The sequence below is a fragment of the Schistocerca piceifrons genome, chromosome 1, assembly GCF_021461385.2.
Source record: "Schistocerca piceifrons isolate TAMUIC-IGC-003096 chromosome 1, iqSchPice1.1, whole genome shotgun sequence".
Lineage (NCBI taxonomy): Eukaryota > Metazoa > Arthropoda > Insecta > Orthoptera > Acrididae > Schistocerca > Schistocerca piceifrons.
The window spans coordinates 875047667-875191845 of NC_060138.1; the positions used below are offsets into that span (position 1 = coordinate 875047667).

The 144179-nt window shown below is 43.0% G+C and overlaps 1 protein-coding gene across 1 annotated transcript; it reads left to right on the top strand.

Moving 5' to 3' along the window:
* The first annotated feature begins 32063 nt into the window (after positions 1-32063).
* On the top strand, positions 32064-119507 carry LOC124776152 (transient receptor potential cation channel subfamily A member 1-like). The gene is made up of 6 exons (XM_047250993.1): positions 32064-32371; positions 49724-50026; positions 69005-69295; positions 77660-77941; positions 97218-97478; positions 113395-119507. The coding sequence occupies exons 1-6, from the start codon at positions 32064-32066 to the stop codon at positions 115760-115762; spliced, it is 3813 nt and encodes a 1270-aa protein (XP_047106949.1). The 3' UTR covers positions 115763-119507.
* The last annotated feature ends 24672 nt before the right edge of the window (positions 119508-144179 follow it).

Consider the following 144179-nt stretch of genomic DNA (forward strand, 5'->3'; position numbering starts at 1 on the left):
CCTCACACACAAAGAAAGAAAATATGTTATGTGGACATGTGTCCGGAAACGCTTACTTTCCATGTTAGAGCTCATTTTATTACTTCTCTTCAAATCACATTAATCATGGAATGGAAACACACAGCAACAGAACGTACCAGCGTGACTTCAAACACTTTGTTACAGGAAATGTTCAAAATGTCCTCCGTTAGCGAGGATACATGCATCCACCCTCCGTCGCATGGAATCACTGATGCGCTGATGCAGCCCTGGAGAATGGCGTATTGTATCACAGCCGTCCACAATACGAGCTTTTGGTACCGGGGTTGCGTAGACAAGAGCTTTCAAATGCCCCCATAAATGAAAGTCAAGAGGGTGAGGTCAGGAGAGCGTGGAGGCCATGGAATTGGTCCGCCTCTACCAATCCATCGGTCACCGAATCTGTTGTTGAGAAGCGTACGAACACTTCGACTGAAATGTGCAGGAGCTCCATCGTGCATGAACCGCATGTTGTGTCGTACTTGTAAAGGCACATGTTCTAGCAGGACAGGTAGAGTATCCCGTATAAAATCATGATATCGTGCTCCATTGAGCGTAGGTGGAAGAACATGGGGCCCAATCAAGATGTACTTGATGGTAGTACTGTAGAGCATTGAGTCGCATATCAACACAAGCACCGAAGTCAACATTACCTTCCTTCAATTGGGCCAACTGGCCGTGAATCGAGGAAGTACAGTAAATACTGACGAAACTAAAATGAGCTCTAACATGGAAATTAAGCGTTTCCGGACACATGTCCGCATAACATCTTGTCTTTATTTGTGTGTGAGGAATGTTTCCTGAAAGTTTGGCCGTACCTTTTTGTAACACCCTGTATACTGAGAAAGGTAATGGTCCTCCGACACTCCCTTGGTGCACACCGAAGTTACTTTTACGTCCTAAGATCTCTCACCGTTTAGAATAATATGCTGTATACTGTTTGTTAGAAACTCTTCAATCCAGTCACACAGTCACTCAGTTTGTCTGATCCTCCGTAAGCTCGTACTTTGTTCATTAGGTGGCAGTGAGGTATTGTATCGGATACCTTCTCAGGGAACACTGCAACTTCCTAGGCGCCTATACTTACTGCTTTCTGGGTCTCGTGGGCGAACAGAGCGACCTGGGTTTCTTTCACACGATCGTTGCCTTCGAAATACGTGTTGAAGCCTGCAGTGGAGGTCTCAAGAAATGACATACACGCATGCATGAAACATCTTCGAAAATGTAAAACACACCGTCGTCAGCGATATAGCACTATAGTTCTGTGTGTCTGTTCGACGACCCTTCTCGAAGACGCGGAGTCACCTGTGTTTGCATGCAATTTCTAGAACGCAGCGACCTGCGGTACACTGCAGCGAGATGAGGAGCAATTACTTTCAGATACTTTATGTGGAATAGCATTGTTATCCCGTCAGGTCCAATGCTATTTCCTGTGCCGAGCGATTTCAGTTGCTTTTCTATCTCGCGGTCAACTTATTTCGATATTCGTCATATTGACGTTCGTGTGATGATTTAATGGAGGAACCACAGTATGATCTCCCTCAATGAAACAGTTTGGGAATAAGACGTTTAGAATATTCACTTTCCCTCTGTCATCCTTGGTTTCGATGTCATTATGGTCACACAGTGTCTGTACAGAAGGCTTCGATCCGTTTACTGATTAACATAAGACCACACCTTCTTAGGATTTTCTGTCATGTCGATATATAGAATTTTACTTTCGAATTCGTTGAATGCTTCACGCATGGCTCCCCTAACGCTAATTATGGTCTCGTTCAGTTTTTGTTTGGCTGTGAGATTTTAGCTACTTCGTGGCGGTTCTATAACAGGGCTCTCGCACCACAGCGGTTTTTTCCCATCCCTCACAACTTCGCTCGCACATACCTGTCTAAGTCGTATTGCTGAATACTCTTAGAACTTTCTCCAGGAATGCTCTACATTTTCGGACCTGGAAAATAATTTTTCATGTTGGCCATTCAAATAATCCGAAATCTGTTTCGTGTCATTCTACTTTTTATTACATTCCTATTTACAGCCGCATTTAGTGGTGCTGCAATGGTATTATGATCACCTCTTTCCTGTTGTACACTCGATGGGTCGAAAACTGTGAAGTGGATGTCTGGGGTAATGCTGGCCGTCCATATCCCTCCGCTGATCCTGGTAAAAATAGTCGTCGGATGCGTGATGATCAAAGCAAACTTTCCCACATCTGGTGCGCTATCTGCGAGCAGATGACAATAATGCCGATAGGGCACAGAACATGTTCAGTACCGTGGCTCAGAATCAAGAGTGGGCAACAGCGGAGCAACCGTCCATTCTGTAACACCGTTGGGACTAGTGGACCTCACTGCGAACGGAAGTAAGCTGCTGTCGCTTTAGCAGCCACGTTCTGATGAATACGATGGTCTCGGTGAAGATGTTGCATCAAATTGAAGCTTACGATGATATCATCCATGGTGTTCGTCGGGAAAGCACGTGACTGACAAAGAGTAAACCCGTAGATGCAAATTATACAACAGTGCTACAAACTGCATGGAGCCAGAGTTGATAAGACGACCTTGGGGCCATTGTTCCGATTACCACCTACCAAGTATGAGGGCGACGTCTCTGTCGTCTGTCGGTAGCAAGCACTAGATTCCACTCCTTGCTAAGTGCTCATCCCACACCTTTATCAAAGTGCTAAACGCACTTTCTAATTGAGACGTCACCAGAATGGTGAAGCGTAAGAATTATTGTCTATTCAAACGATTTCAGACAGAACACCTTTTGCTGCCAAAACAGTCGTGAAAGGCTTCTTAGCCAATTTTTGTTGACAATTTCTGTGGGTGCTTCATGATAAATAATCATAGGGAAATAACTACACATTTTGCCAGTTGTTTCAGAAGGTATTCGTCGTTTTGTGACCTTCATTATTAGTTATGTCTTGGATATTACAATAAAGAATAGGCATATGGCATTGTTGCCTGCAACATCACGAGGAGTAGGTTCAGCCATGGAATTGGAAATATCTGCTTTCTTGACACCTTCTCTCCGTGAAATGTGTGTTGTACAGTACATATACTATAAGCGCGCCAAAAGAAGCTCTCTACCAGTAAATTCTTATGACGATTTAATTAATTTTCGGGAGTCGAACTGTTTAATCCATTTGAGATACATTTAATAATGACCACGTCTGGTAAGGGTATCTACTATTAATGACTGGGAATGTACTGAATAATAACAGGCAACTTTCAAGACGCTTTTGGTATTTACTATAAAATATCAGTTGCTGTGACTTTTAGCTTTTCCATGCACACTATTGAAATCGCAAATCTTTCATAAACGTAAGTCCTTGGTCAGTGATAATTATTTCCTTATCTATAATTAGCCTTTTCTCCACAGCTTCGACTACGTATGCCTTTGACACACATACAGAGCACACACTCCCCTTCACCTGCTGTGACCACCTCTTCCTCCCTCTGTCTATCCATCTGATCCTTCCACCTCAGTGTATCTATCTCCTCCTCCCCACTCTTTCTCTCTTATATTCCCCTCCCCCTCTCCTTTTCCATTTCCTACATCCCTTCTCTCTGACCATATTACCCCCCTCTTCCCCTTTGACCACATCTTCTCCCCCCCTCTCTCTTTGCATCTCTGCCCCCACATCTCTACAGCTTTCATCTGGGTCATGCATCTCTCCCTCCTCCCCTCTCAGTCTATTTCCTCTTCCCCCTCACTCCGTCCAACCCTTGTCTATCCATCTAAACCTGTCCCTATCCATGCTCATTGGTATGTGTAACCCCTGCAAAACAGTTCAATAAAGTGGGCCGATACTACTCCACAGGCTACACATAAGGGCTTGAAAATAGTTTATTTGACCCTGACGTCCTGGCTGCAAGGTCGATAATACAGGCTGAGACCAGTCCAACACAACATGCCTGTTGTGGAGTGCAGCCACCATTACTTGCTCCTGACATGTAGGCTGCCCTGCAAAGCAGGTTGCTTTGGCAGGCCAGTACTGTTCCCAGACAACACACCTGTCATGTGAGGCAACCTGTACAACAGGGGCTGTGAAAAACGCATTTTGCCTGTGTCTCTGCTCCTACTGGATCTAGGAGCTTACAAAACCCACAGTACTGATAGTAGAGAGGCCTGCTGTAATTAGTCCAGCGGTTTGGAAGGAGATCCTGGACATACACACATACACTCTGCTTTACATACACAAGATGGGGCTATAAAATTATAGGACTACCGCTGTAGAACATGTCATTTCCAAAACACATGTTTAGTCATTCTCTCTCCCCCCCTCCCCCCCCCCCCGCCCCCAATATACTCCCTTCCTCTATTCCTACAATGCTCCATAAGAATATTCCATTGATGAAAACAGAGCTAGAAGTCTATCTCTGTGAGCTCCTTGATGACACATGCTGCATTTTCTTTCACTTCTTTGACAGACTCAGATCTTGTTCCTTTTAATTCATGTTTTACTGTGGAGAATATATAAAAGTCATCTGCTGCTAGGTCAGGCGAATAACGTGAGTGGTCTAACACTTGATGCTGTACTTCACTAGAACCTCTTAACAGACAATACAGCATGAGCTGGTGTGTTGTCTTGATGCAGAACCTAAGACTTGTTCTTGCACAATTTCGGTCCTTTCGTTTTTATTTTCTTATGGAGTTGAACAAGAAATCAAGGTAGTAATTTTGATTAATAGTTTACCTTCAGAAACACAGTGAAGATACACAGTTCGACGAATATCGAAATAAAATCATCAATTTGAATCTTGATTTGTTCATTCGAACTTATTTCGCTCTCAGTGAAGTTTGGCGCTTCCATTGAATGGATTGGCGCTTAGTTTCTGGATCATAACTGAAAAACGAAGATTCGTTACATGTTATCACTCTTTTCAAGAAATTGGGATCATTTTCAATATTATTCAGGTGTCAGTAATCACACTTCCAAGAACTTCTTTTTGTTCGAACGTGAGAATTTTTGGCACCGGTTTCGCACACACTCTTTTAATGTTAAATTTGTTATGAAAAATTTGCCTTACGTATTCTTTGTCAATTCTTACAGTTTCAGTAATCGATCGAACACTCGACCGAACGTCAGCTCAATTCAGATTACTTACTTTTTCGACATTTCCATCCGTTTTTGTTTCTGAAAGGCCTATCGTGAGTCATCTTCAAAGTGTTCTAGGTGACCTTGGAAACACTTCAAACACTAAAAAATTCGCTTGCGTAATAAGCAGTCTTCGCCATACACTTCTTTTTGTTAAAGATAGGCTTTAGTAACAGTTCTTCCAAGTTTCATGTGAAACTTCACAACAATTCGTTGCTATGTTATTACACTTATCATCTTTCTGGCAAAACAAAATAACAGCTCTTATGCAAATGGAGGCCACGGCCACAGTGATTTGTCTACAGGTACCAGAGATGCAGCATTCGACTCCGAAGGCTTAATGGTTCACAGTAATTGGTCTTTTATCTTGTTGCATGCTTGCTTACTCCTTGATAACATCAGTCCCGTTGTTTCATAGCCTTACGTCGTATGCAGGGTGATTCACTTGCCCTTGCCGCTGTCGTTTTATTCAACCCGCAATTTTATATTGGTACTTCTTTGATTTTCAATTGTCTTACTCAGCCAGTTATAGGCGTAGTTTCTGAACCACGGTGCAGCTCTGCAAATTTCGCATTAACCAGCGTTGCCAGAGGTGAAAGAAGTGAAAAGAGGAAGATAAAACTCATAGGAATAATCGGGGATCGAGCCCAGCACCTTTGGATCCACACGAGTACTAAAAGGAACTCGTTAAACTTCGGTTACACGATAAAACACTCTATTCTAAAAGCCGTAAATTCAACTAAATACCCAGGTATTACAATTACGAACAACTTAAATTGGAAGGAACACTTAGAAAATGTTGTGGGGAAGGCTAACGAAAGACTGCGTTTTATTGGCAGGACACTTAGAAAATGTGACGGACCTACCAAGGAGACTGCTTACACTACGCTTGTCTGTCCTCTTTTAGAATATTGCTGCGCGGTGTGGGATCCTTACCAGATACGACTGACGGAGTACATCGAAAAAGTTCAAAGAAGGACAGCACGTTTTGTATTATCGCGAAATTTGGGAGAGAGTGTCATAGAAATGATACAGGATTTGGACTGGACATCATTAAAAGAAAGGCGTTTTTCGTTGCGGCGTAATCTTCTCACGAAATTCCAATCACCTACTTTCTCCTCCGAATGCGAAAATATTTTGTTGACACCGATCTACATAGGGAGAAACGATCACCGCGATAAAATAAGGGAAATCAGAGCTGGTACGGAAAGATATAGGAGTTCATTCTTTCCGCGCGTTATATGAGATTGGATTAATAGATTATTGTGAAGGCGGTTCGATGAACCCTCTGCCAGGCACTTAAATGTGATTTGCAGAGTATCCATGTAGATGTAGATGTATTCTGGCACTTTACCACTTTTTTTCTATCTGATCCGTCGTCGTCGTTGTCGTCGTCTTTCTTCTGCGTGGAAATCTGTTCATTGCAGACGTCGCATGACGTCTTCTCAAGGTCTTCCGAGCGCGCTGAGGTACTTCACTGGCTCGAGAATGTATTCATCCAATATCTGAGATACCACTGAGCCACTGCACCACCGTACTTACCATGTGCATGTGTTGTGTGCCAGTTAATAATGTATAATGATTCCCCAAACCAACTATTTTACGTAAATGCACACCAACATGAATAAGTGTGAACTCCAAGCTAATTTATTCGGAGACCTGTTATATTGAATCAATGGACTGATAAGTAGTTTAGACGCAAAAGTTGCACAACGAGTTCATCCGTGTCTCAGCTTTGCAACGGATGCCTCTTCATGCTCTAACATACTTATCTGTTGGCTCAAATGCGTGCAGAATGGAAAGACAAGTACGGTATTAAGCCCCATTAAGCGAGCAACTTCCTGGTCTCATTCGATTACTCGTTGCAAGTCAATCTTCTTCAGCGCCCCAGAAGTTTTATTCCTGCGTTGTCTCGCCAGTTGTGAGTGGTCGTTTTCGTTTACACGTCAGAGCCAAAATTTCATGTATTGTGAGACCTGCCTACTGTGCAGTGGAGCACCTAAACCATGAAACTGATGTTCATCCTTTTTACGAAAAAAATCGAAATATACAGGCTGGTCAGAAACAGTCTGAAAAGTTGGTCATGGTGTTGCAGTGTAGGCTGCGCTGACAAATGATTGCTAAGAAAAAAATTCAATACCTCGCGCCACTTCTGAGTTAATTAGTATTGAGATTTGCAGATCAGGCCGTTACATGCGCAAATTCAAGTGGCCCGTCAGAGATGGTGTCGCCAAACGTGTCCTTCGTTTGGTTTCATAAAACCGAGAAAGAGAACGACATAAAAATTGGACATGGACAAGTAGTAAGGATCAAACCAAGCCGAAGGCTAGTAGTCTCTTGCGCTATCATGTACGTTATGAGGATAACTGACAGTAATTGTATGTCGCGGGTGGTTTGAATTTGCGCGCACAATGGCCTGATTGGCTAACTTCAATGCTGATTAACTGGGAAATGTCGCAACGTGCCGATTGTTTTTTCTTAACAGTTATTTCTCATCACAACGTACCATGCAACACCCTCACAAACTTTTCAGACTGTCTCTGACAAACTTGTAGAAACAGAATGTAGGAACAAGCAATGACAGTGGAGTTTATAACGAACAAAGCAAAATTACTAGCGGATAATCTTGACAAAGTTCTTCTGTTAAATTCTGCAAGCCCCTGAGAGCTGATAGGATAGGAAACGTCTCTTCCAAACACTTCATAAATCTTCATTTATCTGTTCGAAATACCATCGTGCAACCTTTGAAATGTGTGACGAAAACAAAGAAAATCACTGAGTAATGATAAAGAAGACACAAAAGCACAAAATACATTTCTGTAATGGAGGGACCTCGGCGACAACAGGTTAGCTTCCTATGTTAGCAGGCGATATCCCAGTCCCCTTGACTGCACGTGCGCAGTTTGCAGCATACTTAAGATTTTAGAACGCCACACTCGGTAGTCAGCCGATCATTGATGTCACTGTCCTACTTGTGACATACTTGGCGGTTGGTTTACATGCAAACTCGTGACACATACCCACAACGACCAGTCAATTTTGAACTGAAAGTCTATCGTATAAAGAAAGGAAGACTACAGGATAATGGACATAGGAGCGTTGGAAATTAGAAAAGATAATGTAGAGCGGCCAAGATAACAAAGAACTAGCCTTTACTTCCTTGTAACGTACTGATGAACATGGACATGATAGAAATTACAAAACCGTATGATCAGCAACTGATGACGTACATTAATCGGACAACAAGGTGTTCAGCTGAACTGGTAACCATGTTAACTGAAGGCTCACATAACTAACTCTTAAATTATATAAAAAGGGTATTATACACGCACGTAAGAACCTAACTGAACTGGTTATGAGATTACGCAAAATTCTTCGGCTCATTCCAGTTTGTAGGACAGATCGTTACAGACCAGATAACGCGAAAATCTCAATATGATTACGAAACTTGTAACAGCATACTCGCAACTGATACTGTGAACTGGAACGTTCTCAAAACTCGCATATGAGTAAAGTCGATAGCTATAGATCAGATTTTGCGGCTTTGGCGACACGTATCGCCGGAATTTGAAATCAAGATCAAATGACGGTAAATGTGAAAATCATGATTCAAGTGCAAACGGAGTTGAATTCTTTAATCAAGACCACATAGTTCAGATTGATTAATGTCGATTGCCAATACGGAGTATCACATAAAAAGTAACTGCATGCTGCATGATCGTGTGTGGCCCATTCCAAAGTTGCCGTCAAGTGTCTGCTAATGTTACCATCTTTGCTCTGGGAAGAAAGTTCTGTGACGCCACGTCATGTGATCCACCGGGCAAAGCATTTTCTGTTACCAGACTCCCTTCTAAGGATGCCATGAGCTTGGAAAGAATGTAAACAGAGTAGAGGCGATTGAAGCATCGTTCTAGCAACAATACGACACACAAATGGGGAAATCCACCGACATAGGCTACTCTGACGAAGAGCAGATTGTTATGGTCACGCGCCTGGGAATGAACGTCTTGGAAACGGAGAAGCTGGGTGACAGTTCCCCTGTTACTGTCGTGTTCATCCGTGGGAAGTGATTGGAGGACAATGAAACCTGTAGCAGGCGATAATTTGTTGCACGTCCGCCCATGCATCATCATTGCACTAGGAGGTAAATAGGTGTGATCATCTTTAAAGCAGTATAGTCGGCGATCTGTGGCAGATCTAATGGCGCAGTACTGTGCTGGTCCAGCGATACCTGTTTTGGAGCAGTGCACATTGTTGAACATGCCGCTCCGCAGAAGATAATCACTAGGTGTCCCTTGTTGACACAACAACATCATCAATTATGATTGTAGTGTACCCCAAATTATCGAGGTTGCAAACGTGTCTCCTGCTCATATAGATCACATTTCTTCTTACATCAGGTCAAAGTTCGTATCCAGACAGATTGTCTTCCAGGCGAGTGGCGGCTCGAAATGGACACAGGCTCAGGGCGCAGGAGGGGGAGGGACTGTTGTACGAGGTGCGACAATAAAGTAATTAGACTGATTTTCTTTGCAAGATGTGGCAACCCTGCAGGGTTGCGTAGGCACAATATCTTTGACCTTGGTCTATAAGCTGCTTCTACTCCAAGTGGCACATCGATGCAACTGCTCAGTCGTGAGATGTACTGTAACAAGTTAACACCCGTTTGTGTCTCTCGTCACGAAAATGTGGCAGCCGATCTGTTAGAGCAAATGGAAATCAATCCAGAATTGTTGAGCCATGTTTTTTTTTTTCAGTGCGATCCAGAGACAAAACGCCAAAGTTCGTAATTGTGCTCAAAGACCAAAAAAAGCTCGCATGTCAAAGTCAAAAGAAAATGCATGTTTCTTTGATTCCAAGGGAATTGTTCATGAAGAGTGGGTGCCTCCTGGACAAACAGTTAACCAATATTACTACAAAGAAATTTTAGAAAGACATTGTAAAAGAGTTCTTTGTGTCTGTGCCAACACTGCTGATAAATGGATTCTGCATCATGATAATGCGCCATCCCGTACTGCTCTGTCAGTACAGCAATGTTTAACTTCAAAACAAATTTCAGTACTATCACAGACACCTTATTCACCAGATATCGTTCCATGCGACTTTTTCCTATTTCCAAGAGTCAAAACAGCAGTCACGGGACCCCATTTTCAAACAACACAAGGTGTCCAAAAAGCTGTGACGAGGATCTTGGAGGATATTACAGAAGATGAGTTCCAGAAATGTTATCATCAATGGCGGAAGCGCTGGAAAAAGTGCGTGCAATCACAAGGGAACAAATATGAAGGAGACAACACTAAACTTGACTAAAAGGGTAAATAAGATTTTTTTTTCACATCAGTCTCATTACTTTATTGTCGCACCTCGTATTATATTGTGGGAGACGTTTACCTGTTCTTCCTTGAGAACTGCGGTAGTAATCGAAGGCATCGAGATGGTTAGGGCCTACATGAACGTTGTTGTACACGACCTGCATCCCTTCATGCTTGATGTCTTCTCCGATGGTGATGGCATCTCCCAGCAGGATAAATGTCGAAGTCACAAGGCCAGAATCATGCTACAGTGGTAGCAACATGATAGCGAGTTCACGTTGATGTATTGACAATCACACTCATGTGACCAGTACCTGATGGAACATACCTGGAGTGTTGTCCACTTTCAGCTCCACGCTCACAAACCACCCACCAGTAATATTTACAGGAATAGCGTGACCCTTATGTAGATGCCATATACCTCTAGAAACTTAAAATGGACTTGTCCAGTCTATGCCAACGACATTCACTGTTATGTTCCTTTCAAAGGTGAACCAACACGCTTTTAAACCATTGATCGTATAGTTTTCCTCGTCAGTGCATGTGTGAAAAGAACGGTCGGATGGTTCTATACATTCCGCCCTAAACTTTACACATCACCCACTTCCAAGCGTACGCTTAACTCTGAAACAAATGTAGCAGTTTCAAAAACTTGTTAAAAAAATGGCTTAGTATCTGTAAAAAATACTGGATGGGAGAGAGAGAATAAAGTCAAAAGCCATTCAAGAGCCTAGATCCCACAAAATACTTTTTATTCAAGACAACCGCTTTCAACAGTCTTAGCTGTCATCTTCAGGTCTTAAACATCTTTCTGTAGTAAAACATGTTCATTTTACGCTGAACCTCATGCACAAGATGGCAAGTGCATAAAACTCAGCACATTATAAATAAAATTTAAAAACACACAGCATTTTGCCCAAAAGGTCATGTCCATATACATGTAAATATGGACATGGCCTTTTGGAGAAGGTGCTGCGTGTTTTTAAACATTTTAGCAATGCCAAACGTTAATAATGTGCTGAGTTTTATCCAATTGACATCATATGCATGACATTCAGCGTAAACTGAACATGTTCCACTATAAAAGAATGTTTCAGAAGTGAAGATGACAGCTAAGACTGTTGAAAGCCGTTGTCTTGAACAAAAAATATTTAATGTGATCTTGGCCCTTGAATGTTTTTTAAGAATAAAACTAAATCGTCCTTCAGTACTCCCTTAATGAAAAAATTTAAAGAGAATATTCCTAGCACCGCTACGAGGGGTAGTGGGTGCGAGTCCGGTAAGAAAGTCGTTTATTAAAATAATCGTAATTGACCAATATTAGTGTCAAATTTACAGTTTTCAGTGATGTTACGCTGACAGGTGACAGTTCTGATAACATTTCATCACGAGAGGTTTTGTGGGGAGCAGGTTACATTAAAGTGACCGACACTTGTTATTGGGGTGTTAAATTCAACCTGGCAGCACGGAATGCATGCATGTCGATATTTTCATCGTTTCCGACCATCTTTGTGGCTCCCCACCAAACTTGTAGTGGTGCAATGTCATCATGGTCGTTTTTCTACTCCGCCAGTAGGAGTGAAATGCTGTCAGGATTTCCACCATTCAACCTATGAATACAAAATACTATAAGTTTGACAGTAGTATATGTCGTTTCTGATTATTTCAACATGTCGTCTCCTTTCCACTCCGACCTCCACCCACACTCCTAGTAATGTTTCTCTCCCATAGTAGTTTCTCCCAGATAATAATAATTTCTATAAAGTATGGTTGAAAATGCTTTAGGCATTCGAGAGATTTTAAGGAAATGCCTGCATGCTCGCTCAGACACACCACTCACACACACTTTCATACATACAGACTAGGTGGTTATAATTAAACTGACTGTTCCGAATGCTGCAGTGTGGACTACACAAGGTGCGACCATAAAGTAAAGAGACTGATTTTCTTTGCAAGATGTGGCAACCCTGCAGCTTGCATAGGCACAATATCTTTGACCTTGGTCTCTAAGCTGCTTCTAGTCCAAGCGGCACATCGATGCAACTGCTCAGTCGTGAGTTGTGCTGTAATAAGTTAACACATGTTTGTGTCTCTCGTCACAGAAATGGAACAGCATAATATTGTGCAATGGTATGCCATTTCTTTTTGCGTTAAATTGGGTGAAAACGCGACGACAACTTACGGTAACGTTGGCATAAAATGTTTAGTGAAGGCAGAACGAATGTTGAAGATGATGTCAAAGTCAAAAGTAAAATGCATGCTTGTGTGCTTCTTTGATTCCAAGGCAATTGTTCATAAAGAGTGGGTGCCTCCTGGACAAACAGTTAACCAACACTACTACAAAGAAATTTTAGAAAGACTTTGTAAAAGAGATCTTTGTGTCCGTGGCAACATTGCTTATAATTGGATTCTGCATCATGATAATGTGCCGTCCCATACTGCTCTGTCAGAACAGCAGTTTTTAACCTCAAAACAAATTTCAGTACTACCACAGACACCTTATTCACCAGGTATCGCTCACTGCGACCTTTTTCTATTTCTAAGAGTCAAAACGGCGGTCAAGGGACACCATTTTCAAACAACACAAGATATCCAAAAAGCTGTGACGAGGGTCTTGGAGGAAATTACAGGAGATGAGTTCCAGAAATTTTACCATAAATGGCAGAAGTGCTGGAAAAAGTGTGTGCAATCAGAAGGGAACTACTCTGAAGGAGTCAACACTAAACTTGACTAAAACGGTAAGCAACATTTTTTTTCACATCAGTCTCATTACTTTATTGTCGCACCTCGTATACATCGCAGGAAGCCGAAACATCGTAATTTTTTATTAATGCACTGGCGGGATATGCTGAAAAAAATATTCGTTCCACTCTCTGCCACCATGTGAAAATATGGCGTTGTAAGCAGTCAGAATGTGATGCGGGTGCAGGAAAAGGGGAGGAACAATCAAACTCATGATAACAGTGCTTCTGGCAAGTTTATTAGGATATAGTCACAAGTTAAAAATGTGTTAAATATGATCTCTCGACTCATTAACAAACTGCATGCGTAAAACAGCAGGGACGACTGTTGCTCGCAGTATATCCGCTGTAACCAGAGCCATATGTCGTCGTGTGCTGTCCTTCAGACCAGGAAGAAACACACCACGCAGTCATATAAGCTGAGTGTAGTGGATGTTCCTATGCAACATTTAGCGTAGGAGTAGAATCAAATATGTGACAGTTGTATGCATTCACGGCATTGTGAAGAGTGAAACGTGCCTCATCTGTCTAAAGAATATTCCTCGGCCACTTCTCATCCATTTCTATGCGGGCCCAAAAAACGAAGTGCAAAGCAACGGCGTTGTAGCCTATCTTGGGGCTTCATTTGGTGCACATTCTGAATCTTGCAGGTATACTAGTGTAAAAATGCAACGCAAAATCTTTTGAACTTTCCTAAGAGGAGAGATAATTCCAGTGACATAGCTTGATTACCGGCTGCAGAATTTGAGGCATGTGTTACACCGTCGGTTACAGCTACAGCAACTTCATCAATAACTGCCAGGGCAACAGACCGCCTCCCTCTCCCTGCTGCACCATCTAATTCACCTGTTGTCAAACTTCTTGATCACGTGACCTAGCCCATTTATTGACATGGTGCCTATTCACAGCTGTTTTTGTCGGCGATATTCCCAGCATGCAGCGCTACTACTGCTGCCGTTCTGATGAAACAACTTTACCACGGTCTTTCTTCTCAATAGCCATTGCGTTTCACCAGGAAAACCTTCTTAATCTTTTACATCAAGAGTCACTTCACAAAAGAAATCAACATGCATCACCAAGCGACAAATAGCTTACTGACGTCAAAACAGGAAACATCACATTCTGACTGTTCACAGCGGCACGCACATTGATGCATACGTACGTTGGACAAGTAATTAATCACTCTCCAGAAGATATTACACTAATATCGCAAATGACGCCTCTGGCCTAACAATGACTTCACTTCGCCGGGAATAGAGTCTGCAAATGAAGAAAAGAGTCAAACAGCCTCTTTGGGTACGCCAAATCCAACTGAAGCCACTTGTCATGGAATACATCCATTAGAGTTACAAAAAAATGTTCAAATTTGTGTGAATTCCTAAGGCACCAAACTGCTTAGGTCATCGGTTCTTAGACTTACTTACACACCACTTAAACTGACTTAAACTATCTTATGCTAATAACAACACACACACACCTATGCCCGAGGGAGGACTCGAACCTCCGGCGGGAGGGGCCGCGCAGTCCGTGACATGACGCCTCAAACCGCGCGGCCACTACGCGCAGTATTAGAATTACCAAATGGTGAAGATGGCAGGTACGTTTTGCCCACTGCTCCAAATATATCCAGACAGTCTCTACGGGATTAAGACTGGGTGATTCAGAGGGCCGGTTTGAGGTGCGATATAGTGCGCGAGTGTTCTTCAAACCAGGAACTCATGTATCAAGCCTTTTGGACAAAGCTGTTGTCTTGGAAGCCGGAATTCTCCACAATATACTCATCAGAAAGATGTAGGATAAAGCGCGGATATTGGTCTCCGATAACGCTGAAATAAAAGTCGTGATCTATGTTCATGGGAACTCGAATGAGTAGTCCCAGTACACGGTACGAAACGATTTCTCAATAGAGCACAAAACTACCTCCTTCCTGAACTACACATTCCACACATAGCAGGTTAAACGTTTTATTAGGCCATCGGAGCACTCGACGCATTTGATGCAAAATCGCGACTCGTCGGCCCACGTTACACGTCTACAGTCAGTTACCGTCCAGTTTGTGTGCTGTTTCGGCCTCTAAAAACGTACAACTTTACATATCGCTGAGGTTCTTTGCGAGGCACTCGACCTCAGATATCCACTTCATGGAGTTTCCCTCGCAGTTTTCGCTCGTAAACTGGTTGAGATGGATGTTTTTTCACCGACAGCAGCGGTTCTTGTCGGATTTAAAAGCGATTGTCTTTGACAAGGCGTGTCATTCGTCTCCGGTACCTGTCTGTTAGAATCCGATAAGACCAATGGTCTTGTTGCAAGGCTGCGAATGGTACACTATTTTTTGTCGACCCGTTGGAGAGTCCACGTATAAACACCAACAAATCGGGCAACCTCATTCACAGTGTGGTCATGGGCCTGTCTAAGTGTGACAGCTGGGGACAGGAAAAAAACGTTTCATTTTGTGGCCAAATTCGGTGTTAGTTTTTGGCAAAGCCGATGTTATTTTTGCCAAAGTCTATGTTATTTTTTGCCAAAGTCAGTGTTATCTTTTGCCAAATTTATTGTTATTTTTCTCTAAATTATTTGCTCTTTTTGGCCAAATTCTGTACTTTTTGCCAGATTCTGTCTCTTTTCTTTGTCACGTATTGTGTCATTTTTTTGCCACAGCTGGTGTTTTGTTGCCAAATTCATTGTAATTTTTTGCCAGATACGGTGTATTTCCAAATTCGGAGTTTGTCCAAATTCGTTTTTTTAATTTTATTTTTGCCATATTCGCTGTTGTTTGCGAAATCCAGGATTGTCTCGCCAAATTCGGTATTATATTTTGGCAAAGTTGATGTTATTTTAGCCAATTTCAGTGCTTTTTTGCGAATTTGATGTATTTTTTCACCAAATTCGGTGTTATTCTTTTCCTCAAATTCGGTATTTCTTTCGTCGAATTCGGTGTTATTTTTGGTCAAATTGAATGTAATTGTTGCGAGATTCAGAGTTTTTCTGCTAATTAATTTTTTTGCGAAATTTGATCCTATTTTTTGCCAAATTCCGTCCTACTTTTGCCAAACTCGCTGTTGTAGTTGGCCAAATTCTTTCATCCTCACAAATAAACTATTATTTTGAGATTGTTCCTTGAGGAAATTAGAACTCAAAATGCAATTTAACATCCAATAACTATGAATCACGGAATCAGAATATTAACATGGCAATATTAAAAATTCCGCGATATCTTGTAAAAGTCGGCGATTTCGCGTTATTTCGCCAAAAAAACCGTAATTTCGTGTGTTTTTGCGTTATCCTTTTCACGAAATTATTCTGTCGGTAACAATAACTTCTCTCTGGCGTTCCTTCACGTCACCTCGTCGATCCATCTTATTTCGCTGGTGCCACACAACCAACTAGTACGTACACAGCATTTCAGTGGCATGACCGACGTCAGTGGTGGAGGACCACACGACCGCCTGGTACCATTTCTAAACATCTGCAGCTTTACAAAGCGACCATTTTAATCTTTTAAGGAGCAAACTAACATTTTGTGCGATTAGCTTAATACACACATATAGCCGCGAGGGATTAGCCGAGTGGTCTAGGGCGCTGCACTCATGGACTGTGTGACTGGTCCCGGCGAAGGTTTGACTCCTCCCTCGAGCATGGGTGTGTGTGTGTGTGTTTGTCCTTCGGATAATTTAGGTTAAGTAGTGTGTAAGCTTAGGGACTGATGACCTTAGCAGTTAAGTCCCATAAGATTTCACACACATTTGAACAGACATATATTTACATATACATCCATTTATGTGAACCTATTTATAGATCGTGTGCACTCGATATGTGCGGCGGTTGGATGAGTAGCCAATGAAATGTCAGCTAGCATACTCCCCAGAAAACGATGTCTGAGGCTTGTTCTTTACGTCTTTCAGCATCGCTTCAGCTAGCTTGCCGACGAGGTGTGCACTTCGGCCGCAACCATGAGCGCTCCCTCGCAGCAGCGTCAGACCGCTGGCGCCAGCGACCCGCAGTCAGAGCTGCTGGCTGCGATGCTGGCAGGGGACTTCGGCAGGTTCGAGCAGCTGCTGGCGAGCGGCGCGGCGCACGCGGCGCACTTGTACGGCAGCCCGCACTTCGGCAACGCCCTCGTGGTCGCCTGCAGGCACCGGGAGCTGCCGCCCACCTTCGCCCAGCGGCTGCTCTGCGACGTCTCTCCCAATGTGCACGAGCCCAGGCCGGAGCCGGTGCACTACGCCGCAAGGTAGGGCCTACTGAAACTTAGGCTTATGTGTCTGGCGTGGCCCGTGTGTATTAATTTCAGTTTGTTCCATCCCCTCCTTCCGCTTTCTCTGTCCGTCTCCTCCTACATCCTCTCTCTTTCCATCTCCTTCACACACTGCTCTCTGTCCATCTCCCCCTGCCGCTTCCCCTATCCGTCACCTCCAACCCCTCTCTCTGTCCATCTGCTCCTCCCACCTCTGTCCTTCTGTTTCTTCCCCTTCTCTCTTGTCTCCTCCCCCTCCATCTCCTCCTCCCCCTCTAATTACATCTACTCCTCCCCCCTCTCTGTGTTCATCTCCTTCTCCCCCCTTTCTCTGTACATTTCCTCTGCCCCTCTCTCTGTTCATCTCCTAATGCCCTCTCTCTCTGTACCTCTTCTAATCCCTGCCCCCCTCTCTCTCTCTGGTTCATCTCCTCTGCCCCTCTCCCTCTGCTTTTCTTTTCTCCCCTGTCTCTGTCCATCTCCTACTCTTTCCTTTCTCCATCCATCTCCTCCTCCTCCCTCTCTGTGTCTGTGGATTTCATCGTCCCCTCTTGCCCCTCCACGTTATCACCTTCACCCCAACAGGAGGTTGGTGGTTCTTACCCCAACAGTATTTCTTTCCAGGTCATAGCTAATATGTACACCACATTTACCTGAAACGATTCCAGGGATTTAAGATAAGCTTTTTATACATATCTTTACCCAGGTATGCACACGACAAAAACATTTCACATATATGTAGCACATACCGCATGTATTTGAACACATATTCCACTTGCACCTCTAGCAAATTTCGCGCTGCACCTCAGTGATTTCGTCGTCGTATCTCCTGAACTACGAGGAGAGACCCAAAAGTAACCGGAATCGTAATGCTGCACATCGTGTACTTGTAGTAGCAGGTTGCGCCGCCAGAGGGTTGTAGTAGGAGCTCTGTTGAGTCATTCTGCCACGCGGCGTCACCCAACAGTGAGAAGTGTGGTTTCTTTGGCACTTCTTTGAGTGTGCGTACAGTATAAACGTGACACGAGGAAATGGCTAGTGCTTACGAACAACGTGCGGCAGTGAAGTTTTGTTTCTTGCTCGGCAAGGACGTAGCAGAAACTGTTGCGATGATTCAGACAGCCTACAAAGACCACGCTCTTAGTAAAACGCAAGTGTAAAAAGGGAGAAATGGTGGTTAAAGATCAGCCCCGTTCCGGTCGACCTTCAACTACTCGGAGTGAAGACAACATCGACAAAATCTGTGATCTCATCAGTGAAGATCGACACAGGACAATCGACCAACTCGAGAACTTGTCCAGGTTGTCCTGGAGCTCAATTCACCGCATCTTGACCATCGATTTGGGGATGCGAAGAGTGGCAGCAAAATTCGTGCCGAAGCTTCTTACCGGAGATCAAAGGGATTGTCGCGTTCAAGCCTGTCTCGAAATGAAGGACGCGTTCAAAGATGATCCACATTTTTTCAACAACATTATTACAGGTGATGAGTCATGGTGCTATGGGTACGATCCAGAAAGTAAACAACAGTCATCACAATGGAAGTCACCTGGCTCACCTCGACCAAAAAAAGCTCGACAAGTGAAATCAAATGTGAAAACGATGTTGATCTGTTTTTTTGGCATCAAAGGGATCATACACTCTGAATTTGTCCCTGAAAACCAGACAGTAAACCAACAATTTTATTTGGAGCTTATGAAATGGCTTCGCGGAAGTTTGTCGCGAGAACGTCTGGCTTTGTGGGATTCTGGCGTGTGGTTCCTGCATCACGACAACGCTCCCGCGCACACGGCTCTCAGCGTTCGCCAGTTTTTGGCCCCAACGAAGACGACTACCTTGACCCACGCACCCTGTTCGTAGGATTTAGCACCCTCAGACTTCTTCCTATTCCCGAGGATGAAAAGATACTTGAGAGGGAAGCGTTTTGCGGATGTGGAAGACGTAAAACGCAATGTCATGAAAGTGCTAGCAGGTATCAAAGAGGACGAATTTAAAAGGTGTTTCGAACACTGGAATGAACGTTTGGGCAAGTGTATTAACGCTAATGGAGAGTACTTCGAAGCAGATTAAGAGTCTATTTGAAAACAATGAAGTATATGCTTTCTACAAAGAAATTCCGGTTATTTTTGGGTCTCCCCTCGTATGTCTTTTACAATGATGTACTTTTATAGGTTATTCAGCGACATACATTCATGTGGCAAAAAGTCATGGGATATCTCCCTAATATAGTGTTGGACCTCATTTGTCCGGTGTACTACGGCAACTCGGCGTGGCGTGGGCTCAACAACTCGTTGGAAGTCCCCTGCAGAAATGTTGAGCCATACTGCCTCTGCAACCGTCCATAATTGCAAAAGTGTTGGCGATGCGGGACTCTGTGCATGAACTGACCCAGTAAATGTTCGATGGGATTTATGTTGGGCGATCCGCGTGGCCAAATCATTCGTTCGAATTGTCCAGAATTTTCTTAAAACCAGTCGCGACTAGTTTGGGCCTGGTGACATAGTGCACTGCCATCCATAAAAATTCCATCGTTGTTTGGGGTCAATGATCGGTTCAGCTGCATCAGGGGACCCAATCCATTCCATATAAACACACCATTATGGAGCGACCACTGGCTTGCACAGTACCTTGTTGACAACTTGGGCCCATGCCTTCGTGGGGTCTGCACCCAACTGGATCCCCCACCACCATCTCTTACCAACTGAAATCTGGACGTATCTGACCCGGTTACGTGTTTACGGTCGTCTAGATTGGTTCAAATGGCTCTGAGCACTATGGGACTTAACTTCTGTGGTCATCAGTCCCCTAGAACTTAAAACTACTTAAACCTAACTAACCTAAGGACATCACATACATCCATGCCTGAGGCAGGATTCGAACCTGCGACCGTAGCAGTCACGCGGTTCCGGACTGAAGTGCCTAGAACCGCACGTCCACCGCGGCCGGCACGGTCGTCTTAGAGTCCAAACGATACTGTCACGAGTCCAGTATGCAGGCGATGTCGTGCTGTTAGCAAAGGTACGTACTTCCGTCTGCCATAGTCCATTCATGCAAAATTTCGCCGCACTATCCTAGCAGATACTTTCGTCGTACGTCCCACTTTGATTTCTTCAGTTAATTCACGCCATGTTGCTTGACTCTTAGCGCTCGAAACTCTACACAAACGCCGCTAATCACGTCGGAAACCCTTTCGCATAAGTCACCAGAGTATAAATAAGAGCTCCGCCAATTCACTGCCCTTTTTTACCTTGTGCACGGGACGCTACCACAATCTGTATATGTGCATATCGCTACCCTGTCACTTTCGTCTCCTCAGTGTGTGTGGATAGTGTATGCGAAATTTTTTGCGAATTGACTTCGTAGCAAAGACGTAAGAAACTAAAAGTTTGCGAGCCATCTCAGTATCTGACGTAATATCTTCTGAAATGTGTGTCGCATAATCATATATTTTTGTAGATCCATCCACCGTCATAGGTGGATATAGTCTGCGAAGTGTGTTGCTAATAGAGTTAGTAGCAAACAAGTAACAAATTTAAACTTCATGCATGATGCGGCATTTTTTGACGCATCCCTGTGTTTATGAAGTCATATCTCCTGAACTATGTTTCGTACACTTATATAATTTTGCTGGTACTTACTGTGATGTATGACAATACTGTCTGAAAAAGGTATTGAGAATACAGTAAGTAATAAAGAAGCAACAAATTAAAGCATCATGCTTCATGCGGCAGCTTTACTGCATGAATAACGAATGTGTAGTAAGCGACAAACTTTTTTCCTTTCATCATTTTGTGGCGGTTGGCAGCGAAAAACAGTTTCGAAAAAGTTTGATATTGTAAAATTTGAAATTTTCCCGGTGAATCAACTGGTCAAAAAGATTCCGGGTTTGCAGCCGGTCGTCGTAAACTTCATTGCACGATATTTCGGCTGGACAACTACCAGCCATCTTCAGGTGAGCCGAACGTAAACTGACGAAGACGTTCTCCGCCCCAGCTTATATAGTGCGCTGATAGTACTGCCGCGCATGCGTTGCAATTGCGAAGACAGAAGGGCCACACCGACGAGCGGCAGCGCCCTCGCTGGTGGAACTGCAGTAATCAGCTGCCGTCGGTATTGTCGCTGGCCGCAGCTATCGAAGTCTACTGGCGTCTTCGTCTCGAGCAAATTTCGTAGATGACGGGATTCCATGCGTTATTCAATTGGTAACCACTGTCACGGTTCATTAGATTTCCCGCAATGCGTATTTCAACTGATTCTTTGATAATGGAGTCCCAAAAAGTTTTTGCAGTGGCCAAAATCGAAGTTTTGTCGTACTCCATTAAATGTCCGTTAGACGGTGTTCATAGACAATGGGTAATCGACACGGCAAATTAACAGGCTTACCAATTGAATAACGCATGGAATCCCGTCATCTCCGAAATTTGCTCGAGACGAAGACGCCAGTAGACTTCGATAGCTGCGGCCAGCGACAATACCGACGGCAGCTGATTACTGCAGTTCCACCAGCGAGGGCGCTGCCGCTCGTCGGTGTGGCCCTTCTGTCTCCGCAATTGCAACGCATGCGCGGCAGTACTATCAGCGCACTATATAAGCTGGAGCGGAGAACGTCTTCGTCAGTCTACGTTCGGCTCACCTGAAGATGGCTGGCAGTTGTCCAGCCGAAATATCATGCAATGAAGTTTACGACGACCGGCTGCAAACCCGAAATCTTTTTGACCAGTTTGATGTTATGGGTAAAGTTTGCTGCATGTCAACAAGTGTTCTCATTTTCAAATAATGGATGAATAAAGTCTGAGTATTCGTGCATCACGAGCTCCACGTGGTTCTCACGCCCAGCCTTTTCATAGGTAGGTGGTTCATCCATACAGTAAGTGATGTGCGTACCATGTTTGGTTGACGTCGGTCCAGTGGTTTCGGAGGAGATGCTGAACATACATACATACACACATACATATATACGTCCTTATAATATTTGTCGATTTCGCTGGTACTTGGAGGTACACAAACATATCAAAAACTGAAGTACATAATATTGATGTTCCACAATAATATTTGTTTCATAGTTCGTTGTTAACCGGATTTGGCTTTCCAAGCCTTTCTCAGGCAGCTTAGGACTAAACACGGAGTCCTCACATCATCAGCGAGATGTCGTAAGACTTGTCTGAGTATCGTACCGCGTCACAATGTAAAAAAGCTATACAGTATAGTTTTTTTTTTTTTTTACATTATGAAGCGGTACAATAGTCAGACTTTTACGTAAACTGTCTCTCGCCTACGCAATTATATCACCAACGAGAGTTTATAGTTATATAAAGCATCTTTTTCCAAAGGTACGTGACCTTTCACGACTATATATCTACACTCCTGGAAATTGAAATAAGAACACCGTGAATTCATTGTCCCAGGAAGGGGAAACTTTATTGACACATTCCTGGGGTCAGATACATCACATGATCACACTGACAGAACCACAGGCACATAGACACAGGCAACAGAGCATGCACAATGTCGGCATTAGTACAGTGTATATCCACCTTTCGCAGCAATGCAGGCTGCTATTCTCCCATGGAGACGATCGTAGAGATGCTGGATGTAGTCCTGTGGAATGGCTTGCCATGCCATTTCCACCTGGCGCCTCAGTTGGACCAGCGTTCGTGCTGGACGTGCAGACCGCGTGAGACGACGCTTCATCCAGTCCAAAACATGCTCAATGGGGGACAGATCTGGAGATCTTGCTGGCCAGGGTAGTTGACGTACACCTTCTAGAGCACGTTGGGTGGCACGGGATACATGCGGACGTGCATTGTCCTGTTGGAACAGCAATTTCCCTTGCCGGTCTAGGAATGGTAGAACGATGGGTTCGATGACGGTTTGGATGTACCGTGCACTATTCAGTGTCCCCTCGACGATCACCAGTGGTGTACGGCCAGTGTAGGAGATCGCTCCCCACACCATGATGCCGGGTGTTGGCCCTGTGTGCCTCGGTCGTATGCAGTCCTGATTGTGGCGCTCACCTGCACGGCGCCAAACACGCATACGACCATCATTGGCACCAAGGCAGAAGCGACTCTCATCGCTGAAGACGACACGTCTCCATTCGTCCCTCCATTCACGCCTGTCGCGACACCACTGGAGGCGGGCTGCACGATGTTGGGGCGTGAGCGGAAGACGGCCTAACGGTGTGCGGGACCGTAGCCCAGCTTCATGGAGACGGTTGCGAATGGTCCTCGCCGATACCCCAGGAGCAACAGTGTCCCTAATTTGCTGGGAAGTGGCGGTGCGGTCCCCTACGGCACTGCGTAGGATCCTACGGTCTTGGCGTGCATCCGTGCGTCGCTGCGGTCCGGTCCCAGGTCGACGGGCACGTGCACCTTCCGCCGACCGCTGGCGACAACATCGATGTACTGTGGAGACCTCACGCCCCACATGTTGAGCAATTCGGCGGTACGTCCACCCGGCCTCCCGCATGCCCACTATACGCCCTCGCTCAAAGTCCGTCAACTGCACATACGGTTCACGTCCACGCTGTCGCGGCATGCTACCAGTGTTAAAGACTGCGATGGAGCTCCGTGTGCCAGGGCAAACTGGCTGACACTGACGGCGGCGGTGCACAAATGCTGCGCAGCTAGCGCCATTCGACGGCCAACACCGCGGTTCCTGGTGTGTCCGCTGTGCCGTGCGTGTGATCATTGCTTGTACAGCCCTCTCGCAGTGTCCGGAGCAAGTATGGTGGGTCTGACACACCGGTGTCAATGTGTTCTTTTTTCCATTTCCAGGAGTGTATACGAAAACACAACCGTAACGAAATTCGCAAAGAAACTATCAATAAATAAATGTTATATTTCTTTATAATCAAAAACAGTATACAAATGAGTTCTCGCATAGACTACTATGTTGTACGGTCAAAATAAGTGGAAAATATGATGATGAACGGGCAAAAGAAGAGGTGGGGACAGACTGAAGGAAACTGTTAGAGGACTGTGGGTGGGAAACAGTTATAATATTTACAACAAGCATATTACCTTATGGAGAGAAAACAAATATGAACTGGCTTGTGCTATTTTAGTAAGGGTAAATAATGGAACTGTACTTGATCACTAAGGATTAAGTCAGGATGCTGTGGAAGGTGTTTATTGGTAGCCAGAATTTCAGGGAATGTTAGTTTCGGATCTTTAGTGCACATCACGTTTAATATCATAAGAATGACATTCATTCAGAGCATGTTCAGCAAAGGTGGAATCGTTCTTATTCAGTCTCCAACTTCCTTCATTTTCAGTCAGTTTGGTAGTCATAGCCCTACGTCATTGACCTTCATATAATTTGCCACACAAATTGCACAACATTCTACTCTGTTCTAAGGGTGCTTTCATGTCTGGAGTGTTGAGAAGAATGTGGACAACAGTATTCCTAGTACCAATAGCTGCTGTATATTTCTTGGATTTTAGTTTGCTGACAACTACCTGTGAAATCCTACCAAGACATAGCAAGGGTGTCCATACGTCGTAAATAGTATAGTTGTTCCCTACCCAAGTCCTATTGACTTATTCCTCCCCTTTAGCAACGTCCCTTTGCCTGTTCATCACATTCCTCTATTGTTCAAATGTGTGTGAAATCTTATGGGACTTAACTGCTAAGGTCATCAGTCCCTAAGCTTACAGACTACTAACCTAATAACCTAAAAAGTGATCACCCGTGGGGTAGCGTCTTTGATTCATAATCAAAAACGTCTTCGGTCCCGGGTTCGATCCCCACCACTGCCTAAATTTTGATAAATGATCAGCATTGGCGGCCGAAGACCTCCGGCATAAGAAGTCAGCCTCATTCTGCCAACGGCCTTGTCAAAGAGGGCGGAGGAGCGGATAGAGGTTCAGGGCACTCTCTTGTCCTAGGGATGGGAAATTGCCCCTAAAGGCGGAAGAATCAGCAATGATCAACGACATGAGTATGCAGAAGGCAATGAAAACCACTGCATTAAAGACAGGTAACGTGTATCCACAGGACATGTGGCCTGTAACTGAAGAAGTGTCATGATGATCTCTCCATTGGCAAAAGATTCCGGAATAGTCCCCCATTCGGATCTCCAGGAGGGGACTCCCAACGGGGAGGTTACCAAGAGAAAAAGATTGAATAATCTACGAAAGGATAACGTTCTACGAGTGGTGGCGTGGAATGTCAGAAGCTTGAACGTGGTAGGGAAACTAGAAAATCTGAAAAGGGAAATGCAAAGGCTCAATCTAGATATAGTAGGGGTCAGTGAAGTGAAGTGGAAGGAAGACAAGGATTTCTGGTCAGATGAGTATCGGGTTATGTCAACAGCAGCAGAAAATGGTATAACAGGTTTAGGATTCGTTATGAATAGGAAGGTAGGGCAGAGGGTGTGTTACTGTGAACAGTTCAGTGACCGGGTTGTTCTTATCAGAATCGACAGCAGACCAACACCGACAACGATAGTTCAGGTATACATGCCGACGTCGCAAGCTGAAGATGAACAGATAGAGAAAGTGTATGAGGATATTGAAAGGGTAATGCAGTATGTAAAGGGGGACGAAAATCTAATAGTCATGGGCGACTGGAATGCAGTTGTAGGGGAAGGAGTAGAAGAAAAGGTTACAGGAGAATATGGGCTTGGGACAAGGAATGAAAGAGGAGAAGACTAATTGAGTTCTGTAACAAGTTTCAGCTAGTAATAGCGAATACCCTGTTCAAGAATCACAAGAGGAGGAGGTATACTTGGAAAAGGCCGGGAGATACGGGAAGATTTCAATTAGATTACATCATGGTCAGACAGAGATTCCGAAATCAGATACTAGATTGTAAGGCGTACCCAGGAGCAGATGTAGACTCAGATCACAATATAGTAGTGATGAAGAGTAGGCTGAAGTTCAAGACATTAGTCAGGAAGAATCAATACGCAAACAAGTGGGATACGGAAGTACTAAGGAATGACGAGATACGTTTGAAGTTCTCTAACGCTATAGATACAGCAATAAGGAATAGCGCAGTAGGCAGTACAGTTGCAGAGGAATGGACATCTCTAAAAAGGGCCATCACAGAAGTTGGGAAGGAAAACATATGTACAAAGAAGGTAGCTGCGAAGAAACCATGGGTAACAGAAGAAATACTTCAGTTGATTGATGAAAGGAGGAAGTACAAACACGTTCCGGGAAAATCAGGAATACAGAAATACAAGTCGCTGAGGAGTGAAATAAATAGGAAGTGCAGGGAAGCTGAGACGAAACGGCTGCAGGAAAAATGTGAAGACATCGAAAAAGATATGATTGTCGGAAGGACAGACTCAGCATATAGGAAAGTCAAAACAACCTTTGGTGACATTAAAAGCAATGGTGGTAACATTACGAGTGCAACGGGAATTCCACTGTTAAATGCAGAGGAGAGAGCAGATAGGTGGAAAGAATACATTGAAAGCCTCTATGAGGGTGATAGAAGAAGAAACAGGAGTCGATTTAGAAGAGATAGGGGATCCAGTATTAGAATCGGAATTTAAAAGAGCTTTGGAGGACTTACGGTCAAATAAGGCAGAAGGGATGGATAACATTCCATCAGAATTTCTAAAATCATTGGGGGAAGTGGCAACAAAACGACTATTCACGTTGGTGTGTAGAATATATGAGTCTGGCGACATACCATCTGACTTTCGGAAAAGCATCATCCACACAATTCCGAAGACGGCAAGAGCTGACAAGTGCGAGAATTATCGCACAATCAGCTTAGCAGCTCATGCATCGAAGCTGCTTACAAGAATAAAATACAGAAGAATGGAAAAGAAAATTGGGAATGCGCTAGGTGACGATCAATTTGGCTTTAGGAAAAGTAAAGGGACGAGAGAGGCAATTCTGACATTACGGCTAATAATGGAAGCAAGGCTAAAGAAAAATCAAGACACTTTCATAGGATTTGTCGACCTGGAAAAAGTGTTCGATAGTATAAAATGGTGCAAGCTGTTCGAGATTCTGAAAAAAGTAGGGGTAAGCTATAGGGAGAGACGGGTCATATACAATATGTACAACAACCAAGAGGGAATAATAAGAGTGGACGATCAAGAACGAAGTGCTCGTATTAAGAAGGGTGTAAGACAAGGCTGTAACCTTTCGCCCCTACTCTTCAATCTGTACGTCGAGGAAGCAATGATGGAAATAAAAGAAAGGTTCAGGAGTGGAATTAAAATACAAGGTGAAAGGATATCAATGATACGATTCGCTGATGACATTGCTATCCTGAGTGAAAGTGAAGAAGAATTAAATGATCTGCTGAACGGAATAAACAGTCTAATGAGTACACAGTTTGAGAGTAAATCGGAGAAAGACGAAGGTAATGAGAAGTAGTAGAAATGAGAACAGCGAGAAATTTAACATCAGGATTGATGGTCACGAAGTCATTGAAGTTAAGGAATTCTGCTACCTAGGCAGTAAAATAACCAATGACGGACGGAGCAAGGAGGACATCAAAAGCAGACTCGCTATGGCAAAAAAGGCATTTCTGGCCAAGAGAAGTCTAATAATATCAAATACCGGCCTTAATTTGAGGAAGAAATTTCTGAGGATGTACGTCTGGAGTACAGCATTGTATGGTAGTAAAACATAGACTGTGGGAAAACCGGAACAGAAGAGAATCGAAGCATTTGAGATGTGGTGCTATAGACGAATGTTGAAAATTAGGTGAACTGATAAGGTAAGGAATGAGGAGGTTCTACGCAGAATCGGAGAGGAAAGGAATATGTGGAAAACACTGATAAGGAGAAGGGACAGGATGATAGGACATCTGCTAAGACATGAGGGAATGACTTCCATGGTACTAGAGGGAGCTGTAGAGGGCAAAAACTGTAGAGGAAGACAGCAAATAATTGAGGACGTAGGTTGCAAGTGCTACTCTGAGATGAAGAGGTTAGCACAGGAAAGGAATTCGTGGCGGGCCTATGGACTAACACACACACCCATGCCCGAGGGAGGACTCGAACCTCCGCCAGGACAGCCACACAGTCCATGACTGCAGCGCCTGAGACCGCTCGGCTAATAGCACGCGGCACATTCCTCTATTATTCTTCACATTCTTAAGTTATGTTGTCAACATAACTTAGCAGTCTGTGCCAGAACTCACTTGTGTACTGTTTTTTGCCTGCAAATTCTTACACTTTTACTCTTCGAGTACAAGGTAATATAAGATCTTTTAACTTCTTGGTAAATTTCACTATGTTTTTGTTTTTGTATAAATATACAGTCGTAAAAAGCCACACATCCTGAAGGACAGCTCAAGACTCTCAGTGACATTGCGTGGACTATCTACTTACAATTGTGTTGAGTTTCCTGAAGATGGCATAAAAACCGAAATCCGGTTCACAACAAACACTACAAACTATAAAAGAAATACAATATTGTAGCGCCTGCGTTGTCCAGAAGAACAGCGCAATGTTCCTTTGAGCGTGCATGCGTGTTTGAAGGAACAGTCAGTGCGGCGACTACAGCCATTATGAAAGACATGAAATGTATTCGCAGTCGCGAATATGGTCAACCATCAGCTGTATAATGGAATGACGGCATGGAGCTTGAACCCGGATTTCCCGCTTAGTGCGAGCGGTCGCCTTATCATTAGACTGAGCTCGTTTAACGGCCACACCGAAACTTCCATATATCGCCAGCCATCTGTATACAGCTTGCACTCGCACATCCAGCATGTATATTCCCGTGCAGGGGAGATATTTTAATTGAAAGTCGCTTGCCCGGTGTCGGCAAAGACTGTGGCAGCAGCAGTAGCTACATACAGTCCGTAAGGCGCGTCTACCACAGTCAGCCACGTCACATGATTTTGTATATGTAAAAATGGAAACGCCTCAGTGACATTACAGCTCTATAGACGACCGTTACTTTCAGCTACGTAACTACGGTATCTCCAGCAGGCTTTTGCGTTCCGCTGTTGAAAGACGGCAACAGCACTGCCAGCTGTCAGGATTCGGCTTTCACCATATGAAATACGGGATGGAGAAAAATAGGCTAGTAATACATAGCTGTGCAAAAGTGAAGGGCGAGAGATTAAGTAACATAACATATTAACTAAGCGGTGGAAATGAATGAAACTGCGGGAGCACGTAGTCAGAGGTCTCCCACTCGAGCACAGAAAGCTTGACGTCGGATGGCATGAGGTCAGAGTGACCATTAGCGCCAAATGGGGTTGGCTCTGCAACACAAGGCAGTTAAAGGAACGGGAGAAGAAGGTGGGTGTCAATCAGTGGTTTCGATTACAGCACGGCCCGCAGACAACATCTGGATGACTTCACACGCTGAAGAACCATCGAGAAACTGATACAACGACGGAGTGCGACTATTGTAGCCCAGGAGTGTGGTACAGCATCATTTCACGTTCTTCGGGAGTGTTCCGACCCACTGGCGCTGCTGTCCGAAAGAGAGGGGGTAGTCGACCACGGTCAACTACTGCAGCACACGACCGCTACATTGTGCAACGGGCAAGACGGGAGCCCCGTCAAACAGTAGGTGCAATTGCAACGATATTTAACACAACTGCAAGCTACGTGATGTCATCCTCCATAGTGGCACGTCGACTGCATGGTGGTGGTCTCTTTGTCCGACGTCCAGGACGTTGCGTTCCACTGGCGCCTGTGCATCGGTGGCACCATCTGTGATGGCGCCAAGAGCATAGTGACTGTACCAACGAGGTGAGGGGTCGTGTGTTCTTCTCGGATGAGAGCAGATTCAGCATGACTGGTGATTCTGGGTGTAACCTCCTAAGGCGAGAGATGAGAACGCAGAATACGCCAAGGAGCATCGCTGAATGTGATAGTTTTGGTTTTGCCAAGTGCTATGGTGTGGAGAGGCATAATGTTGCATGGGTTTGCTAACCACCAAATCTTTGTACATGGAACCGGTTAGCGTTGTTGTGACACGATACCTCTTCCCTCCTCTGCGTCTTTTCAGGGTTGCATTCCGCCATGACTTGATTTTTATGGATGATAATGATCGATCGCATCAAATGGCGCATGTGGAGGATTTCTTGTGACGAGAGAATATTCGGCGAAGAGACTGGCCTGCCCGTTCTTCCGACTCAAAACCCATCTAGCACGTGTGGGATGCGTTAAGGAAATGTTTTGCAGCACGCTCACATGCACCAGCGACCATCCAACAGTTGTCCCGCTGGTGGAGAAATGGAACACCCTATACTAACAGCGCCTCACCAACCTGGTGGCCAGCATGGGTGCACGTTGCAGAGCATGTTTTGCCGACCGTCATGATCAAAGACCCTGTTAAGAACCGTGTTCTGCCTTTTCCAATGACCAGGAACCATCATACTTTGCAGTGACTTCAGTGTAACTATTGTGTTTCAATAAAAGTGCCATTTCTGTTCGTCGCATTGCGTATTTTTTTCAGTTACCTTCTGTACTATGCTGTACCAGTTCTTTCTATGTATCGTCCAGGTATGGCCGAAAGTAACACATCTTTCGAAATTTACTTTCGTCCTTAACTTTTGCAAACAAGTGTGTGGTAAATGTTTCGAAAATTGCACAGAAAAATAATTATGGACATAGTTATGGACATATTTTGGGGGAGCGTCGTTGCAGGGAGCGAGACGGGGGTTACATCCGTCTGACATGGTAAGGAGGACAGGGAGATGGTCACTACCAATGGGGTCTAGTACTTCCACCACTATGCGTCCAAGGAGGTTGAGGGAGGCCAGGACCACATCAGGAGTGGTACTGGATTCAGAGTGGGTGTGTTACGGAAGGGGGAGGAGATCACCTTGCAGGGAGGGGAGGAACCGATGCCACCGCCGGAGCTGGATGGTGGAATGACTATCGATGTGGAGGTCGGCGGCAATCACATAGGAGAAGAAGGTATGGTGAATGTGGGAAAGGAAGTCAAGCAGGATGGGGGCTGCAGGACGGACTTAGGTGGTGGCGCAGGTAACAGTAACGCCGGGGAAGAAGAGGCTAAGGATTAGGTGTTCAGTGGGGTCAGAGAGGAGAGGTTGGAGTCCAACAGGGATTTGGCGAAGGTAGTCAATGGCGACGTCGCCACACGCCATTGGGTGGGGATTGTCAGAATAGTGGAGGAGGTAGGGAGATGTGCTGACGATGTGAGTTGGAGAAAGGTTTCATTAAGGAGGAAGGCATCCACGCAGTGGGTGAGGAGAGTGTGCATGAGGAGGTTCTTGTTGGTAGGGAGGGAGCGGATGTTGTTAAATAAGATACAGTGCTGTCATGCCATGGTGAGGTTTAAACGAGGGTGTCAAGACGGGAGAAGGTAATGTGGGCCTGGTTATGGGAGTAGGTGGCGAAGGTATTGAGATGGAAGATGGAACGGGCTGCCAGGGAGATCTGTTGGACGGTATGGGAACGTTAAAAGGCATGGACATTCTGGAGGACAATGGTCATGGATAATGTCCTCCGCTGAAGAGGGGGGGGGGGGGTCATCAAGAGGGCAGACGGGGACAGTGAGTTCGGGAGTGGAGGGGGGAGGGAGGTCAGGCTCGCAGTTTGCAGCATATTCAAGATTATAGAGCCCCAAACTCAGCACAACCCAACCGAGCATCGATGGCACTGACTCAAATTTCATGTCAGTGAACCTCGCGACTATACATGTTAGACTGTGGTATTATAGTCGAATACATTTCTGATGTAAGTGACAGCAGCGGCCATGACAACTGGTGTCATCTGCAGGAGCGGCAACGTGGCGGCGCTGCAGGAGCTGCTGTCGCACAAGAAGACGCGGGTGAGCGCGCAGACGGCGTGCGGCCGCACGGCGCTGCACTGGGCTGTGCTGGGCTTCCGCGACGCGCCCGCAGACAAGAAGCTGGCGGTGCGGCTGGAGGCGTGCGTCGCCGCCCTCGTCGACTGCCCACTGTTCGACGTTAACCGCGCCGACGACGAAGGCTTCACCGCTCTGCACCTAGCAGCGCTCTACGCACTGCCTCGCGCAGCTGCCGCCATAATCGACAGCTGCAGGTACCAGTCCATCGCTTAAAATGAAAATGAAATATATCTACCACTCACTCTCTCAGTGTTGTAATGTAGGGTTAACTCTTAAGGTTCACTCTAAGACATGAAAAATGACGCACCACGAAGGAATTATCCGAATTGGAAAGAAATCGGTAGATTTGAAGTACATGCACAGAATGATTACAGTCTCTGAAAAACTGGATAAATTATTCAAGAGAAAGTGTTTCATAAATTGAGCCAGTCAATAACGCGTTTGTCCACCTCTAGCCCTCATGCAGGCAGTAATTCGTGTTGGCATTGATTGACAATATTGTTGGATATACTCCTGAGCGATGTCGTGCCAAATTCTGTCCAATTGTGCGTTAGATGGTCAAAATCCCGAGATAGATGGAGGACCCTGCTGATAATGCTCATGACGTTTGTAACCTCCCCACAAAATTTTGAAATGACAATAATTAAATGTAAATGGGCATCGTGCTACACGTAACCTCCCAGCAGAAATAAAAGAAAAGTCTATGATAATGAAATAGAGCCGAATGTTAGCTTCCCACAGTAATAAAACTCAATGATAATAAAAATGTGCAAAAAATGTTAAGTCCCCACAAAATTACTGAACAATAATGACCCAATGTAAACTCGACACAAAAATTGAGAAATGAATATTAATCCTTAAACCCACAATAATAGGGCAGCATCGCTGACCTTAGGCCCTGTGCAATAATTAACCTGAAAAATTGATTCTGGGAGGAAAAGCATAGGAAATATTGTTTCAATTGGAATGATTCTTTTCTTTAAAATGATTGCTTTGAAAACAAAATTATTATTGGGGCATTTCTTGAACAAATTAATTACAATTAACATACATTACATTATCAGATGCGCGCAATGCTGCTTCATTACCTTACTTAACAATATACCTCGTCCCGAACCTTGACCAGAGACCCATGTCGACGCCCGCCGACTCCTCACACACAACTGCGACTCGCAACTGCTAACTCGCAACTGCAATTACATGCTCTCGCGACTCGCTACGTACAACAACTGCACTCACGCGCGGTCAAGCGCAGACTAGCAACGATAAATAACTCTCTGGTCAGAGATTCTGTCATGCCTCGCCATCGCTGCTACTGAATACATACGTGTTTCACGTTGTCAATTGAGGAGAGATCCGGTAATCTAGCTGGCCAAACACGAAGACATGCAGTAGAAACTGTTGCCCTGTGTGGGCGAGCATTATCTTGCTGAAATGTAAGCGCAGGATGGCTTGCCATGAAGGGCAACAAAAGAGGGCGTGGAATATCGTTGATGTAACACTGTCCTGTCAGGTTGGTAACCCACTGCTGCCTGGGGCGTATCCAGACACGTCCTCGGCCTGGAATCTCATTGACTGGAGTAGAATTGTCTTCAGTGATGGGTCCCGCTTCGAAGTGAGTCCTGATGACGAGCGAAGATGTGTTTGGAGACGTCCCAGACAGCGGTGGGATACCAAACTATCGCCCACCATTTTGCCCGACAACTAGGAGTGATGCTCCGAGATGCCTTTTCTTTTCATATCAGGAACTCTTTGGTGCCATCCGCGGCACAGTTACAGCGTAGTGTTACGTCGACGATATTCTACGCCTCGTTTTGTTGACCTCCATGGCAAGTCATCCCGGCCTTACATTTCAGCAAGATAATGCCCGCCTGCATACAGCGAGAGCTTCTGCTGCTTGTCTTCGTGCTTGGGAGCAAGGTCACCAGATCTCTCCCCAACTGATAACGTTATGAGCGTTATAGGCTCGGTCCTCCAACTATCTCGGGATTTTGACCATCTAACGTGCCAATTGGTCAGAACTTGGCACGATTTCCCTCAGGAGGATATCCAGCTATCACAACATTATCCGACGCTACAGCCGTGAACCACTGTAACAGTTATTACGTCTGGAAAGTCTCAAAGAGCACAACTTAGTTATTCGTTTCGAATCGTTCTGCCAAACTAAAACCGTGTCCTGGTAGCCAATGTGAAGCCGAATAACTGCTATCATAAGGGCCAGAGGTGGAGCAACACGTTGTTTACTTGCTGAATTTCTGAAGCTGTTTCTCTTGAAGAAGTCACCAATTTTTTCTGAAACTGTAATCATTTATCTGTCAGTATATGTCCATCACATCTACTGATTTTCGTCCGCTTCGAATCATTCCTCATGGCGAGTCTTTTTTTTCTTAAAATAGTGTGTTTTTAAACACAAAAATCAACTTTCAGCGAATTTGACACGTGCTTGTCTGCAAAACGTGTACTATAAAGAGATGTATAGAATGGCTTGCTGTATAATTATAAGTCAGTCAAAATGCAAGATATGTTTAATTAATGGTTGTTATAGACTAAGTTAATATTGAAATTATAAACATTTTTATTGGCTGAGATCCAGCAACCGTACGTTTTTTAGTTACAGGATGTATGTGTGGCTAACTCGGTTGAACAAAATTATTGTCAGATTGACCATGGTTCAAAATGGTTCAAATGGCTCCGAGCGCTATGGGACTTAACTGCTGTGGTCATCAGTCCCCCAGAACTTACAACTACTTAAACCTAACTAACCTAAGGACATCGTACACATCCATGCCCGATGCAGGACTCGAACCTGCGACCGTAGCGGTCGCGCGGTTCCGGACTGTAGCGCCTAGAACCGCTCGGCCACTCCGGCCAGCAATTGACCATGGTTTCGACTGCACTAAGGCAGTCTTGATCATAATAAAAAAAATACATAGAATTACACGTAATCACACCAGATGTAATCCTATGTAATTTTGTATTCTGATGAAGACTGCCTTAATGCAGTCGAAGCCATGGTCAATTTGACAATAATTTTGTGCAACCGAGGTGGTTATACAAACATCCTGTAACTAAGTCAATATTGAGTGTTTATGATCCACCTAAGCTCACCGCGTAAAAAAAAACACTAGTCACCTTCGAGCACTGTAGTTGGTGTAGAATGTACCAGACGGTCATATGACTCTCCTCCAACAGCGTATAGCACTATGTATTTGTCAGTCGTTTTTATGGGCCGGCATGGAGACGTGACACAGACTGCCGTGGTGCCCCACATCTCGTAGATTTTTGAAAGATGACATGAATATCGCCTTAAGCCGCTGACAAAATCTTTATTTAAACAGCTAGTTTTAGTGGACTGACCATCATCAGATTCTTAAAAGCATTTACAGCTCCATATGGTGTGCGTCCCACAGCGTTAATGCCGGCTGCTGATGTAACATGAAAGAATGCACTGCCTAGAATAGTTTACATATAGATGATGTAATTTAAATTACGATGTCGCAACACTGACTAATTCGTGTTTTTATTATCTGCCGTCAGTGATTATATATTCGCCTAATATGATGCTGTAAATGCTTTCAAGAACCTGATGATGGTATACTGACCAAAACTGGTTGTTTAAATAAAAATTTTGTCAGCAGTTTTCCCGGCGGGGTCAGGGATTTTCTCTGCCTCGTGATGGCTGGGTGTTGTGTGCTGTCCTTAGGTTAGTTAGGTTTAAGTAGTTCTAAGTTCTAGGGGACTGATGACCATAGATGTTAAGTCCCATAGTGCTCAGAGCAATTTTGTCAGCAGTTCAAAGCAGTAATCATGACTTTTTGAAGTAAATGAAAATACGAGAAAATTTCGGTTCTCTCATATGAATGTTCTGCACCCATTTCATCATCTTTTCCAGTTTAAATGGATTGGTGAGCTTGTCGGTAGAGTGTTTGGGTTCCTCACGTGGTTGGATTAATGGAAGACATCGAAGCAACTCAGAGACAGGCTCCTAGATTTGTTACCAGTAGGTTCGATCAGCGCACAAGTATTACGGAGGTGCACCGTGAACTCGAATGGGATCCCTGGAGGAAAGACGATGCTCTTTCCGCAGGGCACTATTGCGCAAATTTAGATAACCGGTATTTGAGGCCGACTGCAGAAAGACTCTTCAGCCGTCAACGTACATTTCGCGTAAGGTCCACGAAGATAACATGCGAGAAATTGGGTATCGTAATGAGGCTTCTAGATAGTCGTTTACGGTGGTTTGCGGAGCATGTATGTAGATGTGCAGAGTAACTAGGTACCTAGTAGAACAGTTCATAATGGTAAGAACCCTGTATGGTATATATTCACTGAAAGAAACAATGGCTACTGCATAACAGGCGCCAGACTATACCTAGAGGGACACAGATTCTAACAAGGGGGCTATACATGAAGCAAAAGCAGAAAAACTGAGCTCAGTTTTCAAGTCTCCCTTTACTAAGGAAGATACAGAATTACAAACAACTATGCAAGCTATAGGGAAAGATGAGTTTGAATTTTGAGGCTAAATCATTTAATTTTATCTCGAAATCAGCGAATTTTGTGCCGAAATCTGTAAATTTTTTTGTCAAAAGCATTGTCTTTTGAATCAAAACTGGTTGGTATGAAAGATTCTTTTCGGATTTCTGATTGAGTAGAGAATAAATGTTTGAAATTCTAAGAAACGTTAGTATAGGGTGAGAAACGTTAGCGTAGGGTGTAGGGAAAGATGGGTAATACACAACATGTAGAAGAATCAACCGGTTGAGATATTTATGCAAAGATTTAAAGTGGCTTGCATGGAAGAGTCTAGCACGGAGAACTCTATCAAATCAGTCTTCGGATTGCTAGACTATTCCTTGCAAGTCACCTTACATCTCTGCAACAACAACAACAAAGCAGTCTGAAATTGAGTATAGTATTGTAAGATTTTACCAGTTTATCAATGCCTCTGCTAGGAGCAAAAATGTGGCTGCTCAAAAATTGTTATTTGTACGGTTAAAGCACACAGTACGTTGGTGGGAGGGAGACTGCACTCTGTGAGTACCACCCGTATGTAAGGGATAGTACGGCGCAGTACCAGGTTTACACTGAGGCGACAAAAGTCATGGGATAGAGATATACAGTATACAGGTTGCGGTAGTATCGCAAAAAGGGTATAAAAGGCGGAGGTGTCATTTGTGCTCAGGTGAGTCGTGATAGAAGGTTTCCAATGCGATTATGGTCACCAGACGGGAATTAACAAACCTTGAAAGCGGAATGGTAGTTGGAGCTAGGCGCATGGGAAATTACATTTCGGAAATCGTTAGGGAATTCAATATCCCGAAATTCACAGAGTCAGGAGTGTGCAGAGAATACCACATTTCGGTCGGTACCTCTCACCACAGGCAACGCAGTGGCCGACGGCCTTCGCTTAACAGCTGAGAGCAGTGACTTTTGCGTAGTGATGTCAGTGCTGACAGACAAGCAACACTACGTGAAGCAGTCGCAGAAGACGATGGGAGACGTACGACGAACGTATCCGTTAGGACAGTGCGGTGACATTTGGTGTTAATGGACCATGGAAGTAGATGACCGACGCGAGTGCCTTTGCAAACAGCACGACATCGCCTGCAGCTCCTCTCCTGGGCTCGTGATCGTATCGTTTGGACCCTAGATGACTATAAAACTGTGGCCTGGTCAGATGAGGCCCGAATTCAGTTGGTAAGAGCTGACGGTAGGGAGGTGCAGACCCGAATCCATGGACTCAAGTTGTCAACAACACGCTGCACAAGCTGGTAGTTACTCCTTAATGGTGTGGGCTGCGTTTACATGCAATGGACTGGACCCTCTGGTCCAACTGAAACGCTCATTGACTGGTTCGGCTAAAGGAGGCCATTTGCAGCCGTTCGCGAACTTCAAGTTCCCAAACAATGACTGAATTTTTATGGATGATAGTGTGCCATGCTACCAGACCACAATCGTTAGCTATTGGTTTGAAGAACACTCTGGACAGTTCGAGCGAATGATTTGGCCACCCATAGATTATTTATGGGACGTAATCCAGACGTCAGTTCGCGCACAAAAGCCTGCACCGGCTACACTTTCACAATTATGGACGCCTATAGAGGTAGCCTGGCTCATTATTTCTGCAGGGGACTTTCAGCGACTTGTCCATGGCACGTCCGAGCTGCTGTACTATGCGGGAAAAAGGAGGTCCAACGCGATATTACGACGTATCTCACGACTTTTGTCACCACAGCGTACACAGTGCGCGGTGCACTACCTGGAGCAGTAACTGCTTTATGTTGCGCGCGAAACGGTAGCGGATTATGCGACGTGGTTCAGAACCGTTTAAAATAGTGTAATTCTGTTTAAATCGAGATGAATTTTTAGAAAATCCTCAGTGAATAATATATAGCCTCTTTCCATACCTATATTAATTACGGAGATTTCGGTATCAATTTAACTTTTTAAAATGGAACTATTACTAAATTCTACAGCTAGTACTATAGTCCTAAAAGAGAAAAATTTCATCGTAGTTTCAGAGCAATTACGTGTACCTCTGCTGTAACAAGCTTAAATTTTGGTGACAGAAAATTAACATGGAAAGGCATAGGGGCTGTTTATAGCACTGTAATGCCTGATGTGTTGTATAGAGATGGCGCTAAACCCGCCCAAAGATGTAAACAACCATGCCTATTAGACGCAGGGGGCCCGATAGCCGATCAGTTCCAGTCATTCCATCAGGAAGGAGGTACACGGCTCGTGTTATCTGTAGTTCAACCACGCCTAGACGGACAGTACCGCGGTTCAATCGCGTCCACATTGTTACTTTGTGCCAGGAAGGGCTCTCAACAAGGGAAGTGTCCAGGCATCTCGGAGTGAACCAAAGCGATGTTGTTCGGACATGGATGAGGCACAGAGAGACAGGAACTGTCGCCGGCCGGGGTGGCCAAGCGGTTAAAGGCGCTACAGTCTTGAACCGCGCGACCGCTACGGTCGCAGGTTCGAATCCTGCCTCGGGCATGGATGTGTGTGATGTCCTTAGGTTAGTTAGGTTTAAGTAGTTCTAAGTTCTAGGGGACTGATGACCTTAGAAGTTAAGTCCCATAGTGCTCAGAGCCATTTGAACCATTTTTGAACAGGAACTGTCGATGACATGCCCCGCTCAGGCCGCCCAAGGGCTACTACTGCAGTCGATGACTGCTACCTACAGATTCTGTCTCGCAGGAACCCTGACAGCAACGCCACCTTGTTGACAAATGCTTTTCGTGCAGCCACAGGACGTCGTGTTACGCCTCAAACTGTGCGCAATAGGCTGCATGATGCGCAACTTCACTCCCGACGTCCATGGCGAGGTCCATCTTTGCAACCACGACACCATGCAGGGCGGTACAGGCGGGCTCAGCAACATGTCGAATGGACCGCTCAGGACTGGCATCACGTTCTCTTCACCGACGAGTGTCGTACATTCCTGCAACCAGACAAATGTCGGGGACGTGTTTGGAGGCAACCTGGTCAGGCTGAACGCCTTAGACACAGTGGCCAGCGAGTGCAGAAAGGCTGGGGTTCCCTGCTGTTTTGTGGTGGCATTATGTGGGGCCGACGTACGCCGCTGGTGATCATGGAAGGCGCAGTAACAGCTGTACGATACGTGAACGCCATCCTCCGACCGATAGTGCAACCATATCAGCGGCACATAGGCGAGTCATTCGTCGTCATGGCCGACAATTCACGCCCCCATCATGCACATCTTGTGAAGGACTTCTTCAGGATAACGACATCGTTCGACTAGAGTGGCCAGCATGTTCTCCAGATATGAGCCCTATCGAACATTCCTGGGACAGATTGAAAAGGGCAGTTTATGGACGATGTGACCCACCAACCACTCTGAGGGATCTACGCCGAATAGCCGTTGAAGAGTGGGACAATCGGGACCAACAGTGCCTTGATGAATTTGTGGATAGTATGCCACGACGACTGCAGGCATGCATCAGTGCAAGAGAACGTGGTACTGGGTATTAGAGGTACCCGTGTATACATCAATCTGGACCACCACCTCTGAAGGTCTTGCTGTATGATGTTACAACATGCAATGCGTGGTTTTCATGAGCAATAAAAAGGGCGGAAATGATTTTTATGTTGATCTCTATTCCAATTTTCTGTACAGGTTCCGGAACTCTCGGAACCGAGGTGATGCAAAACTTTTTTTGATGTGTGTAGACGTTGAGCCAGCAATGGACTGATGTGGTAGTGTGGGTTCTGTGTGGTGTGGTGCTGCGACGTCTTTGCACACACAGGCATTGTCTAGCAACACACTCACATTCAAATCTTCCAAAGCAGTAGTTGAATTCACTGGCGTTGTCACTGACATTCACGCTGCTATGATTATGCTGTGCACAATGTGGAAAATTTGGCAAGTGTTCTAGCCTGGCATAATGGCCTTTGTGTTGTTGGGAAACAGTGTTAGCTACACTGTCTTCTGTCATCCACTGTTCTTGAAGTCTTAAAACTTCATCGCTAATTTTGTTACAGGCATCACAGTGAAAGTGATGTAGTCGGACGTCACTATATAACCTACTGCTACTTCTGGCTTGTGAGCAGACGGTCTTCGCCAAATGGACACAATACCATAAAGAGGCAACACCACGACAACCGTGAACCAAATTCAAAACCTTCTGTATGTATAATGTTATCAAAACAATGGGGTGCCGTATGGGATAGAATGAACCAAGTAACTGCGAAATAACTTCCAGCTATTAACGTTCAGAAAAAAATAAAATGATCGTATGGCCTAAATGGCCATTGGCTTTGGAGTAGTTCAGCCACCTAGTGTTAGTCTTTCTATTTGACATCACTTCGGCGAGTTGTGCGTCATTAATGATGTGATGAAATGATGACAGCAACAGCAAACACCCAGTCCCCTAGTGGAGAGAATCTCCGATCTGGCTGGGAATCGAACCGCAGAATCCAGAGGCGGCAGCGCTAACCAGGTTTTTTTTCATTTTGTTCTTCATTCTTCTCATCATTTGGTCTGGGCGGACGCTACATAATACCCCCTCAAGTTCATCGGTGTATACTTCACTCAGCTTTTTAATTGCAGGGCCGAATACGCTGGGCTACCGCTCAGCAGCACTAGACCACGAAGTGCAGACAATGTTCAGCACTTAGAACCATAAACGAAATTACCTCTGGTTCTAACGGACGAACGCTTGATATACATCGTCTCTTAGCAGAAACAGTAACATACATACATACACACACACACACACACACACACACACACACACACACACACACACAAGACACAGTCTGGAAAATGCAGATTAGGGTCAATTTATGTATGGTTAAATACATCCTTTTCTAATATAAATTTCCCATACAGAGAAATAACGAAATGTGTGGGATATATGCGTAATCCACAACTTTTGAAGAAGGACAGAGAACTCAGAAACTTTCTACAAAATGTTCACTTTTATATAAATTGTATGTAGCATGTAGTTATTGAACCGTGGTTTTAATTTCAAAGAATATTCCTAAAAATTTATTTTATTTACTAGCGATTCATCAAGAACATTAACACATTTAATCACACTATGTGAGCGTGGAAGTAGTTGCCAGGGAGTAACTGATGAAATCATAAGCAAAAAGAAATGGTAATTTAATTCACTTTAATAGTGCCTAAAAGCATTTTTTTAAAGAAACAGATTTAAAATTATAAGCAGAAAGCACCCTCTAAATACCAAGTTACGATTTATTCATAGGCAGAAAGAAACAAATTTTTGAGTGTATGAGCTTTCGAGCTGAGAACCTTGCCGCTCCCTTTTGACACGGCCGTGGTCACCACCGCTCACAACAACCTCTGAAAGACTACACAGGTGCAAATCTGCAACACACCACATTACCTTAAAGTAAAGTTTTAACAATTCACACAAGCACACAACTATGCACTCCATAGGAGGGATGGAAATGGTACAAAACACTATAATTAAAAGATTAACTTGCCACCGAAGGTGCAACTTGATTTTGACTTCTGAGAAAGGTCTTAAGGTGGAAGGGTGGCAACTTTATATACTAAAATGACCATTTAAATAAAATCCCATAAAATGCAATCTTAAATAAAATTATACAAGGTTGGCCAAACATGCTCTACAGTACACATATACCGCCTCTCAAGATGATAGGCAAGATAAAAACATATTACAGGAATTCGGCCGTTACACTTCAAGCAATAAATTCGTTAACACATCGAATCCGACAAACATGACAGAGGCAGCTCCGAACGACAGACAGACACTAACTGCCTAACAAATGCGAACGAGAGACAGACGAACAAGCTGGGGACGAGAGACTGACCAAGAAGACAAGTGGAATTTAACAAGAGTAAATCACAACACATATCACCAATCACTTAACTTTTAATAAACTGTCATTTCTGGAGAAGACCTGGTGCAGCACTCCCAAAACGCTCTCCCGAACCGTCCGCTGCCAGCCGCTTCAACGGACGCAGGAAGGCGCGCTGATCTCCCGTCTTTCCTGGTCCGCACCAACCGACCGACTGGCCGCTGCTCCGTCGGCGACTGCTGCTCCGTCGCGACTGCACTGCTGGTGCGTCTCCCACTCACTTCCAGACACACGACGGCGGAAATACTGGCTCGGACCCAACCATGCAGAGGAAACACGTCCACTGGCAAAACGACATCCCTGCACCAGGAAAGGAGCGAGCCAAGCTGCACAAGATGGTAACTGAAGGGGCCCAGAAGCGCTCGGAGAACCAGTTACACCACAGCGTCGCAGCTCGCACCGGCCAGACTGATGTTGTCGGTTGACTCCTGTTGCTCTCGTGTCGACCGCGAAGCCACTACCCCTCGCTATACTGCGCGGCCCACTGGACTCACGTGACGACCTCACATGCGCCGACGCTCAAGACGGACAAGTCATCTTGTGTCTCAGTGCGCGACCAACCAACCGACCGATCCAACCGCCAACGACCGTTGCCTGAGCAACTCGAGCAGACTGGCGGCCTAACGTGCAGACTCAGATACAGGAACTAAGCCCCCGACCGGGCGATCACTCGTTGAGTTCTCTCACTGCGCCACAAATTCGGACAAGAGACAGACTAGCAAGCTGGCGAGGAGAGACTGACCCCAGACTGACTCCAGACTCACCCAAACTGACCGCGACTGACCGACTGGCGAGGTTTTTTTTCCCCTTTTTTGAGTTTCGATTCCCCCTGAAGGGGGCGGGCTGGCAGCAGATTATTACGCCGCTCTTCAGCCTACAGAATTTGTTTTAAAAAGATGAAGATAATAAAAAATAACAGTTGGCGATAAAATCGGTGACTTAAAGGTAAAATGGCAGAAAATTCTGGAACTTAAAACATAAAACACAGGGTTGATGATGCTAATAAAATACACAGGAAGCAGAAAAATAATAGACAGACAATTAAAAAACACGGCGACAGTCTGGTTTCTTTTCGCAAGAGATATAAAATGCACACCCAGCGACAGCATGATTTCTGTTCGCAACACTGTGGAAAGACGCACAACACTGAACACTCACTTAAACACTGCACTAAAAAGTTGGCACAAATATGACATACCACAGCCGAGAGCAGGTGGGGGGAAACTGGACAGATGACGGGAAAAAAAGGGGAAGGAGAGGAAAAATGAAGGGGGGAGGGGAGAAAGGAGCCAATGGAAGATGAGGATCCATAAGAGGGGTGGGGGGTGCTGAGCAGACGTGCCAGCGAGGGGAAGGCAGAGAAGGGGAATACAAAAGGACTCGTGGGGGGGGGGGGAAGGAGATAGGGAGAGGTTAGGTGGGGAGAAAACACAGGATGGAAGGGGAGAGGAAGAGGGAGCCCAGGGAGAGGACGGAGGAAAGGAGGGGAGTGAGGATCAGAGTTGATAGGAGGGATAAATGGAGGGAGAGAGGGCATCATCCGGGAGGGGGAGTTGATGGAAGCCACCTTGGGAAAAGAGATCTAAGGTGTAGAGATGGAGGGTAGGGGGGACACAACAGTGAAGACGTGGCAGGGGGCGGGGATGGGAGAGGAGAGGAGCAACCAGGGGGTGAGAGGATTCAAGGCAGCAGGAGGTGTAGAGGATGCGGATATGTTCGAGGAATAGGAGCAGATGGGGGAAAGGAATGAGATCATAGAGGATCCACGTGGGGGACGGGAGGCGTATATGGAAGGTGTATATGGAAGGCGAGGCGGAGTGCATGACGCTCAAGGATCTGGAGGAACTTATAGAAGTTGGGGGGGGGGGCAGATATCCAGGCAGGACTGGCATAACAGAGGATGGGACGGATTAAGGATTTGTAGGTGTGGAGGATGGTAGAGGGGTGCAACCACCATGTCCGACCAGAGAGGAGTTTGAGGAGTCGGAGGCGGTTGTGGGCTTTGGATTTGATGGAGCGGAGATGAGGGATCCATGTGAGGTGACGGTCAATGGTGAGGCCAAGGTAGGTGAGGGTGGGGGTGAGGCGGACAGGACGGGCGCAGACAGTAGGGGAGAAGTCCAGGAGCCGGAAGGAGCGAGTGGTATGACCTATGATGATTGCCTGGGTCTTGCAAGGATTGATTTTCAGGAGCCACTGGTTACACCATGCAGCAAAAAGGTCAAGGTGATTCTGGAGAAGGCGTTGGGACCGTTGGAGGGTAGCAGCGAGGACGAGGAATGCGGTGTCATCAGCATATTGCAAGAGGTGTACTGGAGGGGGGGTGGGGGGTTGGGGCATATCTTCCGTGTACAGGAGGTAGAGGAGAGGGGAGAGGACAGAACCCTGGGGCACAAATGCAGAGGGGTAGAAGGTGTGGGAATTGGCATTATGGATGGCAACATAGGAGGGGCGGTGGGAGAGGAAGGAGGCCATCAGACGGATGTAGTTGATAGGAAGGGCGTAGGTTTGGAGTTTAAACAGGAGACCGGGATGCCAGACACGGTCGTAGGCCTTTTCGAGGTCAAGGGAGACAAAAATGGCGGAGCGACGGGAGTTAAGCTGGAGGGAGAGGACATGAGTGAGGCGGAGGAGTTGGTCATCAGCAGAGAAGGAAGGTCGAAAGCCACAACTGGCGAGCTTATAGCGCTCCTTGAATGCACGTGAACAGGCAACCTTTCCCCTTTCCCACCAGAGGGAGCCACCAAAGCTGCGATTGCCACAGCGGCGCCAGCGCCAGAAACAGAGGGCGACTACTTCACACTACGCGCTGCGGCGCGCTCTTCAAAACAGCTATATTTATCACGGCTCAGTTATCTTTTTTTTTTAATTTGAAATGAGAAAAATAACCTTTGTGTCATGTAGGTCAAATACGAAAAGTCAGTATTATCAGTTGCATTATGATCTAACCCACCTAACCAGTCAAATATGCAACGAAGTTGATGGCTGGTCGTAAGTTAGTAAAATTAAGAAACACTTCTCTGCTAGCGGTGAAACAATAGATAAAGGAACAAAATGTAGTATTGATGTGGGATTGAACTCTAGACCGTTAGATTAGTAGTTCAGTGTTCACGAAAGAGCTGCTACAGTCATTAGACATTACCAGTTAAGTGTACACAAACAGTATTTTACTGGTGGGCAACTTATTTCTTTCTACAAAACTCGTGTAAATCGCTAGAACGACTTGGCAGTACACAAGAAGAAAGGGCAGGAATAGCTTCCAAAATTTCAGTGAAAGTGCCACTAGCACATACGAGTATAATGGCTGCTGCATTAGTTCGTCTGGTAGAATAGCTACTGCCGTGTAGCATCATGATACGCTGACCTGCTGAGAAATTTATCATTTTGTGCTTCAGGACCATGCTGCCTTTCTTATAACATCGTGAACGTTAACCAATCAGCAAATCTCATGCCGGTCTGCTCCGAAAGGAGTAACCTTCATTCACAAGACTTTGTGCAAAGATAACGTTATTTTGACGCCAGACGCACTTATTGAAGACTGCAACAACCGCTATCGACTTTCGTTAACATTCGATTCTGGGTGCTTGGGAAACACCTACTGGATTCCGTAATTTCATATTGTAACCTGCGTGTTATGAAAGTATGCCGTTTCAAGGCAATGGTACATTGAAGATGTATAAAAACACATTCTTGGTACGATTCGTTATACTTAAACGTCACATAGTGAGGTATCGGCCGTTAAAGCCTTCATTATGTATACGTTATAGTACAAAGGGTTGAATTCTGCTAGTTTATCGTGGTGTTGTGGTTATGAGCGAATTGTAGGGTAATTAAGAAAGCGGGTTGCGTCCTGCTATATCTGAATTCTTTTTTTCTCCTTTTCGATTCGGAAAGGTTCTGGGACTTCGTTATTAGGATAAAAGAAGTATGTGTCTTTTGCAATATTCGATCTTGCGTACGGTGTGCTCTCTCTCTCTCTCTCTCTCTCTCTCTCTTTCAAGCGTGACTTGTCATTGTCAGTATCGTACAAATGAAGCATGGAACACGTAATTGCGGATAAATTCCCAAAACACGTTGATAATCTGGTAAAACAATCTACCACTCAGAATAAATAGCGTATAATAGAGTGACACACATTTGAAAAGGAATTAAAAGGTAACTTAGTTTCAGCCATCTGTAAAGTATAAAAGGAACTTTGCGAGCTAGTTCTTTTAGGACATTTCTTTGCCAAACAAAAATGTCTTCAACTGAAATACATCAATAACCACACATACAGCGTTTTTCGTAATTTTGTTACAAAAATGTAACCAATACTAGCACGTTTTCTAGAGGTCCTTAACGTTCTGAAACAGCTTTTATTCATTGAGCATAAGATAAATGAGTTGCCAAGTTAATTTGTCTGCTGGAATGGCTATCCACGTTTCTAATTTCAGATCAACTACTGAAACTGGTATTCAGAGTCTTTAAAAATAAGTTTATTTTGCTGGGATACGTTAACGAACACTGTTGAATATATACGTTATTGCATTCAATGCTGGATGGCTTCGGCATTGTTTTGCGTGGAACTCAGTAAGTAGTCTCACTTTTGGGATGAAGTAAAGCATATTAGGAAAAATGATACAACTTCTCCAATATATCTCGGATCTAATTCTTGCTAACATTTTCATTTCTTGAATGAGATTTTCACTCTGCAGCGGAGAGTGCGCTGGTCTGAAACTTTCTGGCAGATTGAAACTGTGTGCCAGACCGAGACTCGAACTCGGGACTTAAGTGCTTAATGTCTTCCTTATCCACAGCCTAGGCCACATGAATGCAGAACGTATCCACAAACGACATAACTTCAAGTTTAACGAGTCCTGCAGTAAATAAAAAGTATAAACTACAGTTCTCTCTACTTGAATTGAATGTTACAGTTTTGAATGTCATGTTCACCTCGCGTGTTGTAGACTGAACGATCACGAAAGCTGGTAGACCTTTTCGTCTTAGATAGAGCGTGTGATGTCAAAATGATGTCATGTTTGCACAAAGTCTTGTAAACTGAAGGCTACCGGTCCGAAAAGCAGCTGTTCAGGGCCCCGCCTAAGCAGACGTCCTTGTGACTTTATGAAGTTCAACCAGCCAGCACGAACTTGGTCTAAGACCTCAACATAATGCCTGTCTCTCATGGAGTTAAAAAAAGAGGGGAGGTAGCATTACTTGAAGCCGATGTTCGCCATCTTAAGTAGTCCAAAACGTTATGTTCACCGCATTCATACCCCCATAGTTCACCGCAGTGACAGTTCCCCATGACATCACTCTGATTGTTGTTCAAATGGTTCAAATGGCTCTGAGCACGACGGGACTTAACATCTGAGGTCATCAGTACCCTAGAACTTAGAACTACTTAAATTTAACTAAGGACATCCCACACATCCATGCCCGAGGCAGGATTCGAACCTGCGACCGAAGCTTGCGCGCGGGGTTCCCAGACTGAAGTGCTTAGAACCGCTCGGCCACACCGGCCGGCGACTCTGTTGTACAGGGTGTCCTAAAAGTCTTTTCCTGATTACATAAATGGATAACTCAGGCTAGAAGTAAGATACAAATATGAAACTGGTGTCTAATTGTTTACAAACTATCAAAGTTTTTCACACATCAGTAAACTTCCGCATGAGCACCCTTGGTGGCTCGTAGCACATCTAGGCGAGATTCAGTTTCCGTCCACACATTAGCCAGCATCACTGGAGGGATCGATTTAACGACTGTGGTTATCTGTTGCCGCAGACTTTCAAGATGTGGTACACGTGTTTGGTAGACCTCGTCCTTGATATAACCCCATAAGAAGAAGTCTAATGGGGTTATGTCAGGAGAGCGTGGAGGCCAAGCCGTTGGCCCATCACGACCAATCCATCGCGTAGGAAAGGTCATATCGAGATAGGCACGGACGTCCAAACCCCAATGAGGTGGTGCGCCGTCTTGCTGAAACAAGACATCCGGGTGATACTGAAGCAGCTGAGGAACAGCATACAGTTGCAACACGTCCAGATACACTGCAGATGTGATGGTAGCCTCAGCGAAGAAGAATGGCCCGATAATTCGATCGTGCAATAGCGCGCACCAAACATTCACCTTTGGACTGCCTCTGGTACACTCCATGACCTCGCCAGGGGTTTGTGAACCCCAAATGCGCACATTATGGCGATTCACTACTCCACTGACAAAAAAGATCGCTTTGTCGGAAAGGCAATTCGTCTGAGATAACCATCATCGTCCTCAATACGTGATAGTATTTCGACCGTAAAGTCATATTGACGTGTACTGTCATTGGGCAAGAAGGCCTGAACGATTTGCACTTTGTATGCTCGAAACAATAAACGTTTGTGTAAAATGTCATGGAGAGCGCTTTTTGGCATCTGTAATTCACGTGAGGCCCTGCGCACCGATTTCTTCGGACTTCGCAGAAAAGACTGCCTTACAGCTTCCACCCTGTCTGCTGAGGTTCTTGGTCGACCAGACCTCGGAAGGTCAGCAACCGATCCTGTGTTCATGAACTTCTCATACCAGGCTTTAATGCTCTTGACATCATGTGGATTCCTTCTAAATGTTGTATGGAAGTGTATCTGCACTGTGGTTGGTGATCGTGTCTCATGGTACCACAGGACACACTGTGCCTTCTCCTGATTGGTTAACATGGCTTCTTGGGCACTGTACCTCATCCACTACTTACGTACTGCGAACCTAAAACAGAAAAAAAATCTTTGATAGTTGTAAACAATTCGACACAAGTTTCATATTTGTATCTTACTTCTAGCCTGTGTTATCAATTTATGTAATCAGGGAAAGTCTTTTCGGACACCCTGTATTACTAGGGCAAATATGCAATCAAGAACAGAAAAACGTTCGAAATTGCCTTCCTGACGCTATGTCCTTCATTAAAGCTCTATAATCATTTATATTTAAGACAGTTATTGCGCTCACACGGCAGAAATAATGCACAATAAGCACTCATAAGCAGTCGTATGGTAATGTTTTGGACTACTTAAAATGGCGCCCTCTCTACTTCAAAAGAACATACAACGTAAGTCTGTACTGCCACCTCCCTGTTTTATTTACCTGCATGCTGTCTCTGGCTAGCTCGCGCCCTTCCACGTGTTCTCTTTTCTACCTCTGCGGTGTGTGCTCAGGCGATCGCGGCGGAGCCTGCAGGTGGACAACTACTTTGGCGGTAAGCAGACTGCCCGCCAGGCTGTGCTGGCGTCGCTGCCGCAGCTGAGTGGCCGGTTGCCGCGACCCGCGGATGGCGGCGCTCAGACGGTGCACGTGCGGCTGCTGCGCGCCATGGACGACCGCGACCCGCTGCGCTACGAGCACATCATGGACGCCGCCGCCGACAAGGAGGGCTTCGACCCAGACGTCTGGATCGAGCAGCCATTCAACACGCGCCTTCTGCACCACGCCTGCCAACTTGCGGAACGCACTCAGTCTAGGTCTCTCAACAGTCTATCTGCACATGCGTAGGCATTTACAGCTAGAGGCAACAAAATCCTTTTGGGTTTCAGGTCGTCTCTCTCTCTCTCTCTCTCTCTCTCTCTCTTTTCACCAGTCTTCTGATTGGTTTGATGTGGTCCCCTGCCACGATTTTTTCTCTTGTGCCAACCTCTTCATCTCAGAGTAGTACTTGCAACTGGCAGTCTTTGCCCTCTACAGCTCCCTCTAGAACCATGGAAGTCATTCCCTGATGTCTTAACAGATGTCCTATCATCCTGCCCCTTCTCCTTGTCGGCCTTTCCCAATATACCTTTCCTCTCCGATTCTGCGCAGAACCTCCACGTTTCTTATCTCATAAGTCCACCTACACTACTGGCCATTAAAACTGCTATCCAAGAAGAAATGCAGATAATAAACGGGGATTCATTGGACAAATATATTATATGTGATTACATTTTCACGCAATTTGGGAGCATAGATCTTGAGAAATCAGTACCCAGAACCACCACCTCTGGCCGTAATAACGGCCTTCATACGCCTGGGCATTGAGTCAGAGCTTGCATGGCGTGTACAGGTACAGCTGCCCGTGCAGCTTCAACACGATACCACAGTTCATCAAGAGTAGTGACTGGCGAATTCTGACGAGCCAGTTGCTCGGCCACCATTGACCAGACGTTTTCAATTGGTGAGAGATCTGGAGAATGTGCTGACCAGGGCAGCAGTCGAACATTTTCTGTATCCAGAAAGGCCCGAACAGGACCTGCAGCATGCGGTCGTACATTATCCTGCTGAAACGTAGGGTTTCGCAGCGATCGAATAAAGGGTAGAGCCACGGGTCGTAACACTTGACCGAGATGTGTAACCAGTGACACCTCATACCATTACACCGGCTGATGCGCCATTATGGCGATGATGAATACACCCTTCCAATGTGCGTTCACCGCGATGTTGCCAAACACGGATGCGACCATCATGATGCTGTAAACAGAACCTGGATTCATCCGAAAAAATGACGTTTTGCCATTCGTGCGCCCAGGTTCGTCGTTGAGAACACCATCGGCAGCTCCTGTCTGTGATGCAGCGTCAAGGGTAACCGCAGCCTTGGTCTCCGAGCTGATAGTCCATGCTGCTGCAAACGTCGTCGAACTGTTCGTGCAGATGGTTTTTGTCTTGCAAACGTCCCCATCTGTTGACTCAGGGATCGAGACGTGTCTGCGCGATCTGCTACAGCCATGCGGACAAGATGCCTGTCATCTCGACTGCTAGTGATTCGAGGCCGTTGGGATCTAGCACGGCGTTCCGTATTACCTTCCTGAACCCACCGATTCCATATTCTGCTAACAGTCATTGGATCTCGACCAAAGCGAGCAGCAATGTCGTAATACATTAAACCGCAATCGCGATAGGCTAAAATACGATATTTATCCAAGTCGGAAACGTGATGGTACGCATTTCTCCTCCTTACATGAGGCATCACAACAACGTTTCACCAGGCAACGCCGGTCAACTGCTGTTTGTTTATGAGAAATCGATTGAAAACTTTCCTCATGTCAGCACGTTGTTGGTGTCGCCACCGGCACCAACCTTGTGTGAATTCTCTGAAAAGCTAATCATTTGCATGTCACAGCATCTTCTTCCTGTCGATTAAATTTCGCGTCTGTAGCACGTCATGTTCGTGCTGTAGCAATTTTAACCGTTAGTAGTGTAATTTTCAACATCCGTCTGGAGCACAAAATCTCAAATACTTCGATTCTCTTCTGTTCCGGTTTTCCCACAATCCATGTTTTAGTACCATACAATGCTGTGCTCCAAACGCATATTCTCAGAAATTTCCTCCTCAAATTAAGGCCTACCCGTGGTACTTGGCCAGGAATGCCCATTTTGCTAGAGCTAGTGTGCTTTTGATGTCCTCCTTGCTCTGACTGTCATTGGCTATTTTGTTGCCTAGGTAGCAAAATTCCTAACTTAATGTAATTCGTGACCATCAATCTTGTCGTTAAGTTTCTCGCTGTTCCCATTTCTGCTGATTCTCATTACTTTGTCTTTCTTCGATTTACTCTCAGTCCATATACCGAACTCATTAGATTGTCCATTCCATTCAGCAAATCATGTAATTCTTCTTCACTTTCACTCAGGATAGCAATGTCATCAGCGAATCGTATCATTGATACCTTTCACCTTGTATTTTAATTCCACTCCTGAACCTTTCTTTTATTTCCATCATTGCTTCTTCAATGTAAAGATTGAACAGAGGGTTGAAAGACTACATCCCTGTCTTACATCCTTTTTAAACCGAGCATTTCGTCCTTTGTCGTTCGCTCTTATTATTCCCTCTTGGTTCTTATACATACCCGTCTCTCCCTATATCTTACCCTATTATTCTCAGAATTTCGAACATCTTGCACCATTTTACATTGTCGAACGCTTTTTCTAGGTCTATAGATCCTATGAACATGTCTTGATTTTTCTTTTGTCATGCTTCCATTATCAACCGCAACGTCACTATGACCTCTCTGGTGCCTTTACCTTTGTTAAAGCCAAACTGATGGTCATATAACACATCCTCAACTTTCTTTTACATTCTTCAGTATATTATTCTTGTCATTAACTTGGATGAGTGAGCTGTTAAGCTGATTGTGCGATAATTCTCGCACTTTTCATCTCTTACAGTCTTCGGAATTGTGTGTACGATATTTTTCCGAAAGTGAGACGGTATATTGCCAGACTCATACATTCTACACACCAACGTGAATTGTCGTTTAGTTTCCACTTCCCCTAATGCTTTTAGAAATTCCGATGGAATTTTATCGATCCCTTCTGCGATATTTGATCTTAAGCCCTCCAAAGCTCTAATAAATTCTGATTCTAATAGTGGATCCCCTATCTCTTCTAAATCGACTCCTGTTTCTTCTTCTATCACATCAGACAAATCTTCCCCCTCATAGACACCTTCAGTGTACTCTTTTCACCTATCCGCTCTCTCCTCTGCATTTACCAATGGAATTCCGGTTGTACGCGTAATGTTACCACCCTTGCTTTTAATTTCACTGAAGGTTGTTTTGACTTTCCTATATGCTGAGTCATTTTTCGATTTCTTCACATTTTTCATGCAGTCATTTAGTCTTAGTTTCCTTCACCTCCCATTTATTACATTCCTCAGCTTCTTGTATTTCTGTATTCCTGAATTTCTCTGAACATTCGTGTACTTCCTTCTTTCATCGATCAGCTGAAGTATTTATTCTGTTACCCATTGCTTCTTTACAGCTACCTTCTTTGTAGCTATTTTTTATTTCCACCTTCTGTGATTGCCCTTTTTAGAGATTTCCATTACTCTTCAATTGTACTGCCTACTGGACTACTCTCTATTGCTACATCGGCAGCCTTAGAGAACTGGAAGCGTATCTCGTCATTCCTTCGTACTTCCATATCCCACTTCTTTGCGTATTGATTCTTCCTGACTACTCTGTTTAACTTCATCACTACTATATTGTGATCTGAGTCTACATCTGCTCCTGGGTACGCCTTAAAATCCAGAATCTGATTTCGGAATCTCTGTCTGACCATCATGCAATCTAACTGACATCTTCCCTATCACCCGGCATTTTCCAAATATACCTCCTTCTCTTGTGAGTCTTGAACAGAGTATTTGCTTACTAGTTGAAATTTATTGCAGAAATCAGTTAGTCTGTCTCCTTTCTCATTCCCTGTCCCCAGCTCACATTCTCCTGTAACCTTTCTTCTACTCCTTCTCCTACAACTGCATTCCAGTCACCCATGACTACTCGACTTCCATCTCCCTCATATACTTTATCTCTTCATCTTCAGCTTGCGACATTGCTATGTATACCTGAACTATAGTTGTCGGTGTTGGTTTGCTGTCGATTCTGACAAGAATAACCCTATCACTGAACTGTTCACAGTAACACACTTTCTGCCCTACCTTCCTTTTCATAACGAATCCCACTCCCGTAATACCATTTTCCGTTGCTGTTGATATTACCCTATACTCACCTGACCAGAAATCCTTATCTTCTTCCCATTTCACTTCACTGACACCTACTATATCTAGATTGAGCATTTCCATTTCTCTTTTCAGATTTTCTAGCTTTCCTACCACATTCAATCTTCACATTCCACGCCCCGATTCGTAAAACATTATCCTTTTGTTGATTATTCAATCTTTTTCTCATGGTCACCTCCCCCTTGTCAGTCCCTCCCAGAGATCCGAATGGAAGACTATTCCGGAAGCTTTTGCCAATGGAGAGATCATCATGACACTTTTTCAATTACAGGCTGTAACCTCCCCACAATGAAATGTACTGACAATGGTAACAAAAATGTGAAATTCGCAATCTGACTCCAATATAAATTCTTCGCCAAAAATTAAAGTCCATTCAGTGATAAGAAAATTCAATTAAACCGAAATATCGGTCTTTGGCCCTGTGTAAAACAATCAGAATTAAAGTCTTACCTCAGAATAAATCGATGTCACACATCTGCTCTTGTTGTTGCGCACCGCTTGGAGGAACTGCATTGCAAATAATAATATTCTGTCTTTTTTTTTTTGTGATTCTAGTGGAATTTTTCTTCAAAAGAAGTGGAATGAAATGGGAAGTGCAACGAAATCTTGAGTTCAATAAAAAAATTAAATTTTTGAAAAAATGCTTTTGAAATAAAAAATTATTATTGGGGGACTTGTTGGAGAATAATTACAGTAAATAGAATTTTTCATTATCTAATGATTATATTAATTAACAGTATACCTCATTCCTCATCTTGACCAGTGTTGCCGACCGCCTACATCACACAACCGCACTGGGCTGCTACTACTGACCGACCGCTCTGCATGACGACTACAGACTGAGTACTGCTCTCAACTAGACAGAGCTACAGACTCGCAACGACTGAACTGACAGACTCGCAACGACAGACTTGACCGACTCGCAACGACAGACTGAGCAACGACTACTGAGAACCGCTCGCAACACTCGCGCGGTCAAGCGCATACTCTCTGGTCACAGATGCTACAATGCCTCGCCATCGCTGCTGCGTTACATACGTGTTTCATAACCCTCCACTGGGGGGGCAAAAATTTGGCAGCGATGGTGAGTCATTTGGACTTGCCAAGCGCGGCAAAATTTTTCTTTAATTAACAAAATTCTACAACTTACAGAATATTTAAATGTTGTGCACACGCACTAAGTACAAAATATATCAGACAAAGACAAAATGTGAGTACAAAACATAGTAGCAAATCAGAAAAGTATATACAAATTATTTGACAGATAATAAAGTGCACAGGCACTGAAAAAATTCTTTAGCATATTCAGAACAAATGAACAGACTGGCAAAAAATATTATGTTGACAAGTGACATAAGTGTTCAGCGAATCGAAAAATGTATAACCTATGAACATAAATGATGTTACCAAAAAAATTTTTTTTTTTATGTGACAAGAATCAGGATAGGAAAGGGAAGGATTGCATCATGGTTGTAGCACTTTAGATTGCACACAGCTGCTCTGAAAGTCCATATCTTTCCACAGAAGTACAACACCAAGTGACACAACTTGAAGATCTTTTCCCATCAGAATTTATCAGTGTAGCAAGGACACTGAACTGTCGTAGTAATGTTCCATGTTTTCATTTTGGCAGTACATTAGGTACACCAAACAGTGGGACCATAATAATGTCTTCATCGCTCATGGTGGTGGACAGCATGTCGTGTCAACACCACACTCTTACAAGGCACACCAACGTAGAATTAGTGCAAAACCAAAGATAGTGCTCCATGAGCACTAGGATAAACAGGACAAATGGACATTGCAGTAATTCAGGGTAGTCAGCTTATAAGGAGAAGGACATTAAGTCACATAATATTGTCAATTACAGTAGTAGTGTGCGGCATTCATAGCCCAGTTATTGAACATTTCTGTACCATGTATGTAGTATTACAGAAAAATGTTCATTAATTGTTTTACATAGAATCAGTAATCTTCTTTTCCTAGTTACAAAGCATTATTAAATAATCGCATTCTTTTCCAGTTACAGAGTATAAGTAAGAATCATTAGCCTTTTCCTAATTACAGTTAATTAATCATTTGTCATTAATTAATCATTTGTCTAATTACAGTTAATTAATCATTTGTATAATTACAGTTAATTAATCATTTGTCGTTAATTAATCATTTGTCTAATTACAGTTAATTAATTAATCATTTGTCATTTCAATATAGTAAGAATTATTAGCCTTAATTAATTACAAAGCATTATTAAACAGTCACATTCTTTTCTGGTTACAAAGTATCAACATTGGAAACAAGAGCTAATCAATGGCATAATTGATCACAATTCTTCAAGTGACAATTATTGGCACTCAGTGGCCAGCAAGTATTGAATAGAATCATCATTCAGTATTATTCAGGTTATTACGAAGTCATTATTAAAAATCAGTTAATTACAGTCAAATCATTAATAATCACAGGCAGTATAAGTGGTATCATTACAATAAACAGTGGCAGTTATTAGCTAGTGACAAAGCATCATTTTGAATATAGTCTCATTAAGAGGTCATTACTCAAGTGACATGCTATTCAGAGTTGATCAGTATTATTCAGAATTATCATAAACTAGTGACATTATGTGGGACTGGTAATACATTTTTTTTTTAGCAATGCATTGCGTTGGGATCGATAATTAATTGCTGAAACATAACACTATTTGCTTTTGACCTATTGCAGCAAATGAGGATAGGTAACGTCATTCGTCATGAGTCAGCTGTAGCAAGATTATGTAACAAGGCAGTACATGTGATCACATTTATAAACGATAGACACAAATGGGTAAAAAATATAAAAATGCAAGTACTAGAACAGGTATAATAAGTAACAGGTTTAGTAAGTGTCATGAAAAACTTCTCCTGGAAAAAATACAAAAACGGATTATTGACCTGAAAGAAGAAACGCACACTATGCTGAAAAGTAGTGAACTTCGAATTAACAGGTAGTGAAATGTGTATAAAATATGTTCCATAGCTGTCCTTTCCAAAACTTTCCGTCATCCTACTATGCAATGTAACACCTGCTGTCAAAGCAAACTGCAACAAATACTTAAATAACTACGTAGCATAAATACATTACTTCAACATTATCCTCATCTGTAAAGAAAAAACTTCATTATCCATATCATCATAACTTCATTATTATCATCACCTGTAAAGAAAAACTTCATTATTCATAATACCATTTCCTTCATCATTATTCATCAGTATTCACTATCATCTGCAAAAAATCACTTCATTACTCATTACATAACTATTCCTTATCTCTAGCATATTTCATCACTAAAACTAAGATGTGTAGTTCAGTCTGACAGCCTGCATCAATCACCTTGTATTCTGAAAGAAAAAATTAGTTAAGACTGCTATTCTTCGATGAGTATAGTATATTCTTGTTAATGTTTGTTAATCCTGATCCATTTACTCTTCCTCATAAAGTTATTGCATCTCCTTTCGTTTATTCCGTAGGTGAAATTCCATTTATGTTAAATTTATTTCTTAGAATCATCATTCCTTTCTGAAATTGATGAACAAAGATTAATGTCCTGCATTTAAATCATATACCCACTAGATAATGACTGGTTTATGGTAACATAATTAACCCTACAGCATAACATGACAGAAAACGTAATATGTCAAAAACATTGACAGTGTTCAAAAACAAAAATATACACAGAATAATACTATGCAGCAGCAAAAAAAAAATGTGAAACAGTCACGATGTTGAGATGTCATAGGGCAAAAAAAATGTCAAAGTCGACTGGTGTGTGTTATATCTCAACTATTTCATAGTGCATACAAACAAAACTGGAGTACAGTCATACACACAAAAAAAGTGGAAAATGTGCACGGTCTGATGTGTAACGACAAGAAAAGCGACCTGCTAACCTTACCTTGCCGGGCACTTGCCAAGAAAAAATACGATAATCATCAATAAGTACTCACATAAATATAATTGCAGAAATAGTCATAAATGTGTAAATTCATCTGGAAAAATATGCACGGTCTGATGTGTAACGACAAGAAGAGCGACCTGCTAACCTTACCTTGCCGGGCACTTGCCAAGAAAAAATGCGATAATCATCAGTAATTAGTCAGGTGAAATAATTGCATTAATAAATGACATCATAGTGTGTTGAATCATAAAGTGTCTTCATTCAATAAACGGTTTAATGTTTGAGATATGGTGGTTGCCTTTCGATTTTCTAGTTCTCAAAGTTTCGACGTGTACAACATTGGGGTGAGGGATGCTGCGAATCCGATATGGACCTGCGTATAGAAGTTCAAATTTACTGCACTTACCTTTTAATTTACTGGATAAATAATGTGTACGTACTAATATTTTCTGTCCAACGTGAAAGTCTCGGCGTTTACAAACCTGTTTTTGCTGTCTTCTCCGGCGCTCTGCGGCACGTTTGATGTTCTTCCGCGCAATGTCAATTATTTCGTGGTGTCGTAGGCGCCGACATTTGGGGAATTTTACTAATTCTTTAATTTTGTTTGGTGGTTCAACGTTTTTCAGTATAACAGACGGAGATAGCATAGTGGATTCATTTGGAATGGAATTAATTACGTCTTGAAATGAGAGTATGTGTGTATCCCAATCAATATGTCTTTTGTGGCAGTATATTCGGCACAGTTTACCAATTTCTTTCATTAATCTTTCACAGGGGTTCGAAGAAGCGTGGTACTTGGATATATAAATCGGAGAAATGTTTCTGGCTCGTAACATGCGTGTCCATACGGTACTACGAAATTGAGATCCATTGTCAGAAATTACTTTCATTACATGCCCTACATGAGATAGAAAATGTTTTACAAATGCATTTGAAACAGTTTTAGCAGTAGCTTTGCGTAACGGAGTGAAAGTAACAAATTTTGAAGTGAGCTCAACAGCGACAAAAATGTAGCAAAAACCTCTGTTAGTTCTGGGAATCGGACCAAAAATGTCTACTGCGGCCATGTGTCTTAATTTAACAGGTATAATGGGATATAATGGAGGAATATGTGAAGTGGTGTCTGATTTAGCTTTCTGGCAGATTTTACAAGACGCTAAAACTCGTCGTATACGTTTTTCCATGTTAGTAAAATAACAGTTCTGTCTCAGTATAAGAAAACATTTTCTTGCTCCGTAATGTGCGTAACTTAAATGAGTGTACCAAATTAGTTTGTTAACCAGTTCGTCAGGAATGCATAATAACCAATTGTTGCTGTCAGGATGAGAGCGGCGAAACAGAATGTCATTGCGTACTGTGTAGTGGTTTCTAATCGTAACATTATTCTTATCTAGCCAAAGGTGTTTAATTTCTTTCCACACATTGTCTTTATTTTGCTCCTTTGCTATGTCCTGTAATGACGATGAAATAAAGTTTTCAAATGCAACTTGCTGAATGTACATGACACTGAAATTTGCTTTGCAGAAGTGGGTTGCTACGTCTTGCTGATTGTTGCTGAGAGAACGCGATAGTGCGTCTGCTATAACATTTTGTGTGCCGGGAATGTGAACAATCGTAAAATTAAATTCTTGCAAATAAAGTTTCCATCTGCTTAATCTGTCGTGAGTAAATTTAGCCGAGAGTAAAAATTGTATCGCTCTGTGGTCTGTGTAAACGGTGGTATGTCTGCCATAAAGAAAGTGCCTAAATCTCATAAAAGCCCATACAACACATAATGTTTCAAGTTCTGTGACGGAATAATTTCGTTCAGCAGGTGACAAAATGCGACTTGCAAATGCGATGTTTTTAATTATAGTAGAACCATCTTCTTCAATTTCCTGGAAAATGTGTACGCCTAAAGCGGTGTTGGAACTGTCAGTGGCAATGGAAAAATTTCTAGTAAGATCTGGGTGCGATAACAGTGGAGCATTCAACAGAGTATGTTTCAAATAACATTCTCGTGAGCGAAATTCTGCGTGTCAAAAGTAATGTTTGCGTTACTGTAATATGCAATCTGTGCTGTATCTGGTTAAATTCTATCGTACGTGTTATTATTCACGGGAGAATGTTGTGGCATATCCACTATACGAACTGTTCTTTTATTTCTTGCTGATGTGTTACGCTATGGATGACACCTATTGTCTGTTCCATTCATGATTATTTGTTGTTGCTGATGTTGTTGCTGCTCATAAGATCGACTGTTACTAAATGTACGCCGAGAATTGTGCTCATTATTTTTACGTCTGTCAAGATAGTAATTTCTATACGGCACATTGCGATACGAGTTGAAATAGTGTGTTGTCTGTACGTAGTTATTTCTTTGCTGCCATGCGTTACTATTTGTTGGGGCTGGGACTATACGTGCACGCGGCGAAACATTAAAGTTTGGTTGACCTTGTAGACTGCATTGTTGGTTACGTATACTAAGCGGCTTACTTTCATGCTGTTGTGGTGAAAAACATCTATTGTTACAAAAATATGGTTCCTATTGCTGATAATTTTACACATACTGATGATTACGACTTTTATCTGTTATTTAAGTTCTCGTGATTCTGGAGTGCCTAATGAAAATTGTCACATTCGGTAAAAATTTGTCACATCGGGTTTTCTTTAGTCATTTTTCTTAATACTAGGTAGAGCAATAGTTAAAGAGCAGTTTGGATAGATATAAAGGATAGTAGAAGAAAAGGCAGCAGTGCAGAAAACTAAAGATGAAACAGCACTACTACAGCTCGGGGCCCTATGCTCGCTACGGCACATATTCATTAAAGCGTAATGAATCCCCTGAGGTCAATTACGCACTGAGAATAAATTTTAGTTTTTGCGTTACAGGCAATAGCGGTAAAATTCCAAAGGCAAATTGTTGTATCCGTGCTAATTCCAGTTTCTGCATAATAGGTAATGCTGTTAAAAATACAATAGCAAATTGTCGCCTCAGGTTCAAAGCTAGTTTCTCCATTACAGGTAATAGCGGTGAAAGTACAAAAATACATTGTCTTATACTGTGCAATTCGTGTATCTGTGGTCTGTCATTATTGAATTCCTTACATTTTCTTACAAATGCAAATTGCTCGAAATCTACGTTCTCGTCACTCAGTTTGATAACACGTTCAGGTTTGTGTGTGAATCTGTTCGTCTGTGTCATTTCGGATTTCAAGTTGCATAGCTTTTCAAATTTTAAGTCGCGTGGCTTTTCGGATTTTAAGTCGCGTAGTTGCTGTAAATTGCTCACATTATACACGCTGCGTGAGTCAGACAAATGTTCATAAAGTGGCGTCTGCTGTGACGTATTGGTGACTGAAATAGTTTTCAACTCTGTTACTGTAACACTTTCGTCAATTTGGTTGATCTGTCGTGCTAATTTCTCGTCAACTTCCGTATTCGGAGTGTGTGAAACTTCCACTGACTCTAAATTAACCTCGTCGCGAATCTGTACTGCGTTTTTAGGACATTCTTCAGTGACTGCATTAATTTCGTGTATCAGTGTTTCGTTTGCTGAACATTGTTCAGTGACTGCAATAATCTCGTCTTTATGTGATTCGGTTGTGCCTACACGTGTGCTACTGAATTCTTGTGCAACAGTGCCAACCTTTTCATTACTGTTATTAGCACAAGCCTTAGTATCCGCATGTAATTGTTCTTTACTGTCCTGACATTGAACGGTAACAGCTGTAATCTCTTCCCTAACTTGTTTGTTCTGTTCATTAACATTATCGTGTTTTTCTCTCGGCTGTTTAATACTTTCAGAAAATTGTTTGTTCCGTTCTCTAAATTGTTTGTTTTCTTCTTCCAGTCGTTTGTTCTGCTCATCAAGTTTTTTATTAAGTTGTTTATACTGCTCACTAAGTTTGTCTTGTTTTTCGTTCTGTTCGTTCCTAAACTGTAGCATTATTGCTATAAATTGATCCAAAGTAACATTACCTACTCCATTATCTGTGCTGTTTGATTGTGTACCTGGAATTGTCGCGCTTTGTGTGACCATTTGGTCATTCTGCAATTTACAAAAAGGATTATCAGTCGGACCTACACTGTCACTCACTATTTCGGAATTAAATAAATCCGTCGTACTTTGTGTGTCCTGTTCATTTTCATTAGACAAATTTGTCTGTACATTACTTGGATTTTCTAAATCGGGTGTGTTAAGCTCGGCAGCGCTCATTACTATAGAGCGTCCCGCGTCATCAATTGTCGTCAAATTAACAGACGAGACAATTGAGTTCGTTTGTTCATCATTAAGGCAAAAGTCATCATTAGTGGTTGGAATGCACTGATTGTTAGTGAACGCAGGATTGTCACCATTACGTTGCGTATCACAATTACTATCGGTCACGTTGTTTAAGTCGGTAATTTCATTCACAATACTTCGCGATACACTATTCACAGTCTTTCGCGGCATTTTTACAATAGTCAAAATTTTTCACAAAACAAATCAACACAATGCAAAAGCAACACACAAATACAACAAAGCAACAAATTGCCGTTGACCTGTAGAAAGAAAGTCACAATATTATTAAAAGCGTTGCGCCAAATCCTAATTATCTAAGCAAATAAGAGCAGATATCTGACTGTCGCTCAAAAGACTCTCAACGAAATTCGATCCTGGACTGGGTGTCGCCAAGTGTAACCTCCCCACAATGAAATGTACTGACAATGGTAACAAAAATGTGAAATTCGCAATCTGACTCAAATATAAATTCTTCGCCAAAAATTAAAGTCCATTCAGTGATAAGAAAATTCAATTAAACCGAAATATCGGTCTTTGGCCCTGTGTAAAACAATCAGAATTAAAGTCTTACCTCAGAATAAATCGATGTCACACATCTGCTCTTGTTGTTGCGCACCGCTTGGAGGAACTGCATTGCAAATAATAATATTCTGTCCTTTTTTTTTGTGATTCTAGTGGAATTTTTCTTCAAAAGAAGTGGAATGAAATGGGAAGTGCAACGAAATCTTGAGTTCAATAAAAAAATTAAATTTTTGAAAAAATGCTTTTGAAATAAAAAATTATTATTGGGGGACTTGTTGGAGAATAATTACAGTAAATAGAATTTTTCATTATCTAATGATTATATTAATTAACAGTATACCTCATTCCTCATCTTGACCAGTGTTGCCGACCGCCTACATCACACAACCGCACTGGGCTGCTACTACTGACCGACCGCTCTGCATGACGACTACAGACTGAGTACTGCTCTCAACTAGACAGAGCTACAGACTCGCAACGACTGAACTGACAGACTCGCAACGACAGACTTGACCGACTCGCAACGACAGACTGAGCAACGACTACTGAGAACCGCTCGCAACACTCGCGCGGTCAAGCGCATACTCTCTGGTCACAGATGCTACAATGCCTCGCCATCGCTGCTGCGTTACATACGTGTTTCAAGGCCACATGTCCTATGGATACACGTTACGTGTCTTTAATGCAGTTAGTTTCCACTGCCTTCCGCGGTGGTCTCGCGGTTAAGGCGCTCAGTCCGGAACCGCACGACTGCTACGGTCGCAGGTTCGAATGCTGCCTCGGGCATGGATGTGTGTGATGTCCTTAGGTTAGTTAGGTTTAAGTAGTTCTAAGTTCTAGGGGACTGATGACCACAGATGTTAAGTCCCATAGTGCTCAGAGCCATTTGAACCATTTGAACCACTGCCTTCTGCATCCTCATGCCGTTCATCATTGTTGATTCTTCCGCTTTTAGTGGCAGCTTCCCACGCCAAAGGCAAGAGAGTGCCCTGAATCTCTGTTCGCTCCTCCACCCCCATTTACAAGGCCGTTGGCAGAATGAGAGTGACTCCTTATGCTGGAAGTCTTCGGCCACCAACGGGGTTTCGAACCTGGAGCCGAGGACGTTTTGATTGTGAGTCAAAGACGTACCCCTAGAAACACTAAAGTAATTATATACTCCATGTTTCGACTGTCTATTCAGTGAACCTCTTCAGGGCGATTAAGCTGCTAGATTCTGAGGACAGTCTTACTTTGGTTGTCAGATAACTGACGTTACATAGTGGTACGTCGTTGGACTGTTGGAAGTCGGAACGCCAGCGGCAGTTTAGTTGTACCGTAGACTATCGCCTGTGCCATTCTATCAGGTGACCGGCAGCTTGTACCCAGGGGCGGCGTTTTTCTGTGGCAAGATACTTGTCGCTAGTCATTTGTTCATATGGCTCAGGCCATGTCTTGTGCAGCTTCTGGCTGGAGAGCACACTGAGACTGCTGGACTGGCTGTCTAGTGGGCTTTGAGAGTTCACCAGCCCGCAGCTCCGCAAGACCATTCCCATCTACATAAAACCTAACAGCACTCTGAATGTCTAACGGTACCGACTGACCGCTGTGTCATCCTCAGTCGACAGGCGTCATTGGATGCTGATATGGAGGGTCGTGTGGTCAGCACACTCCTCTCTTGGCAACTTTCAGCTTCTCAACCAAGTAACACCTCTGCTCGACAGACGCCGAGGGTCATTTATCCAACCGAAAGCACTTAACATTGGTGATCTGACGGTAACCAGTGTTACCTGTGTGGCAAGCATGTATTATATACATATCATGTAGGGTGTCGTAGGAAGAATGACACAAACATTTATTCGAAGCAAAAAAAGTCTAGTACAAATGGGCTCTCAGATGCATATCTTAAGAGCTAAGGGCACTTCTTCAGTAGAAGAGATGTATTTCATAGTAGTGAAGACGAAAAAGTATTCATAGCTCTTAAGGTATGCACTTGAGAGCCCATGTTTACTGGACATTTTTTTTTTCTATCGCCTCTCAACTATGGATATCAAAGAGCTTGCAGTAGAATAAATTTGTTTCACACTATCGAAGACGAAGAAGTGCTCACAGCTCTTAAGGTATGCATTTAAGAACCCATGTTTATTAGACTTTTTTTGCTTCGAATGATAGTTCGTGCCATGTCCCTGAAGACTGACCATTCCTCTTGGGATTCCCTATACATACAATGAGTCATCATTATCTGACTGGTTTGATGCTGTCCAGCATGAATTCCTCTCGTGTGTCAACGACTTCATCACAGAGTATCATTTGCATCCACCGTCCTTAACATTTCATTGCAATCTCTGTCTTCCGCTACAGTTTAAACCTCTACTGCACCCTTAACTAACACGCAGCTTATTCCTTGACGTATTAACACATGTCATGTCATCTTGTCTCTTCCCATTGTTTTCCACACGTTTCTCCCCTCGCCAATTCAACAGAAAATCTCCTCATTCCTTGTCTTATCACCCCAGCTAACTTCCATCATATTTCTGCAAGCGCTTCTGTACTTTTCGTTTCCAGTTTTTTTCCATAGTCCATGATTCTCTTCAGTACTGTCCCGTGTTCCAGACATACATCCTCAAACATTTCTTCCTCAAGGTAAGGTCGGTGTTTGATACTGATTGACTTCTTTTGTCTAGGAGTGCCCTCTTTGCCTCTGCAAGTCTGCTTTTTATGTCCTCTTTGTTTCGCCTGTCATGTGGTATTTTGCTTCCAAGGTAGCAGAATTCCTTCACTTCGTGTACTTTATGATCCCCAGTTTTGATTATTTATTATTTTTATTATTTTCATCTTCCTCAGGTTTACTCTCAGTCCATAGTGTGTTCTCACATTAGACTGTTCATTCCATTCAACAGGTCCTGCGATTCTTCCTCTATTTCACTGATATACCAATGTCATCAGTTTATCTGGTCATTGGTATAATTTCACTCTGAGTTTATGCCGCTCTTGAACTTCCTTTTTATTTCCACCATTGCTTCTTTAATACGTGTGACAGATGGAACAGTAGAGGCGAAAGACTACATCCCTGTTTACACTCTCTCTAATATTATATACGCTGTCATATTTCAGCATCGTAAATTAAAATGCTACGTTACCACAAATTAATCTTAGTTTGATAGTATTTGTATGTAAATTCAAATATATTTGACATTAAAATTATTTTATCGCAACCGAGTTACTAAAACCAAGAACTGTTTCTAGAGAATTCTATGTAAGTTTATTTTATATAAGTTGTATAAGTTTGTAAGTTGCACCTAAGTTTAACATTCAGAATAATTGTCTGGACAACTACACTATGTTGAATATCTATGAGGAACAATCATAAAGCTTTATCATATTGAGAAAAATCAAGTTGCGTAATCAATATATTCGTTTCGTGCCACTCAAAGTCCGGAGGTGAACTCGAGAAATGTGGCCTCCTTCATTCCCTAGGCTTTCATGCCAGCTTCCATACTGTTTGGCATGCAAAGTGCCATCCATCACATGTGACTGTCGTCCTCTCCATTTTCTAATACTTCCATTACTAGTGATATTCAGTCCTCTCTTGATATTTTTGTGCTTTTCGTTGCATAAATTCAAGGTTTGTAAAGCACACCAAGTAATAACTGCTGGTTCTCTTCAGCAACAGGGGAGACGGGGCTCGCAGCACATCTTGCGATCGCCATATGTTTTGAATTAAGCGCCGACATCAGTGAGCCAAAGCTAGAGGATCACTTGCATTTCCTTGCACTTCAGTAAAGTAGAACTGTTGGTTATAGCTTCACATTGGAATATCTTTAATATCTTTCTTCATTTGTTTCTTGAAAACCGCCTGTTTTAAAGCTGCTGAAAGCCATAATCTGTACGGAATATTTCTGGTGTCTGTCTGTCTTGGAATTTTCGTCAACGCACTAACTCGAGCACTATAGCCCGGAGCCCTTACATTATTTTTACTAACAGATATAGTGAAAAGGAAATTCTGCTCGGTGGCCACAACTGTAACACTGGTTTTAGAGCTGAATAATCCTACGTTATCATTAGGATCTTTTCACTGTGCAGTGTAGTGTACCCTGCATAGAAAGCCGGCCGGTGTGGCCGAGCGGTTCTAGGCACTTCAGTCTGGAACCGCGCGACCACTACGGTCGCAGGTTCGAAACCTGCCTCGGGCATGGATGTGTGTGATGTCCTTAGGTTAGTTAGGTTTAAGTAGTTCTAAGTTCTAGGGGACCGATGACCTCAGATGTTAAGTTCCATAGTGCACAGAGCCATTTGAACCTGCAAAGAAACTTCGTGACTAGTTGACACTATACTTGAGAGGACTTAAACCAGCGTTCTTGCCTTTCAAGGGCAATTTGTCTCACTGAATGCGCTATCTGTGAACACCTCAAGTTCTCATTGACAATGTTACTCTGCTTGTAGCGATTCTCTACATCTTAAAACACCAAAGACGCAGTGCTGAATACCTTGCTGGACATAAAGCTGATGTGATATCTCAATTTTTCTCGATGTTACTGATTAATGGTGTGCTTTGGGTTATTCAGCTGAGCTGATTACTTTACACATAACAACACAGTTCGCTTCACGTAATGACGATTGGATCTTTCGTCGAAATACTTTGCATAAAAATGGAATGAGAAGAAATATATAATTGTGTGCCAATCACGAAGTTTTATTTCATTCACTACACTTTTTGATGGTTAATTATCATCAGGTGGAAGGCATGTTTTACATGGTTGTTCGTAGTAGTGCTAACCATCCTCGAAGTTTGTCCCTTTACCATTGAACCACCGAGATAGCAATTTACTCTATGGTAACTTTCACAAATCACGCCATCAATAAATTCACTTATTACTTTACAGTCCTTGACACTGAAAACAGTTCTCTCAAATCGTTTCTGCCAGCTCACTACTATCGTGGCTCGCTCAATCGATGCACGTCAGCCGATGACAAAGTCCTAACACTGACTCCCCGTCCACATTGGACGAAACCCAGGCTAAGTCCTGAACACCTTTTCGACGACACCTGACAGTCACAACTATCCTCAGTGTTCCAGAAAAGTAGAGATATTTGCAACCTGAAATTGAAATGCTCTGTCGAGCGCCGGTAGGATGTCTACACTGTCTCGCGTCCGTCGGACGTCGTAATTTAATATATTATTATTATTATTGTTTTGATTGTTACCGACTTACGTGGTGGGCCTTAATAAAAATGATATTTCATTCAATTTTGATTTACGATTAAATGCTTCTGTGATGTTCTCCTTTTTAACAATATTAATCTTAAATTATTTGTTACGTTAATGAATGTTAGACTCGCTGAATCTTAAAACATGAGGATATAAGTTGAACAGTGCAATAAACTTTTCATATTAATTTCCTCGGCTAGTCAGTTCACTTTAAAACAAAAAATCTTTAGTTATTAATTACAATTGTTGCCCACACACCCGCGAGAGTATTTTTTCTTACCTCCGTTAACCATTGCATTGTAGTCGGAGTCCTGGCTCTGGCTCTCGGCTATGGTACTGAAAATAAGAATCTTAAAGCTACGTATTTCTGCAACTTCGTTCGGCTGTGGAGAAAAATGGATATTATGTTAATAGCGGGCGAGTTTTTCGCTTCCGCAAATTTTTTTTATAAGTTAATATCGCCACGTAATGGTGTCGTTGGCTGCATCGGCCGCTGCGATTGTTGAACTGTAAATTACTTGAATGCAGGTTAATTCAAGGAAGGCTGATATGAAATCGGGATCACCTCTTACAAATTAAAAGTGCACAATAATATTAAATCACTATATTATCTGCTTAATTAGCACAAATATGCTTACATTTGCCAGCACTCGCAAGATGTCCGTCTACACGCAACCAAGACAAGAGAAGAAGTGAAGACGACTAAAAAATTGGCAAAAGAGCGTATCTTGCCGTCTCTTTACATCATTTTGTTATATTTCTTTGCCCTCGAAACTTACACAGAGAAATTATTATAATACGGAGAAAAATTTATGTTCGCCTGAGCGGCTAGTGTCCACTTATTATTCAAATTTTAAATGTCTCTCCTTTATAAATACTGTTTTTTAAGTCTTTTCGTAATATACCACTGGGTACGCTATAAGTACTTTGCATGAACTGGTCCTTCAAGAGCATATTATTGTACAATGTCGAAGGCATGCCTCCGATGCCAATTCTAACCCAAGAGTATTGTGTTTTGCCTAATTTCGTGTGTGTGAATCGTTGTCCACAGTCGTCCCCAGAAAGAGGAGCCAGTGGGTTGGCTGGGAGAAGAGAACAGCACTGGGCTCCCGCCGCTGGTGGCGGCGCTCTTCGCGAAGGATTTCGGGGCCTTCTGCAGTCTGCTGCAGAGTCGCGATGTACGGCCCAACGAGCAGTATGAAGCTGTTGGGGGCTGCACGTGCCTGGAGCTGGCCTGCCGGCACCCCGACGTACCAGTGTGCTTTGTGCGGCAGCTGCTCGACAGCGGCGCCAGGCCCAACGTCGACAGCCCTGTGCCACAGCCAGTACACTTTGCTGCCAGGTGAGTGCCTCAGGGTTCAGTACCGATGCCGTACAAAACTTACACAAACTCTCTGTTCTACTCATCCACTTAATTCAAGTACTGTACAACCATATCCAATAGTACGTTTATTCGAGCAGTGATCTCTGATGGTTTGCAAACTCACCTGCGTGGGTCAAGGCTGGTGTCATCCAAAACTACACTCCTGGCCATTAAAATTGCTACACCAAGAAGAAATGCAGATGATAAACGGGTATTCATTGGACAAATATATTATACTACAACTGACATATTATATTTTCACGAAATTTGGGTGCATAGATCCTGAGAAATCAGTACCCAGAACAACCACCTCCGGCCGTAATAACGGCCTTCATACGCCTGGGCATTGATTCAAACAGAGCTTGGATGGCATGTACAGGTAGAGCTGCCCATGCAGCTTCAACACGATGCCACAGTTCATCAGGAGTAGTGACTGGCATATTGTGACGAGCCAGTTGCTCGGCCACCATTCACCAGACGTTTTCATTTGGTGAGGGATCTGGAGAATGTGCTGGCCAGGGCAGCAGTCGAACATTTTCTGTATCCAGAAAGGCCTGTACAGGACCTGTAACATGTGGCTATGCATTATCCTGCTGAAATGTAGGGTTTCGCAGGGATCGAATGAAGAGTAGAGCGACGGGTCGTAACACATCTGAAATGTAACGTCCACTGTTCAAAGTGCCGTCAATGCGGCAAGAGATGATCGAGACGTGTAACCAATGGCACCCCATACCATCACGGCGGGTGATAAGCCAGTATGGCGATGACGAAACACCCTTCCAATGTGCGTTCACTGCGATGTCGCCAAACACGGATGCGACCATCATGATACTGTAAACAGAACCTGGATTCACCCGAAAAAATGACGGTTTGCTATTCGTGCACCCAGGTTCGTCGTTGAGTACACCATTGCAGGCGCTCCTGTCTGTGATGCAGCGTCAAGGGTAACTGCAGCCATTGTCTCCGAGCCGATAGTCTATGCTGCTGCAAACGTCGTCGAACTGTTCGTGCAGATGGTTGTTGTCTTGCAAACGTCCCCATCTGTTGACTCAGGGATCGAGACGTAGCTGCACGATCCGTTACAGCCATGCAGATAAGATGCCTGTCATCTCGACTGCTAGTGATACGAGGCCGTTGGGATGCAGCACGCCATTCCGTATTACCCTCCTGAACTTAGCGATTTTATATTCTGCTAACAGTCATTGGACCTCGACCAACGCGAGCAGCCATGTCGCGATACGATAAACCGTAATCGCGATAGGCTACAATCCGACCTTTATCAAAGTCGGAAACGTGGTGGTACGCATTTCTCCTCCTTACACGCGGCATCACAACAACGTTTCACCAGGCAACGTCGGTCAACTGCTGTTTGTGTATGAGAAATCGGTTGGAAACTTTGCTCATGTCAGCACGTCGTAGGTGTCGCCACCGGTGCCAACTTTGTGTGAATGCTCTGAAAAGCTAATCATTCGCATATCACAGCATCTTCTTCCTGTCGGTTAAATTTCGCGTCTGTAACACGTCATCTTCGTGGTTTAGCAATTTTAATGGCCAGTAGTGTATACAAAGCTGGGGTTCCGTTCCACATCATTACGAAATATCGTATTCATGATCCATGGAACTAGTATTAATCTAATCTAATCTAATCTAATCAAAATATCCACGGGTGTGCTGGCGGTCTATAGTGTCCAACGGGCACAATATTTCGGCGATCATACATGTCGCCATCATCATCTAATCTAATCTTTTGACTGCATGTTCATACAAGCTATACTCACCATTAACTAAATGGTAGGTAGGAATTAGAGAAAGCTTTTGTCAGTGTTGACTGGAACACTCTGTTTGAAATTCTGATGGTAGTAGGGGTAAAATGCAGGGAACGAAAAGCTATTTACAACTCGTTCAGTATCAGACGGCAGTTATAAGAGATGAGTACATGAAAGGGAAACAGTGGTTGAGAACGGAGTGAGAAGGATTGTAGCCTATCCACAGCGTTCGTACATTGAGCAAGTAATAAAGGAAACCAAAGAAAAATGTGGCATAGGAATTATAGTTCAGGGAGAAGAAATAAAGACTTTGAGGTTTGTCAGTGACATTGTAATTCTATCAGATTCAGGAAAAGACTTGAAAGAGCATTTTAACGGAACTGACAGTGTCTTGAGAGGAATATCAACAAAAGCGAAACAGGGATAATGGAATGTAGCTGAATTAAAAAGAGGAAATTGGATTAGGAAAATATAAAGTAGTAGATGAGTTTGTTATTGGGCGGAAAAATAACAGATGATGGCCAAAGTAGACAGGATATAAAATGTGAGCAAGTAAAGCTTTTCTGATGAAAATAAATTTTTAACGTCGAATATAGATTCAAAATTTGGGAAATATTTGATTGTAGCCATGTATGGAAGTGAAACATGGATGCTAAAAAAAATTATATAAGAAATGTGGTGCAACAGAATAATGGTGAAGATTAGGTGGGTGGATCATTTAACTAATGAGTAGGTGCTGAATATAATGACAGAGAAAAGAAATTTGTGCCCGACATGACTAGAAAATGGGATCAGTTAATAGTACACATTCTAGATATCAAGGGATCATCAATTTAGTATCGGAGAGAAGCGTGGAGGGAGGGGAGGCTAAAAATTGTAAAGGGAGAGCAAGAGGTGACTACAGTAAGTAGATTCTGAAGGATGTAGGTTGCAGTAGTTATTTGGAGATGAAAATGCTTGCACAGGATAGAGAAGCATGGAGAGTGGCATCAAACCATTCTTCTCAGTGAGGACCACAACAACAAAAACAGTAGTTGGTAGGCTACCTATGTACTTAGGCACTTGCTTATTAGATTTAAAACATTTATTTAAACTGAGGTAGTGACTCGTCTGATGTAGCTTGAGGTGGATACTTTGGTACTTAAGAGGAAGAAACCCCTGGAAAATGCTTGATTGCTGTTAGGGATTCTTTATGCGTTGACAGTTACACAAGTAAATCAGGTCATGTATTTTCTTTTGTGGCTGTCGTAGTAGTCTTATTTAGACCATAGAAGCTTTGCTTTATTTCAAAGCATCTTCAGTGCCATTGTAACAAAATGATTTTCCTTGCAAATATGTTTGCCACATAAGATATATGTATATTTTGGATACAGTTACTTTGATCTCAGTTTATGTAGAGAACATGTACTCCACAATCCCAGTCAAAGAAGCAATTAAGATAACAGAATGGGGCCTTGAAACTTACAGTTTATACTAGAACACATCTCAGAGACAAGCACACTCCTACACTTTATTACTGACCAAAACATCCACATTAAATTTAATAAATATTCTTTTACTTACAAGAGGACGATTGTCAATGGGATCCCATTTTCACAAAACTTAGGAAGTATCTCCATTAACAAAATAGAAGAAAGAATGCTTCAGAAAACAGTACCAGCAAAAAACAATCTACTATACTGGTGAATGTACACACTTGGTAGATACACCAGAAATGATGATAGAACAACTATACACACAGATAAACACACTACACAAAACTGTAAAGTTCGCTTTAGAGAAACACAACCAAAGCAAATGAACTTCCTTTAACACACTTATAATTTATGCAGAAAAGCCACCACAATAGGCACAATACTACATCAGTGATCAAACTACCCACAGTTTCTAAAAGAGGTAGCAGTCAGACACATGATCCTCAGATCAAATGCAGTGACATTAGACAAACACAGCTACAATGACGGGCTAGACACAATAACGCAGATAGCAAAAAACAATGAATACCATGAATCTTTAGTTACGAAATTAAATAATAATATCCAGAAAGACACAAAAAAAGCTAAACAAGTAAAGCAAAACACAACGCAAATCCACGGACCCACAAACTCAACACCAACACACAAAACAACAAAGCCACTACTACACAAGGACACAACACTGAAACTGAACAGTCAGGCTGGTACACACCCACATAAAGAAACAAACTTCACATAGAATTGGTAACATTAGAAGCAAGGGTTAAAATAAAGAAGCAAGGGTTAAAATAGCTAACCAAAGTAATAAATCAATGCAGAACAGGATGACACTCACGTATGTTTAAAAATCTGGCATTTACAGACTTCAGTGCAACAGCTGTAATGTTCTGTGCTTATGACAGACCAGCAGAACTTTAAAAATAAGTTATAAAGAACATCAAAAGCATGGAAATGAGGCACCAGCAATTCAACATTTGCAGAACATCCTCTGACTAGGAAACCACCACCTAATCACAATAGAAACAGAGGTCGAAATAAACAGATTTAGTAACAAAAACATCTCCTAACACTACAAGAAAACTTCCAAAGTCAACAGGCAATCGCAGAAAAGAAACATATAAGAAATGACCGAAGAAACATTAGCAACCAGCGTTATTTAAAGTAATAAAACACGTAGCAGATGACTAGCAATAAAAACAGTATCACATAACCAGCCAAAATATCCAATCATGATCACCCACCACAATACCATAGTAAAGTAGCATTATCCGTGCACACAGAAGTTGGGACATGTTTTGTCTCCAAATACATACACACACACACACACACGCGCGCGCGTACAACTAAGGACATCCCACTCCCCCCAATTATAACAAAAACACCCCCAGCCTAATTCACTCACTCACGCAAGTTAAAACCTATCACCACGACCACTATCCTTTTTTTTAATCCTGTGTATGCACGTTAATGAACGACGGACGCTGCGTTGCAGCGTGCAATAAGTTGGAAATTTGAGTTGGTCAGGGACCATGTGCAGACGGCCGAAACGGTTAAGGCAACCCCTCATGAGAAACAGTAAACCTGGGGCCGAGTCCCAGTCCAGCAAAAATTTTCAACTTTGTCCGTTGCATCACCGTAATAACTTACCACAACGCCCTGTGCTATTGGAAGTTACGAATTCCCAACCATTTCTTCCCTTCGTTTCCCATTCTCTATTTTAATTAAGAGTGCCTAGGTTGTCTTGCTTAGTACTACTGTCTTGCACTATTTCCACCGTTAACTATGTTATGAGCAGCACCTTCGAAAGTGGATTTAACCATGAGTAATGTTTGATTTTCTTATATATACTTGCACGTGCAATGAATGACCAGTAAATAGATTCGATCTATCCAGCAATATTGTTAAAGAATGTTACATGGACCAACTTGTCAATTATCCTTCGTTCGTCTAGTTTTCGAAATACTGACAGTATTCACACAACGGCAGTACCTTGACTGAGAACGTTGGGTTGATGTATAATAGATTAACGTAATAATTTTTGTGAGAGTAAGTCTTCAAAGAATCTTATAGATAGCGCAAATTTGCGATACAGTTTACAGTTGTATTTCAGTTCATAAATATGTAGAGTTGCACCGGAATGAGCTGCTCTAAGCCGTGAAACTGGTTGTGTGGTCAATAAATACCAAGTTTTACCAGCTGCCAGCCGTGTCTTCGTTCATCATGGCCTTAAGCAGCTGCAGGTGCCCTGCTTATATAGGTTGGTGGATAAGTTCGTAGTGTTTTTGTTTTGCATGTTGGTGTTCCATATTGTCACTTGGAGATAGTAGGTGGAGCTGTCAGCGCTGGAAAATGGAGTAGCAAATGGAGGAATTGGAACATTTCCGACATATTATTCTGTTTGAGTTCCGTAGAGAGATGACAGCAGTGGAGGTAGCAGAAACATTTGCGCCATGTGCAGAGATAATGACACTGGAAAGAGCATGGCAAGAACGTGTTCTCGTTTTAAGGAGGATTGTTTTGACCTTAGTGACACTCTACATACAGAAAGATTTTCTTGGTTTGATGAAGATCGTTTGAACGCATTAACCCACAATGATCCACGTCTTCGTACTCGGGAACTGGCATATGTGATGAACTGTGAGCACTCCACAATCGTGATACGTTTGCACACAATGGGGAAGGTCCAAAAATCACAAAAATCATCAGGTGGGCATATCTGCATCTCTGTTTTCTCGTCATAAATTGGCCCATGAACAACACCAAACATTCCTGTCCTGTATCGTTACTGGTAACGAAAACTGGCCTCTTTAAGCTGACGTAAGGGAAAGAAAGAAATGGTTGAGACTAAACGAAGCTGCAGCTACCCATTCAAAGACCTGCACGTATCGACAAAAGATAATGTTATGCATCTGGTGGAACAGCGACGGTGTGGTGCACTATGAATTGCTTGCCCGAGGTGTAACCATCACTGCTGACATTTATTGCCAACAACTGAGATGTCTTACAGACGCAGCCCAAGAACAACAACCAGCAGGGCTGCGTGAAGTGATGGTACCCCACGATAACGCTCGCCCGCTTTACGCTAGACTGACAAAAGCAACTCACAAAAACACTATGCAGGTGCTGGGTTGGGAAGTCATTCCGCACCCACATACTCACTTGATCTTGCACCTTTTCTGGTCTCTAAGGAACAGTTTTCAAGGAACTACCTCTGCTGAGGCAAATGCGCTCCGAACGTGTCTCGATGAGTTCTTCGCCTCAATATCATTTCTACAGCCGCTGAATCGAACAGTTACCCCAGCGTTGGAAGACTGTTGTTGATAGTGATGGAGAATACACTACTGGCCATTAAAATTGCTACACCACGAAGATGACGTGCAGCAGTCGCGAAATTTAACCAACAGGAGGAAGATGCTGTCATATGCAAATGATTAGCTTTTCAGAGCATTCACGCAAGGTTGGTGCCGGTGGCGACGCCTACAACGTGCTGACATGAGCAAAGTTTCCAACCGATTTCTCATACATGAACAGCAGTTGACTGGCGTTGCCTGGTGAAACGTTGTTGTGATGCCTCGTGTAAGGAGAAGAAATGCGTACCATTACGTTTCCGGCTTTGATAAAGGTCGGATTGTAGCCTATCGCGATTGCGGTTTATCGAATTCCGACATTGCTGCTCGCGTTGGTCGAGATCCAATGACCGTTGGCAGAATATGGAATCGGTGGGTCCAGGAGGGTAATACGGAACGCCGTGCTGGATCCTAACGGCCTCGTATCACTAGCAGTCGAGACGACAGGCATCTTATCCGCATGGCTGTAACGGATCGTGCAACCACGTCTCGATCCCTGAGTCAACAGATAGGGATGTTTGCAAGACAACAACCATCTGCACGAACAGATCTACGACGTTTGCATCAGCATAGACTATCAGCTCGGAGACTATGATTGCGGTTACCCTTGACGCTGCATCACAGGCAGGAGCGCCTGCGTTGGTGTACTCAACGACGAACCTGGGTGCACGAATGGCAAAACGTCATTTTTTCGGATGAATCCAGGTTCTGTTTACAGCATCATGATGGTCGCATCCGTGTTTGGCGACATCGCGGTGAACACACATTGGTAGCGTGTATTCGTCATCACCATACTGGCGCATCACCCGGCGTGAAGGTATGGGGTGCCATTGGTTACACGTCTCGGTCACCTCTTGTCCGCATTGACGGCACTTTGAACAGTGGACGTTACATTCAGATGTGTTACGACCCGTGGCTCTACCCTTCATGCGATCCCTGCGAAACCCTACATTTCAGCAGGATAATGCACGACCGCGTGTTGCAGGTCCTGCACGGGCCTTTCTGTATACAGAAAATGTTCGACTGCTGCCCTAGCCAGCACATTCTCCAGATCTCTCACCAACTGAAAACGTCTGGTCAATGGTTGCCGAGCAACTGGCTCGTCACAATACGCCAGTCACTACTCCTGATGAACTGTGGTATCGTATTGAAGATGCATGGGTAGCTGTACCTGTACACGCCAACCAAGCTCTGCTTGACTCAATGCCCAGGCTAATCAAGGCCGTTATTACGGCCAGAGGTGGTTGTCCTGGGTACTGATTTCTCAGGATCTATGCACCAAAAGTGCGTGAAAATGTAATCACATGTCAGTTCTAGTATAATATATTTGTCCAATGAATACCAGTTTATCATCTGCATTTCTTCTTGGTGTACCAATTTTAGTCGCCAGTAGTGTATATGGTTGATAACTGAAGTCTTTGTTATGTGCATGTGTTGTGTTTATTAAACTTATGGAAAACCACTACGAGCTGGTGCAGCAACACAGGAAAACACTTTCTGACAGTAAGCAGAAGTGGACAGTTGACTTCGCCGGCCGATGTGACCGAGCGGTACTAGGCGCTTCAGACTGGAAACGCGCGATCGCTACGGTCGCAGGTTCGAATCCTGCCTCGGGCATGGATGTGTGTGATATCCTTAGGTTGGTTAGGTTTAGTAGTTCTAAGTTCTAGGGGACTGATGACCTCAGATGTTAAGTCCCATAGTGCGCAGAGCACTTTTTTGGACAGTTGAAGCGACGCTCGTCGTGTCACGCAGGTGGGCCAATCCGGGCGTACTGGCGGCGCTGCTGTCGCATCCGGAGACGCGCGTCAACGCGACGGACGCCGGGGGGCGGACGGCTCTGCACGGCGCGGTGCTGAAGCTGGTGGGACAGGCACCTGGAGAGGTGGCGGACGCACTGGAGCGCTGCGTGCAGCTGCTCGCGCGCTGCCCGCGGCTCGACGTCAACTGCGGCGACGCGCTCGGCTTCTCCGCGCTGCACCTCGCGGCGCAGAAGCGCAGCCGCCGCGCCGTCGCCGTCCTCGTCAACAAGTGCAGGTTTGCTTTCCATTCACGCTCTGTAACTCCAGGAATCGTAGCAAATAATGAAATTTCACTTAGCCGGCGGATACAGTGTAGTAGGATATAACACATGATTATACGAGGGGTGAAACTTTCCTAGCAGATTAAAACTGTGTGCCGGACCGAGACTCGAACTCGGGACTTTTGCCTTTTGCGGGCAAGTGCTAGTTCTGCTAGGTTCACAGAAGAGCTTCTGTGAAGTTTGGAAAGTAGGAGACGAGGTACTGGTGGAAGTAAAGCTGCGAGGACGGGGTGTGAGTCGTGCTTGGGTAGCTCAGTTAGTAGAGCACTTGCCCGCGAAAGGCAAAGGTCCCGAGTTCGAGTCTCGGTCCGGTAGACAAATTTAATCTTCCAGGAAATTTTCATAACAGTCCACACCCCGCTGCAGAGTGAAAATCTCATTCTATACGAGGGGTGTTCAATAAGTAATGCAACACATTTTTGCATTGAAAAAATGTGGAATTTGTCTTGGAACATCGCGGAATACTCCTGCTCCAGTCGCTGTAGTGTCATGAAGTTCCGACAAGTGGCGACACTATAAGTAGCCTTCAAAATGGCGCCTGTATCAGAGGTGCTTTTCGAGTAGAAGCTATCATTGAGTTTCTTTTAGCGGAAAACCAAAGTGTTGTGGCGTAACAAGACAGCTACGCCACACTGAAGTAGCCGAAAGGCACGCGTAATCTTACGTAGGCTAGAGTGAGGTCTGAAACAGGATACGTAATGAATGGTAACAAGAAAAATACGTAGCTGCTATTATACTTAACTTTTAATTCTTCGTGTGAATACAGCATTCCTGGATGATACAAGTGAGACTCTATCTTAAAATGGTTAATGGCGCCTTGCTAGGTCGTAGCCATTGACTTAGCTGAAGGCTATTCTAACTGTCTCTCGGCATATGAGAGAAAGGCTTCGTCAGTGTAGTCGCTAGCAAAGTCGTCGTACAACTGGGGCGAGTGCTAATCCGTATCTCGAGACCTGCCTTGTGGTGGCGCTCGGTCTGCGATCACACAGTGGCGACACGCGGGTCCGACATGTACTAAATGGACCGCGGCCGATTTAAGCTACCACCTAGCAAGTGTGGTGTCTGGCGGTGACACCACATTCCTCCTCCGCAAATCGGCGAACGGTCGTGTTATAAGGCTTCCGCCCGCCGTGGGGAGGACCCCATGTTGACGTATGCGATGAGGTGGGGAGCCTAACAACAGGCGAGGCTGTGCCACCCGCACCCGGCCATTCGGTCCGAGGGGATCTAGGAAACGCCTGAAAACCTAGTCCAGGGTGCACTTCAACATGCGGTGTATGCGCCCGTAGAGAGACAGGAGGGGCCGAAGGGTCGACCTCAATTGCGTCGGGGTATCCGACGCGCGAAGACGTCATGTGGTCCGGAGCGGGCAAGAGTTCCATGGCGGAGGACAGCTGGTCACGGGAAGCGATCGGCGGCGCGTGACCCAGGGAGGCGCTTGGCGGCTGCAGCGAAGCGTCGAATGCGGGCGGCGCCGGCGGGAGAACAGGCGGCGGCGGCGGCGGCGGCTGCGGTGGCGCGTCGCCATGGGGCAAAATGGAAGGCATCGTCGGTAACACCTGGGGATGAGGCGAGTCAGTAGATGGGTCCCCAGGGCGCTGACCGGACGGCACCGTCGCTGAAAGCAGACGAGGAGCGGCAGAACCCGTGCGACGACAGAGGCGCAGCTGATTGAGATGCCGACGCACCTCACCAGAGGCCCCCAAAACCAAATACATCGCGCGGCCGAGGCAGCGAAGAATGCGCCCTGCGAGCCAACGCCGTGAACCTCGATAGTTGCGATAAAATACAACGTCGCCTGGAGCAAAAGCAGGAGTCTGCCGCTGCACAGGAACCTGATGCGGTGGATGAAGCAAAGACATCAAGGTTCGATGAGGACGACCGTGGAGCAACTCAGCCGGCGAGCGACCATCTCGGGGCTGAGAGCGATACGATGACAAAAAGAGCAACAACGCGTCCTCCCGAGAATGCGACTCTTTCAACTTCAACATCTGTGACTTGAAAGTCCGGACCAATCGTTCAACGGCACCGTTTGACTGAGGCGAAAACGGCGCGGATGTCAGATGTTGAATACCATTGGCTTGGCAGAAAGACAAATTCTGCGGACATGAATTGTGGGCCATTGTCGGAAACAATAGTCTGCGGAAGACCTTCAATGCAAAAGATAGCAGACAACGCTTGGATGGTGGCGGAGGACGTCGTGGAAGACATCCGGACAACAAAAGGAAAATTACTGAAGGCATCTACCAGAACCAACCATCGAGCATTCCAGAATGGACCAGCAAAATCGATGTGCAAGCGTTGCCAAGGGGAAGTGGCTTTTGGCCATGCAAAGACTTTCCGCGGCGGTGCGGATTGGTGTTCGGCACACGCCATGCAAGAAGAACACATATTCGTAATCGCAGCATCGATTCCGAACCAAGTACAGTGCTGACGAGCAAGTTGTTTTGTTCGCACTATACCCCAATGTCCTTGGTGAAGAAGCCGTAAAACAGAGGACTGTAACGAACGTGGGACCACGACTCTGGACTGATCATTATCAGAACGCAACAACAAAACACCACGTCGAACAAAAAGTCTCTCCTTATGAGCAAAAAATCGGCGAACCAACGGATCCTCGATCCGAGACTTTGACAAAGGCCATTGCGTAGCAACAAAACGCAAAACGGTAGCAAGGACAGGGTCAGCAGCTGTGGCTGTAGCTACACGACGAAAATCAATCGGAAACGATTCGACCACTTCATCAGTTTCCGAATCAATGAACATGCAAGCAAGTTCGGAAGAATCGAATGCTTTATCCTCAGCAACAGGCAAACGGGACAACGCATCGGCGTTTCCGTGCTTAGCAGTGGACCGATGCAAGATATCGTAGCGGTACTGCGAGAGGAAAATAGACCAGTGAATGAATTTCTGCGCTGTACGTGGAGGTACAGGCTTGGTCGGATGAAAAAGCGACGTCAAAGGTTTGTGGTCTGTGATGATGGTAAAGTGACGACCATACAAGAAATCATGGAACTTTGTAACACCAAAGACGAGAGCCAAAGCTTCTTTCTCTATCTGTGAGTAATTTCTTTGCGCAGACGAGAGCAATTTGGACGCAAAGGCAATAGGGCGATCATGCGACCCATCTTTGTGCGCAAGCACAGCACCGATCCCGAAATCCGATGCATCTACCATCAACAAAAGGGGTTTCTGGGGATCGAATGGCGTAAGGCAAGTATTAGAAAGCAACGCCGATTTCAACTGGCGAAAGGCGCGTTCGCATTCCGTCGTCCAGACGAACGGAACACCCTTACGGCGTAATCGATGAAGCGGAGCTGAAATGGAAGAGGCATTGCGCAGAAAGCGATGATAATAGTTAATTTTACCCAACACACTCTGTAGCTGCTTCACAGTTTGTGGCGAAGGCAAATCTTGTATGGCACGGAGGTGCTCTGGACTCGGATGTATGCCTTGGGCATTGATGACATGTCCCAGGTATGGTAAGTCACGAGCAAAAAACACACATTTGTCCGTCCGCAAGCGAAGACCATTTTGTCGCAATACCTGAAATAATGTTCGTAGGTGTGCTAAATGCTCGTCGGCTGTCTTTCCGGAGATCACAATATCGTCCAGATAGTTCGCAGCAGTAGGGACCGACGCACAAACAGTTTGTAAATATTGCTGAAACAATGCAGGGGCGGATGCACACCCGAATGGCAGTCTTTTGAATCGGTACAAACCAAGATGCGTGTTAACCACCAAGACGCGCTGGGATTCGGCGTCCACTGGGATTTGCAAGTACGCATCTGCTAGGTCCAACTTCGAAAAGTATTTACCCGGGCACAGTTTACCAAAAAGATCTTCCGGGCGGGGTAAGGGAAAAGTTGCAATCACGAGTTGTGGATTCACTGTTGCCTTGAAGTCCACACAAAGTCTCCGTTTTCCGGAAGGTTTTGGCAAAATTACTAAGGGTGAGGCCCAGAGAGAAGCTTGCACACGTTCAATTACACCTTGTGATTCTAAATCGTGTAATGTTCTTGCGACCCCATCACGCAATGCGTGAGGAACATTGCGCGCTCTGAAAAATTTCGGTTGCGCGTTGACTTTCAGTTCCAAATGTGCTTCATAATTCTTAGCGCAACCTAAGCCCGGTGCAAAAATGTCTGCAAATTCTTCACACAGCCGAGAAACACTGTCTGAAGGCACAGTCTGATTAACTGATAGGACCTGATTTACAATAGACATGTTAAACAATTGAAATAAATCTAAACCAAACAAGTTCACTGCAGTAGAAGAACGAAGAATGTAAAATGACACAAGTTTTGTTTGTCCCTTGTATGTTGCAAGAAGGCTGCACTGTCCTAACACAGGGATCTGCTGTCCTGAATATGTAGTTAGCCTAACATTTGCGAAACGCAACGGAGGTTTGCCCAGTTGTTTGTACGTGTCGTGATTGAGCAATGAAACTGCAGCTCCGGTATCGAGCTGGAATGGTATGACCTTGCCATTAAAGTCCAAATCTACAAAAAGTTTATTGTCCTGCTGACGACAAGAGCGACTGTTTTGTGCAATTTGAACTGATACAGGTACAGCATCACTTGCTAATTGACATGATTTCCGGCGACGTCGACGCACACTTTTCGTGGGACGAACACAGTCACAGTTAGAGACAGTGGCACTGGACGAAGTGGAATTAACTACATGAATGTCCATGGGCGAAGGTCCACGAGCCTGAGTGTCCTTGGTTCGATTCTGGCGCGAAGCAAAGGGCCTGGAATGATTAAGAGTGTCTGATCTGAGCTTTTTCTGGCAAACACTTTGAACATGTCCTTTCTTATCACAGAAAAAGCAAATAGCTTGGCGTGACGGGCAATTTTCACGCGAATGTCTAGTAGCACACCGCGGGCATGATTTCACTGCATTTGTATGCTGGCGCGGCACACCTGGTTTAGAGCGTGGCGGCAGCTGCGCGGACATGCGCGAGGGCAGTTTACCGGGCCGCGCAGCGCGCCCGGCAAACCGGTTAATGTTACACACGGTTGGCGAAGTTGCAAATGAGTCCTGAGCAAAGTCAAGCGTGTCTTGCCTATCCAAGATGTCTATCACTTGCTGAAGGGAGGGATTAACTAGTTTCAAAATCTGTTCCCGTATGCGAACATCAGAAACGTTCTGTGCTATTGCATCACGTACCATTGTATCTGAATAAGGGAGTCCACATTCACACTCAAAAGCACAATCCCGTGTAAGGCCTTGCAATGTTGCTACCCACTCCCTATTAGTTTGACCGGCCGTACGTTTTGTACGAAAGAAAGTATACCTTTTTGCAACTACATTAACTGTTTCCTTGAAATAGGCGTCCAATGCCGACAAAATTTCTTCGTAGGACAGAGTTGCTACATCACATCGGGGAAACAATTTCACTATCACATGGTACATATTCTGTAGGCGGCGAGATGAAATCCAAACTGGCGTGACCACTCAGTCCATGTCTCTTGGGTTGGGTCAAACTTGCGAAACAGTGGTGCAACTGCATGTTGTGGCTGCGGTAGTGGTGAAGCGGCGGCTGCCGCATCGGTTTGAATGGCACGTTGACCCTGGACGAGCTGTCCAAGGGCATCCAATAACGCCTGCATCTGCTGATTCTGCAAGCGATAAAATTCGGCCAGTACATCTGGAGATTGTGGCGAAGCCATGACACACATAAATGTAAGCAATTAGAAAGAACAAGACCCTTTCCGTTGACTCGGTGCCAACTGTTGTGGCGTAACAAGACAGCTACGCCACACTGAAGTAGCCGAAAGGCACGCGTAATCTTACGTAGGCTAGAGTGAGGTCTGAAACAGGATACGTAATGAATGGTAACAAGAAAAATACGTAGCTGCTATTATACTTAACTTTTAATTCTTCATGTGAATACAGCATTCCTGGATGATACAAGTGAGACTCTATCTTAAAATGGTTAATGGCGCCTTGCTAGGTCGTAGCCATTGACTTAGCTGAAGGCTATTCTAACTGTCTCTCGGCATATGAGAGAAAGGCTTCGTCAGTGTAATCGCTAGCAAAGTCGTCGTACAACTGGGGCGAGTGCTAGTCCGTATCTCGAGACCTGCCTTGTGGTGGCGCTCGGTCTGCGATCACACAGTGGCGACACGCGGGTCCGACATGTACTAAATGGACCGCGGCCGATTTAAGCTACCACCTAGCAAGTGTGGTGTCACGGTGACACCACACAAAGCATCGCGAATATTAATATGCGCTTGCAGAATGCCTGTGGAGACCTGGCAGTGAACAAAAGCACGGTGAGTCGTTGGGTGAGGCGTCTCTCATCATCACAGCAAGGTCGCGCAAACCTCAGCGGTCTCCCGCGTGTGGGCCAGCTGCACACAGCTGTGACTCCTGCAATTTTGGATCAGGCGGACACTCTCATTCGAAACGATGGATGGCTAGATTAGATTAGATTAGATTAGTACTTGTTCCATAGATCATGAATACGACACTTCGTAATGATGTGGAACGTGTCAGGTTAATAAAAGGTGTCTATACAAGATATTACATTAGACAAAATATTACATGACACTCAATATTTTTAATTTTTTTTTTGTGCGTGTTGGGAAATTACCCACTTACTATATCCAAAAATTCATCTAATGAGTAGAAGGAGTTGCCATTAAGAAATTCTTTTAATTTCCTTTTAAATGCTATATGGCTATCTGTCAGACTTTTGATGCTATTAGGTAAGTGACCAAAGACTTTTGTGGCAACGTAATTTACCCCCTTCAGAGCCAAAGTTAGATTTAACCTTGAGTAGTGAAGATCATCCTTTCTCCTAGTGTTGGAGCCAGGTACACTGCTATTACTTTTGAATTCTTTCGGATTGTTAATAAGAAATTTCATAAGTGAATATATATATAGTGAGGCTACAGTGAAGATTTCTAGCTCTTGAAATAAGTGTCTGCAGGATGATCTTGGATGAGCTCCAGCAATTATTCTGATTATACGCTTTTGTGCAATGAACACTCTTTTACTCATGATGAGTTACCCCAGAATATGATGCCATACGAAAGCAGAGAATGAAAATAGGCGTGGTAAGCTAATTTACTCAGATGTATATCGCCAAAATTTGCAATGACCCTAACAGCATAACTCAAACGTTTCAGCAGATCTTCAGTGTGTTTTTTCCAGTTCAACCCCTCATCAATGCATACACCTAGAAATTTTGAATATTCTACCTTAGCTACCGATTTCTGACCGAATGGGGTTATTCCATTTACTGTGTGGAACTGTCACAATCAAACACCTCAATGCTCAACTCGACCTCTCTGTTGGTAGTGCTCCCACTCGTCCGCAAGCTGAGCTACTCAGAGGTGTGCGACCATTGGGTTCCTCGCCGCCTAACAGGAGACCGTAAAGAGCAACGAAGGACCCTCTGTGCGGGATTGCTTGTGACTGATCGTGACAATTTTTTGTTGAACATAGTCACAGGCAGTGAAACATGGATTCATAACTTCGAACCGGAAACAAAAAGGCAACCCACATTACCGTTCCTCCGAAGAAAAAACATCGAAACCACGCTCTCAGCCAGTAAAGTCATGGCGACGGTCTTCTGGGACTTCTATTCAATGTCCTCCCTCCTGGTGCAACGGTCAACTCTGAAGTGTGTTCTGTTATCCTCATGAAACTGAAGAAACGACTTCAACGTGTTCGTCGCCACAAAAATTCAAACGAACTTCTCCTTCTCCACGACAATGCAGGGCCTCACACAAGAATGCGCACCCGGAGGAGTTCAGAAAATGTGATTGGACTGTTCTTCCTCATCCACCCTACATCACGGATCTCACACCTTCCGGCTTCCGTCTGTTTCGCCCAACGAAGTATGCACTGTGCAGGAAGCAGTACGTGGATGATGGGGAGGTTAGTGACGCAACAAGACGTTAGTCCGATGTCGACCAGTAGAGTGGTGCCATGCGGGCACCGAAGCCTTCCAAATAAGGTGGTGTAAGTCCGTCGCATTGAATGGAGATTATGTTGAAAATTAGGTTTTTGTAGCCAAACGAGTGGGAAATAATATAGTTTATTTGACTCCTGGATAAAATCAACTTTCTTTCAGAAAAAAAGGTGTTTCATTACATATTGAGTGCCCTCGTTTTTGTAGATGATTTGGGGATATGCGAGGTGTGAAATTCAGCCCATAGAGCTGCCGCCTCTGGAAAAAGCAACGGTTGTAGCCAGATTAGGCTTCGAAATGAACTGAGCATGGATGGCAGATGCAGGTACTGCATCAGATCTATGCGACAATTTGTTATATGTTCCGTAGATAATTTGAACGATTATTTTTACTGTAATGATGAGCAACGAGTCAGACTACAGGATACGAATAAATCATTAGTTTCATTGGATGGCTACAATCTGGCCGTTTGCAAGATCCTCAATGGCACACTGGCCCAGGTTGAAAAATAACATTACAGTGTATTAGAAACCGACAAGAAGAGCTGCATACATATATGTGACGTATAAACAGGTAATCTGTATATAGATTATACATCAAAGAGTTTTCATGTAAGATTAGTCGTTTCTTTTTAAAATATTTTTAAAATAAATTACATAAATATTAATAACGACAAAATTTCACATTGAATAGGAACAAAGCGACCAGATAAAATAATTCGCGCCAATCAGACTTCCGCTCCGGGACTCTCTGCTCATGACGTGATATTCTTAAATTACTCAATGCATACTACCAAAGAAAAATCTCACCCGGTAACCTACAGAAACCTAAAAAATGTTAACCATGGCGCTCTTCAAAAGGATTTCTCAGACATCCCTTGGCATGATATAAGCAATGAACCGACTTTAGACGGAAAAATTCGGGAATTACGTCGCAAAATAATTGCACTGTATGATAAACATGCTCCTCAACGCACTGTCAAGGTAAAGAGAGCTCCCGCTCCTTGGCTCACCACTGCATTACGCCAGTTAATGAATAAACGTGATGCTGCACATAGGGCCTTCAACCGTAACCCAACTCCCGAGGCGTACGAAGCTTATAGGGAACTCCGAAACAGAACCAAGCAAAGCGTGAGGAATGCCAAAATCAGACATGCCCGCTCTGTCGTATGCGGCATATCAAAACCTGCTGCACTGTGGAAAAAGCTGCGCAGTTTCGGTATAGGGAAGCGAAGATCTGACGCTGTTTATCAAGCGTCTGCAGAAGAATTAAACGATTTCTTCTCAACAGCTGTAAACTGCCACGCAGCGACAAATTACCAGCCCCAAGATATCAGTCTCTCGAGAGACAAGTATTTCCTAAAACATGTCACTACCGGCACAGTACACAAGGCAATTATGCGAATCTCTTCCGAGGCAGTAGGAAATGATGGAGTGAGCATTGGCATGATTAAGATCGTCGTAGACATTATTATTCCAGTTATCACAGACATCTTCAACCTGTCTCTTGTCAGTAGTACATACCCTACTGAGTGGAAGCAAAGTTTAATTCAACCTATACCCAAGACTGACAACCCTAAGTCGCCAGGTGACTACAGGCCAATCAGCATACTACCTGCAATATCTAAAGCCCTAGAATACATCGGCCACGAACAGCTGACGGATTACCTCAAAACTCATAACATCCATGACAAATATCAGTCAGGCTTTCGAAAGCACCATAGTACAGCAACTGCACTAATCAAAGTAACTGATGACATTAAACATGCTATGGACAGACGTGAAGCTACCATCCTAACACTGCTTGACTTTAGCAAGGCTTTTGATACAGTTGACTTTGATATATTACTAATTAAAATGAAATAGCTGAATTTCTCAAACAGCGCAATACACCGGTTCGACAGCTACCTCAAAAACAGAAGTCAACAAGTCATTTGTGGGTCGGAAAAGGCATCATGGAAAAACGTGCGCTCTGGAGTTCCCCAAGGCTCCGTCCTTGGTCCATTACTCTTCTCACTGTACATTAATGATATTTCTTCAGTGATTCACTCCTGCAACTACCATCTATATGCCGACGACATCCAACTGTACATAAGTGCAAGCCCCAAGAACATTGCTGACGCAGTAGCGAGTATGAACGCAGATCTTTGCTCTGTTTCTCGATGGGCACAGAACCTAGGTCTGAAACTAAACCCCAAGAAATCCCAGGTCATACTTATATCTCATCCAAAGTTAATCAGCCGGCACTTTCACGAAACAGTCCCTCAAATACTCCTCAATGGTACCCAACTACCATACCAAAAAACAGTAAAAGACCTTGGAATAATCTTGGATGAACACCTAAACTGGGAAGAACAAACAGTCACAGCTTGCCGGAAATCGCTCTCCTCCCTCCATGCAATTCGAAAATTTAGAAAAATATTTCCAACCCATGTTAAACAAAAATTAGTCCAAACACTAGTCTTGCCTAATCTTTACTACTGTGATGTAGTTCAACACGGCACAAATAGTGAAAATTCGAGATGCCTCGAGCTAGTGATGAATGCTTGGGTTAGATACGTGTGCAATATACGGTTGTATGATCATATCAGTCCTTCATACTCCCAGCTAGGTTGGATACGCCCACATAAGGCACGCGATCTCCACACGATGTGCTTACTTCATCGATTTCTTAGCCACTGGTGCCCCCAATACTTATCTTCTCACATTAAACACCTATCATCATTCCACAACCGCAATACCAGATCGGATACGTCTAGCATCTTGGCTGTACCTTTACATAACACAAAATCTTTCTCCGTGTCATTCTCCATCTCAGCCATACGACTATGGAACGCGCTCCCCTGTGATCTGCGTCTTATCCAGAACCACTCAACATTCAAGAGGGAACTCAAAACTTACATATTAGGGAAGGTATAGCCAGCGCCGGCTTTAGGGTGGGGCGACCCGAGCGGTCGCCCAGGGCGCCGGGGCCCAAGGGGCGCCACGTACTAAACGCATGTAAAAAAAAAAAAAAATTACAATTTACAATCACCCATTTCGCGAAACTAAAATATTATTCAGTCTCATTCAACATACGTCACTAATCTCACGAATGCGCGATGAATTCGGGGTAGCAGAAGAGAAATCATGCTGAATGCAATCTTCGTATTGTCTGCAACCATCCATGTTTGACGCGGGCTAGCACGGGCTCTACCAAAGCGCCTCTCTTATTTGTTTCAAGAACTGCAACAAGGAAGAGCCCATGCAGCCGCACCATCTCTCGTTCACAACAGAAACTACCGGTCGCTCCAAATAAAAGAAAATACAGACTGTGAAATACACATTACATTATGATTTAATTAATACGAATGTATTTATATCGAATATTTGTGACTTAATGACTCATGTATATTAATTAATAGATCATGCAATGCGTGCACTTCATTCATAGAGAATTCTCCCCTAACGTACTGAAATAATACAGCGCCACACAATGTTTGTTAGACTGCATATGTTGGCAGCGCTACGATTTGCACCCGCATGTCAGTAATTGTCAGTAAGAGTCGGAGGCAGCGGTCATGTTTTCGTGGCTGAATAATTGTGAGTGAAACGAGTGTCGTGACTGTGTCAACATTTTAATTTTCTGGTAAGTGCGAAAAACATTTTTATCTTTCAGTTCAGGTTTTTTTCTAGTTACGTCTACTGATAGGTGAATTTCTTTATTTGTTATAGATCGAATACTGTGGTCGCGAAATAGAGCAGTGTCCAAGCAATAATTTGTCAAATTATTAAATCATGCCAGAAGAGAAAGAAATGATTAAAAAAAAGCTTTCTGGTTCAGAAAATCGGAAAAGAAAAGCTGAAAAAGAAAAAGTTCTTGAAGAAACTAAAAAGCACATGAATATTTTTAAGTACCTTAAAGGAAATTCTAAGGCAAATACTTCAGATATTGAATCAAAAGTCCATGTATCAATAAATATTTCTTCAGACTGTGAACAATTATACACAAAAAATATACAATCACCTATTGAAGGTGATCAAATTGACCAGCGCAGTACATCTTTGCATGAATCCTCTGATATTTCTCCAAGTCCAAATGAACACATGACATCTGTGGTCGATGAAAGTATCAACGTTCTTGCAATAAAAGAATACAATGTTTCTGATGTAGGTACGTGGCCAAAAGTACTTAATGCTAGAGATATAGATCGCATTATAATATGTGGACCCTCACAAGTATGTCTAAATAACTTTCCAAAAGATGAAAATGGGCGTCATTTCTCTTCAACTCATTACACAAGAAAACTATCAAACGAAGAAACTATCAGACGACGGTGGCTAGTTTCTTCTGTATCAAACGACAGTGTCTTTTGCTTTTGTTGTCGACTGTTTGATTTAAAATCAACTACTAATTTGACTACCACTGTGGGTTTCAGAAATTGGAAACATTTAAGTGAAGCTCTGAAACTGCATGAAAATAGTCCTAACCACAAAAAAGCATTTACTCAATGGACTGAAGCTGAAATCAGGTTTAAAGCTGGATTAACTATTGACAAGGAAGAACAAAAGCTAATTTCTAAAGAAAGTTTACGATGGAGCAATGTGCTTCAAAGATTGATGCACATTACTTTGTATTTGGCTGAAAATAATACGGCATTCAGAGGGTTATCAGATAAATTATTTACCCCAAATAATGGAAAATTCTTAGGTCTTGTACAGTTATTGGCAAAGTTTGATCCAATCATGGAAGAGCACGTCAGACTGGCATTGAGTGGTGATTTGGCTGACCATTATTGCGGCAAAAATATACAAAATGAATTAATAGAACTCATGGCATCACACGTTATGTCTACAATCGTGTCCCGCATAAAGGGTTCAAAGTATTATGCAATCATAGCTGACTGTACTCCAGATATAAGCCACAAAGAACAACTTTCGATAACTTTAAGATGCGCCGACATAACAGAGGATGGCGCACGTGTAAAAGAACATTTCATCTCATTTCTGCAAATACACTCCTGGAAATGGAAAAAAGAACACATTGACACCGGTGTGTCAGACCCACCATACTTGCTCCGGACACTGCGAGAGGGCTGTACAAGCAATGATCACACGCACGGCACAGCGGACACACCAGGAACCGCGGTGTTGGCCGTCGAATGGCGCTAGCTGCGCAGCATTTGTGCACCGCCGCCGTCAGTGTCAGCCAGTTTGCCGTGGCATACGGAGCTCCATCGCAGTCTTTAACACTGGTAGCATGCCGCGACAGCGTGGAAGTGAACCGTATGTGCAGTTGACGGACTTTGAGCGAGGGCGTATAGTGGGCATGCGGGAGGCCGGGTGGACGTACCGCCGAATTGCTCAACACGTGGGGCGTGAGGTCTCCACAGTACATCGATGTTGTCGCCAGTGGTCGGCGGAAGGTGCACGTGCCCGTCGACCTGGGACCGGACCGCAGCGACGCACGGATGCACGCCAAGACCGTAGGATCCTACGCAGTGCCGTAGGGGACCACACCGCCACTTCCCAGCAAATTAGGGACACTGTTGCTCCTGGGGTATCGGCGAGGACCATTCGCAACCGTCTCCATGAAGCTGGGCTATGGTCCCGCACACCGTTAGGCCGTCTTCCGCTCACGCCCCAACATCGTGCAGCCCGCCTCCAGTGGTGTCGCGACAGGCGTGAATGGAGGGACGAATGGAGACGTGTCGTCTTCAGCGATGAGAGTCGCTTCTGCCTTGGTGCCAATGATGGTCGTATGCGTGTTTGGCGCCGTGCAGGTGAGCGCCACAATCAGGACTGCATACGACCGAGGCACACAGGGCCAACACCCGGCATCATGGTGTGGGGAGCGATCTCCTACACTGGCCGTACACCACTGGTGATCGTCGAGGGGACACTGAATAGTGCACGGTACATCCAAACCGTCATCGAACCCATCGTTCTACCATTCCTAGACCGGCAAGGGAACTTGCTGTTCCAACAGGACAATGCACGTCCGCATGTATCCCGTGCCACCCAACGTGCTCTAGAAGGTGTAAGTCAACTACCCTGGCCAGCAAGATCTCCGGATCTGTCCCCCATTGAGCATGTTTGGGACTGGATGAAGCGTCGTCTCACGCGGTCTGCACGTCCAGCACGAACGCTGGTCCAACTGAGGCGCCATGTGGAAATGGCATGGCAAGCCGTTCCACAGGACTACATCCAGCATCTCTACGATCGTCTCCATGGGAGAATAGCAGCCTGCATTGCTGCGAAAGGTGGATATACACTGTACTAGTGCCGACATTGTGCATGCTCTGTTGCCTGTGTCTATGTGTCTGTGGTTCTGTCAGTGTGATCATGTGATGTATCTGACTCCAGGAATGTGTCAATAAAGTTTCCCCTTCCTGGGACAATGAATTCACGGTGTTCTTATTTCAATTTCCAGGAGTGTAGATGATACAACCGGTGAAGGTCTCACAGAACGCATTTTAAAAACATTGAGTGATCTTACCTTAACATTAATGACTGCAGAGGACAGGGCTACGATAACGGCGCGAACATGAAGGGGAAAAATAAAGGCGTCCAGAACAGAATTAAGAAGTTAAATCCACTAGCTTTTTTTGTGCCATGTGGATGCCATAGTTATAATTTGGTATTGTGTGATGCGGCAAAATCATCAGTAAAATCCGTGACACTGTTCGGAATGTTACAAAAAATGTTTAATCTATTTGCTGGATCGGTAAATAGATGGAAAATTTTGACCGACCATTTGAAGATATGCACCCTGAAAAATGTAAGTGACACACGCTGGGAAGCTCGAATTGATAGCGTCAAAGCGGTCCGTTATCAATTATGCGAAATGCATGACGCTTTGGTTTCCTTGGCCGATGCTACTGAACAAAGCGATGCTGCGGTGTCACACGAAGCGACAACACTAGGAGGACAATTAAAAGACTTCAGCTTCATTGTTTCTCTCGTGACATGGTATGATGTTCTGTTTCAAATTAACGTTGTGAGTAAAGCAAGTCAGTCACCCACAATCAACTTTGTCGAGTTTATGGGAATCCTTGACAAATGTTGCTCTTATTTGGAAACATATAGACAAACAGGTTTCGAACAAGCTATTGTAACAGCAACTGAACTGGCTTCGGATCTTGATACGCAGCCATCATTTAAACCACAAATGCGATTAAGACGTATTAAACGCAGGCCGGGTGAAGAGGCTGTTGATGATCAAATAACTGACCCAAAAAAGAAGTTCAAAGTAGAGTTTTTCAATGCACTGTTGGACACCGTGCACATATCCATGAAAGAAAGATTTGAACAGATGCAAGAATTTTCTGCGACGTGGAGTTTCTTGTTTGACATTAAAAAAAAAATCAAAATAAAGAAGAACTAATACAATGCTGTTCTAAATTACAAGAAAAGTTAACTGTCAACATGAAGTCAGATATTGATGGAAATTTGCTGTGCGACGAAATTTTAGGCCTGCAACACTATCTCGAAGACAGCCAGGCAACGCCTATTGAAGCCTTAAACTTCATAAAAGAGCATAATCTTCAAGAGTTATATCCCAACATCTGGATAACGTTACGTATTTTGCTAACAATACCAGTGACTGTCGCAAGCGGCGAACGCAGTTTTTCCAAACTGAAGTTGATAAAAACGTACTTGCGGTCTACAATGTCTCAAACAAGACTAACCAGTTTGGCCTCACTGTCCATCGAAAATGAAGTTGCAGAAAACCTGGACTTTGCTAATCTGATCAGAGACTTTGCCGACAGAAAAGCGAGAAAAGTAAAATTTTAGTTGTTTATAATTGTTTTTCATTAGGCGTAATATGTTTTGTGTTCAGATGACTGACAGAAAATATAGGTTTATGGCTTACAGTTATATTAAATTCAATAAAAATATGGTACCCAATTCAAAATTAGTGTTTTTTCGTTATACATATTACCTCCTATATATAAAAATCAATTGTTGTGTGATAGTCTCACCAAAACAAAGAAATGGCTTGACCAATTTGAATAATTTTTGTTTTGTTTTGTTCGCTTTAGTACAGGGGTGCTTCAGGAAAGAAAAGAAATATTTGGGATATACGAGCCTGTTTCAACCACATTTTACGCATCTTTTCTTTGTTTGGAACACGCAAAAACAATTTTCTGGAGTTTTTGTAGATGTACAGTGCAGTACTACGCAATATTTTTAGACTATTTCCCAAAACGTGAATGCCCAAACAATATATCACTGCTACAGTGACTGTTACGGCAGCGACAGCAGCATGCTGGACTGACGTCACAGGCTACACAAGACTCACATGGAGCGTCTTAGCGGGCTTTCAGAATATTTGGATTTCATTTCCATTTAAAAAAATAAAATACGGCCAGTGTGCTGGCCAGCCTGGATGTGGCTTTTTGGCGGTTTTCCACATCTTACTAGGTGAATACCGGGCTGGTCCTCACGTCCCGCCTCAGTTACACGACTCGCAGACATTTGCGACACATTCACACTATTTCACGATTTACACTGGATGCAGACAGCAGGGGTACACTACTTCCGTCCCGGGGGTTGTGGGGTGGTGGCAGGAAGGGCATCCGACCACCCCTTAAAATTAAGCATGCCAATTCCGTACTTAACCCTGCCGACCCTGCGCACAATGCGGGATAAAGGCGGTAGCAAAAGAAAGAAAGAAAGAAAGGGTTGTCATGCAGGATACACATAATCGTACTTTGGCTCACACCATGTTGGCGGGCCACTTGCATAGAACTTGTACTAGGGTTCGCCTCAATATCGTGTGGAACCTGTTCCTCTAGAACCCGGCCTTCCAGATTTGGTGTACGCACAGTCTGCCGCCTCCCTGCACCTTCGTCTGTCTGAAAGGACCCATGATCACACAAACGCACAAAAAGGGCTTGAAATGTTCCGTGTTGTTGGCGTCTGTGAGGGTACTTGGTTTGGAATAGCCGTGCTGCCTCTCAATCAAACGGTTCAAATGGCTCTGAGCACTATGCGACTTAACTTCTGAGGTCATCAGTCGCCTAGAACTTAGAAGTAATTAAACCTAACTAACCTAAGGACATCACACACATCCATGCCCGAGGCAGGATTCGAACCTGCGACCGTAGCGGTCGCTCAGCCCCAGACTGTAGCGCTCAGAACAGCACGGCCACTCCGGCCGGCTGCCTCTCAATCGTTTCTATCTGCTTGGCCATACACAAACACCATCTCGGCTTGTTCCCGACATGAATACCGGACCATTCTGCTGCTTACAGTACGCTGCGTCAATCACACCGCCTGCAACAAACAAGGAACACACGGCATGTCGTCAGAGGAACTGACATTCGTCAGCCCCATCTACTGTGGCGATGTTGCCGAGTGGTCAGCGCGACAGAATGTCAATCCTAAGGGGCCGAGGTCGATTCCCGGTGGGTCGAAGATTTTCTCCACTCAGGGACTGGGTATTGTGTCGTCCTAATCATCATCATTTCATCCCCAAGTCACCGAAGTGGCGTCAAATCGAAAGACTTGCACTCGGCGAACGGTCTACCCGACGGGAGGCCCTAGTCACACGACATTCTCATTTATTTCCGGACACATATTCATAGGACCTTTTTTCCTCCAATTCTAGTGAGGAATGAGACCTGCAGTTTGTCAGTTTTATTAATGTTCAGCCTGTATATCAGTAAGTTGAAAACGTAACGAAAATACACTACTGGCCATTAAAATTGCTACACCAAGAAGAAATGCAGATAATAAACGGGTAGTCATTGGACAAACATATTATACCAGAACTGACATGTGATTACATTTTCATGCAATTTGGGTGCATAGATCCTGAGAAATCAGTACCCAGAACAACCACCTCTGGCCGTGATAACGGCCTTGATACGCCTGGGCATTGACTCAAACAGAGCTTGGATGGCGTGTATAGGTACAGCTGCCCATGCAGCTTCAACACGATACCACAGTTCATCAAGAGTAGTGACTGGCGTATTGTGACGAGCCAGTTGCTCGGCCACCATTGACCAGACGTTTTCAGTTGGTGAGAGATCTGGAGAATGTGCTGGCCAGGGCAGCAGTCGAACATTTTCTGTACCCAGAAACGCCCGTACAGGACGTGCAGCATGCAGTCGCGCATTATCCTGCTGAAATGTAGGGTTTCGCATGGATCGAATGAAAGATAGGGTAGAGCCACAGGTTGTAACATATCTGATATGTAACGTCCACTGTTCAAAGTGTCGTCAATGAGAACAAGAGGTGACCGAGACGTGTGACCAATGGTACCGCATACCATCAGACCGGGTGATACACCAGTATGGCGATGACGAATACACGCTTCCAATGTGCGTTCACCGCGGTGTCGCCAAACACGGATGCGACCATCGTGACGCTGTAAACAGAACTTGAATTCATCCGAAAAAACGACGTTTTGCCATTCGGGCGCCCAGGTTCGTCGTGGAGTACACCATTGCAGGTGGTCCTGTCTGTGATGCAGCGTCAAGGGTAGCCACAGCCACGGTCTCCGAGCTGATAGTCCATGCTGCTGCAAACGTCGTCGAACTGTTCGTGCAGATGGTTGTTGTCTTGCAAACGTCCCCACCTGTTGACTCGGGGATCGAGACGTGGCTGCACGATCCGTTACAGCCATGCGGATAAGATGCCTGTCACCTCGACTGCTAGTGATACGAGGCTGATGAGATCCAGCACGGCGTTCCGTATGACCCTCCTGAACCCACCGATTCCATATTCTACTAACAGTCATTGGATCTCGACTACCGCGAGCAGCAATGCCGCGATACGATAAACCGCAATCGCGATAAGCTACAATCCGACCTTTATCAAAGTCGGAAACGTGATGGTATGCATTTCTCCTCCTTACACGCGGCATCACAACAACGTTTCACCAGGCAACGCCGGTCAATTGCTGTTTGTGTATGAGAAATCGTTTGGAAACTTTCCTCATGTCAGCACGTTGTAGGTGTCGCCACCGGCGCCAACCTTGTGTGAATCCTCTGAAAAGCTAATCATTTGCATATCACAGCATCTTCTTCCAGTCGGTTAAATTTCGCGACTGTAGCACGTCATCTTCGCGGTGTAGCGATTTTAATGGGCAGTAGTGTACGACTGTCGATCAGTTCCAGTCACAGAAGTTGAATGGTATTTCACTGCCATGTATCAGGGTACAGGCCAAGTTACTGAGTCATTCACTCATTTTAACAATAGCACGGCTCTTCGGCGATGTCGCCACGACTGTCGCCTGTGCCCGCAGAGTAATGCCACGGAGGTACCTACCAGAGGCGCCACAGCTCAGCACTGTCTCCGGCTGCTCTGCCGCAGGTCCGCGCACCGCGATCTGGACGTGGACAACGCGGTGGTGGGCGGGCGCACGGCGCGCCAGGCAGTGGCCGCCGACCTGCCGGACCTGGCGTGGGAGCTGCCGCCCCCGCACGGCGAGCGCGACGCCTGGTCGGACGCCGACCGCCAGCTGGCGCCCAGGGGCGCGGCCGGCGCCGACGCGTCGCAGCTCGCCCTGCGCTTCGCCTCCGTCACGCTCGAGTTCGGCGCTGATCCGACGGCCGCCAACCTGCTCGACAGCAGGTGTGAACGTACAGTCCTACGGCACCATCGATAAATCTTGCTCAGAAAATTTGTACACCACGTATAAAGGGTGAATCACCAAAACTTCCAACGCATATATATATTTATATTTAGCGTATGACGCTACGCACATAGTTTACACTTATTACATATAAAATACATAAGTGAAGCATACATATTCAGATAAAATATACTACATAAACACAATAAAAAGTAACATCACAGCAGACATTTTGCGTTACACAAGTCTTCAAATTCTGACGTCCAAATTGGCGATCCATTCGAGGCAGGGCGGTGTGGCGTTGAAGAAGTCAGCCCGACTACCCTGGTAGGCTCTTAATTTACAGTCCTGGGCGATGTGCTGTATTGTTTGATTAGGTGCCCCACAGTCACAGCTAGGGCTGAGAAGCTTTCCCCACTTGTGTAGATTGTGTGCACATAGTCCACGTCCTGTTCGGATTCTGTTTAGGCTTTTCCATAGTTGTCGTGGAAGTTCAAAGCCCTTAGGTTTCTCTTATGGACAGATAAGTTCACGGTTGTCAGGGGAGGCACTATCACTCCAGCTCTCGTGTCATTTAGTATCCATGCTGAAGTTGGCAGCTGACAGTTGTTGGGCCAGTCTTAAAGGGGGATTTCTGGAGTGGAGTCGTATTCTTTCCAAAGTTGGGACATCTTCATGGGTAGGAAATGGGGGGTTATGCATTATTTTTGTGTATTCCTTCATCAGAGTTTCCTGTCTTCGCAGGGAGGGTGGAGCTATATGACTAAGTGTTGGAAGCCAATATAGTGAACAGTCTTTATGCATCCAGTTATGGTTCTCATAACAGCGTTGAGCTGGGTGTCTACCTTGTTTACATGCTTGCCGGTTAACCACGCTGGTGCACAGTACTCGGCTGCAGAGTACACTAAGGCGAGTGCAGAGGTTCATAGTGTGTCTGCTGCTGCTCCCCAGTTTGTGCTGCAGAGCCTCTGAATGAGGCTGTTCCGTGAGCTTCCAACGCAAATATTGCGGAAATGGAAAACGCTATTGATGTGCTGATTTCACAGAATGGGCTGGAAGTCAGAGGCTCGTATTGATAGCCAATCAACAGATTGTAATAATACTTACAAAGTGTGTTTTCCAGCAATCATACACTTCCTTTAATAGGACAGTGCCTATTGGAAGGAAGGAAGGAAGATTGGGTTTAACGTCCCGTCGACATCGAGGTCATTAGAGACAGAGCACCAGCTCTGTGTCGTGGATGGGGAGGGAAATTGACCGTGTCCTTTCAAAGGAACCTCCTAGGTTGGGTTGGGTTGGGTTGTTTGGGGGAGGAGACCAGATAGCGAGGTCATCGGTCTCATCGGATTAGGGAAGGACGGGGAGGGAAGTCGGCCATGCCCTTTCAAAGGAACCATCCCGGCATTTGCGTGGAGCGATGTAGGGAAATTACGGAAAACCTAAATCAGGATGGCCAGGCGCGGGATTGAACCGTCGTCCTCCCGAATGCGGTACCAGTGAGCTACGAACCATCCTAGTATTTGCCTGGAGCGATTTAGGGAAATCACGGAAAACCTGAATCTGGATTGCCGGACGTGGGTTTGAACTGTCGCGCTCCCACATGCGAATCTAGAGCGCTAACCACTACGCCACCTCACTCGGTCAGTGCCTGTTGACATTAACACACTAAAAATAGGGTAAATTAGAATGTTAGAGGTGTTTGTTGCAGGATTCTAGTGCGAGTCGTTCACTGGAGATCGTATTTTGAAAAGTTCCCACACCAACAATTATACCACACCTGTGATAGCACATGCTGGAGAGTAACATAATTGTGTACACTGGTTGTGTTGATTCTGACCAGTAACGAGACAACTGACCAATACAGGTTCTGTGCATAATGACCACCATCAGCAGCAATCCTTTCTTCCAGTTTGGTATGGAATGACTTCTCCACGCGTGCTAGCATTTCGGCAGAGATGTCCGAGCAGGCGGCATTATACTTGGCATGACCTTGTAGATAGGTTTATTTCGCTTTCCCCACAAAAAAGAGTCTACAGCGTTAAATCCAGGGAATAGGCTGGTCAAGATACAGGTCCTTTACGTCCAGTCCAAGAATTTGAGAAAAATTCGTGAAGACATGCTGCACTACTTCATGTACTATGGGCTGGACAACCACCATGTTGGTACCACAATTCGCAGCTAGTCTGCAAAGGAACGTGTTCTAGCATCCGTGGAAGATGGTTTGTTAGGCGGCTGCGATACTTTTGCACATTCATTATTCCGCCTGTGAAAAACGGGCCTATGAGCTGATGGCTCACTATCCCAAAACACACTTTTACACTCCATGGACTCTAATGTTCCACCTGACGAGGACAACGGGGATTATCATCAGACTAATGGTGCATGTTTCGGCGGCTTACCTGGCCATGATTGGTAAATGTGGCTTCAACACTAAACAAGATACATGATACATCCTGAGTATCCTGTCTTAACGCCCATGTGCATAAGTTAACACGAGTCTCCTAATTGTTTCCACGCGGCTCTTGATGAAGAGACATGTGGTAGGCATAGAACATGTGTCGGAGAATGTGCAGGGCACTTGCCTGATTCGTGCCACTTCGTCATGCGGTTTCACAGGAGCTAACGTGCGATCAGCTACATCAATAAGAACATTAATTTCCCCCTCTTCTGTCATCACTTGTTTCCTTCTGTTATGTTGTCTAGATGTTACAGATCACTTTCACGTAACTGGTTGAAGTGGTTCACAAATAATCGCTGTCATGGTTGACGTCTATTGGGAGATTTTGCCGCATACACCGTCCAAGGACGGACTGCATTCTTCCTACACTCTCCATACACCGTGAGCTTGTCCGCTTTTTCTGGGCTGGTAAATCCCCTCCACCACTCCCCCACTGCTTGGACTATCTATCGATCTATCGCTTGAGCCTTGTCCTGCAGGTACGGAGGGTCAGCCATCGTTAATCGAATTTGGCATGTTAATGTTTAAGGGGTGGCCGGATGTAAAGGAGACCACTTATAAAACACTAATACGACCTATTCTTGAGTACTGCTCAAGCGTTTGGGATCCCTATCAGGTCGGATTGAGGGAGGACATGAAGTAATTCAGAGGCGGGCTGCTAGAATTGTTACTGGTAGGTTTGATCATCATGCGAGTGTTACGGAAATGCTTCAGGAACTCGGGTGGGAGTCTCTAGAGGAAAGGAGGCGTTCTTTTCGTGAGTCGCTACTGAGGAAATTTAGAGAACCAGCATTTGAGGCTGACTGCAGTACAATTTTACTGCCGCCAACTTACATTTCGCGAAAAGACCACAAAGATAAGATAAGAGAGATTAGGACTCGTACAGAGGCATATGGGCAGTCATTTTTCCCCCGTTCTGTTTGGGAGTGGAACAGGGAGAGAAGATGCTAGTTGTGGTATGAGGTACCCTCCGCCACGCACCGTATGGTGGATTGCGGAGTATGTATGTAGATGCCCTTCCTGCCGCCACCTCGTACCCCCTGGGATGGAATTAGTGTACCCCACTGTCTGTATCAAGTGTAGTCCATGGAATAGAGCGAAAGTGTTCAGATGTCTGCGAGCCGTGTAACTGAGGCGGAACATGGGGACCAGCCCGGTATTCACCTAGCGGGATGCGGAAAACCGCCAAAAAACCACATCCAGGCTGGCCGGCACATCGGCCCTCCTCGTTAATCCGCCGGGCGGATTCGATCCGTGGCCGGCGCGTCTACCCGAGTCCAGGAAGCAGCGCGTTAGCGCTCTCGGCTACCCTGGCTGTTCCCCTAGTACTTGGACTGTCACACATTAACTGGCTAGCTAGTCGCAAAGCACTCAAGTAGCACACAAGCACACTGTACACAAACATGACAAACATCGCATCCAGACAAGTGTCGGTTTGGGAACTTTTCAAAATACATCTCGTGAACCACTTGCACTAGAATCCTACAACAATCTTCACTGCTATTCTAATATACCCTACGTTTTATTTGTTAATGTCAAAAGGTACTGTTCCATTTAAAAAAGCCTATGTTCGCAAAAAAATAAACTTTCTTACATCATTACTATCTGTTTATTGGCTAGCAATAAAAGCCTCTGACCACCAATGCATTCTGTGAAAACCGCACATCAATATCACTTCCCATTTCTGCAATAGCTGCGGTGCAGCTTTTAGCCCCCGTATACGTGAACATGCATGGGTCAACACCATCTGATCAAAAGTAGTCGGACACCTCTATGTAATGCGGAATTAACTAATAGATGCGTGTTTCTAGGGGGAGTGGTAGGACTGGGTTGAGCTGGGACTGGTTTTTGCCCAATGCTAAAATAATTTTTATTTTATTTCCCCACACATAGGCTACAGTAAATTTAAATAAATTTTAAGGCAGTTACTCTTGCCAGAGAGAGAGAGAACTACACTCCTGGAAATTGAAATAAGAACACCGTGAATTCATTGTCCCAGGAAGGGGAAACTTTATTGACACATTCCTGGGGTCAGATACACCACATGATCACACTGACAGAACCACAGGCACATAGACACAGGCAACAGAGCATGCACAATGTCGGCACTAGTACAGTGTATATCCACCTTTCGCAGCAATGCAGGCTACTATTCTCCCATGGAGACAATCGTAGAGATGCTGGATGTAGTCCTGTGGAACGGCTTGCCATGCCATTTCCACCTGGCGCCTCAGTTGGACCAGCGTTCGTGCTGGACGTGCAGACCGCGTGAGACGACGCTTCATTCAGTCCCAAATATGCTCAATGGGGGACAGATCCGGAGATCTTGCTGGCCAGGGTAGTTGACTTACACCTTCTAGAGCACGTTGGGTGGCACGGGATACATGCGGACGTGCATTGTCCTGTTGGAACAGCAAGTTCCCTTGCCGGTCTAGGAATGGTAGAACGATGGGTTCGATGACGGTTTGGATGTACCGTGCACTATTCAGTGTCCCCTCGACGATCACCAGTGGTGTACGGCCTGTGTAGGAGATCGCTCCCCACACCATGATGCCGGGTGTTGGCCCTGTGTGCCTCGGTCGTATGCAGTCCTGATTGTGGCGCTCACCTGCACGACGCCAAACACGCATACGACTATCATTGGCACCAAGGCAGAAGCGACTCTCATCGCTGAAGACGACACGTCTCCATTCGTCCCTCCATTCACGCCTGTCGCGACACCACTGGAGGCGGGCTGCACGATGTTGGGGCGTGAGCGGAAGACGGCCTAACGGTGTGCGGGACCGTAGCCCAGCTTCATGGAGACGGTTGTGAATGGTCCTCGCCGATACGCCAGGAGCAACAGTGTCCCTAATTTGCTGGGAAGTGGCGGTGCGGTCCCCTACGGCACTGCGTAGGATCCTACGGTCTTGGCGTGCATCCGTGCGTCGCTGCGGTCCGGTCCCAGGTCGACGGGCACGTGCACCTTCCGCCGACCACTGGCGACAACATCGATGTACTGTGGAGACCTCACGCCCCACGTGTTGAGCAATTCGGTGGTACGTCCACCCGGCCTCCCGCATGCCCACTATACGCCCTCGCTCAAAGTCCGTCAACTGCACATACGGTTCACGTCCACACTGTCGCGGCATGCTACCAGTGTTAAAGACTGCGTTGGAGCTCCGTATGCCACGGCAAACTGGCTGACACTGACGGCGGCGGTGCACAAATGCTGCGCAGCTAGCGCCATTCGACGGCCAACACCGCGGTTCCTGGTGTGTCCGCTGTGCCGTGCGTGTGATCATTGCTTGTACAGCCCTCTCGCAGTGTCCGGAGCAAGTATGGTGGGTCTGACACACCGGTGTCAATGTGTTCTTTTTTCCATTTCCAGGAGTGTAGTTTACCGCTAAATAACAGGTCAACTCTGCAGCAGATTAGAGAACAAACTACCAGGCAACCGAGGAAAATTTACAATCTTTACAAGAGAGGATACAAGAATTACCAATCGTGCTTCGCTATTAACATCAATTTAAATTAAATCCGCAGTAACAAATAATTCAGTAATTCATTTCAAGACTGGCAGTTTCCGAAATATAACACAAGAACCATAATTAAATCTGTCTGCACAAGGAATTTACGGAGGATACCAACGCAATATCATAAGCTTAACCAAACACTGAACAGTTAAATATTCCATAATAACTGCTCACAAATGTGCAAGTAATTACGTCAGACATGAAAACAGTTGTGCAATGAGTAAATTCTATGGAGGCGGTACAACGGAAAGCTGTCTGGATCTGAAAACCTGATCCATGACAGATTTTAATTTTTTCCACAGTCACCTCGATCGGTCTTTGAGCACCATCACCTCAGTTTCTCTAGCAGTTCCGATTTTTCACGGACAAATGGTCTGGCACGTCTTTCTTCGCCATTCAGAGTTGTTTTACCACACCGAAAGCGCATGCGCAACGTAATCACAAGTGTATAGCGGTTGCCATACACTTCCACCAACTCAGAATGGAATGTTGCAGCGTTGTTCCCTTCAAATACAGAAAGCAAATCGCCGCACCATACTCCACTTTGTCAATGTTCTTCAGCGTGTTGTTTTGGTTCCTCAAGAGGAGTTGTACGATACTGCGGTGTGACGACTTCCGTGTGTACGTGGACTGTAGGTACGTACCTGCAAAAAGACAAAAAATTTGTGATTTTTTTAGGTGATACTTAACCCTTTGAGTCACAACAATATAGAAAAATTAATTTTAAGTTTTCTCACAAAATTGACCTTTATCATCGTAGCAAGCGAGGAACACAATAGTTGTTGTTGTTGTGGTCTTCAGTCCTGAGACTGGTTTGATGCAGCTCTCCATGCTACTCTATCCTGTGCAAGCTTCTTCATCTCCCAGGACCTACTGCAACCTACATCCTTTTGAATCTGCTTAGTGTATTCATCTCTTGGTCTCCCCCTACGATTTTTACCCTCCACGCTGCCCTCCAATACTAAATTGGTGATCCCTTGATGCCTCAGAACATGTCCTACCAACCGATCCCTTCTTCTGGTCAAGTTGTGCCACGAACTTCCCTTCTCCTCAATCCTATTCAATACTTCCTCATTAGTTATGTGATCTACCCATCTAATCTTCAGCATTCTTCTGTAGCACCACATTTCGAAAGCTTCTATTCTCTTCTTGTCCAAACTATTTACCGTCCATGTTTCACTTCCATACATGGCTACACTCCATACAAATACTTTCAGAAATGAGTTCCTGACACTTAAATCTATACTCGATGTTAACAAATTTCTCTTCTTCAGAAACGCTTTCCTTGCCATTGCCAGTCTACATTTTATATCCTCTCTACTTCGACCATCATCAGTTATTTTGCTCCCCAAATAGCAAAACTCCTTTACTACTTTAAGTGTCTCAATTCCTAATCTAATACCCTCAACATCACCCGACTTAATTCGACTACATTCCATTATCCTCGTTTTGCTTTTGTTGATGTTCATCTTATATCCTCCCTTCAAGACACCATCCATTCCGTTCAACTGTTCTTCCAAGTCCTTTGCTGTCTCTGACAGAATTACAATGTCATCGGCGAACCTCAAAGTTTTTATTTCTTCTCCATGGATTTTAACACCTACTCCGAATTTTTCTCTTGTTTCCTTTACTGCTTGCTCTATATACAGATTGAATAACATCGGGGAGAGGCTACAACCCTGTCTCACTCCCTTCCCAACCACTGCTTCCCTTTCATGTCCTTCAACTGTTACAACTGCCATCTGGTTTCTGTACAAATTGTAAATAGCCTTTCGCTCCCTGTATTTTACCCCTGCCACCTTTAGAATTTGAAAGAGAGTATTCCAGTCAACATTGTCAAAAGCTTTCTCTAAGTCTACAAATGCTAGAAACGTAGGTTTGCCTTTCCTTAATCTTTCTTCTAAGATAAGTCGTAAGGTCAGTATTGCCTCACGAGTTCCAGTATTTCTACGGAATCCAAACTGATCTTCCCCGAGGTCGGCTTCTACTAGTTTTTCCATTCGTCTGTAAAGAATTCGTGTTAGTATTTTGCAGCTGTGACTTATTAAACTGATTGTTCGGTAATTTTCACATCTGTCAACACCTGCTTTCTTTGGGATTGGAATTATTATATTCTTCTTGGAGTCTGAGGGTATTTCGCCTGTTTCATACATCTTGCTCACCAGATGGTAGAGTTTTGTCAGGACTGGCTCTCCCAAGGCCGTCAGTAGTTCCAATGGAATGTTGTCTACTCTGGGGGCCTTGTTTCGACTCAGGTCGTTCAGTGCTCTGTAAAACTCTTCACGCAGTATCGTATCTCCCATTTCATCTTCATCTACATTCTCTTCCATTTCCATAATATTGTCCTCAAGTACATCGCCCTTGTATAGACCCTCTATATACTCCTTCCACATTTCTGCTTACCCCTCTTTGCTTAGAACTGGGTTTCCATCTGAGCTCTTGATATTCATGCAAGTGGCTCTCTTTTCTCCAAAGGTCTCTTTAATTTTCCTGTAGGCAGTATCTATCTTACCCCTAGTGAGATAAGCCTCTACATCCTTACATTTGTCCTCTAGCCATCCCTGCTTAGCTATTTTGCACTTCTTGTCGATCTCATTTTTGAGACGTTTGTATTCCTTTTTGCCTGCTTCATTTACTACATTTTTATATTTTCTCCTTTCATCAACTAAATTCAATATCTCTTCTGTTACCCAAGGATTTCTACTAGCCCTAGTCTTTTTACCTACTTAATCCTCTGCTGCCTTCACTACTTCATCCCTCAAAGCTACCCATTCTTCTTCTACTGTATTTCTTTCCCCCATTCCTGTCAATTGTTCCCTTATGCTCTCCCTGAAACTCTGTACAACCTCTGGTTCTTTCAGTTTATCCAGGTCCCATCTCCTTAAATTCCCACCTTTTTGCAGTTTCTTCAGTTTTAATCTACAGGTCATAACCAATAGATTGTGATCAGAGTCCACATCTGCCCCTGGAAATGTCTTACAATTTAAAACCTGGTTCCTAAATCTCTGTCTTACCATTATATAATCTATCTGATACCTTTTAGTATCTCCAGGATTCTTCCATGTATACAACCTTCTATCATGATTCCTAAACCAAGTGTTAGCTATTATTAAGTTGTGCTCTGTGCAAAATTCTACCAGGTGGCTTGCTCTTTCATTTCTTAGCCCCAATCCATATTCACCTACTACGTTTCCTTCTCTCCCTTTTCCTACACTCGAATTCCAGTCACCCATGACTATTAAATTTTCGTCTCCCTTCACTATCTGAATAATTTCTTTTATTTCATCATACATTTCTTCAATTTCTTCGTCATCTGCAGAGCTAGTTGGCATATAAACTTGTACTACTGTAGTAGATGTGGGCTTCTTATCTATCTTGGCCACAATAATGCGTTCACTATGCTGTTTGTAGTAGCTTACCCGCATTCCTATTTTCCTATTCATTATTAAACTTACTCCTGCATTACCCCTATTTGACTTTGTGTTTATAACCCTGTAGCCACCTGACCAGAAGTCTTGTTCCTCCTGTCACCGAACTTCACTAATTCCCACTATATCTAACTTTAACCTATCCATTTCCCTTTTTAAATTTTCTAACCTACCTGCCCGATTAAGGGATCTGACATTCCACGCTCCGATCCGTAGAACGCCAGTTTTCTTTCTCCTGATAACGACATCCTCTTGAGTAGTCCCCGCCCGGAGATCCGAATGGGGGACTATTTTACCTCCGGAATATTTTACCCAATAGGACGCCATCATCATTTAATCATACAGTAAAGCTGCATGCCCTCGGGAAAAATTACGGCCGTAGTTTCCCCATGCTTTCAGCCGTTCGCAGTACCAGCACAGCAAGGCCGTTTTGGTTATTGTTACAAGGCCAGATCAGTCAATCATCGAGACTGTTGCCCTTGCAAGTACTGAAAAGGCTGCTGCCCCTCTTCAGGAACCACACGTTTGTCTGACCTCTCAACAGATACCCCTCCGTTGTGGTTGCACCTACGGTATGGCTATCTGTATCGCTGAGGCACGCAAGCCTCCCCACCAACGGCAAGGTCCATGGTTCATGGGGGGGGGGGATCTGTTATCTGTCGGCATCTTGTGCCGACACAATAGTAAATTGGCAAAAAGTAAACAATCAATTGTATTAAAGTTGCTGTTTCTCTTTGGAACCACTGGAGCACACAGTTTAGGAGTTATGCAAACTGGTGACAAATTATATTCATACAGGTATCGACCGAAAATGAAAAACGTAAAGTTTAGCAAGCTGTGGATGAATATGTTCGTTGCAGCGCACATTTCCTCGCGTAGCTGGCAGGACAGTAAACAGGGAACATGTCGATACCAGGGCATAAGATCTTTGCGAGTTTCATTTAGTGTACGCAATTGGAAAGAAATTGTGCCTCCCAGACAGTCGCGTCGACAATATACGCTAATGTCAGCATTTGAGGGAGGACGTATAGTTGGGCTCAGAGAAACCGATTCGTGTAATCGGCGAATTGCTCGACATCTGAATAGAAGCGATGTCATTGCTCAACGATGTTGGCAGGAATAGGTGAACCACGGCCGAACACAGCGTCAAGGAGGAAGCGTCGACCTAGAGTGGCGATAGAACGTGAGAACCGAGCAATCGTCAGAGAGGCACTCAGAGCACCCAGTTCATCATTATCATCTTTCCGATGTGCAGTTGGTGTTTCAGCGGCCACAAGGACCAATAATAGGCGCCTCACAGAAAGGATGCTGAGCCCACGACGCCTCTTGTGCCGACTACCATTGATCTCTGTACACCAACAAGCTCGTTTCCAGTGTTGTGGGGCATTTTCGGCCTGGAAACTCATTGACTGGGGAAGAATTGTCATTAGTGATACGTCCCGCTTCGAACTGAGCGCCAGTGACCAACGAAGATGTGTCTGGAGATACCCCAGACAGTGGAGAGATACCAGACTGACTGTCGCCCGCCATATGGTACGACAAGCAGGAGTGATGGTCTTGGTTGCCGTACCATTTCATAACAGATCTCCTTTGGTTGTCATCCACGGCATCATTATAGCATAGTGGTACGTCGACGATTTTCTGCGTCCCGGTTTGTTGCTCTTCATAGCAATCCATCCTGGGTTTACATTTTAGCAAGATAATGTCTGCCCGCACACGGCGAAAGTTTTACTGCTTGCCGAACCCTACCTTGGCCAACAAGGTCACCAGATCTCTTCCCTGTTAAGAATCTTTGGAGCATAAGGACAGTGCCCTCCAAGCAGCTCGGAATTTTGACGATCTAACGCGCCAGTCGGACAGAGTTTGGCACGACACCCCTCAGGAGGACATCCAACAATTCTATCAATCAGTGTCAAACGGATGATTGCATAAGAACCAGAAGTGGACCAATCCGTTATTGACTTCCTCAGTTTGTGAAAGCTCTTTCTCTTGGATAAATCACCCAAGCTCTACGAAACTGTTATCATTTGTTTGTCTGTACATACACATCACATCTATCGATTTCTGCCCCATTCGGATAATTCTTTCGTGTTGCTACGTTTTTCCCCCCTTAGAGTGTATTTGAAAGGAGTTCGCTAACTTTCCTAGACACAGTCCCATATCTCGAAACTTGCCGAACTCATAATATATAAAATAAATTATAATTCTAACTAATAAGCATAATGGGTCCAAAATTTAAAAAACTTGTATCAAAAGCACAAACTGCTCCAGTGCTTTCATTTCGAAACACTCATAATAGCTGTGGTACAAACTCAAATTTACGTTACAATAACTTTAGATTTACTAACTTTCATTGTCAGTTACGTTCAAAAATGGTTCAAATGGTTCTGAGCACTATGGGACTTAACATCTGTGGTCATCAGTCCCCTAGAACTTAGAACTACTTAAACCTAACTAACCTAAGGACATCCATACCCGAGGCAGGATTCGAACCTGCGACCGTAGCAGTCGCGCGGTTCCGGACTGAGTGCCTAGAACCGCATGGCCACCGCGGCCGGCGTCAGTTACGTCATCAGTATGATCACTATGGAAAAAAAACACATTTCACAACTCCTACAATTATGTATAGCACAGTCTCCATGACGACTGTTTATTTGAACGCTGTGACAACTACAATCCACTACATTCTAGATGCACCTTATTATACCACTTGATGTCTTTGTCTTGCAATAGCATCGGTGGTTTCATGCGAAAGGCACCTAAAACGTGTACCGCAAAAATTGCGGAAATGGAAAGTGCTATTCATATGCGTTTTTCACAGAATGGATTGGAAGACAGCGGCACCTACTGTGCTGTAATAATACTTAGAAAGCATATTTTTTTTGGAAACATCCACTTTTTTAGATGGAACAGTACCTATTCACATTAACAAATTAAAAATAGGGTATATTAGAATGGCAATGATGTTTGTTCCAGAATTCTAGTGAGATTCATGTACGGGATATCATATTTTGAAAACTCTCAACACGGACACTTGTTTGTGTCATTCAACCTGCGTAGTTGCTAGGTATGATATTGTCATGTTTGCTTACGGTGTGCGTCAGTGTTTCTTGAGGGCATCGTGACTTGCTAATCAGTTATTGTGCGGCAGTCCAGCAGTAGGTCGTGAGCGGATGATGGGATTTACCAATGCAGAAAAAGCAGACGTGCTCATGGTGTATGCAGAGAGTAGGAAGAATGCAGTTCCTTCTTGCACGGTGTATGCGGCAAGATACCCCAAAAGACGTCAACCATCCCAGCAATTATTTATCAACCTCTTCAACCTGTTACGTAAAAGTGACAGTTTAACATCTAGACAACGTAACAGAAGGAAACAAATGACGGCAGGAGAGCGGACATTAGTGTTTTTGCTGCTGTTGCAGTTGATGCGCACGTTAGCACCCGCGCAACCACATGAGGGAGTGGCATGAGTCAGGCATGTGTCCTGTGCATCAACACAGGCTCCGTCCCTATTACATCTCTCTCCATCAAGAGCTGCATGGAAACGATTAGGAGAATCGTGTTAACTTCCGTACGTGGGCATTAAGACAGGATATGCCAGATGTATCATGTATCTTGTTTAGTGATGAAGCCACAAGCCGGCCGCTGTGGCCGAGCAGTTGTAGGTGCTTCAGTCCGGAACAGCGCTGCTGCTACGGTGGCAAGTTCGAATCCTGCCTCGGGCATGGATGTGTGTGATGTTCTTAGGTTAGTTAGGTTTAAGTAGTTCTAAATCTAGGGGACTGATGACCTCAGATGTTAAGTCCCTTAGTGCTTAGAGCCATTTGAATCATTTGTTTGATGAAGCCACATTTACCAATCATAGCCAGGTAAACTGGCGAAACATGCACTATTGGTCTGATGACAATCCCCAATGGCCTCGTCACGTGGAACGTCAGCGTCCATGGAGTGTGACCGTGTAGTGTTGGATAGTGAACCGTCAGCTCATAGGCCCCTTTTTCATAGAACACTAAATGTGCACAAGTATCGCAGCCTCCTAATAGACCATCATCCACGGACGCTAGAAGACGTTCCTCTGCAGATTATCAGGAACCTCGGGTACCAACATGATGGCTCTCCAGCTCATAGTGCCCAAAGTATTACAGCATGTCTTCAGGAATTGTCCCCAAATCTTTGGGTTGGACGCAGTGGACCTATATCCTGGTCGGCCCATTCCCTGGACTTGACCTTGGCAGACTTTTTTCTGTGGGGAAAGCTGAAAGGCGATGCCTACAAGGACATACCAACAACACCCGATGATATGCAACGACATATTACTGCAGCGTGCTCGGGCATGTCCACTGAAATGGTAGTACGTGTACGGCAATCCTTCCATACCAGGCTGCAAGCGCGAATTACAGCTGCCTTTGATCATTTTGAACACAACCTGTGATGTTCAGTTGTCTCGTTACTGGTCGGAATCCACATAACTAATGTATGCACTTCTGTTGTTCTTTGGTGTGTGGTACCACAAGTATTGCACAAGTGTCGGTTTGGGAACTTTTCAGAATACTTTATCTCGTAAACGACTCGCACTAGAATCCTGCGACAGACATCACTGACATCATAATTGAACCTACTTTTAGTTTGTTAATGTCAATAGGCATTGTTCCATTTAAGAAATGTATGTTTACACAAAAAGTAGACTTTCCAAGAATTATGAGAATCTCTCTATTGGCTAGCAATAAAAGCCCTGACTAACACACCATTCTGTAAAAACTGCACCTAAACAACACTTACCATTTCCACAATACCTGCGGTGCAAGTTTTAAGTGATTCATCATGTATCTAAATGTGGTTCCAAGCGGAAAACATTGGTTCTCAAAATGTTAGGAAAAATAGCATAGAGTAATGAAATTTTGGGAATACATCCGTCTAGGCAACATATTTAAGTGGTTAACATTGCAAGATCAAGGGTTAATTAAGCGCGAGATAACCTATTGCAAATATGAATCGCTGGTACATTAATAACCGGTGTAACCGCCAGAATGTTGAATGGAAGCAGGTAAAAGAGCGTGCTTGTATTGCACAGGTGCTGGCTGTCAGTTTACAGGATGGAGTTCCAAGCCTGTTGCACATGGTTGATCAAGACAGGGACGGTTAATACTGTTCGTGGATGATGCTGGAGTTGCCGTCTGACGATGTCTCATATGTGCTCCGTTGGAGACAGATCTGGTGATCAAGGAGACCAAGACAAAACGTGGACACTGTGAATCGCACGTTGGGATACAACAGCGGTATGAGGGCAAGCGTTATCCTGTTGGAAAACACTCTTGCAGCGCTATGCATGAATGGCAGCACAAGAGGTCGAATCACCTGACTGATGGACAAATTTGAAATCAGGGTGTATGGGATAACCATGCGTGTGCTCCAGCTGTTATTCGAAAACGCACCCCAGACCATAATCCCAGGTCTAGGTCCAGTTTGTCTAGCACGCAGACAGGTTGGGTGCAGGTTCTCAACTGGCTTCCTTCTAACCGACATCAATGACACCGAAGCAGAACCAGCTTTCATCAGAAAACGAAACAGACCTCCACCCCACCTTCCAGTGAGCTCTCACCTGACACCACTGACAAAACAAATGGTGTTTCGGGTTAGTGGTATGCACAGGGCGTCTAGTTCGAAGCTGTCCTTGAATGAACCGATTTGTAATAGTTCATTGTGTCACTGTGGTGCCAACTGCCGCTGATATCGCTGCAGCAGGTGCAGTGTGAAGCGCCAGACCCATACGATGGTCTTCCCTCACGGTAGTGTCACGTGGCTGTCCAAAGCCCGGTCTTTTTGCGGCCATACGTTCTCCTGGCCACCACTGCCAGCAACCGCGTACAGTGACTATATTCCTGCCAAGTCTTTCTGAAATATCACAGAAGGAACATCCAGCTTCTCATAGCCCTGTTCAAAAAATGGCTCTGAGCACTATGGGACTTAACTTCTGAGGTCATCAGTCCCCTAGAACTTAGAACTACTTAAACCTAACTAACCTAAGGACATCACACACATCCATGCCCGAGGCAGGATTCGAACCTGCGACCGTAGCGGTCGCGCGGTTCCAGACTGTAGCGCCTAGAACCGCTCGACCACTACGGCCGGCTCATAGCCCTGTTACACTACCTCATTCAAACTCAGTGAGGTTTTTATAATGGCGTTCTTGTCGCCTTAAAGGCATTATTGATTAACATCAACTCACCACGTGCAGTCTCAGAGGTAACTAACGTTCACGGCCGATACAGCGTGTATTTAAATCAAACCTGATTTGAATTCTCACAGTCGCACTACTAGCGTGACTCTTATGAGAGTAGCGCAGAATTTTAAGAGACATCATCTTTCATACTTTGAAACACGACTACCAACTTTCATTTATGTCGCACAGCTCCTTCTTGGTCTTGCTACTTTTTGTCGTCAGTCTATGTGAAGACGATGTACCTGCCACTTTGTATTCTTCAGACGTCTGACTCTTCTGTGTCCATTTTCGCAGGACGGCGCTCCACGTGGTTGCTGCAACAGGCAACTCTGCGATAGCAGAGCTTCTGCTCTCCCACCCTCCGCAGAGCTTTCCGGTGGGGAAAAGAGCGGGTAAGTTTAAATCTAGGACAGAAGAAAAGACGTTAATAAACATGAGAGATCGAGACGGAAACACCGCACTGCACTTGGCAGCTCGATGCGCTACGTCGGGAGACAAGTTGGACTGCCTGCGAATACTTCTGGCCGCCAAAGATGTCGCCCCGTGGCTGCACAACTCACAGGGCGAAACAGCCGTAGACGTCTCTGGGTGCGCAGCAGCCGAAAACCTCATACAGAAACACGCCAACAGTGCACGTCCCGAGTGGCGACACACGCACTACTCTGACGACGTGCGTAACCTCTTCGAGATGATCATTAACAATAAATTTTCAGAACTGATCGACGAGCTGGAGCAGAATAACGCTTGGCACCTCGCTTGTACAGACTATTGCGGATACACATTACTGCAGTATGCGGCAGAGAAAGGACTTTACGAAGTTGCCGAAGCACTGCTGAAAAAAGTTAATCTCAGTATGAGTTACGACGCAAACGGAAGAACGCCACTTATGCTTGCCTGCGTACAAAATGATTGTAAGATGGTCCGACTTTTATTAGAGGCAGACGGCATAGGAAGCAGCAATGTCAATGCATTCGATTCTAAGAACAACACTGCACTTCATTTTGCTGCCGAGAATGGAGATCTGGAAATCGTTCTGATCCTGTTGAGGCACGGTGCCGATGTATGCGCGAGAAACAAAACGGGGAAGTATCCGTTTTCAGCAGAGCAGCTAGAAGCTATACTGGATAAAAATCTCTACACTAAAGGAAATCGCTTACCTTCTCACAGGAATTACGTTGTAGTTTTCAATTACCGCCTTTTGGTACGTCACAGGCAGTGTTCTCCCCCTACCGCAAACCTCAGTTCGATATTTCGAAGGCCCTGTAAAATTGGCAAAGCACGACGTGGCGTGCAAACGGCAACAGGTCTACAATCCGAATATTCAGAAATGTACTTCCTAAACTGTCTGATCAATTCGAAACAGCATACAAGATTACTGCACCATCCTGTTATTTCAAGCTTTTTGAAACTGAAATATGATCGTGCAAGGTGGCTTCTGCATCTTAATCTCTTCCTCTCTATGATATTTGCCATCTTGATCAACACCTTCATTGGTGTACATATCAGTAACAGAGACAGTGACGATGAAACTGTAACCGAATTTTCTCTGCGTGTGGTTGTAATTATATTGGCAGTAATTATGTCAGTCAGAGTACTGCTCCAATATCTTCTCAGCCCACTGCCGTGCTACAAGAACCTAGAGAACGCTGTTGCCTTTCTGGTCATTGTTTTCACAGGACTCGTTCTATTTGGCTCACTTGGCTCGTGGTCCGATGCTGCGCTCACCGGCTCCGTTCTCTCTTCCTGGTTACATCTCTTCGTGCTAACAGGTCGCCACCATTTGTTTTCCAAGAATTTTGAAATGTTCAAAACGGTCTCCGCAAATTATTTACGCCTTCTCGGATCGTACATCTTCGTACTCTTCGCATTCGCCTTTAGCTTTTACATTATCTTTTCTCACGTCCCCATTTCGAATAGGAATTCCTCAATCCAGTTTCCAGAAAATATTTCGGAACGTGTAGTCAACCAACCGGCTCACGAAAACTCGAGCGAGTGTGCCGAAAACAACTTCTTTGAAAGCCCAACGAGAGCGTTATTCAAAACGGTCATTATGATGACCGGTGAATACGATGCTGGTGATTTGCCCTTTAGATCGAATTTTTGGACAGGCGCTATAGTGTTCCTTCTCTTTCTGTTCTTACTGCCTGTGGTGCTACTAAATTTACTCACCGCACTCGCCATATCGGATGAGCAACGAATAAGAAGTATGGCAGACACTTTGAAACTAGTCATTCAAGTGAAATTTTTGTGGGAGACAGAAGGGATGGCCATGAACGCGCACGGTCTCCTTAAACACTGGGGCTATAGTAGACTTGCTGAACATCTTGAAACGCTTTGGGTTTTTCACAGAGTGCCTGCAAATGATGCCTACATAGAAGTATGGCCGAACAGGGTAGGAGGGATCCGCGTTTCAGGAACTCATGACTTGTCTCATAAACTTAAGCCACGCATTGTGCAGAATGCGATAAACATCGTGAAAAACCGAACAGTGTCGTCTGCAGAGCCCAGTGATAAGCAGCGTATCCTTTCTGAAATATTGAAGCGGCTTGAATCGTTGGACGATAAATTCCAGAAACTAACTGTCGACTTGGAAGCAAGCCTAACGGCAACAACGCGAGAGCAGCAACCCGATGAATCGCTTCTTGCATTGCCAATACAGTGACTTCAGGCAAGAGGGCATAAGAAGGTCCCTGACAGCTCGCGGCTCTGTAGCCAACGGCTGTAAGCGAAAACAATAGTCATCTATACGGCTTTGGCGACGCTGTGTCGTTGCTATAGAGATGTTTACAAAATCGCGTTACGTTGTCGGTTGAGATAGGCGCGCGAAGCTCCGCGCCCAGCTCATTGCAACTGTCAGAAATCAACTTAGACCGACTTAATTATAGCTGAAGAGATTGAGGGCTGCCTTCGGCATTGCTTTTATTTGCTGACAATCGTTGTCATTCTGTAAGTTGCCATGCCAACAAACTTCCATGTTGTTATTAAAATGTTGATACAAGTAAGCCACAATCTCTTGTGACTAGAGATAAGAAAAAATAGTTTTATTTTGTGGCAAAATTCAGCGTCATTTTTGTCACATTCAGTTATACTTTTTGTCTAATTTGATATTATTTTAGCCAAACTCGGTGCTATCTTTTGCCAAGTTCGATGTTACTTCTATGCCAAATTCGGTGTTACTTTGTGCCAAATTCGTTGCTACGTTTTTGCGAAATTAGATGTTGCTTTTTTTTCAAAATTCTGTGTAACATTTAAGACATATTAGGTGTCGTATTTTTGCCAAATTCTGTTTTCTATATTTTGCTAAATTTGTTGTTTTTTCGCCAAATTCGTAGTTATTTTTGTCCACATTCGGTGCAATGCTTTGGCCAAATTCGGTGTTATTTCTTACTAAATTCGCTGTTATATTTTTGCCAAATTTGGTTTTGTTTATTTTGCTAGTTTAGTTCTTTATTTTGCAAATTAATTTTTGGCCAAATTCGGTGCTATTTTTTGGCCGAATTCGGTGCTATTCTTGCTAAATTCGGGGTTATATTTTTGCCAAATTCGGTGTTGTTTATATTGCCGAATACGGAGCTATTTTTAGGCCACATTGTGTGCTATTTTTTGGTCAAATCCAGTGTTATTTCTTGCCAAATTCGGTGTTATTTTTTGCCAAATTTGGCGATTTTTATTATCCTTTTTACCAAATTCTGTGTTCTTTTCTGCCACATTCGACGTTTTTAGCGAAACTCTTTTCATTTTTTGCTAATTTCGGATTAATTTTTATGTCAAATTCGATGTTACTTTTATGCCAATTTCGGAGTTTTTTGTGCCAAATTCTTTGTTACTTTTCTGCAAAACTTCACGTTACTTTTTTGCCAAATTCGGTGTCATATTCTTGCCAAATCCGGAATTATATTTTCACCAAATTTTGTTTATTTTGCTAAATTCCCTTTTTTTGATGTTTGTTTCACCAAATTCGGTGTTTTCAGATATGACATTGTTTTTACCAAATTTTGTTTTTCTGCTAAATTTCATGTTATTTTTACTAATTTCGGTGATAATTTCGTCGTCACATCAGAGATCGTTATGCGGCAAATGGACTCTCAGTTTAATAGTGTAAACGGAATTCAGCAGTTTTAACAATCAATAACTATCACTTCGAATATTAGGAAACTGCCGCTCTCAGATTTATAACATTTCTATGTGGCTAAATTATAAATTTCACGATGTCTCTATAAGTCGACAATTTCGAATTGTGTAGCCAAAAACCACTGATTTCGCGTTATTTTTTGCGTTATCGTTTTCTCGGAATTTTCCTGTCGCTGCTTATGACCAAATACAGGGCACTTCGATGCATCTTTTCTGTCCGCCGAACAGTGGCAGTAGGCTCTATTAATCTACTTACAGAACTTAAGCAGTTGCCGTTAGTGTTCTGAAGTAGTTGTAATAACAGTACGTAATAGATATCCACTGTCACTGGAGGATGATGGTGTAGGAGAGTGACCCAGTTTATAGATTTCCAGTACTGACTGAATGACTCTCACTGTACAGTGATAGTCCCTTGAATACTTCAGACAGAGAACATTTGAAAATACCCAAACACTTTGCAGCGAATTCATGGTCATGTTGGGCTCCAATTTACACAAGCAGCTGACAGGGACCTCTGTTGACAATAAGTTCACTTGTTACAGATTATATCAGTTTGCTTCAGGCCTCTCTTGAAAATGATTTTGTTGCGAATATGAAATCTTGCAAATGGCCAGGCCTTCCTATGAACAGCTCCATGTGTCTGACATGGGCTCGTCATCGAAGCTGTTGCTGATTTAGCAAGATATAAATACCAGGCACACCTGATCACTGTATAGCACTTTTGTTCAGGACTTCGCCCCTCCGTAATATCTGGAGAATCACAATATACTCGAGTCTCAGTTTTTCTGTTACCAATCCGTTTCCCCAAATACTTGTCCATTGCCTTAACAGCTGCTACTTCCATAGCTAGTGGTGTTCCAGTGGAGAAGGTATATTCTCTTTTGTTTCCGGTTTAAGAAGCAATAAAATAAAAATTTATACGATTACTCAAACTCTTCTTGGACAAAACTCATTCTGTTTTGTGCATCATTGTTTAACATACAAAGATCGCCTTTTTCTTCAAATTAGCTGATAAAAAAGTTGGTTTAACGGACATGACAAACTATGCAGAACAAAACTTGTGCTGCAAAACATCATTTACTGAGGTCCACGGTCTAGCCTGTATTGAATGTGGGCAAGAGTCATAACGACTTTGTCTCTGAGACTGTCTACTGGAATTTTGCACTCACATAGTCACAGTCGGAAAAGGTCCATCTATAGTGTGATACTTCGTGATTGAGTTGTTTGTAGATAGGATGGTTATTAAAAGTTGAGTCTTTTACTACATTATGAATCAATAGCGAATGTCGTCGCAATTGTTCAGATAACACTGCCATGCGCGTGTAAGAAGAGACACGTAGCTAAACCCAAAACAAGAAAAGATTACTTCATGAGCAGACGCTAAGGTATTTGATTATAAGAGAAAAGTAATTAATTTCCTAAAGGAAATCATAGTTTTCTTGTGACAAAACGTATAGTCAATGTTCCTTTGTATTTAGCAGTTTTACTTAATTACTTTTACCTCATATCGTACCTTATGGACAAATGTTTGTTTGTTTCTTGTCGTTGCACCTTTTGTACCAAGTTTTGTATGATCTATTTTGTAACTGTCAATGGAAGATCCCTAATTGCTTACAAGTGTAACAAATATAAAAAAAAAATCATATCTGGCAGCATGGCGGTTGCATAAATTTTGTACACTTATTAAGTATCCATAACGATCACATATCCTAATTGAATTTCATGGAAAAATGCAGACTAATAAAAGCTTTGCATCAGTTGTCAGTAATGAAATTCATGATCCTGTAAATAATCAAAATATTCAATAGTTGACTTCTCATACCAGGAAAGCAGTGGTGGCTAGAAAGTGGCATTATTATCATAAGAAAAGAACAGGCAAACATATCATACAATAGCTTTTACGCAAACTTAATTGCTGGCTCTATTAATAATTCTGAAATTGTGAGATCCCAAATAAACACATGCCTACAACAATACTCTATACATAAGGCAATGTCCCGACTTACCGACACACTCACTCACCGACTCATCATCGCCAGACCAAGCCACTAACGACAGAAACTTGCTATTTGCAGAGGGTGTTGATCTTATTCTGTAGGCGTCGTCTACGAAGGAATTTTTCCAAATTCCGCCCCAAGGGGTGCAATGGGTTATTATGCCATTATCAAGGCAATTTTGAAGCTACACTTACGAAAATCGGTATATGGTTTCTCAGTCAGACATAAATAAAAATGTGTTTCAGCAGTTTTTGGAATTTAACCTTTATGGAAGTAAAATATCGGGTGAAAGTTTTTCTGAAAATAAATCACTGTTAAAGAATTACTAACGTATTTTTAAAGTTATATCTATGAAAATTGGTATTTGTCTTCTCAGTTAGAAAAAAAAATTACATGTTTCATTGTTTTTGGAAATCCAACCCTTAAGGGGGTGTTTTATGAAATATTTCACTATGAAACATTTTGAAAGCTAGATCTTTGTAAATCTGAATTTAGCTTCTTCGTTAGAAATAAAAAATATGTTTCACCGTTTATGTAAATTGACGCCTTATGGGCATGAAATAGGTGATGAAAGTTTTTATGGAAATATTTCACTATACAGGTATTTTTAAAGATAAATCTATCAAAATCTGTATTTCGCTTCTCTGTTAGAAATTAAAAAAATACACATTTCACTGTTTTTGGACACTCAACCCGTAATAGGGTGAAGTGCTTTATAAAAGTCTTTCACAGTGAAAATATTTTTAAAGCTATGTTCCACTGTTTACAGAAATTCTATCCCTAAGGAATTTTGGGAAGGGGGGGGGGGCAAATTGCTACAAAGAGAAACTTGAAATTTGGAGAGAGTGTGTATTTCTATTGTAGGTATCGTTTAAGAAGGGAATGTTCGAAATTACATTCCTAGGAGGGTGAAATAGGAGACGAAAGTCTTTTTGAAAATATGTCGTACTTAAGGCAATTTTGAAGCTAGAACTACTAAAATTCGTACTTGGTTTCTCGGTCAGAAATTAAAAATTTTTTTAAGAAAATTTTTCGTCAAATGAAATTTTAGAGGCAAAACTATGAAAGTTGGTATTTTACTTCTCGGTTAGATATAAATAAATATTTGTTAGGGGTTGAAGATTCTATGGAAAAACCACCACAATAACACAAAAGCCATATTAACAAAAACCTTGGACTTCAGGTGTCAGAATCGCTTTTTAGTCGGAAGTACATTCGTTCGGAAAAGACCATGCTTCTATGGCTTTATTTTGCATGAAAAGTGTAGAAGATTTTGCAATTTGAAAACAACATAAAAATTCGATTAAGGGAAAACAAAAAAAATCTGTGCAGGCCATACAATCTACATGAGTGAAGCAGTGTGCGCTAAGCTAGCACATATAAATAGACACCAGTGTAATAAGATGTACAGATGATATCACATACTTTGACTAAGGTAGTTTACGAGGCCGGTTTTTTTTTTTCAGAGTCAAATCGGTCACAAAACTAAAAATCATACATAAAATCCGATTAGCTTTGGGCAGATGTGTTGTACAGTTTCTCTAGTATAACTGTTGGTCGCCTCATTTGCACTTTTCTGTTCCGAGAGCACAGTGAGCGTGTAAAGATGCCTAATACAATAGAGTCACCTACCAAGTGTGATGCGTGTGCTGTCTTTCGATGTCTTCATACTGAGGAATTCCGCCTGATTTCATAAAGCCCACATAATGTAACTGCAACGCATGACAGCAACGTCCTTCTTCATGACAGTGCTCGGCCGCACATTGCAGCTGCAGCAATGACGCTCCTGCAGCGTTTTAATGAGTAGCCTCTGATCACCCACCATATAGACCGGACTTGGTTCCCTCTGATTTCATTTCTTTATGAACAGCGGGCTATGAGGATAGGGTTTTGGCACAGACAATGAGCTGCAGATCAGTGTAGAGACTTGGCGGAAAGCACTGGCGACTGGCTCCTATCACGAAGGTATTAGAAAGTTCAGGAGCTTTAGTGATACAGCGCTTCAGAAAGAACTTGCAGAATGTCGCTAATAATTTTCCTGATCATGCTGTTGTAATAGGAGGTACCATAACCTTGCCAGGCATGAGCTGCGAGAGCTATGAACATTGGAGCTAGAGACAGGGATTCGTGTGACATTATTCTGAATGTCTTGTCAGAAAACTACGTTGAGCCGATAGCTAAACAAGCAGTTCTAGACCTGTTAGACCTCCTACCAACAAACAGATCTGAACTTATCGAGTCACTTAACGTAGGGGAAGATACTTGTGATCATGAGGCTGTGATAGCAACTATGGCCACAGTCTTCACAAGGAATATTAAGAAATAGAGGAAGGTATTTTTGCTTAACAAGAGTAATAGGATACAAATTGCAGAATATTTGAGTAGTCAACATTAAATACTCAGTGTTGAGGACGAAGATGTGAAGCACAATGGAAAAATTCAAAAGGATTGTTTAACACGCCTTAAACAAGCATTTTCCAGGAAAGCTCTTAAGTGGTGGGAAGAACTCACTGTGATTTAATAGCAGTGTTAGGAAGCAGCTGCGTAAGCAAAGAAAGATTCATCACAGACTCAATTATTAATGTTTACATTGTATATAAATGATCTAATACAAAGTGTTGCAAGCTCTTTAAGACTGTTTCAGATTGTGTGGTTGTCCATAACAAAGTAGCAACGCCAGAAAACACAGTCGATTTGCAGAGTGACCTACAGAATATTGATGAATGGTGCAGGCTCTGGCAGTTGACCCTGAACGTAAATAAATTTAACGCATTGCGCATAATAGGAAAAGAAACCCACTGCTGTAAATCTACACTGTCGATGACAAATTGCTCGAAACAGTAACGTACAATGTCTACGAGTAACTGTCCAGAGCGACCTTAAGTGGAATGACTACTTAAAACAGGTAGTAGGAACAGTAGATGCCACGCTGAGGTTCGTAGGAAGAATCTTAAGGAAATGCAACTCATCCATTGTTCATCAATCTGGGACCCTCACTAGAAAGGACTGATTGAAGAAATAAAGAAAATCTAACGAAGAGCGGCACGTTTCGTCACAGGGTGGTTCAGTCGCCGCGAGAGCGTTTCACATATACTCGACAAACTCCTGTGGAAGACCTACAAGAGACGCATTGTGCGTCACGGAGAGGTTTGCTATTGACATTTCGAGAGAGTACTTTCTGGGAAGATTCGAACAACGTATTACTTCCTCCCACGTACATTTCGTGAAGTGACCAAGACGAGAAAGTTCTAGAAATTAGAGCCAATTAAGAGGCTTGTCGACAATCGTTCTTCCCAAGCGCCATTCCTGAGTGAAACGGGGATGGGTATATCCACGGCCGCCTAATACAGGCGGCCGTGGTATATCGGTTAGTGGTGCGAGAAGCAGCCTCTGCCCACATCGTCAAGTGGCTTGCTCAGTATTGACGTAGATATAGATGTAGAAAGTTGATACAACACTACGTCACATTTCTAAATAGGAGGGGCGACTATGTAGAGAAGTAGCTGGAAAGTGTAGCTAAATATTGCAAGTAAAACATTGTTTTTTTTTTCACTGTTGTTCCCATTTTGCGACCGATCGGAACTTGAAAAAGTTTACCCTCCTATAAAACTGATTTATTTTGAATGGCTAACAAGACTGGATACACGTTGCTCAACGGAAATAAAATTTGGAAGTCAAAAAAGGATTTGGCTTAAGGTTTGAGCTTCTACTCCAAATGAGGAAGACAATTTAAAATTCTGGATGGTTGTGTTTGATTGACACTTGATATGAGAAGATCATGTTAACAAAATTTGCTCATAAGTACGTACCAGAACATTGTTAAAGAGAAAAATATTTGACAATAATTGCAGTTACATGATGTACAAATTATGATTGATGTACCCACACACAATACTTTGTTCGGAAAACTAAATATCGTAACTTGATCTGAATGTCATATCACAGTGACTTAAGGTTGTTCCATTGATTGGTCACTGTGATATTACACCTCCCCAGGCTGTGACATAAATGAATCTGTTTAGTTACATGATTCATGGCAGCATTTCAGTTGTTTGCTTTTGGATTTGTTTGTGATTGCTTGGCAAATCACTTGATCAGGTAAGTCTTTGCTACCACCTGAGCTCCACCTGTCAAGATGAAAGCTTTGTGTATCAAGATTTGTTGGAGTCCACACTTAAATGAAGTTAGACACCATTGCATAAGTGCATGTTAATTTCTTGATATTCTGTAAGACAACTGTACAAGCTTAATAAAAAATGAATTACTAGAAAAAATTAGAGCTCTACTACATGATTTTGTGTCCTTTGCAACATGTTGCATGATGTTACAGTAAATTCAAAATACATTGCAGCTATACAAGTATTATCACATGTCCCTCAAGAAAATAAGGAAATATTGGTACTAAAGTAGGAGCCAAGAGGAAGCGGGAAGAAAAGCCAACAAGAAGAGAAGAGAAGAGAGAGAGAGAGAGAGATGAAAATACATAAAAGTACCACTTAAATTATGTGTTGTTTACAAGTAGAACCAGAATAGAGTTTTCTGTAAACACTGGACTTCATATAAAACACACCATGAGCAGTCTTTGTAAAGATGATTCCACCTACAGTTTATACTGTCTAAATTAAAAATATTGTTGAAACCGCTAGAGAATGCCACCTGACAGAATTACAATATCATCGGCAAACCTCAAAGTTTTTATTTCTTCTCCGTCGATTTTAATTGCTACTCCAAATTTGTTTCCTTTACTCCTTGCTCGATATACAGATTGAATAACATCGGGGATAGGCTACAACCCTGTCTCACTCCCTTCCCAACCACTGCTTCACTATCACCTCGGCCCTTATAACTGCCATCTGGTTTTTGTACAAATTGAAAATAGCCTTTCGCTCCCTGTATTTTACCCCTGCCACCTTCAGAATTTGAAAGAGAGTATTCCAGTCAACATTGTCAAAAGCTTTCTCTAAGTCTACAAATGCTAGAAATGTAGGTTTACCTTTCCTTAATCTATTTTCTAAGATAAGTCATAGGTCAGTATTGCCTCATGTGTTCCGACATTTCTACAGAATCCAAACTGATCTTCCCCGAGGTTGGCTTCGACAGTTTTTCCATTCATCTGTAAAGAATTCTTGTTAGTATTTTGCAGCTGTGGCTTATTAAACTGATAGTTCAGTAATTTTTACATCTGTCAACACCTGCTTTCTTGGGATTAGAATTATTATATTCTTCTTGAAGTCTGAGGGTATTTCGCCTGTCTCATACATCTTGCTCACCAGATGGTAGAGTTTTGTCAGGGCTGGCTCTCCCAAGGCTATCAGTAGTTCTAATGGAATGTTGTCTACTCCCGGGGCCTTCTTTTGACTTAGGTCTTTCAGTGCTGTGTCAAACTCTTCACGCAATATCATATCTCCCATTTCATCTTCATCTACATTCTCTTCCATTTCTATAATATTGTCCTCAAGAACATTGCCCTTATATAGACCTTCTATAGACTCCTTCCACCTTCCTGCTTCCCCTTCTTTGCTTAGAACTGGGTTTCCATCTGAGCTCTTGATATTCATGCAAGTGGTTCTCTTTTCTCCAAAGGTCTCTTTAACTTTCCTGTAGGCACTGCCTACCTTTCTCCTAGTGAGATATGGCTCTACATCCTTATATTTGTCCTCTAGCCATCCCTGATTATCCATTTAGCACTTCCTGTTGATCTAATTTTTTGAGATGCTTGTATTCCTTTTTGCCTGCTTCATTTACTGCATTTTTGTATTTTGTCCTTCCATCAATTAAATTCAATATCTCTTCTGTTTCTCAAGGATTTCTATAAGCCCTTGTCTGTTTACTTACTTGATCCTCTGCTACCTTTACTATTTCATCTGTCAAAGCTACCCAGTCTTCTTCTGCTGTATTTCTTTCCCCATTCTTGCCAATCGTTCCCTAATGCTCTCCCTGGAGCTCTCTATAACATCTGGTTCTTTCAGTTTATCCTTAAATTCCCACGTTTTTGCAGTTTCTTCAGTTTTAATCTACAGTTCATAATCAATAGATTGTGGTCAGAGTCCACATCTGCCCCTGGAAATGTCTTACAATTTAAAACCTGGTTCCTAATATATAATCTATCTGAAACCTACGAGTATCTCCAGGCCTCTTCCATGTCTACAACCTTCTTTTATGATTCTTGAACCAAGTGTTAGCTATGATTAAGTTATGCTCTGTGCAAAATTCTACCAGGTGGCTTCCTCTTTCATTCCTTATTCCCATTCCATATTCACCTACTATGTTTCCTTCTCTTCCTTTTCCTACTATCGAGTTCCAGTCACCCAAGACCATTAAATTTTCGTCTCCCTTCACTATCTGGATAATTTCTTTTATCTCATCATGCATTTCATCAATCTCTTCGTCATCTGCAGAGCTAGTTGGCATATAAACTTACAGTACTGTGGTAGGCGTGAGCTTCGTATCTGTCTTGGCCACAATAGTGTGTTCACTATGCTGTTTGTAGTAGCTTACCTGAATTCCTATTTTCCTATTCATTATTAAACCTACTCCTGCATTACCCCTATTTGATTTTGCATTTATAACCCTGTATTCACCTGACCAGAAGTCTTGTTCCTCCTGCCACCGAACTTCACTAATTCCCACTGTATCTAACTTTAACTTATCCATTCCCCTTTTAAATTTTCTAACCTACCTGCCCGATTAAGGGATCTGACATTCCATGCTCCGATACTTCGAACGCCATTTTTCTTTCTCCTGATAACAATGTCCTCCTGAGTAGTCCCTGCCCGGACATCCAAATGGGGGACTATTTTACCTCCAGAATATTTTACCCACGAGGACGCCATCATCATTTAACCATACAGTAAAGCTGCATGCCCTCGGGAAAAATTACAGCTGTAGTTTTACCTTGCTTTCAATCGTTCTCAGTACCAGCACAGCAAGGCCATTTTGGTTAGCGTTACAAGGCCAGATCAGTCAATCATCCAGACTGTTGCCCCTGCAGCTACTGAAAAGGCTGCTGCCCCTCTTCAGGAACCACATGTTTGTCTGGCCTCTCAACATATGCCCCTTCATTGTGGTCCACGGTTCATGGGGGGGGGACAAGACAGGTATATACGAGGGCTATCCACAAAGTACATTACGTTTTGGAATTCAAAATAAATAAAGTATTGGATTTTTTTTTATTATATACAGATGAAAGCCACACTTAAATACTACTTTTCTACATAGTTGCCATTTAAATTAAGGCACTTATTGTAGCGATGGACGAGCTTGGAAATTCCTTCGTCGCAAAATTCAGCCGCCTGCGCCTTCAACCACGTGGTTACCTCTTCTTGAAGCTGTGCGTCGTCATCAAAACGCTGCATAGCCAACCACTTCTTCATTGCTGGGAATAAGTGGATGTCACTCAGTGCCAGGTCGGGACTGTACGGCGGATGAGGAAACAACTCCCACTTAAAAGATTCGAGAACTTCACGAGTGGCATTTGCCGTGTTGGCCCGGGCATTGTCGTGAATCAGCAAGATCTTTGAGCCCAACTTTCCTCTGTGCTTGTTTTGTATTGCTCTTCTGAGGTTGTGCAGAGTTTGGCAATACCTTTGAGAGTTTATTGTAGTGCCTCTTTCCAGGAAATCCACAAAAATCACACCTTTTCTGTCCCAACAGAGGTAACCACGTGGTTGTAGGTGCAGGCGGCCGAATTTTACGACGAAGGAATTTCCAAGCTCGTCCATCGCTACGATGCCTTAATTTAAATGGCAACTACGTAGAAAAGTAGTATTTAAGTGTGGCTTTCATCTGTATATAATAAAAAAATTCCAATACTTTATTTATTTTTAATTCCAAAACGTAATGTACTTTGTGGATACCCCTCGTACATATAACCTCTGACTGCAAGCTCCACTCCAGTCTTCTAACAGCAATTGAGGGCAAAACTTTGATAATGCCAGCAGCTTGTACTAGCAAAAATATCAGAAAAATCATCAAAAATGTTAATCGAAGATCCCAAGATAAACACTAACAGGCAACACGTAAACAACTGGCCACTAAACTCACAACAGTTGTATTGCAGAATGTTTGGCATTCTATCCCATTCTGTTCCATGTATGTGAATTGACATACACCATGTTTACATGTCAAGCAACTTCTGGATGACGGAAACTGAATTTCGAAAACAATTATTCACTTTCTTACTGGGTTGAAGTCGCTTCCTCCAACAACACCTATGAGCTGCAGCAACAGCCACTAGGTTGATCTGCTCTCATTCTGATTTGTTTCATTCAACAGCACAGGTCTTCAGTTATTTGTTTGTATACCTTAGATGTTAGTTTTGTGGGAAAACAATGTGCTAGTCTTTAACTAGGTAAAGAAATTGTAAAGCGGCATAATGTTGTTAAGCCATGTGACAGGAGTTTCTTTGCAGCATGCACCTTTTCCCTATAATCACTTGTTTGTAACAAAGTAATACAGCATTGTTTAACATGACAAAATGAATTCTAAAAGTGTCATTAAGAGTATGGAATTACTGAGTTTAATATTATTGCAGAACAGTCAGTTTTGTGAAGGTACTTCTTATTTCAGTTTAATGATTATTTTTATTTAGCTATTGAGCATAAATATTACAGTGGAGTGAAAATATAAATTTATTTGTGCCTTTACGGATTTAAAGCTACTCTTGACCCTCATTAAAAACATATGTAAATACAACAGTGTTCTTATAGGAACATAAGCTGAGTAATGACTGTTCTGTACAGTATTGTTATGTTTGGTTGAAAAATTGGGTACCAGTCCGGTAAAGGAAATGTTATATTTACAGCAGAACTTCAAGTAACTACAAAAATAAAAACAAAGCAGAACTATTGAGACAAAAACTTCACTTTCTGATGTACCCTCAGCATGTTGTAGAGAGCATCCAGTATTACACATAAAAATTTAGAAATAGTGTTCTTAGGAATCTGATACATGTACTGTAGTGATGATAAAGTATCTCTAGTTGCCACATATCTCAGTGTTACACATAATTTTACATGAAGTGGCACAGAATCTCATTTATGTGTATCAGACTTCTCTAAAGAGCCAGAAATGTGGCTCAAAAGAAAAGCAAAATTGATCTTCTACTTATTTGAAAATGATTTTCAAACTAAACTTCATCCTCAACAAACAACTCCTTTATTAGCATACCAGCAAACCCCTAATTTGATAAAGAATTGAACTTCCTTGTACAAAACAGATTCAAACTTCTGATTACACATAGATTAGGAAAGGTTTGAAACTGTGTTTAAAGTTTCTTGGAAATTGCTTAGTGATCTCATTATCAAACACTGAAAGAGTATTCTGGGTAATTTGCACTCTGTTTTCATCAAAATCTAGTTTTTCACCCATCTTAGTATTTATGATGTCATATCTCCTGAACCATGTGTCATACAGTAAAATAATTTTGCAGGAATGTTCAGTGCTATATTTAGGTACTGTCTGCAAAATCTGTTGTGAATGTACGTAATAGTAAGGAAGAAACAAATTAAAACATCACACCAGGTGGGACAATTTTACTGCATGAACAGTGAACAGGTTATAGGTGATACAATTTTTTACTTCCATCTTCTTGTGGGGGTGTCAGCTAGAAAAAGTTTCTCAAAGGTCAGAAAGTTACTGATAGGAGGTAAACAGCAAATATGCAATGCACATGTTTAACAAACGGCTTATATACTGACACTTACCATATCTCTGAATGCCGTCCCCTACATGTAAAGAATTCTTTCATGAGTGAACAATGAACTCTTAACAATCTACAACTAACATCATTTTGATGTGAATGTTTCTTGAAATTTCTGTCTTTTCATCTTTCTGGAATTCTTTCAACTTTTTTCCCCATTTTAACCATGTCATGCGAGTATAGCTGCTCTTACTTAATGGTATTACAAAGTTTTAATCTTGGCTGCTAGGCCATTGTTACTTTCAACTCCTTCCTGGATTCCACCTTTCTTTTGGTTCAAAATTGACAACTTTTTCTTCCTGGCAGTACCTACAGATTTCATCACCTTTCCCATTTTATACTGTTCCCTTTCTTTCACCAAAGTAACATCTAAAGTGGCAATAGCTTAGAGATGCAATTATGTTTTTATGGCCATTCTATTCCAGTTGCTCCTGATGCCAAGTATTATACATCTGAATGCTTTTCTTCAGAACAAATAAAGGTGAGAACATTTTTTACATCCACTCACTATTTAATTACTATAGTCCTTACATCAGGCTAAAATCACAAAAACAGCAATAATTTGAAAACACAAATCAGTTTACATTAAACGTTTGCCATAGCAGCTACACATAAATACCACTACAAACAAAGCAACAGGGCTCACTGTGCCAACAGTATATAGCAGGTCAGCACAAGTACAATGCTGGACACATGGTCAACTGTTCACCCCTATGTCGCTCATAGGCTTGTAACAATTTATGAACACAGAATCTGTATCTGAAATCTTCAGGCAAGTTATTGCTGAGGGCTACAGTGCACATTCCTGATGTACTTGCCAATGAGGCCACTAAAGGATCAAACTGACAACCTACACTTACTAAGAACATCATCCATTTAACAGCCTTTGCTGGATAAAGGCCTTCCCTCGATTTTTCCAAGCATTTCGGTCTGAAGCTATATGCATGCAGCTTTTCCACTGTTATCTAACAGTCTTCCACTAGTTCATCTCTTTTGTTATCTCTAGGAATCCTGAAAAGAACTTCCTTGGACCATCAGCCACTCATTTCATTATATTTAAACTGTGTGTGTTCCACCCGAGTCCTTTCGCCAGTCCATTTCTCTCTCTTAGTAATTCTCAACATGAATATTTCAGCTGCTCACTATGCAACACTCTGTTTTTGCATGGCCCACTGCCATAATCAAAACTGGTAACACATGCTGTACAAGTCACTGTTGTTTACTTGTCTTGTCCACAACTTTCTCGAATGGCCACCACCAAATTAATGACTTAAACAGCTCTCATTATGTGATCCACTTGGATTTTACCTTCTATCACTAGTTTCTCTGAACTATGCAGGGGTGACTTATCTCTCCAGCATATCATGCTCTCTCACAGTCCTCCTAGACTAAACCTCTGCTAACCTGTTTCCCATTTCCTCACCTTAGCTTTTGCCTTCTCTCTTGTCATCACGACTCCTTCCCCACTTCCCCATCCAGACTGTGTATTGCCTCTTTCTCTCTCTCTCTCTCTCTCTCTCTACATCATACATGCCCTACCCTCTGAAATTCTTTCATTTTGTTGTGTAGCCACTGATTCAGCTGTCTAAAGAGACTTGTTTCATACTATTCCACCATCCCATTACCTCTCCTTACCTCGTGCATCCTTTCCTACCCCCCTCCCTACCTCCATCTACCCAGCTTAATGCAATTACTGATAAACAATCAATCTCACTGTGGCTGCTGGTTTGAGCATTTGAGTGTTAGGTGGCTGTATGGACTTTTGCTACAGAAAAAGCAAGAGCTTCAAAGTTAGTGTAAATACTGCATTCTGTTGAGCGTTTGTATGAGTGACACATCAGTCAGCTAAGTTGGTGACCTTTCCTTCATTCTACGTATTATTGCATCCAGGACTTTCCAATGTTGTAATCTATCATATTTGTGTTTTCAGCTAACGAAAAGAGTTCTACAGAGGTGGAATCGACTTTTTGAAACCATGTGTACAGCAGTGTAGGTTAAGGTGCCAGGTATCACACCCTGGGTCATTCACCCAGATCGGCCCTCATTTGCCAGTAAGTGATGAAAAAATTTTGCGTGGAGGTCTATAGGCTTACAAATATTATATGGACTGGCGGTGTAGTGCAGTGGTCAAAATGCATTCCTGACATACAAAAGGAATCCTATCAGGTGCTTTGAATTTTTTTTGTTCTCAAATCATTAATCAAATGACTGATCAATATTTTTATTCAGTTAAGTAGTTTAAAGGTAATTTTTTTATCTATAACACTTTGTCATGTCATTTTAAATACTGTGTTAGCTTTTTTGTCAACTCATTTTTTCTCCTGTCATTTTTTTTCATTCGGAATCCTTGTCCTTGTGATTTAAATTATTTTTCTTTAACTATCATAATATTTAAATGTCTATAAGTGCTAATCTATCATTTAAAAAACAAAAAGTCAAAATAATCTACTTCTAGTGGCTGTACAATAGGGTCAAAAGTAAATTTTTTGTTACAAGATGCACATTTTTTTGGATGATTATTGTCATACAAACATTTAAAACATGAATTCTTCTTGCATTATGCACAAAACAATGCAGATGAAGATTTAAATGGAAGGAGGGATGATAAAATGGAAGAAATTAAAACAAGGTTGATACATAAAAAAAATTAAATCAAATCCACAAGGATTCCAACCGAATGAAGAGTGACAGGAAGAAAAAATTAGAGCTAATGAAAAAGTTAATATCTATATACAAATTAAAGTCACCACTGCCGTTTCTGTCTGTATGTTCAGGTTAATGTCAGAAACTACTGTACGGATTTTGATAGTTTTCACTAATAGATACATTGATTAATGAGGAAGGTTTCTATACATATAATTTACAAATATTTTATCCAAATTAGCTGAACTATGATGAGTTTAAAGTCACTCATGATGGTGTAAATATGCCATTCCCTTCTTCTGTAGAACCATACAAACATATTACAAATTTAAGAGGGGTAGACCAGAGTAGAAATTTTTTGTGCCTAATTTTTTATTGGTTTAAAATGTTTCTTTGAAAGTCTATAAATTGTCATGTAAATGTTAAAATGTGTTAAAACTGCGATTCACTGCATGGAGGTAAAATTTCTCCCAGTCCATTAGGCCATCTATTACACCAACCATATGTAGAACATTTTAATAAAAACTTGGTTGCAACTTATTCTCTTTTTAACGACGTGTTTCACCTTCATGTGGCATCATCAGATTATCTTTAAGGGTAACAAAATAAGCAAAAATTAGGATACAGCCCTAGCTTGCAGGATTCTAAGGAATAAGTGAATAAGGGATTATTACAGACCTTAAAATTTTCCTTTTGCAACATAGTAAAACTAGTGAAACTGCTCTGTGCTAGATTGAAGCATGCATCAAATCAGAATTGAATCAGGTGGACCCACCGAGACTTAGACAAAAATAACTAATGTCTAGGAATGAATCACTTGGAGGGAATTAACAAAACCAAAATAGAACCTACTAGAAGAGCATAACCAAGTTTACATAAAATTTTTAAAAACTGATATCACTGAATCATAATAGCCTTGGTTCCTACTAGTGAACTGATTGTTCAGCAATTGTTCCTCAACTGTACACATATGCTTAAGGATTTCCAAATCTTCCAACAAATCAAGCTTTTTCCCATTCCTAGCACAATATAAGATGCAGGGGTCATCAAGTGTGGGTGACTGGTGCCCTGTAGTCTTCAGATGTTCAGTGAATGTTGAGTGCTGCTTTACTTGACCTTTTTGGGTTAACAAATCGTCGCTAAATCTCTTTCTAAACATTCGTACAGTTTCACCAATATAGAATTTAAGGCAGATATTGCATTCCAAACCCCAGAAGACACGTACCAATCTTTAGTAGGCTGCCCATTATGCTCATAAGAGTTCTAAGCTTTATTATGCAGTGAAAAAGCTACATAGATGTTAAGATTTTTGAATAATGTAGCTAATTGATATGATAATATCCCCACAAACATCTCTGTGGTGGTGGCAAAAGACTCGATTGCATACTGTTCTTGTTACCCAATAATTTCCTTTTATACACTCTATCATCCATAGGTTATAACCATTAGTAGCTGCAATAAACTTCAAGCTATAAAGCTCTCTGTTTATAGATGCAGAGCTGAGGGGGATGTTGCAGAGGTACTCAATCATTGATCTAAAAAAAAAATTGCTTGTGCTGATACGGGTGACATAATGAGCGTGGATAATTGCATTACTGGTTGTGGGCTTTCTAAAAATATCAAAATGAATAGTTTTGTTGTCAGACTGGAACTGTCAATCCAAATAACGAAGACATAACTTCATGCATAAAGGACATGTTGGGATGTAAAGCATTAAAATTCAGGTGTTAACCTGGAAAGATCCATGTCAGATCTATCGAATAATACAAATACATCATGTACATACTGCTGATAAACAAGTATTTTATCATTTAACTGGGAGATCCCCTTAAAGTGTTTTTGTACCAGGGAATTCACAAAAATGTCTGCAAGACAGCCGGCCAAACAGTTCCCCATTGCCAAGCTGTCACATTCTGCTTGTTAAAAGTAAAATAGTTATATGAAGTAAGAAGTCTAAGTAAAGATATGAACTCTGTAGTCTCACCAGTATGAGACGACCATGCATAAGAAGATTCTTCTTGATGATTGCATTAGTATCATGTAACGGAATGTTGGTATAAGGACAACATGTAACCAATGGAAGGGAAAATTCTGTCCTTAAGGAGCTGAATTAGGTCATTCCTATTAGATAGTGAACAATTTTCTTCATATACAAAGGAATTAAATAAAAGCTTCAGGAAGAATTTTGAAGACATCATTCCCCATGGTTCCCAATACTATTAACAATCGGGCATGGAAAAATGTTTTCTTTATGAGTCTTTTCTGAACAGATAGAGCTGGTGCTTTATATAAGAAGGATTATATTGCAAAAACTATCAAATTTTTCCATAAAAATAACATTCAAGGAATAAGTGTTGATCCTATAGCTGGTTATGCCAAAGAAATTAAAGTGTGCCCTGAGAAGTTTAGAATAAATTAAAGAGTGCCTTGAGAAGTTTAGTAATATTATCAGTCCTGACCTTTTACCTAAATTGAAGTTAATGAAGCCCAAAGCACCAGTTCTGCATTTCGAGTTCTGTCATGATGCCCGCACTTTATTATTTGGTGTCTTTATACAAATTTTGTACAGGCACTATGAACCATATGACCACAGAAATATGCTGCATGCATCTTATTGTTGACACTCGCAAATAATGTGATAGTTATAACCTTCTGAAGAAGGACATGTAAGTGCCTGAAACCGGTAAAGAAATTAAATTTCCTTTATGCAACTGGTAGCTGATTATTTTGATAAAATCAAATCTTTTGTCACCACCACAAAGACTGCTTGTGGGGAAATTATCATATCAATCAGCTAAGTTATCCAAAAATCTTGATGTAGTGTAGCTTTTTCATCACATCATAAAGTTCAGAAGTCTTACATGCATAATGGGTGGCCTACTAAAGATTGGTACACACATCCTCTGGGCTTTACAAATTGGAATGCAATTTCTGCCATAAATTCTATATTTTTGAACCTGTAAGAATGTTTAGAATGAGATTTAGCAACCATTTGTTAACCCAAAAAGGTCAAGTAAAGCAGCAGTCTACATTTTCTGAACACGCAAAGACTGCAGGGCATCAGCCACCCACACTTAATGATCTCTGCATCTTACACTATGCTCAGAAAGGCAAAAATCTTGATTTACTGGAAGAGTTAAAAATCCTTAAGCATAGATGTACAATCGGCAAACAGATTCAGTGACGTCAGTTTTTTTAAATTTCTGCATAAATTAATTCCTCCCAAGTGATTCATTCCTAGAGATTATACTTTTAAAGTCAAGTCAGAACCTGATGTTTTAAGAATTTGTTTTATCTCCAGTTATTGGAATGACACCCACTTTTGACGGTTACCTTACGATATTGTATAGTTACGGCTGATGTTACTATTTTACCTGCTTGAGTAATTTAAAGGTTTGTTTATGGACAACTCTGTTCTGATTAATTGTAACCATTTAATTTCATTATAGTGAACCAACCAGTTCTAGATTTTTTTTGTAAGCATTAAATATGCTGACAGACACATTACTGCTCTGAGTGCCATCTTTGTACTTTCTCTGGAGACACTGTATGCAAGCCTCATCCCATTGCTTCCCTGTGGGTCCACATGACATCCCTGCTGTAAAGTTATGGTGACAGTACTGTGTATTGCTTTTAAATGTGTACATTTGATAGTGAGTGTGGTGTTACCATTGTACTATTCTGGCCTCCCAGTACGACTGCGTTTAGGTCTCTCGTTCATCGTTAATATTTATTTAGCATTCTACCCACAATTACATTAGTTGCTTTTGACTAGATCTCTGCGGGTTCTTCCAATTTGATGCATGCTTCAATCTAGCACAGAGCCATTTTATGGCTTTTAAAATGTTGAAAAAGGAAAAGGCCAAGTCTATCCAGTTCGAAGAGTGCTTCAGTCTAGCATAAAGCCATTTTATTATTTTTAGTATACTGTAAAAGGAAAAATTTCAGGTAAGCAACAATTCCTTACTCACATTTAGAATCATGCAAGCAAGGGCGTATCCTAATTTATGCATATTTTGTTATCCCTATAGATAATCTAAAGATGTCCCACAGTGGCAAAACGGGTTGTTAATAAAAGAATAAGCTGCAACCAAGACTATTTTTAATTCAAATAATAGTATATTAGTTACAGGCAGAATAACATCCTGTTAGTTTTGGATAGTATCACAGAGGACATTACTAGCAACTAAAATACTATTCTCACACCAAGATTTTTCTTCCTAACATGATCTGTTTATGGTCAACAGTCTGAAAGCTCATGCTCATCTCACATCTGCTTAACTTGTCATTTCACCTGTTTTTTAGATGAAATAATACTTCCATCCATAATAGTATTTGACTGCTTGAAAATGACAAACAAATGTATTTATACGGGTAGTAAAGTAATCCCAGTTGTGCAAAAAAGCTTTGATTTCATCAAAATGAGAGAGTTTTTACACTGGCAAATGAAAGCCCAGCTGTATGGTGCTGGTATTGCCTATTAAAGGTTTGTTCAGTTTCCACATTAAAAAACACAAGTTGAAACTTCAAACACTTGTCTTTTCAAAACAACATTTTTCAAATAGCTCAAGCTATAAATTGTAAAATATACATTACACCTTTTTCTAACTTGTGAGTTGGTTTTTTTTTTCCTTCTGTAGTCCACAGGATTGTTGTAACATTTTAATTTCAATTTTTGGTGCACATTTTTATAACAACTTTATGTTGAAAAACTTGGATTTTTATTTTAGAGTGCCGCCATTCTGTGAAAAATTGGTTTTTAATGCCACTAGGTACTACATTCGACACTATCAATAGTTTTGAAGCAGTTTTTGAAATTTCCCTCTAGGTTGAATATTATTGCGTTCAAAGCTCCCACCAACAGCCCTCACACTTAATGAAAGTCTTTTGTTGATGTCATGTGGTGTGCTCTGGGTGCAAGTTTTTTTACTTCAAAAAATACATACTTCACTCTTAAGGGTGTACAACAAGGTCTCTAATCAGTTTTGTAATTTGTTGGTTCACTGGGGGGAGGGGGTGGGGGGAATATTATGAACTGTTGTTGTTGTTATTGTTGTTGTTGTTGTTGTTGTTTAGGTCTTCAGTCCAGAGATTGGTTCGATGCAGCTATTTATGCTACTCTATCCAGTGCAAGCTTCTTCATCTCCCAGTACCTACTGCAACCTACATCCTTCTGAATCTGCTTAGTGTATTCATCTCTTGCTCTCCCTCTACGATTTTTACACTTCATGCTGCCATCCAACACTAAATTGGTGATCCCTTGATGCCTCAGAACATGTCCTACCAACCGATCCCTTCTTCTAGTCAAGGTGTGTCACAAATTTCTCTTCTCCCTAATTCTATTCAATGCCTCCTCATTAGTTATGTGATCTACACATCTAATCTTCAGCATTCTTCTGTAGCACCACATTTCAAAAGCTTCTATTCCCTTTTTGTTCAAACTATTTATTGTCCACGCCATACAAATACTTTCAGAAACAACTTCCTGACACTTAAATCTATACTCGATGTTAACAAATTTCTCTTCTTCAGAAACGCTTTCCTTGCCATGGACAGTCTACATTTTATATCCTCTTTACTTCGAACATCATCAGTTGTTTTGCTCCTCAAATAGCAAAACTCATTTACTACTTTAAGTTTCTCATTTCCTGATCTAATTCCCGCAAAATCACGTGACTTAATTCAACTACATTCCATTTCCTTGTCTTGCTTTTGTTGATGTTCATCTTATATCCTCCTTTCAAAATACTGCCCATTCCATTCAGCTGCTCTTACAGGTCCTTTACTGTCTCTGACACAATTACAATGTCATCGGTGAACCTCAAAGTTTTTATTTCTTCTCCATGGATTCTAATTCCTACTCTGAATTTTTTTGTTTTGTTTCCTTTACTACTTGCTCAATATACAGATTGAATAACATCGGGGATAGGCTACAACCCTGTCTCATTCCCTTCCCAACCACTGCTTCCCTTTCATGCCCCTAGACTCTTATAACTGCCATCTGGCTTCTGCACAAATTGTAAATAGCCTTTCGCTCCCTGTAGTTTACACCTGTCACCTTCAGAATTTGAAAGAGATTATTCCAGTAAACATTGTCAAAAGCTTTCTCTAAGTCTACAAATTCTAGAAATGTAGGTTTACCTTTCCTTAATCTATTTTCTAAGATAAGTCATAGGTCAGTATTGCCTCACGTGTTCCAACATTTCTACGGAATCCAAACTGATCTTCCCTGAGGTCGGCTTCTACCAGTTTTTTCATTCATATGTAAAGAATTCGTGTTAGTATTTTGCAGCTGTGGCTTATTAAACTGATAGTTTGGTAATTTTTACATCTGTCAACACCTGCTTTCTTTGGGATTGGAATTATTATATTCTTCTTGAAGTCTGACGGTATTTCGCCTGTCTCATACATCTTGCTCACCAGATGGTAGAGTTTTGTCACGGCTGGCTCTCCCAAGGCTATCAGTAGTTCTAATGGAATGTTGTCTACTCCCGGGGCCTTCTTTCAACTTAGGTCTTTCAGTGCTGTGTCAAACTCTTCACGCAATATCATATCTCCCATTTCATCTTCATCTACATTCTATAATATTGTCTTCAAGAACATTGCCCTTATATAGACCTTCTATAGACTCCTTCCACCTTCCTGCTTCCCCTTCTTTGCTTAGAACTGGGTTTCCGTATGAGCTCTTGTTATTCATACAAGTGGTTCTCTTTTCTCCAAAAGTCTCTTTAACTTTCCTGCAGGCACTATCTACCTTACCCCTAGTGAGATATGCCTCTACATTCTTACATTTGTCCTCGAGCCAACCCTGCTTATCCATTTTGCACTTCCTGTTGATCTCATTTTTTAGATGTTTGTATTCCTTTTTGCCTGCTTCATTTACTGCATTTTTATATTTTCTCCTTTCATCAGTTAAATTCAATATATCTTCTGTTACCCAAGGATTCCTACTACCTCTCGTCTTTTTACCTACTTCATCCTCTGCTGTCTTCACTATTTCATACCTCAAAGCTACCCATTCCTCTTCTACTGTATTTCTTTCCTTCATACCTGTCAATCGTTCCCTAATGTTCTCCCTGAAACTCTGTACTACCTCTGGTTCTGTCAGTTTATCCAGATCTCATCTCCTTAAATTCCCATGCTTTTGCAGTTTCTTCAGTTTTAACCTACAGTTCATAATCAATAGATTGTGGTCAGAGTCCACATCTGCCCCTGGAAATGTCTTACAATTTAAAACCTGGTTCCTAAGTCTCTGTCTTACCATTATATAATCTATCTGAAACCTTCGAGTATCTCCAGGCCTCTTCCATGTCTGCAACCTTCTTTTATGATTCTTGAACCAAGTGTTAGCTGTGATTAAGTTATGCTGTGTGCAAAATTCTACCAGGCGGCTTCCTCCTTCATTTCTTACCCCAATTCCATATTCACCTACTATGTTTCCTTCTCTTCCTTTTCCTACTGTCAAATTCCAGTCACCCATGACTATTAAATTCACTATCTGAATAATTTCTTTTATCTCATCATGCATTTCATCAATCTCTTTGTCATCTGCAGAGCTAGTTGGCATATAAACTTGTACTACTGTGGTAGGCATGGGCTTCATGTCTATCTTGGCCACAATAATACATTCATTATGCTGTTTGTAGTAGCTTACCCGCACTCGTATTTTTTTATTCATTATTATACCTGCTCCTTCATTACCCTTATTTGATTTTGTGTTTATAACACTGTATTCACCTGACCAGAAGTCTTTTCCTCCTCCCACCGAACTTCACTAATTCTCACTATATCTAACTTTAACCTACCCTTTAACCTACCCATTTCCCTTTTTAAATTTTCTAACCTATCTGCCTGATTAAGGGATCTGACATTCCACGCTTCGATCCAGAGAATGCCAGTTTTCTTTCTCCTGATAACGATGTCCTCCTGAGTAGTCCCTGCCTAGAGATCTGAATGGGGTACTATTTACCTTTGGAATATTTTACCCACGAGGATGCCATCATCATTTAACGATACGGTAAAGCTGCATGCCCTCGGAAAAAATTACGGTTGTAATTTGCCCTTACTGTCAGCCGTTCACAGTACCAGCACACAAAGGCCATTTTGGTTAGCGTTACAAGGCCAGATCAGTCAATCAACCAGACTGTTGTCCCTGCAACTACTGAACAGGTTGCTGCCCCTCTTCATTATTATGAATATCAGTTCCAAAATCTAGCATCAGGCTTGTTCACCCCATTACCGTAAGTCCCTTATGGTGGTTTCTGTTTGTATGTCCAGGCTAATCTCAGTAACTACTGTAGGGATTTTGATACAATTTAGACAAATAGATAACCTTATCTCATGCTGGAACAATAGGCTATGCAAGCTGCTACTATTACTGGGATGCCAGTGCAAGTTACTGCAGACTTCCCTAACGAAATGCAGTGCAAGATGTATCAGATTTTAATCTGATAATAATAGCTTTTTTTTGTACAGAGGTAATTCTTAATGAGTGTGTAAGAAAATGGTGGTAAAGGTCGCACAGAATATGTAGCTTGCACCAGACTGGTTGTGCAGTTGTGTGGCTGGGAAACAGCTGTAGCTTGTGTCGATCTGGCTGTAGTTGGATGGTGCAATAGCTAACAGCTCGCACTATTGCCACAAAATGTCACTCCAAAAGCCAGTTACAGATGAAAAAGGTAACATTTGTAACTCCTGACAATTTTCCTGTCATATGCCGCTTAAATTAACAAGCCACGGATACTTAGTCTGCCTGTGTGGAGCCAGGTGTGTCACTAGTGATGTTTAAAATGGCATAACAAAGCATTATAAATACAAAGATTACATTTGAATTAATTAATTAAATGAAAATAGTGATCAAAGTCATTAATATAAATATCTGAAACAAAAATTTCAAAGCATCTGATAGGATTCAAACCCATAATGTTTTGCATGTCAGGAATGTATCATATCCACTAAGTTACACCATCAGTCTACTATTTGCAAGGTTCTAAATCATCATGCTAAATTCACATATTTTCCCCCCTTTCTTTTGAGTCAGTAACTCGCAAATGAGGGGCCACCAAAGGAATGGCTCCAGGGTGTAATACATGGCGGGGTGTAACCTACATGACCATATACAGTTATAGATCGTATACAGTGATACCACAGACCTATGCAATATGTGGAACTAAACGATAACCATGTACTTGGGACTCGCTTAAGTCAGGATGCAATTTTGCATATTAAGTTCAACTGAGACCACAGACTAAAGGCTAAAGAAAACAATGTAATTTAGAAGAAAAATGTTCAGCAATACAACATATTACATTACAGTGCAGTATTATGCATTCTGACAATGTAAGCCGAATTTACTGTGACGTAGAAGGCTAGGTACATTGAGGTGACAAAAGTAAGGGGATTGCAATTTGTACATATAGATGGTGGTTGTATCATGTCCACAAGGTACAAATAGACACTCTATTGGCGGAGCTGTCATTTCTATTCAGATAATTCATGTAAAAAGGTTTCCAATGTGACTATGGCCACACAACAGGAATTAACAGGCTTTGAACATGGAATGGTACTTTGAGCCAGATGCATGGGACTTTCAATTTCGAAATCATTAGAAAATTAAATATTCTGAGATCCACAGTGTCAACAGGGTGTATCCACTCTGGAAGAAACCCAGGAAGTTTTTAGAATTCCAGGAATTTTTATTGTTTTAGTTTTCAGTTAAATGTCTGTAATTTTGACTGGTAAGAACTGATACTCTAATGAAGGAATTTACTTTAGCCAACTAACTGCAGAATAATACTGCATCAAATGAGAGAATAACACCATAAAAGAATTTTAATTGTAAATAAAATTTGCTATTTACACAGTGCACACACAAGCATCTGCCAACAGCAAAATATGTCAGACTCTATGCAATACTTCGTAACAATAAACTGCTTACACTTTCTCATGGGCCTTATTTTGATGAGTGTGACAACTGTGAACATTTCTAACAAGTCGCAGGAAAATATTGCGAATGGTGATTTGAGAGAAGTGTTGCATTCAAAGTAAATTTCCTTTTATGAATAATGAATTATGTTACATATGAGAATTTCTTAAATCGCAGAGCATTAGACTCTCATTCAAAATTTAACACTGAGAACCAGCCACTTAGAAAAATTTCGGACCCTAGAGACCAGACATTTATGCCATTATTTAAAGTTATACTGGTACATGTGTGTTTGATATACCTTACACAGTAACACCCACTAAAAAGGACCAAGTTTCAAGGTTAGTTTTTCATATGTATTTTAATTCTTGCATATGCAATAATGATAGCGATAACATAATTGGCCCAACAAAGGTGCAAAGTAAGTTCTTGAGCAGTTTCACAAGTAATTGGCTTTTCTATCAAAAAGTTGACGTGCTCAATAGAGCATGTACTTAGCCAGGTAACCCACAAAATGTTCGTTGCACAGCAGTGAAATTTATGATCATGCTTGTTGGAAATATTCAGCTGCTGCAACTTAAGCTGTGCCCTTAGGATCCTGCCTAACCACGTCCTCATAAAAAACAGCAAAAAAAATTTTGGTGACCAATATAATAAGTGAAAGCTTAGTCTTTTTTTTAGCTACACCATACATATATTAATTTAAACCATTCTCTTTTCAAATTTGTGTGTTCATGCAACAAAACAATGGCTAATGGCTGGATGCTATTGGCCGACTTCATCACGGTCCTATGCCTGAATATCTGTTACAATGGCTAATCAGTTTTACAGCTCCGAAGGAAAGTATATTGTCATACATCATGGAAAAAAAGTGCTTTCACTAGGGATATAGTGCACTTTTAGCTGGGAAAAATCCGGGATTTTTTTCTTTTTGCCTGCATATATGCCCTGGCCAAGAGTGTGTCGAAAATACCAAATTTCAGGTACTACCTCACACCACAGATAATGCAGTGGCCAACGGCATTCACTTAATGATTGAAGCAGTGACATTTGCATAGAGTTGTCTGTGCTAACAAACCAGCAACACTGTGTGAATTAACCACAGAAATCACTGTGGGATGTACAACAAATTATCGATTAGGACAGTGCGGCAAAATCTGGCATTAACGGGCTATGGCAGCTGATGACTGACACAAGTGCCTTTGCTAACTGCACATCACCACCAGCATCACCTCTCCTGGGCTCATGGCCATATTGATTGGATCCTAGATGGTGTAAAACCATAGCCTGGTCAGATGAGTCCTGATTTCAGTTGATTGTAGGGTTCAAGTGTGGTGCAAACATCGCGAAGCCGTGGACCCAAGCTGTCAACAAGATACTGCGCAAGCTGGTGATGGCTCCATAATGATGTAGGCTGTGTTTACTTGGAATGGACTGGGTCCCCTGGTCCAACTGAACCAGTCACTGACGGGAAATGGTTGTGTTCAGCTACTTGGAGACCATTTGCAGCCATTCATGGACTTCATGTTCCCAACCAATGATGGAATTTTTTTTCCTAAGTTAAAAATATGGTTCAGATTATTGTTATTCTGATTGATTATAGCATTTAAATATCATTTATGGTCAACATTCTCACAAAATATCTGTTATTTTTATGTAATTAAAACTTAAAAATCATTAAGTATCAAGATCTGGTCAAGTGTTTGAAAACGCTCTGTTATTGGCTGATGCTCTTGAGGCATGACAAACTAGGAGCAAGTTCAAGCTGTAAGTGTGTTATAGGAGGGTCAGCTGAAGTTCGCAGTTTTTATGTAACTTTTCTGCAAACAATTTAGCTATTTAGTAATGTAAAATGCAATTACAACTTTTAAACAACAATAGAAATGAATTTTATGAACACCTATAGTGGAAGCATTGTGAAAGTTGATGTGTTTATGTTCTATCCATTTAGAGTGGCAGTATCTTGTATGACTGACATTCTTTTTCCCTGCCCCCTGCATCATCATTAAACTCGCTCAAAACTAAGGAATTGTAGAACTCTTGAAAATGGGTCCATATATTATAACTAGATTGTCAACTGTCTGTTGTGAGCTAATACCCAAAGCACAATAAACCTCTTCTTGGCAAAACTTAGTGCTGATTTCCTTTCTAGAAGACACTCAGCAGAGCTACCGTATCCATCAGGCATTTGATGGCACAATGGATAGTCCATTCAACTGCAGATGAAGGGGTCACACATTCAAATTCTGGAAGATCACATATTTTTAATAGTTGTACACAAAAAACGAAAATAGCATTAGCAAGAACTGACAGTAGAAGTTGCTTCGATTGTGGGATGTACTATATATAGTGATACATTAGTCTTAGTCCGAGAAATGGACAACAGACGATAAATGCAGTTGTTTTGCCAACAAACAATTCACTTTTTTGGAAAGCATTGCTAATAGTGAAGATTATCACCATATGCCCACAGTACAACAAGGTGTATGATGATGAGATTATACGGAGAAATATGAAGCATGTACAACATGCAGGTGACACAAACGTAAGGGCTGTGATATTTGAGAGTGTAAACTTACATTAGCATCTGAAGCAAACTTACTTCATCTGCATGTAAGATGGTGAAACTGCACAAGTTTAAACAAAAAGGATCATAGTTGGACAGTACAAAGATAAAAACATT

What these genes read in the sequence shown, in the direction of transcription:
- LOC124776152 (XM_047250993.1), top strand. Translation starts at nt 32,064, where the DNA reads ATGACAACTGGTGTCATCTGCAGGAGCGGCAACGTGGCGGCGCTGCAG. An exon ending in GTCCTCGTCAACAAGTGCAG is followed by an intron (nt 77,942 to 97,217) that starts GTTTGCTTTCCA and finishes GCTCTGCCGCAG; the next exon opens with GTCCGCGCACCGCGATCTGG. An exon ending in GCCAACCTGCTCGACAGCAG is followed by an intron (nt 97,479 to 113,394) that starts GTGTGAACGTAC and finishes CCATTTTCGCAG; the next exon opens with GACGGCGCTCCACGTGGTTG.